This window comes from Rhopalosiphum maidis, chromosome 2, assembly GCF_003676215.2.
Source record: "Rhopalosiphum maidis isolate BTI-1 chromosome 2, ASM367621v3, whole genome shotgun sequence".
NCBI lineage: Eukaryota > Metazoa > Arthropoda > Insecta > Hemiptera > Aphididae > Rhopalosiphum > Rhopalosiphum maidis.
The window spans coordinates 75973602-76089047 of record NC_040878.1 but is presented as its reverse complement, the minus strand read 5'-3'; the positions used below and the strand labels follow the sequence as shown (position 1 = coordinate 76089047).

The 115446-nt window shown below is 27.1% G+C and overlaps 7 protein-coding genes across 9 annotated transcripts in view; 2 read left to right on the top strand and 5 right to left on the bottom strand.

Moving 5' to 3' along the window:
- Positions 1–2825: 2825 nt before the first annotated feature.
- LOC113552784 (adenosine receptor A2b-like) lies at positions 2826–17905 on the bottom strand. Of its 2 annotated transcripts, none has more exons than XM_026955709.1 (4): positions 17876–17905; positions 15238–15921; positions 5530–5744; positions 2826–4689 (listed from the first exon to the last, which is right to left on the bottom strand). In XM_026955709.1, exons 2-4 carry the CDS (start codon positions 15611–15613, stop codon positions 4039–4041), a joined length of 1242 nt encoding a protein of 413 aa, XP_026811510.1. In that variant the 5' UTR covers positions 15614–15921; positions 17876–17905; the 3' UTR covers positions 2826–4038. The 2 variants fall into 2 exon arrangements, with proteins under 2 accessions (XP_026811510.1, XP_026811509.1); XM_026955708.1 differs by lacking the exon at positions 17876–17905 and adding an exon at positions 17665–17689.
- A 4895-nt stretch (positions 17906–22800) lies between these two features.
- On the bottom strand, positions 22801–27876 carry LOC113554783 (protein UBASH3A homolog). The gene is made up of 10 exons (XM_026958756.1): positions 27616–27876; positions 27410–27541; positions 27106–27346; positions 26824–27022; positions 26322–26497; positions 26088–26226; positions 25954–26023; positions 25439–25890; positions 24984–25241; positions 22801–23910 (listed from the first exon to the last, which is right to left on the bottom strand). The coding sequence occupies exons 2-10, from the start codon at positions 27520–27522 to the stop codon at positions 23651–23653; spliced, it is 1908 nt and encodes a 635-aa protein (XP_026814557.1). The 5' UTR covers positions 27523–27541; positions 27616–27876; the 3' UTR covers positions 22801–23650.
- A 58-nt stretch (positions 27877–27934) lies between these two features.
- Positions 27935–82775, top strand: LOC113554784 (DNA-directed RNA polymerases I, II, and III subunit RPABC3). The gene is made up of 4 exons (XM_026958757.1): positions 27935–28151; positions 56504–56587; positions 65414–65600; positions 82546–82775. Exons 1-4 carry the CDS (start codon positions 28076–28078, stop codon positions 82661–82663), a joined length of 465 nt encoding a protein of 154 aa, XP_026814558.1. The 5' UTR covers positions 27935–28075; the 3' UTR covers positions 82664–82775.
- An 829-nt stretch (positions 82776–83604) lies between these two features.
- LOC113552595 (serine/threonine-protein phosphatase PP1 isozyme 2-like) lies at positions 83605–92022 on the bottom strand. Its single transcript, XM_026955447.1, has 3 exons — positions 91738–92022; positions 89449–89907; positions 83605–83817 (listed from the first exon to the last, which is right to left on the bottom strand). Exons 1-3 carry the CDS (start codon positions 92020–92022, stop codon positions 83605–83607), a joined length of 957 nt encoding a protein of 318 aa, XP_026811248.1.
- A 16014-nt stretch (positions 92023–108036) lies between these two features.
- Positions 108037–110250, bottom strand: LOC113553618 (replication factor C subunit 4). Its single transcript, XM_026957025.1, has 2 exons — positions 110055–110250; positions 108037–109230 (listed from the first exon to the last, which is right to left on the bottom strand). The coding sequence occupies exon 2, from the start codon at positions 109214–109216 to the stop codon at positions 108137–108139; it is 1080 nt and encodes a 359-aa protein (XP_026812826.1). The 5' UTR covers positions 109217–109230; positions 110055–110250; the 3' UTR covers positions 108037–108136.
- Positions 110251–110462: 212 nt separating this feature from the next.
- LOC113553792 (density-regulated protein homolog) lies at positions 110463–111775 on the top strand. 2 transcript variants are annotated; one of them, XM_026957321.1, is made up of 3 exons: positions 110463–110522; positions 110985–111285; positions 111363–111775. In XM_026957321.1, the coding sequence occupies exons 2-3, from the start codon at positions 111016–111018 to the stop codon at positions 111615–111617; spliced, it is 525 nt and encodes a 174-aa protein (XP_026813122.1). In that variant the 5' UTR covers positions 110463–110522; positions 110985–111015; the 3' UTR covers positions 111618–111775. The 2 variants fall into 2 exon arrangements, with proteins under 2 accessions (XP_026813122.1, XP_026813123.1); XM_026957322.1 differs by lacking the exon at positions 110463–110522 and adding an exon at positions 110617–110743.
- A 900-nt stretch (positions 111776–112675) lies between these two features.
- The window catches only part of LOC113552826 (WD repeat-containing protein 76-like), a 7762-nt gene continuing 4991 nt past the window's right edge, over positions 112676–115446 (bottom strand). Inside the window, exons 9-12 of the mRNA XM_026955775.1 lie at positions 115417–115446; positions 115129–115313; positions 114823–114944; positions 112676–112996 (exon numbers count right to left, since the gene is read on the bottom strand). The exon at positions 115417–115446 is cut by the window's right edge and continues 109 nt beyond it. Of these exons, the coding sequence (XP_026811576.1) occupies positions 112832–112996; positions 114823–114944; positions 115129–115313; positions 115417–115446 (502 nt within the window). The 3' untranslated portion in view covers positions 112676–112831. The remainder of the gene's footprint in view (positions 112997–114822; positions 114945–115128; positions 115314–115416) is intronic.

Sequence of the window (115446 nt, the reverse complement as noted above, 5' to 3'; positions counted from 1 at the left end):
AACAATGACAAATTATTTTAAGAGAATATAGTAGTTGTGGTGATCAGATCAAAAGACATATCCGTTTTTATTGTTTGAAGACATCGGATTTTTAGAAAATGTTTAAAAATGTGATATCATCAATTTAAATTATATATATAATTAGTGGTAATAAACGAATTTAATATACTATAATATTCTAGAATATTTTAGTGTGTACCTTTTAGACTTTTAGTATATTATATATAAAAGATAATGCATCTAATTGTCGATCTCATCAACACTTGCTAAACCAGGTTCATGCGATATCAGTAAAACGTGATACTGACATTCGTGAAAGCTATTAAAAAAAACTAATACTATGATAGTTAAATATTTTGACTGTGTAAATATAGACATAATTAACCTTTCAGTTTTGGGTGTTTGAGTTGTACTTAAAATTACATTTTCATACACTAATTAATTTATCTTTTCAGATAACATATTATAAATACTTTAAAATTCCTAGTTTTTTATATAGTTTTTTTTAAATACATAAAGACAGAAGAGTTTAAAAAACAAATACCCTTATGTGAACCTTGCCTATTACCGATCTACAATTTGATGTATCCTCAATCCTAACTAAAAGTACTTATATTAAACATTTGCTACTAAGAATTTTTATTTATTATTATTCAAATAAAATTAAATTGTATGTATAAGTACCTAGAAAGTTTGTTGACAAATTTTTTCATATTAAAAAATTAGTCACAACATATTTTTAATGAACAATAATAATAAAAAAAAATTATTGGATATTGAATATATATAATATAATTGTATGGATGGTTGTATTTTTCTAACTGTAAAAATGATCAACTGACACGTAAAATCAGTGTTACAGTCAGTTAAATACATAACAAAATAATACCCCCATTATATAAAGATATTATAATATCATACAACGGTTACATCAAAATAAACATATCACACAATTTGGACAAAACATTAGACTAAACCAGAAATTCAACAATCACATCCTTAATTTTTTTTTTAATTGTATGTACAATGACATCAAGCAAAGATTAGAATAATAAAGTTAAACTATATAATTAAAAAAAAAAAAAATTGCAACTAAGATAAAATATTGAAAATTACTTGCCAAAATTTAAAAAAATGTGTAACTATAAACTAATGCTCTTATACTTGAAGAATAAATATCGAAAGAAAAAAATGTCTAGTACTCTATTATCATAAATAATATTATAATGTTTATATATACTCGTATATATATATATATATATATATATATATATATTTATTGTATTACTAGTACATGTTTAACTCGTATAACTATAGATTAATTAGAAATTGTGAAAATTCTAAAAGTTATATATAAAAAATAAAACATGATATATATGATTATAATATAACAGTTATTTTTTTTATATGTATACACTATACAGTATAGTATATTAGTATACATAATATACAACTAATGAGGAGAATACACGATATGCAAATTAACACAATGGAACATACTTTAAATCATTTTTCCTTTAGATGTAAAACATTGGACTCATAGGTAATATTTATTACAAGACTTGGAGTTGTACAGTTTCTAATCTATTTTAATACTTATTATAAGTAAAATATTAAATACAATTATACAATAGATAATCTTATATATTGGATCGTAAACTGTGAAATATTTATAACAATTATTTGAATAGATATATCTAATTTTATAATTTAGTTTAAGGTTTTTGAATGCTATTATATGAGAAAGTGAAAATCTTAAATCTATAACGAATTGGTTTCAGTGAATAAGAATGTATAAATTTCTTATTGGTAATGACTAATGATAAATCAAATTTCAATTGATTTTATTCGTACCTGTACTTAAATGAATTTATATTTTACAAAACTAAACTTATATCAAATGTTTGTATAGTTTTTGATAAAAAAAAAAATAATAATAATAATAATAATAAAATTAAAAATATTAGTTTAATGCTGATTCTATATATTAAGTTAATAACCATATATATTGTATTCTTATAATAATAATAATAATAATAAAAATCTCTATTTAAAAAACTAAAAGATTTTTTGAAGATAAAATCGTTAAATTAAAATAATATTTTTTTACTTAAAAATTAATTTTTAGTGCACGAAATGTACGTAAATAATAATATATAATAATAATAAACTAATTAAAATAAAAAAATACGTTAAATTATAATTTTTTTTATTCTTTGTTGTCAAAGAACTTCCTGATATCCTGTAAACAAATCTTTACCATTATAACTATAAAAACAATCGTACTTATTTAAATAAGTCTGATTGACGAATATGTACTTTATAAATATGTAAAAATACAATAGTTTTTAAATTTGTTATATAAAAGTAACACAAAATTAATTGGTTAAATAGAAATATTTCTAAATAACAGATTTATAGTTTCATAAAATATTTCGTTGTAGGTATAGAAAGTTTCGTTAAATAGAAGTTCCATTGTATTAATAACATTTTATCTATTCAAATCAGTGTGAACTGTACATTTAAAATTTAAAAATATAAAATAACTCTGAAATTGCATAAGTAACATAATATACCTAATTACTTATATTATATAAACGGTACAAATATTTTATAGTATTATATTCTTTTATTTACTATATCTATCATTCAAAAGTCGATTAATTTAGAGAAAAAAATCCTCCCAGACCATTATAAAGTATATTATATACGTTGAATTATTTTATAATTTATGTAAATTATAAGTTTTCAGATTTTTATTTAAGTTCACAATATAAGTACCTAATAAAGTAATTACTATATATACAAATTTGATGCTACAGTGTTATTTTTACTTGGGTATTTAATATTTATTATAACAATAGAGAAATATATAGTTACTTATGTATTCAATGGTAAAAGTTACTTAAAACAAGCTAGGGGAACAAATATATGTTTTTCTTATAGTAGTGTTACGAATAATTACAAAATTTGTTTGATATTGGTTTTAAGAGCTGGGGTTGAGTTTTTAATTAAAATTTAGTAGGGGAATAAAGTACCTATGAGAATGAAAAAGCTAAGTTATAGCATTTTTGATTACTATTGGAGATAGTAGTATAATAATATTCATAACATATAATTAACAATACACATTAATATTTTGTTTACTGTAAAATTATTCCAATCAAAAATGTATATAATGTTTCTAAGCAAATACAATTTTAACCCTAAACATAATTTATTATTAGACTAGGCATATTAAAGTAGGCACGTACTATTCAATGGTACTTATGTTTCAAACTGATTTTTATTAATAAAATATAGTTTGCGTATGTAAACGCTCGATATATTTAAATATACTATTTATGTACAATCAGGAGACGTAATTGTTATTTATCTATTTAAATAAAAAGTCGTTTTCATATCGTTGCAGTAAGGTCCAAAAATGCAGATCAAAAGCAAAGTTTCCGGGAGTGGTCGACAAATTGAAACGTTATAAATTACACAAATATTTTTCAAGCGCATTTTTGAATAGTTTATAATTAAATAATACCTATATAATTATACTGAACTTTCAAAACGTACTGACCAATACGAGTATGGTATTAGCTATATATACGCATTTATACAGTACATCACTTTTCTGTCGGGACTATAGTTTATCATCACAATATTAGCTTGTATATTTTTTCATCAGTTTTTAATGTAAAACCGTATTCCTGTTTAATGACGTATACCAGTAGATAATACGTAAGTTTTACTCATTAAAATTTATGAATAGCATAATATTATGTAAATTATACATGTGTGTGTTCATGCACATACACGGTTAAGGTTACTAAAAGTACCAGAAATAAACCAGTAACCAAGTCATCTGAGATGAAGCACGCGAAGATCCCTACATTGCTTTATTTACATATTAATAAATAAGATAACAATGAATACGTTTTTGTCGGCAGCGTAATAATATTAATATATAACGATAACGATACAATATATAGGTATACTGTGCCTAAATCTGTAGTCATATTATTGTTATATGCGAGCGCTGAGTGGTTTTCATTCAACGAGCTGACGGACAGACAGCAACACGGGCACGGACGGGTCGATTACAATCGCGACAATCTCGCGGTGGTCCTGTTCGGCGGGGGATCGCGTGTCTCCTACACACGATGCTGTGTCGGCGATAGATTTGGCATTCTTGGCGGATCGGCGCCAACATTCGACGATGGTCGACCGGGACGAACCGCCCGAACACGTCAGCGACGAGCTGACAGAACAATCGGTACCGTTGACACCGGTTCCGGTACCACAACCACCGCCGGTCACGGCAGCGACGGTAGTACATCCGGATCGCGACTGCGCGGGGTTCCGGTGCCGCGAGCTCTTCTTGCACAGCAGCAGAGACTTGAACGCGTTCCGGAAGTCCTTCAGGTGGTACGCGTACAGCAACGGGTTGCCGGCCGAGTTGAGATGTGATAGTACGATGCAGCCGTGCATGAGGGACGCGGGCACGGGGCAATCGTCGCAGAACGCTTGTACGCAGTTGATGGTGTACAGTGGCATCCAGCAGACGGCGAAGAACGCGACGATTATCGATAGGTTCTGCGTGGCCTTCACCTCGCTTTTCCGGGCCGCGCCCAGTACACGCAGTTTCGTCGGACTGTTGCCGCCGCGTTGGCCGCCGTTCAGCAGCGTCATTTGTTTGATCTGAAACGGCACTGTATGTTTGATTTGATTTCTTTCTATACAATGTAACGCCGCATCCGGTAATCACAATAGTATTAAATAGGTACATACAATTTATTGTGCATGGTGTTCCGTAAACAATGCCCTGGTTTCACAACCACAATATATTTAATAAATTACCCGAATTACACTTACAAAATTTAAGCAGGTAAAAATAAAAGCTGTAGGCCATCAAGTTCTGATTTTTTAAAACCCGAACATTTTTCACGGAACACCTGTATTTTATATTATTCACAGTTTTGTGAACAATTGTTTTAAACACGTTTACGGCTTAAAGTCGAATATGTATGAGTGCTCTTTAGATTAATCCATGTCACGCAAATACATACTTGACAAAGTGAATAATATTAATGTTTATTATTATATATTACTTAAAAAAATTATTTTACCTCAAAATTGACTTTAGTTATTACTTATTAGTAATGCTTATTTTAATTATTATATTTGAAAAGTAGTTCTTTCTTTTTAGTAGTTAATTTAAAAAACGAATAATATAAATAATAATAATAAATAAATACCTATTATAATCATGATGAAATTAAATTTAAATTTATAAAACCCTATTCACTCGTATCCGTATACTGATGCTATCACACTTATTTAGTATCCAAAATTTATTTGCGCTTATAAAATAAAGATAATATAGAATTACTTTTATTCAAACTATAATAAAGTAAATTTTAATTTTGTAAACTCATTTTAAAGATTAAACAAGTTGACTTTTTTTATATTAACTGTAAATACTATTAAATTAATATTATATACATTTCTATTCGTGACATAATATTTTTTAATACTTACTTGTTTTATTACGACCGTATAAATATGAGCATAGGAGGTGGCCATAAATAGCGCAGGTAAAATAATAGTCGCGAAGTATAAAAACACCAAGTAACTATAATCCATCACGAGACTGAACTCGCATGCGTCCAATGATGGACCTTTGGCGGCTCTCCAGCCCATTAGTGGCAAGAAGCCTATCAGCAGACCCATTATCCAGCAAATACATATTATACCTATAAAACAAACCAAATTAAAAATATAGTTAGTACTAAAATATAAAAACTTTTTTGGTGGGGATTTATCGACTCTATACCGAAACATCGTATTTTGAAGAAAAAAGGTATGGATTATAAATCGACTTTGCTAGCTAGTATGATTCCAAGTTTTATATTATTATAGACTTGATTTTTATATTTTAATAATTTTTTTGTTTTTATCTATTATAATAATTAATTTATAACTCTTTTGTTATAACATAACATTTATTAGTGTAATATTATATATTAATATAATGTACAATTTATTGTAAATATCTACATCATGATTTATACGATATGGATACTTACCAATATATTATACAAATTTAGAGTATTTATTTCTCCATATTTACATCAATTATTTATGACATTGATAACTGAAATATACACTAAGTATATTATAATTATAACTTATAATCGTAGATACTCGGATAACAGGAAACATCGTATCGCGTTGGGTGATCGAAGTGCACTTGAACACAATCTATCAAATATCAGTATATCAGCTACCGCTGAATCGTAAAATTTATAATATGATTGTGCTTTGTACGACCTACCATTTACTTACTAATTTAACGTGAATAAGTTCTTAAATTAATTATAATTTACTAACGTAGATAATAATTTATTGTATTAGATGAGTTTTATTGAATTCAAAATTTAATTTAATAAGTTGTCCTATACTGTATAACTATTAACATTACTGACTTTTAAGTGTTCTTTTTATAAAAATATGAGTTTTGAATTCTAAATGCGCAGGTGGAACACTAATTGATAAGTTTTTTATACTACGAGAAAAAAATTGGTTGTATCTTAAACGCACGTTGATTTGTAAGCAGTTTACTAACTATAAAAGCCATATAGAATAATTATTGAGGAATATATTTACATGTTAGTAAAGCACATGATGTAACATCAAATGGCATAAGAAATAAATTAGAACCCTCTTCTTTCTGAGCTAGCAATATTATCTTGCATATTATAGATCAGAAAAACAACGTTAATGCGTGCCAATTCGGATAAAATAGAACCATTAGAATTTTAAAAAAAACTTGAAAGCTGAAAATGGGGAAAAAGAAAAGGAAATCATAGAAGCTATTCAAAGAGGAAATCATAAAAGTGTCAATATTACAAAAAAAAAAAATCAGAAAGAATCAACAAGCTGTAATTTTGGCAGAACTTAGTTGACAGAATGCGACAGCTCTTATTTAATGATTCAAAAAATAGTAGATACAATTGCACAATGTTTGAAAATCTTCAGGTAATGAAAATTGCAAATAATATAATAATTTTGACAATTATATAAACAGTATAATTTAAATTTAAATGAAATGTCTTTTATCTCTATCAATGGTCCTCCAGTTTCAGATTTCAATCCATAACCTTATATGAAGATTTGATTGAAAGATCGCCTTAGTAGTTCCATTCAATTCCATTAGGTAGGTATATCAAAACGAAAAGAAACGAACAATGAAGATAAATTGGAGAACATTTTATTTAAAAAAAATGTATTATTTTGTTATAGGTACTCAACTAATTTAAAAATGAATAATATAGTTATTCGAAATATTCAATAAATAGTTTGATAGGTATATTTATGTAATACAGTAATACGTACATAATTTTCAAAATAAATTGTTCTTGTTTTGTGCTATTTAAAGACATTTGAATTTTCGTCTTTTTTATCTGTGATTATAAGTCAAAAAAAAATTAAAAATTGAATATAAGGTTTTTATAAGTACTTAGTTCTAATAGCAATAAAAATATTCATGAAAAATTACATTTATTTTAAGTTACAATTTTGAGAAAAGTTTTTAAAACCATGAAAATTTATAAATTGTTTAGTAGTTCATACAATGTTTTTATAATTCCAATAAAATTTACAAATTTAACACAAAAAAAATTTACAATCTTCATAGATTTTCATAACAATGATTAATTTATAAATGAATCGGTTTGTAATTATTTTATCAAAAATAATAATAATAATAGAAAAACTTATATACGCGTTTTAGATTGGACCTTGGAATTTCCTGTAAGTTGATATCAATACTTAAAAATAATTATTATTTGTAAAAGTGAATTGTAATTTTACATATTATACATATAATTTAATAAATATTATCAGTCGAGACTTTTTTTATGTTATATGTAGGTACCATTTTTTAATGATATTTTTATATAAATTATGGTATTTAAACTATTAACAATAAATAATAACCATAAAATATTATACATATTATAGTTTAAGTTGTTATTAGTAATAATTATTTGTACCAAATTATAAACGAATATGACTTATACATGCGTTTTTGTTAAATAATATACTAAATAAGTATACTATATACTATAAAGTTAATAGTTTAAAAATTATGTATTTATTTATATAATATGTGCTGATTTATTATTTAAGTTGACAATTAATTTTTTTATAAATTTCAACTTATTAGATGATGTTACTAATAGTACATATGGGCAATGACCATACATAATACAATGAAACCTCCCTTAACAAACACCTCTAAATAGCAGACATTTTTTGGGGAACGGGGACATTTTCACTACTTTTCTATAGGAAAACCTTTTAAATAACGGACACTTTTATGGCATTTTAACTTTTGATTTTAATCATTTTCATCGTAAATTCAGAAAAATAATTGTGGAATTTCTAGATAAAAGTCTACTGGTAAATTGTATTTTATTGATATTACCCATTATATATTATTAAACTGTTATACCTCATCTTAGCAGGTATACGTAAATACATTTCTTCTATCGAAATACAGAACTATACTTCATTGTTCTCCAGCACAGTGGAATTAGAAAATGCATTAGCATATGAAATGACTTTGCGTCAAAACTCAAAATACGAAACAATCTAAAGTAACTATTTTTAATATATGTTAGTTTTAATTTCTATATTATTAATTTTTTTTATCTTTTTACCTTTGAATTTTTAAAAATACATAAAAATTAATTAAATTTATTATATACCTATGTATAAATAACTTTAAATAAATAAATCAATTTTTTAATTATCTATTATAATATTTTTCCCTCTAAATACCGGACACCTCCAAATAGCGGACAAAATTTCAGCGACCGAGGGTATCCGGTATTTAAAGTTTCACTGTATATCAAAACGTAAGATAGTAAGGTCAATAATACGTTTAAAATAAGGTATTACTAAGTACCTAGGTACATTTATTATTTTGTAAACATAGTATAATTAATTTAAAAGTATTTTGATATGTATAAATTAGAAATACACATTCGTTTCAAATTTAATTTCATATCCATTTATTCACCTTAAGTGGTTTAAAATTGTTTACAATCGTGCTTATTTTATATAATAAATGAGCTCACTTATAAATGACTAAAATAAACATTTATTTGTTTATATTAATACTGTGTATAGCTGTGTGTTTATAATATTCGATAGGAACCTATGTAAAAATGGTATATTAGAGAAGGCGTGAAGTACGTGCCTCAAACCAGTCAAACCTAGTGTAAAAATAAATAATTTTTTTATAAAGGTATACTAAGATATATGTCTTATTTCCAATTGGCATACCTATAAAATATAACACATTTTTTTTATCTGCATCTACTTGGTATCTGTATCTATTGAGCTTACTATGATGTATCTTTTAATATTTTAAAAAGATATGTAATTTACTTTTTCTATAGAAATAATGCAACTAGTGTACAACAGTGAATAGTTTCAATGTTTCATTATAGATCAGCAATTTAAAACAATTACATGTTTTTATAAATAATGTAATCATTTTGGAATATTATTCTTTTTTTGAATACAGATTATACTTTTGAATATCAGCTACAAAGACCTGAAATTTTAATTCAAGGTTACTATTATGAAGCGTAACTATTCAAATATTATGTTCGTTAGAACTATGTCAGTAGGTAATTTCTTTTTAATGAAGTGACACTTTTCATATTATTATAAGCTAAGCGAATAGATATAGCGAGGGAGTATGGCTAGTACACTAAAATTAGCTTTTAAAATAATAAGCACTTGTATATTAATATTACTATTTCTATAATTTATCGACTAATTTACGATCATTTTAATCTTATCCGTGATGCAATAATACCATGAACCACGCTCTTCTCAATATTTACTAGTATAAATATTTTTTTTATCAGTAGGTAAGAATACTGACACAGTTGTCATCAAACATAATTGTATCGGTACAAAATATCGTAATATTTTTTATGTATTTCATACTATTATTATTACTATGGGGTTAGGATAGGATATCATAAGATAATATGCACTTCATAGTTTTAATATTTTAATTATGTAAATTATATTAAATAATAATACACTTTATTTTAAATTGTCAACACTTCAATAGTGTAACTATTTTGAGCTAGTAAGTTCTTGAATCTATTAAAAATAAAACTACTATATAAATAGAATATATTTGAATGAATTCAATTAAAAAATAATAGTTTTCATACCTAAAAAACTTCTTTCTAGTTTCTACATCAACAGGTGAAATTGACGCAAGTTAAAAAAACACCAAATCATCTGCATATTTTTGGATTTAACTAGTTTAGAATTTGAATCAACTGTTTAAATTTTTGTATTAATATTGCTTCTGAAAAACGCTATCTAGATGATTTAAGTCGTTGTGTTGGCTGATAAATTCAAATTGAATTACAAAATATAAAAAAAACTGTTTTTCGTATTCAAACCCGTCAAATATGTGCTTAAAAGTTAAAACAGAATAAAACCAAATTATTTATTTAAAAACGAAAATCGGAAAATATGCAAATTTATGCAAAATACTCTATATTGATATTTTTAATAATATAGGAATAATTTAATTAATTTCAAAAATAATGAATGTTATGAGGTAACTATAGCGTCTATAGCTAGGTACTAAGAAAGTAACTAGTAAGACTACTGACTACTGAGCTTGATAAACGCAATATAGTGTTTAAATTTAAAAACGAGACCAATATGAATATTTATCTATAATATTATAATTAATATTTTGCCGACATGTTTACAAAATGATCAGTGTATGTATAGGTATTATACATTCAATATGACATAAAATGGCTTGTTAATTTCTATTGAAAAATTAAAAAAAAAAAAACTTAATTATCATTTATCAGTTACAAAATGTAATATAATTATTATACATAATTTTTTTATAACAATGTAGGTACCTAATAAATATAAGTATTGATATTAGGTTTGTGAATTTTATGATCCTTTATTTAAATATCATTAAAGGTACTTTTATTAATATATAAAATACATTTTAAAATAAAAAATAAGCCATATGTGTTATATATTATATAAGTATTTATATATCATAATATAATAGTCAATAGGTTGTATAAAATAATTAATATTACCATCGTTACAATACTTACATCCTTGTTCTACATTTTAAGTAAGATATAGCATATAACTATATAACTATATCAATAGCACCAATATATACTCTAAATTCTAATCATGTCTCAATAGTTATTAGTTAAACATTTCGTGACAATAGATATAAAATAATTAGTAAATTATTATTAGTATGCAAAATTTGTAAGACAGTGCTAATTAATACGCGTAACATATATTAGTAAATGTCAGAATAAATGTCTCGAAATTGTCGAACGTGATTGCCTGTCCTTGTGTGGCGCTTACAAATACGTAAATACGTTATAATAGAAATATAATCTATAGGAATTTTTAATGACATGATCGGATTTTGCAAAATTGTACAATATATATTAGATTTAAGATAATTAGTGTGGTATTAATGTGTAAATTTGAAATTTATATTCATACCACACGTGTTAGTGTCTCTTTTTAATGAGTATTGTAATATTTTATGAGTTCATGACATTATTTCATAGTTACAAAAATATATTAAAGTATATAGGTATTTGTTGTACTGCAGGTAATACTTTTATCCTTTGGTTATTTTAATTTTTACCAATGTACTTAAATATCAATATGTCATCCATAAATCAAGATTTCAGAATGGTCATTATTAAAAATTTTGAGAAATTAAAAAATTTGAGTATTTAATGGCCTTGATGGCCAATTGCATATTTATAAATATTATATATAGAAGTTACCAGTAGGTATAGAATATAGATAGGTTATGACACATATATTCTTTGGATAGAGTGAAATATATTTTACATTATTAATTTTACGATAAAACGATTTTACAGTATACATTGTTTTCTGTAAACGTAAAGTACCTAAAGATCTTCAAACATAACATATAATTTTTACATAAGGGTTTGTTCTTTAAATAAATGTTTTTAATTTCACACACATTTTTTTAGTTTTATTATATTTAAATATATATATATATCTGTTATAATAAATATGTATAAACCGATATGTTGATTACTATTCTTTACTTTAATATTCAGAATATTTCCACTTTCAAGTATCAATTACACTCTTAATTACCTACAAATCACAATTATTATCATACAACTATTTTAATAGATGTATAATTTATAACATGATGCTGAAAGTATTATTGATTAAATTAGTCATAAGGTTACACATAATTAATTTAATTTTGATAAATTATTATAATTCTAAGAAATATTAAAAATAAATGTAATTTAATTCCAATTTTGGCATAACATAATAACTGATAACGTGTATATAGTATGTGTCAATAGGTTTAGGACATAGGCACCCAATAATAGTATAATTATAATAAAATATAGTATAATCACTTAATTATTAAATATAAATTTTTGTATATTTTTAATAAACATGTCATTTGATTGGATATTAATCTTAAAAGAGAGATTCAATTTAAAATTTGAATACATTATGCAAACATGTTTTAAACAGCTACCTATAGCCATATTGCATACTACTTATTATTGGATAAAAAATAATTTTAAATCTAATTTTAAACACAATATTAGATGAACTATTTTTTTTTTTTTTTGAGCTTCTGATTTAAATATTTTTCTTTAAACAGTAAGTTGCTTGATCCTACTTATTTTAAGTTTTTATATTAAAAATATTATGATTAATACAATCAAATATAATATAATAACATATAATATATGTGTATATTTCAATAATTAAGTAACCAATCAAATTTTTAAAAAAATTTGGTTAAATTAAATGAATTTTCAATTTAAGTAATAAAAAAAAAGGAAAACGTAGGTTTCACATCGTCATAATATAAAACCGTTACCTATATTCATGAATCTTAAATAATATACAATTTATTAATTCACGTTAATTTTTGAAGGATAAACCCCAGTTTACTACGAGCCTATGAGTACCTATTCAATATTTAAACAGTAAGTATTGTATAAATATAGGTACTTCAGTACTTGTGTATGTTCCAAAGTTAATATTATTTAGGTACTAATTTTATGAATAGGTAACGACGGTAACGTCTAAATGATTCTTATCAAATAAACGATATTATATTATTATAGGTGAATAATATATTGAATACATTTATTACAAGCTCTGTAAGTTTTATTTTACCTCCACTTCGTTTTTGTGATTTATAATTTTTAGAACATAATAAATAATACGAGATAATAAAAAAAAGCCGAGCAGGATACAGAAACCACAGGTATTGGTCACTGCACTATAAATAAAACTTAGCTCATTTCAACATAGGTATGGTATTGGTGTCATATTGTTATATAATTTTAATTTACCCAATAATTTCAGCTTATTATAAGTTTGAATGCAAACATGTTATGATAAATTATCTCATTTAAACGAATTGATTTCGAATGAATACGAATCCCTAGACCTCGATTATACATAGTAGGTACTTAATATTTCAATATTTTAATTACTTAATAATATAATACAAGAGCATAAGACATTTATATGTGTTTAAATTTAAGTTATATAGGTACTCATAAAATTAATTAATGATAAAAAATTAAAAACTAATTTAGTTTTGAAAATTTTTTTTTTTTTTTGATTTAAAAAGAATAACATAACTATATAAAAGTGTATTCCTTAAATTTTGTCACGTTTTTGTGGTTATGTGCGGTAAGTGTAGTATTCCATTACACTTTAAGAAACTGATGAACAAATCTTGTAAATCTAATAATTTATATTAACAACTATAATTCAAATCTCCATTCAATAAATATAGATAAGGTAGGTAACTTGAAAGAAGTTTGAAGATCAACTGCTAATAAAAACGATAACAGACAATACTTTTCACTACTAAATTAACTAACAAAAAAACATAATTTATTAATATTCCTAATAAATAAATAATATTGTGCATAAAGTAAAAAATATGGTGAATTATTTTTAAATACATATGATTATTTAATGTTCATTATGATATATGCATACATTAAATATACATGTAAATATGTAATAATTTTATAATTAATAAATATACTTAAGTAGTCAAAAATTATGTTTTTGATTCAATTACTCAAATGACTGTTTAAATATCCAATTGATTAAATAAATACTAATAAGCTAGGTATTACAATAACTAAAACTACTATAAATACAGTCTACCACAAATCAAAATTATTAACTACAATACTAAAAGTATGCACTTGCAACTATATAATAGTCAATACTTTATTTAGTACAATAATATACCTAGTACTATATACGTATATATATATATATATATATATATAGAACAAATGTTTTTAAGCTAATAATCCAAAAAATAAGAACTGTTGTTTTGTACTATAGGAGTATAAAATAATTTTAATTACGCAGACTAAATATTCAAGTTGTATATTTTCTGAATTATCCACAATAGGTATAATACAAGATGCACGGTACACGGTAGTAGCTAGTATTATAATACTACTGGTAACTACTCGCGTATTTCTTTATCATAGGTATACGATGGAGATTCGAAATATTGAAACTCAAGTAGGTAAATATATTTGTATAAATAAGTATGTATATATCGTAAATCACGAGACATTGTTCAAACTGTATATCTACAATCTACATACCTAATATATTATCATAATTCTCTATAACAGTCACGTGGAAAATAAAAATAAAATAATATTACAAGTGCATTATACGTCGACGGTGATGCGACATTTAGATTTTAGAAACATCAACAACATATATTTTCTGATATATTATATACATCAGAAAATAACGATGTTTTGGCCAAAAATCAAAATTTCTTAATATTTACGGAAAAATTAATTTCAACAAAATATTGATTCTCACTTAATCGAAATTGTGACTTTTAAGTAAAACTTGTTTTATTCACTTTTCATTTTAAAAAAATTCACGGATTAAATACTACTGTGTTTTCTAATTTTAAAAATTTGGTCGGAGCTCAGAGTGGAATTCATGTAAGTAAATTAGCAAGATATTAACACACAAGTTAGTGGTTGAGTGCCAAGAATCAAGATGTACTGAGCGGACCTTAATACGCGCGTAGATCTTCGAGTGTACACGTGTGCAGGTACTTACTGATTGCGATTTTGGTGTTCGAGTTCGTAGAGTAGGCCATCGGGTAGAGTATGGCCCAGTAACGGTCGGCGGACACGGCCACTAGGCTGAGTATGGATATGGTGCACAGGACGATTATTAGCGACACCGAGAACATGCACAGGTGCAGATGACGGGGTAGACCGACGCTAGACATCACGGCGCACGGTATGCCCACCAGACCGACCAACAGGTCGGCGACCGCTAACGACACGATATAATAGTTGGTGCGCCGGCGGAGTCGTCGTTCCCGCCGAAAGGCCACGATAACCAACCCGTTTCCGACAGTCGCCCCGACGGCCACCAGGCCCTCGAGAACGGCGTACGGTACGTTCAGCCCTCCGCCGTTCGTGGCCATCGCTGTGGCCAGCGTCCACAATGCCTATACGCCAACCTGCACGGTCGCTTACCGTTGATCCGTCGCAGCGGCGATGTCGACGGCCGAAGACGGAACCGACTGTTATAACAACGACGGCGACGATACGGCGACAGCGGCGGCGGTGCTGAGGCGTTCGCCGTGCATGCATTCATAACGCCAAACCGTGACTGACCTCAACGGCGGCCGTGGCGGCAGGCCGGCGGCGTCTCGGGCTTTACGCTCACCTCCCTCGCCCCCACCATGATATATATATATATTGTTTTACACCGATTAGGTATATTATACTCCTAAAATACGATACAATATAATAATATTAATATAAAATATATATATTATGTATAGGATGATTCACCAAGAGTGCTCACCCTTATTATTATAGATATACTTGGTGTATTAACAAATTCATTTTTAAGGTATACTCAAGGACCATATTTTTATCCAACCTTTTTATATTGTAAATTACCAATCCAACGACTTTTTCAAAATATTGTAAATGATGATAACTATAAATTCTAATTGTGACGGGTATAGTTTCTGAGCTGTTAAAATGTACACACTAAGCATAATAATTTAAAAAAATGGATTTATAAAAATATTGAGTGTGTATAGATGTATGTATTGTATGGTTTTGGACGGATTTAGTATTTATTGTATATCCAGACTTTTTTTACAAATCATAAAAACTTCGATAGATAAAATATATTAATTGGGTAAGTACTGATTACATAATTTTCAATCATCATAGTCCCCATATTTTCTAAACCCATTATCTTTAGGACATAAATCTTATTAAACCTAAAAACTACTCGTTCTAATTTCAATTTAGATAGGTAGTTTAAGTATCAAAAATTTCAAAATAATCGTTTAACAACTATAACAATTATACAACTTATAAAAAAAAAGTGATATTGGAATCTGAAAATGATGTTTGTTTCACTTGCAGAACTCCTTAAAATAGTTTGAAAAACCAAAATTTGAATAAATTCATTATTTGAGGGAAAATGAGAGTGAACAATGCTTAGTGATTTACCCTGTGTATTTATGTACCTATACATAACATGTGTGCGATAAATGATAGTTTACTGTTGTGATGGTGGTCAACCGCAACGAGTGACGGTTATTAGTTATTACTGCAACACATAATATACATATAACAGGAAGGTACGAAAATTAATAACATTAATATGTCTTTGTTTACATAACGATTATACGATATGTATAATAATAATGGTTTGTGACCGTTAAAATTATTGGAGTTCAATCAAGTTACCGACGGGGGACGTGAGATATTTTATTACCTCAGTAATAAGCTACACTAACAGTTAGAACCTGAAACGTAGTACGTATATTATTTATATACATGTATATATGTATAGGTATACGTCGTGTTTATAAAACTACTATTATACTGTTTCATAAATGTAAAATACAAACTATGTCGATTTTATCGTGATTGGATTACCTTGGGCGTGATCAAATTTTTTTTTTTTTTTTTGAGGGTGGAATGTGAACAAAGTAGATTAATAGGTGTATCACGATGCCAACACAAACTTACTATATAGGTACGAATGGTGTGATATTGTTATTTATATAAATGTCAATCACTTTTCTCAATCCAAACTTGCCAGTGTCGGTTGACGGTACAATGCAATGATTTCAGGTAAAATAAAAAATAGTCTGAGACAAACCAAAAAATGTATTTGTAAAATAATGCGTTTTTTTCCACAAAGATTTAAAAAAAGAAAAAGACGTAGTAGCAAATATGCTTTGGTCTTAAACTTTTTTTAACAAGTGTTGTTACGCTAGATCAAAAAGGTTGAAAATATCATGCAAAATTTCATAGAAAGTACTTCTTATAGTAAAAAAGAAATATCGAAAACGCCAACATAAGACCTATGAAACGATTTTATTTTATAGACATATCACACGTGTAGTTCAAATTTTGATGAATAAGGATACATATTTAACAAAAAATAACGATTTTAGAGTGTAATTTATGGAGTTATAGGAATAATTACATAAATATTTACCGACAAAGATAAGAAATTATCATAATTTGTATTTCAAAAAATAAATGTGGGTGGATCTCGGTGTGCAGCCCTCTTCCCACCGATAAATCCGGCTCTGCGTACAATTGTTGTTGATTAAAAAAAATTGTGATAAACAAATAAAATAATAATTTTTAAAAACATTTAAATATCAACAATTATGAATATTATAACAATACAAGTTCTTAATTACCGTTAAAATGTTTTATTATGACGCTGCTGGTTGATAATTTCATTAATTTAAAGCGTAAAACATTTAAACGTCACTGTTTAAAATAAATGTATGCAAGATTGAATGAATGATGTGTTTCATTAAACTAATGACTAACAACATAATAAATGAAATTTTATTATCTATAGTGCACTTGAAGTTTGGACAAATTATAATGACAGTATTACAATATTTCAATACACCCGGCTTATAAAAAATTAATAACTGATGTTCACGCATTCTGAAACTGCTTGAAGTTACTTTTATATAAATATATAGTATAGTAGGTACAATCTTTTTAGGTTTATTTATACAGAATAAATCATTTTTCAATAAACATAATATTATTAATTATTAACTACCTATTATAATTTATAGTGAATATAGATAGGTATGTATGACTATAGAAGTTGTATTTTCATGTATTTTACGAATACTTAAAAAATAAGAAAATAAATTTAAACTTATATTAATATTATTTAAATGTATTAGTTAGATATTTAATGAAAATGATATCTATACACTATATAGAGTGATTTACCAAATAAGTTAATACTGTTCATGATTCATCCCTTCTTCTTTGAATTCTCTAACTACTGCTTTGTTAAATTTCTGACTTCAAGGTTAGAATATTTACCTAATTATCTACTCTAAAAGAGTTAAAATCTAAATCGATTTACAAGTATATAAACTTTGATTTTTATGCTATTATTATACCTTATACGAGTAGAGCTTATTTTTGTAATAGGTACTACATAATTTAGACTAATGTTATGTCTCAGCGTTTATGTTACATAATAATTAAACATATATTCATATATTCATATACATGTTTAATTAAAATTAATAAGTTTTGTTCTAATAAACCGTAGATTTTAGAGTACTACAATTAATATAGATATATAACTATAATATATTACAATGTTCGTTATAAGTTTGTAACAATTTGTATTAGTATTCAGTGGTCATACACATACCTACGACATACGTTAACTGAAAAATGCAATTATGACACAACAATAATTTAAAAGTTATTAACCATGGAGAATGAAGATAATATCATACGACTTATACGAGGTTATTATAATGTAATCTATGCATTATGTAGGTACAGACAGTAGCCCTCCTTGAAGAGGGGCTCTTTCATTCCCAAAATAATTTCGTGGTGACTTGCAAATGCAAGTGAATAAGTGATGCATCTATTGATCTATTGTCATAATTTTATTGTGGACCAATTATTTATGATGTATCCGATATTGTACTAAGAAAAAAAATAAGATATTAATTACCTATTTATTAATAATTTTGGGTGTTTGTTATTGGATGGTAAATTTATAAATCATCACAAATTAATTAATTACACCTAATTATAAACATACAAATATTGAAATAGGTACCTATTCAATATAGTAAATATTGATAGACAATCTAATTCATTTTTTTTCACTGCTTAAATACCTACCTAAATGACTAATATATTACAATTTACAAGTATTAAACATTAAACATAAATAGACAGCATAATTTTTGGAAGAAAATTTGGCCTATATTAGTTATTTCGAGGAACCTAAAGTAAAGCATATATTTTTGACAAAATATTATCATAATAAATGATGATTCATTGTTGAAATTTTCCTCTATTATTTTGAAGTGTTGATAAAAATTAAGTAGGTATTTCACGTTAAAAGTTTGATAATATTATGAACATTTGAAAGTTATTTTGTTGCTAAAATATATGACTTGACAATTGATTCAATTGAATTGAATACAAATACAAGGCAAGTAAGGTTAATATAAGGTTAATAAGTTATTCTTACAAAAATAAAAAAATATACATAATTTTTATTCGACGAAATTGGATATATATTTAGATTGCGATTTTAGTTTTCCATGAAATACAAAATATATTCATAACAACGTAAAAAATATGAGAATAAGAAAAATTAAGTAAAAATAGCCAGAGATAGCTATAACTTGAATAACCAGACTTTGGGGAATATTCCCTACTTATTTAAGTACTAGATAATATAATCATCTGCCACAAGGATGTCCAACACATGGCCCTCGAAGCCTTTTTTCGGGCTCAAAAATTCCCCAAATTACGGAATTTTTATCTAGACATTTTTTCATTATTTGGAAGTACGTATATTTATGAATCAGCATTATACTATTAATTTAATAAAGTCTAAATCAAGAAACCGTATTATCGATCCGTCTTTAGAATCGTGCATCAGAATATCAGATTAACCACCAAAGGATGTTCAATTGATATTGAAAAGTTGGCTTCTAAAAAACAATGCCAATTTTCACATTAATCACCTAAAATCTAAATTCTAAATTGTAATTATAAGTAACCTAATTGTTATAATTAGGTTTATGTTAATATTAATCTGTAATGTAATAATTGATGCTTTATATAATATTTTTGTAATAAAATAAAGTATATATATTAATATAATTTTTTTTTTACAGGCCCGAGGCTCCCCAGTGTTTTTATGAAAGTGTAAATTGGTCAATCAATTACAAAAGGTTGAATCACCTTAACCTATCAGATACCAGATATAAAAGGTACTTACGTTTCTAAGCAACTAGAATTCTTCTTGGCAGTAGAGGTCCTTAATTAAATCATCATTTTTTTCTGGCGACACAGTTACACACTCACAGTCTTGTGTTTCATTGTCACAAAATCGATAATAAGTTATAATTACTTTGTGACTTTAAATGCGAATCGTCCTTTTCATCAATAATGAAGATTTTGATTGAGAGTTAGGTACCGTTAATTTATTATTTTAATTATTAATTTTAAATTATTATTTAAAAAAAAAAAAAAAAAAAATGTGAGGGTAACTGGTACATTTAGTTGAGTACAATTGGTGCATTTTGCTCTAGGTAATTTGGAGGGAATTAGAATAAAAAAAGGTAATTTTAAGGGCAACTGGTACATGTCCCTCTCCTGGGTCAATATTATGGTTTTTTGTAACTAGTAAGAAATGTGTAAACTTTCTAAAATTGTTTTAAATGTTATTCCTACACTAAGAATTAGTGAACTAGATTTTCAAATTGATATGTACATGAAATCCAAAGTTGCTATAAATATAATAGTTAAGTAAAAACAGTCATACCAAAAATAGATATCTTAAATTTTTTTAAATCAGTATGTTCTTATTATCATAAAAATTAAATTTAAATATTTTTATTTTACATTATATTTTGTTTTTATTTTGACTCTAACGACATTTTTAAAATGAAATAAGTAGTACTGAAGTAGATCCGGAAGAGTAAATAATCGCACAATTTTAAGCTATTAACACTATAAATCTAATCACACCGGAATCGACTTATAACTTATAAGTTAATTGTTAACAATAACTAATATTATATTAAATAATACAATATGTACGCAACTTGTTTTTAGAAAAAATAAGTATAATCTACTATATAACTAAAATAAAATAAATTAATTATAAAATATTCTGAGAAATAGAGGTTAAAACAGTGGAGACTCGACAGCTCAGAATCGTTTTCCGTACACAATGGTTTATCAATTATTAAATTAAGATTTAATACATTAAATAGTGACCTACTTAATGACAATCTACACTCAATACCTTTAAAATAACAAAATTAATTTCCCAGTTTTTCTTTTTATTATTTATTAATCATTAAGATATACTATAACAGGACACATTATATTTGATTGATTTTCAAAGATTTTGAATTTGTACAAAGAATAAACTTTATTATGTTTGTATAAATAAAACATTTAATTTCAATATTCATAATACATTTTTAATTGTTATTAGATTATCTGCACTAATTTGCTCCCTTCTTGGTCCCAATTTAGTGACGATACTTCATAACCTACTGAATATAACAGTATTAAAGCTGGGTGCACGTGTTGAAGAACAAAATACTAACATTCATAAAATATTAAGACTAAGATATAAAATACTATGTAAAAATATATATAATAATAATAATAATAATAAAATAAATACAAGGTCAAGAGAAAAATAAAATATATTATCACTTTGACCTAGGAACATTAAGTACATATTTTAGTAGTCAAGTACATAGAAAATTCTTGCAATAATTAAATTAATTTACAATTGCAAATTACCCTAATTGTAATACATTGTAATATAAAATTGTTATAAAAATAATTACATATAATTATTCAAATTATTAATTTGCTTTTGAGACATTTTATGACCTAAGAGTTTAACACACACATATTTTATACTGAAAAATTATCAAAATTTTACATTTAAAAATAGGTTTCAGGTAGATGAATATAAAAATCTAAATTTGAATGAGTAGTTTATGAGTTATAAGTATTTTAAGTTTAGTTGAGCGGAGTAATTGACTATCATTTTAAGAGATGTCTCCATATCACTCTGTTACAAAAATCAAAACTTTAAATAGATATAACAATAAATCATAAGCTACTTTTCCAAATTTAGATTTTTATGTATTGAAATACTCAGAAAAATATTCTGCTTCAAAATATGATTTTAAAAAGTATCTTGTAATTAAAATAAAGTAAATTTTAAAAAATTATAACAATAAAAAATATTAATAGATTTTAAAATAATAAGTGTAGTTTGATAAAATAAACATGCTAAATATATTAATAACAAAGTATAATACAAATATAAATTACTATACAACCAGTTTTAAATTCCATTTTTAACATTAAGAAAGAGTTAACTAAAAAATAGTGTGAAATTGATTATTAAGAAAAACCAATAATAACAAACAGGTAAGTCTTGAAAATCAAAAGTTAAACAAATATTTTTAAATCTATTTTTTAACATTGAAAATGAATATTAAAAATGTAAATACTCAATTCTATATTTTTGTTGTAATCATATATTCATAAAATGTATTTTTTAAACTGAAACAAATGAGTACTAATCACCTAAAATTCATACATTTTTTGTCTATCCTGTAACCTATATTACATAGATAATTATTACTATAGAAAATGAAGGAATACCTATTATCAAATTTTTGATATCAAGTAAATTCTTTTAAACAATTATAACATTAACAACAAAGGCTGGATAAGTAACCTATTATTTTATTTCCTAAAGTTAAATATAAAGTTGAGTTACTTTTTTTTTAATATGTAAAAAGTTAATAAAAAGAAAAAAAGGCTACTAATTTTATAAAATTTAATTAATATGGTATGGCATACATTATAAATACAGTAGAATCCGCTTATTTGGGACACCACATAAAGGGGACAGACTGCATAGTCCCGAACGAATGTATCGGTTTTTTAGTTATTCGGTTAATCGGAATAGTCGGATAATGGGGAAAAATAGGTCCTGCTCAATGTGTCCCAATTAAGCGAATTCTACTGTATTCTGTAAAAAAGAAAAATATTTACTGATCTATAATATATGCAAACAGAAAGTAAGAAAGTTATATTTAACCATTTTATTTTATTTTGATCACTATTCAAATCCAAAAATAATACGTTTAACGCTGACTAAAATTGAATTAACTGATTGAAAACAATTTTAACTTGTTAAGTTAGAAGTTATTTTTAATGAAAAAAAAAGTAACTCGTAACTTATAACTATGTAACTTAGTTAAGAATTACTAATTTCTTAATATCCAGCCTTATTAACTACCTATGTAATTAAAAATTAACATATTTGTGTTTTAATATGTGCAGATTTTAAAATCAATTTATTTTATTTTATTTAAGGTCATTTTAGTCATGTTAGTGTTGGATTTAACATATTATTAATTCGGAGAGACATCAATGTCTGTGGTTAAAACCTTCCAATTAAATCTTTTATTAATCGAGTTAGTTAATGGTGGAACTGGTGGATCGACAAATGTCCAATCATTGATTCCATCAGTCATTAAAGTTACTAAGCCACAATAAGGGATGTCTTTAACCATTTTTACAAAATTTTGTTTAGTACGTGGAGATTTATGAAGTAATGATCTTGATAAAGAATCCAATGAACAAGCATGACCTACCAGTAATATATCACCACCTAAAAAAATAAATTTTTAATGTTATACATTATATTTAATATTTATACTATAATAAAGTAAATTCCAAGCGGTGTGATGAGTGTATTGGTTTAACAATGATCTGTTTTTTATATAACCTATGCTTTTATGTGTGTGATGTGTGCCATCAGACGGAAACCGGTCTTTGTCTGGTATAATCTCTTTTAGAATGGAGTATATATATTTAATCACCATTCTAAAAAATTCTAAGAATTCTAAAAACAGATTTGAATTTGTCGTTGGGTCTACTTGAAATTGACTTTCCCAGATTTTTGACTTTTTAATTTTAACTTCTCCAAAAACTGAAATACAGCAATTTATAATTACTCTTTTTTAACATAATTTTTTTTAGGAATTTGGAGGAAAATATCAAAGTTGTGAGAAAGTTGATTTCAAATAGACTTGACGACAAATTCAAATCTGTTTTTAGAATTCTTATCGCTTTGTTGGATCAAGTGGTATGATTGGCAAACAATCTGTCTAAAATTCTATGTCACGCGTGCATTAGATTAAAACAGAAAATCACGGTATCGACCCTTAACTTGAAATTGAAGGGACCGGGAAAAAAGTTTGAGTCATCCCAATTAAATTTATTTTCTATTGTTATGTATTTATTATAAATAAAGTAATGTAATAAAAAATATTTACTATGTATTTATTTATGAATTATGTATATGTATTTATGTATGTATAAACAAAAATGAAATTAGAAAATTATTTAAAAAAGGTTTTAAAAACCTTATTTTATAGATAAATGAGGGAAATATCACAATTAATTAAGTTTTATTATTAAAACTCAAAACTTCGAGTTCTCCACGAAAATATTCGAGTTAAACAAAATTTGTTTACATTGTTTAAATAGGAAATTCTAGACACCGGAGTAAAAGTTTGAGGTATCGACGATTTCGAGTTAAAGAAGTTTAGTATAACCAAGTTCAACTGTATTTGTATGCAATGTGTTTATCATTGAATTCAAATTTAACATATCATTACAGTGACAAACTCAATGAGTAGTATACATTAAATAAAGAGTGAATTTTTTGATTATTATTACCTTTAGGTTCGGTTGATTTGATTAAATTCTGTATTACTTCATCACATCTAATATAGTACTGTTCAACTGTTTCTGACATATTTTCAACAAGAAATGGTAATGATACTAAAGCTTCATATTTGGAATTAATATTAAAACCAGCAGTTATTAACTCTTCGATACTCATCCAATCAGGCAGCCCAGACTGATTATACCAACCAAGCCACTCAAATATACCGGGTTCAATACAAATCGGTACTTGTTTATCAATATCAAGGCCTATATGAACAAAAAATTCCAATTAATATACATATTATTGCTAAGAAAAAATGCCATAATTTGAAAAAAAAAAAATTAAAATGAGATAATTCTTTCTTATGTATAATATAATAGTTTTACATGTTTTTTTTTTTTGTAGCAAATTTGTGGCATTCTTTTTTAGCAGGGCAGTATTATAATTTATGTATAATACAAACCAACTAAAATATTATGGCAAGTTTGAATACAGCGTAATGAAGGTGAACAAAAGACATGTTGAATTGATTTGGTAGAGTGAGCAGCTTTCATACCCCATCCAGTTAATTTGGCTTGATATTCACCAACACAAGTAAGAGGAGTATCAGTTTGGTAAGAGTTTGGAAAATCACGTCGTTGAGGTATATTCGGGGGCATATTTAAATCTTTTCTGACATATTTCCCAGCAGAATCAAAACTGTAAGGTACCCATGTACCAAAAGTGAAATCTACTCTTTCTCCGTGACGACATATATATATTTTTTGAGATTTGGGACCTTTTGGAGATTCTGAATGCGGTGTGTAATCAGCTGGAACAAAACTAACACCATATTTTTCAACTAGTTTTTCTTCAGTCATATTTGTATCATTAACTTCAATAGATTCATGATAACTACCATCTAAGGGTAATGAACTGTAAAAGAAATACAATTAAAAATTAGTAATTACTAAGTTTTAATTTAATAATACATTTTACCAATGTAGAGTCCATGTATCAGATTCCGCAGTACGTTCAGTGTAGCATAGCGGAAAGTAGCCATTACATCCTGAAAATATTTTCAGAAATTCAGAATTTAGTTAAGAACTTAAAATTCCAAGTTTATTTATTACCAGTTAACCATGACATTCCTTCAGCCCAACCGTCAACAGAGTTATCTATGCTTTCTTTTGACACATATATATAATCACCTATTCTTAATTCTAGTTCATCAGCAGCTTGGGGGACATGAGCATACACAACTTTATATACCTAAAATATTTCATATGTTATATATAATATGCTATAAAAACAAACTAATAATAATAATAAAATATTTTGTAACAAAATATAATGTAAACACTAACTTGTTTGTTAGCAGCTATTGGTTCTCTAGAATACAACTTTAGTTCCCATAAACATGGAGTTGACGGATTTATTGTAGATTTAATTAATGATTTTAAAGTTTCTTTTTGGCTTACATCAAATTGATAGGCCAAAGTTAAATGTAAAGATTTTAAATGGGGATCTACTTGAACTCCAACTACAAAAAGTAATAACAAATAAAATTATGAGCTATCTAAATTTAAACTGTAATATGAAGTAACATTGATATTGTAGGACTACGTTGTCATTAATAGTTAATTATAAAACAACTAGAAAGAAGTTTATGAATGGTAACAATACTTATTCTATTTAGCCTCATTTAATGTATAATACATATTAAACAAATATCATAAATTTTGATATCAAAAAGTTAGATGCAATCACTTCTCCTATAATTAATTCTTGATGTTGATTAACTTTTTTGTTATATCCATTAAAATTATAAATAATAAATATTATAAAATATATAGAGCTTAAATTTACCAAGATCTGTGATTCTTTCTGCATATAGTACTGAAATTTTTTTTAAGAAGTTTGATCCTTGATCAGATAAAAAAAAACCCATAAAATTTGATGAAGTGTAAGTTTCTAAATGAAAATCATTGACAGTCATTTCTTTAATAACCTCATCTAAAACATTTTTTAGTATAGATACCAATGTATTAGCATATTCATCGGGTACCTGAAAAACAATATTTATAAAATTTAACTTAGTTTATAAATGTCTATATTTATGAGTTTAGAAAATAATTCATAAGTAGGTACCTGAAAAAATGATACTAGAGTTATATGTGGCAAAAAATTATGAGCTCCATTACGTCCACACTTATTAGCTGATTTATTCCAAAATTCCCTTAGCTCATACATAAGTGATCCACTTGGACAGGCATACATGATATACTCTCTACTAGTGCTGGAATCTAAAGAAGTATCGTTGACATGAGCCAAGAGCCAATCGGCAGCTAATTGAACTCCTCGATTACCAGTGGCTGCTAGTGCTTTTTCTCTATTAATATAAAATACAACTTGATGATTTTTATGTTTAATAGTATCAAACAGTTCATCTTACGTTCGATTTTGGGGGAACCCCATTTGTAAAAGGGTTTGAAGGGGCGTCATTGAATTTTTACAACTTTTTTCAGATGACACGGTCTTCGTTTTCCGAGGTGGAAGCATAGCCATTATAATTTAGTTAGAATGTCTAAGTAGTTTAGAATAAGGGGTTGTAAGTTCGACTAGAAGAGTTGATTTAATTCCAAACATTGAAATACATACAATTAATACTGAAATATTTGTTACCGACAACCAACTAACCAAGTACCGATTTTGAGTAGTTCGACTAGAGCACTACGGTGTACGTCTAGTTTCTATCACACGTCCAACACCAATTCATATTCAATATTCTATTTAGTATTAACTAATAGCGCCGTTCACGACTAGTACCGGGACTCTGACAGCCACGAAAACTACGATAACACCATACTTTATTCAATCATACATGGATAACACTAAAATAAATGTACATTTTTTGAGGTTATTCGTAAAATATTTATTTACACTTTTTATCATTTATGTGGACTTTTTTGATAACAACTTCGTGTAATTTAAGCGGTTGTCAGTTGTCACATATTTACTTGTTTTGCAGCTACAAATAAAAATCACGATCAACTTTTTTTTCTTTTTCTAATTTTACTTTAAGTTCTATACAAAAGTTCAAAACTAACTTACTGGAAAAATGGCTCAAGGAATGGTTTTTGAAGATATATTCAATGTAAAAGACATAGATCCAAATGGCAAACAATTTGATCGAGGTAAACATAACTATTTATTATATTAATATGATAACGCTAGTATATTTAGTCATAAGTCATAATGTATATTAAGCGATTACCAGTTACATATTTATAAATTCTTAAATTATTTTCCATTAAATTAAAAGTTAGTTGATTGTATAAAAGTCGTTTTGCTATACTGGTAGTTATTCTAGATACTTGACTAAGTATAACCTAATGTTGAGCCTTTCAACCAGTTTGACACTTAGGCATGTTAAAATGAGATAATATAAACTTAGCGTAATGGTTATGTCTCTGAAAATCATAGAGAAAAGAAAAAAGAACATTTTTTCTTTATTAAATCTTATTATTGCTTTAAGTGGTATATAATCACTACTATTGGACAATATATTAATTATATTACAACCACCACAATTTATATTAAATATACTCATTTATTAATAAAGGCCACTTGAAGTGTTCCTTTAATTTTCAATATTTGGGTTATGTAAGCATCATTTTGGCAAACTCATAAATCAATATGATGGAATAACTAATTTGATAAAATGACAGCAGTGATAGGCAATATAAGCCTCATTTTCTACCACTATTCCTCAAATTCCATTACTTATACTTTGTAGGTATTATGTAAAATATAACAATTTTAAAATGTTCATAAACCTCTCATTCACTCAAATATTTAAGTTAGCTATAAAAAATTGGTTATGGTGAATACAGATTTGTTATGTATGTGATATTTGTACATTTGTAAGACAAAGATTATACATACAGGTTAATTATCTTCTTAATTTAATCTGCAACCTAAATAAAATAATAACTTTTTTTTTTAAATTAAATGAAAATTGTTCATGTTTATCTTCTAAAAAAAGTGTTTTTAAACTTTTATATTATGATGATACACTATTAAAATATTTCATATTTTGTGAAATACAAAAAAAAAGGCTATCTTCTCGTATGCACTCTACCGGCAGCATGGGGACTGCAGTATGCGCTCTACTGTGTTTTGCAACCCCACAACTATATTTCAATTTTAGACAATATATTCTAGTAATAAGTGGAATGATGTAAAAGTGGTTTTAATGACAAACAAACATTTTTATGAATAAAGTAATAAAAATGATTATATTATATATTATCAACGCATGTTTTCGTTTTGTCGCTGTTTCGTTATTTGTTTCAATAATAAATATAAAATGAAATAAAAAAAATTTAAATAAAATAAATAAATATTAAAATACTAGTGCCATGTACCTCAGAAAAATGTTAAATGTGTTACTTTTATTAATACCTCTCCACCACGTTTCAATGAGATACCTGTAATTGTTATTATATTTATATATACCTTTGTATTATTATTATTATTATTATTATATTATAATATATTATACCTTGGAAGCAAATCTGGAGTTGTACCACACATATTTTTGATGATTTTTAGTCTTAGAGACCGCCATAAACTTTCAATTCTCTGGGTATGTGCCTTTGATATTCACTATGATTTACAACATAGTGGTTGTACCTTTGGTCTGAGAGTCCATTATACCCTGACCAGTCATCAGAATGTATTATAGACCCAGCAATAACCTTTCTTTGTATGATTTTGTGTAAAGTCGTTTTGTCCCTTTTTTGGGTAAAAAAATACCTTCCTTTTTTATTGTCACACAAGCCGATGGTCCATCAAGCTGTCTTCCATAGTTTCTTGCTCCGTTTTCTAAAGGATTAACTTTTTGATGTTAAGCTGTTATTGGCGTTAAGATTTTTGGCTGGTAAATCTGCAAGTTGAAGTCGACCTTTATTATTTTTCCTCGATTCTCTTAGTAAGTATTTGTCAACTTGGATCACTATTTCGAGTCCTCCCAATTTAGTACGATTTTCAAACATTCTGACAGGTACATCACGGCATAAGTTTATCCAGTCACATACGGTATTATTTGATCTACCAGTTAAACTTATAATTGTAGTCTGTTTTATATTTTGACACTAATAATAGACTAGTTCAAGTTATGTACCGATGCTCAATCCACTATTGTTACAGCCATTTTTGTCAATGTACGCTCAAAAACTGTTGTTTTTTCTAAATATATGAATAATTAATAAATAATATTATATCTGAAGTATTAAATAACATCTATGTTTCTTACCTTATACTTTGAGTAGTTTGACACTGTTTCCTTTTATACCTCAACAATTTCCTTAGGAATAATGTGTAATATTCTGTTTTAATTAGGAATGTAAAATTAAAAATAACAGAAAAAATCATAACTTAAAAAATAATATTTGTCAATAACAGATTATTGATTTTTAATCATCATAGAAATTATATAAAATATCTATTAATTTTTGTAAATTGCTTAAAAAATGTTTGTACATTTTGTGTCATTTAATATACTTGGTGATACATTTGGATTTATTCAGTAAAACTCATTAAAATTTATTGCATTAAGATAATTGTATATTTTGGTCATAGGGTTACATATTTTTATGTATAAAACTGTCTAAAAATGTTGAGAATCAGAAGACTATAAATATTATATTTTATTCATTTCTAATGCAATATAAAGCCAATGTTAGTTAAGTTTAAAGTTATGTTAAATAACTTTGTTTACCGTAAACTAGTTGTTTCTCACAAAAATGAAGGATTTTAAACTAATTTTTTCAAGTACCTATAATTTTAATTTTTTATTATAATCTTACTATACTTATGACAATTTTTTTATTTGTTTAAATTTTTAAATCAAGTAAAAATAATGAAGTTCACTACTAAAATTTTATAGTTATTTTTGTAGATAAAAATTGTTTTTTTGCCTTCTCAAGGGAATTATTTTGTTTTATAAACTATGTATATTGTTTCTGTGAAAAATAATTTTGGTGGTAGGTAATTTAATAGTTCTGATAACATTTTTGTATTTAATTTTTATAGATAAAATATATTACGCTTATGACTTATTACCTTTAATACATTTGTAGACAATTTGCAAATACAGAATTGTATCAATTGAAATGTCCATTATATATTTTCTCTTTAATTAAATCAAATAATTTTAAAAGCCAGTTCTACAAAAGCATTATTTAAAAAAGGTATGGGCTATAAATATATGCATAAAAAATAAACAAAATTATTCTAGTTGTTATCAAATCACTTAATATTTATTATAACAAAAAAATATTAATTCAAGTTAAATGTATTACTTCTGATATGTTAATTAACAAGGTAATTAATCACTTATCAAATATAGTCAAGTGTAAAATTTCAGATAAATTACCTGAATTACCTAAGCAAATTAAAATTAAAATTAAACAGTATTTTAAATTGTATCATGGACAAGCTAATTGTTTTTTTTTTTTAAATTAATATATGTTTGAATATTAATTAATAGATTGTTATATTGCATATTTCTGAATTAAATTTTATATTAACAATTAATTATCATAGAATGTAAATCATAGTAGTATGTTATATTTTATCAAAAATAGCCAAACATTAAATATGGTCATCCATATTGAGAATTTGCTTATTTATTATTATTATAAGTAAGGAACCAATAATAAATTATTGCATTTTAAAACGAGTAGATTTACTATTAATAACAATTTTTATCTTTATAGTAAATTATTTTTAAATTATACATTGAGTAATTGTTATTCAATAATTAAACAATAATTTTGAAGTGTTTATCTTTGAATTGATTACTTAAAGGAATGCATTTTGCTTACTATTCAAATTTTGAGTATTTATTAATGAATACAATAAATGAAAAATCTTGTTTTATTATTTTAAATATCAGCATCCATTAGATCCATGAACAATTTTATTAGAAATAATAAAAAAAAGTCAGACAGTTAGAAAAAAGGGGGAACCGCTCTGCTTTTATAGTAGGTTTCGAGTGGGCCATTGTAATAGATATTATGTTTAATTTGAAAATTAAATAATTTATCATTGTATACAAAAAATAATTTTGGGCTGAGATGGTTTATCAGCTTATTTGACTAAGACGTACATTTCATGTAATGTTTGTTGATTTTTGATATTAGGTAATGTAATTTATTTTTGTATTAGGAATACGGTAGGTAGGTTGAAATAATCATTACCAAGAACATTGCATTTGAATTCATTGTATATATAGAATATTATAATATCCATAAAAGTTTTATATTTCCATGGATAATTATTTTGAAGTATAACAAAATGATCTATATCGTTATTCATAGTTTAAATATATAATGTAATTTATATTTGAATAAAAATATGACTTAAAAAAAATTAAACTCATATATTTTTAGACTTTTTGATTTCAGTATGAAAAATTTATCAGGAACTTTGTATTACATTTCCAAGCCTTTACTATAAAAATTGCACATTTTATAAGTTTTTAACTGCAAATGAATTTGCATATTCTTGCGATTTTGAGTAATGAATATATTTATAGTATTTTTCCATATCTTTCAAAACAATTTATGTGGAAACTTGTATGAAATTTATATGCATTTAAAAATAAGTTTTTACCACCATTTATTTAGAAAATAATGGAAAATTTTAAATGCTTACAAATAACCCAAAAAAAGTACATAGAAATATTTTAAAAGTATTATGTATAAAAATTGACCATATAAATACTTATTGAACATTTCAAGTATTAACTTAATTATTACTTGATACTACCTATGTTTGATTAAAAAAAAGTTTATGACTTTTTTAAGTCTTATCATTTCTTGAACTAAATAATCCAATTATCGAAACAATTGCTGGTAGTTTTATAACAAGAAAAAGATATTAAATAAATTGAAAAGTTATCTTTTGTAATGTTCTGTGCTTTCTATATTTAGAAATTTTTAATTAATAATAAATATAAAAAGGTAAAATTTTAGACCGTTTCTAATAAAAAAAAAATTAACAATGAATGAGTATAAAAAACAAGCATAAAAAATGTGCATACAATTTATCCATTGTTTAGTAGAATTTATAAAATACAACTCAAATTTCTTGGTTTGTTTCTATTTGCTATTTTTTAATTTTTATTCGTGTTTAATTTTTTGTCAATTAAATATCTTTTATAACATTTTTGAATTATTTTCCTCTAATTCTTAAACTAAAACATTTAGTTATTTTTTTAATCACAAATTGCCTTTTATTTTTAATAAAATAAATATTCTATAACTGTTATAATTTAGTCAGGTTTATTCCAATTAAAATTAATATCTTGTAGAATTAAAAAAAAAAAATCAATAGAATCATTTGTTTATAACTGTAATATATGATGTAGGTATTTTAAAATAATTCGTAATTTGATGGTTTTGAAATCGAGTAATTTTATAACATAGAAGCAATGTTTATTAAAGTGATGCCAAACAGATTGTAATTATTGAAATTAAAGTTATTTTTCCATCCTTGAATATTATATAATTTTTATTTATATACATTTAAAAAGTGATAACCATTTGAATGGAAAATCAAAGAATTTTTTTGTATGTATAATTACTCTATTTTGAATTTTTACTTAACCAATTCCACGGTTTTTTAGATTATATTTTATATTCTATGAAGAGCGATAAATAAATTGGTTTTACAATGATGTATGTGTTTTTATATCTCTGACATATCATTAAGAGCTTTAATCTTCTACATTAATGGTATAGTTTCTAGTATTTTGACGAATCAACGAAATTACGAAGAATCGGGAATATTTATGCATACTAGTTTTGAAAAATCATAAAAGGATATTTAGAATTTCTACCTAAAATGTTTAATAACCTTTTCTAAAGTCTAAGCTTCCACTTCAAAATAAAATATTTATTATTAGGTCAATGTTTCAATGTCAAGATTAATTTGGTCTTACAGAACTCAAATTTGAGGCTGTGCTAAACCAACGCAATTAAAAAAATCGAAGCTTTCTAATCGATTTCCCCCCGTACAATCCAATTCGCCACTAGTATAGTATGTTTCAAATCACACCCTTCATAAATACTTAAATATTGAATCGGTTAAAAATTTAGTTAAAACTATAAAAAAAATCTACTTTAATTTACTTCATTCTAAAAGACCTCTAAATTGTAAACCAGCTCTCGGCCTCATTCCTGACAATCCCCCTAGCATGTTCGTCTTCTAGCTAAAACTTGCCAAAAAGGTCCTATAACTGGTTTACTGGTTAACTTCCCTACTCACTTTTTCCATGTCTATTTATCATTGCTTTGTAAACCCATAATTGTTTGTTGAATTTATTTAATTTTTTTATGTTTAAATTGTAAATGTTATTTGTATAAATAAAAAAGAATAATAAAAGAAGCTTTTTTGTAGACAATTTAATTATATAATATTATTTTTTGAAATTCATCAAAATCATTACGAACATTTTAAAATTATTTTGGAGTTGAAAATTAATTTTAATGTTTTTAGTTGTTGTTATTAAGTAATAAAATAAAAAAAAATCCAAAGTGCATATTGGTTAAACAAATTTTTTACACATAATTTCTTTTTATATACATAGAATTTTTAAATTTTGTAAAACTGTTTATTAAAAGAAAAATTGACGATTTTTCCTCTTAAGATTTTGTTTTAATTGAAAAAATATTGATTGTACTAATTGTAGAGACTTGGAAACATTTGCAATTGTTATTACTTATTGGCTTATATTCATAACGATAATATGTATATGGTATGTTACTAAAATTGTTATTATATATTTAATATGTACCATGTTATTGATAAAAATATGTTTAACCTACCCTTGTGACTCGTACTAACAAAAAAAAAAAATAAATACGTGTACTTAGAAATAGAGGTTATATTATTCGGTCCACTCAGAGTAGGTTTTTGTTTACGATTTATCGTTGAATTCAAATTAACACGTTCATATAGAAACATTTTTCAATGATGAAAACTCGACCCTATTATAATACAACATAGCGAGTTCCTCGTTTTTTTTTTAAATTATTATTATGAATAGAAATTTTATTTTTATCGATACAAATTTATATAGGTTTATCTATGTTTGATTAAATTATGTAAAATATAATTTCATTCTCATAAAATAACACTTTTATGAATATCATTCTTCAATAAATAATATATAAAACAAGTAGATTTAGTAAACCACTTGAATTATACATTAAAAAAAAAATAATATAGTTGAATACAATTAATATATGTTACTTATTCCATTCTTAAAGTAACATATTTCCAATGTCAAAAGTTCAAAGGGTGTGTCCGTGGCATTTGTGAATTTTCCAATCCCATCAACCCCCTCGGGGGGCGCATGCTCGGTGCCTTGAAAATCGATAGAGCCCCGAGCCCGGGCTTAAAGCACGGTCAAGGTCTTCTCTTTCCCAATTCCTCCACACTATATACAAACTGAGTGTGCTGCTTTGCTTTCAACTATACATTAGTCTAAAAACTACGATTACACACTCCATCATAACCTTTACATTCTTCAAAATATTATCAACATTTTACTTATTTAATCATGAAAGCTTAGTAAATATGATGCCGTCATCTAGTGTATCTAATGTTTACCCAGTAAAATAATTTAAATAAAATGTGATAGTTATTTTTGAAAACACTCTGAATAATATAAAATATAAATTGAAATCATGGGCGTAAAAGATACATTCAAATTTAGGCTTAAAATACTACTAATTTTATAAAAAATGCATTCGGTGTTTGATTAAATTAGAAGTATTTTTGTTTAGAATCTTAAATCATGGATTATTTTTTTTTAATTTCGAGCCGGACCATGCGTAAATAGTTTTTTTTTTAGTAATTTTTTTTTGTCTGTTTTCAATTTTTGGAGTAGCAAAATGCTCAATCTTCAACTTAGAAGGTGATTTTAATTTGCAAATCAGATCTAGTATGAACTTTTTTTAAACAAAATTGAACCTACCTCAAAATTTGCTGTTCAATATAGACAACTACAATTTAACAAACATAAACACGAAATAAAAGATTCATAATACTATTAACAAATCGAAAATTTATAACTAACCATGGGACATATTGTATATTATGCAAGGATAAATATATTAGTACTTAATACTATAAATAATTTAAAAAAATTATTTGTAAAATTTAATTTTTAATATACAATAGATGCACAAATAATTATTTATTTATTTTGAGTTTAATTTTTCGTATATTATTTAATAAATTGTTTAACAAAACTTGATACCTTTATAACACGATATAATTGTATATCTATGATTTATAATGTAAATCATTACCTGTCATTACATAAAATGGCATTTCAAAAGTTGGATGTTGTGTTTATAATATTTTGATTAATGACTTGAATGTGATAGATGCGAACCTGTCTGCAGTAAAGAAATATTTTGAGATATAAAATTGTATAATCACATTCAATACAATAAGTAATGCTTTATATTAGATATAGGGTTCTGACGAAATAATATTCATACATAGGTACATTGAAATCGTTAATATTGTTTATTAAAGTGTAAACAAATATCTTAAATATAATATTGTAACTTTTATTAATACACAAAAAAAAATATAATAATAATAAAGTAATGATAAATATTTAGATACGTCCTACGTATAAATATACAATTACGATATGATAAATTATTTTGGAAATTTTACGTTTAAAATTTTGTTTGTACCTATTCGTTTTGTTGATACTTATTTCATTGAAATTAAATCAACTATTCGTAAAGTGCATTAAATATAAAATAAAAATAAAAAACATATTTATTGTTAGACACAATTTAATTTACAGTCATAAATGAAGTTTATTTCTTGAATTATTTTTGAAAATATTATGCTTATAGATGTATAATATTGCATTTACTGCGGAAAATAAAGAATACAATAACATTGTAAAGCACATTTTTTTCTTTTGGTATTACATTGGTAACAATCTGTGAACAATTAATAGTGAAGATAAACGTCGGTCGCCAACATGAGCGTAGATGAGGCAATTTGCCAAGTTGCTTTTTAAAATGTTTTGTCAATTTAATAATGGTCATAGCTTTCTCGAGGTCGAACTGAATTTTGTTTATATAGACCACTATTATAATGTAACAAGTAACGCACACCATAGAACCCCTTTTTATAATTGTTTCTAAATTCTGAAACTATGCTATATTTTTTTAAATTTTCAATGCAGTTAAAAACAACACTAACTTTTTAATAAATAGATTTTAAATAGGCTATTTTACATATTTATGTACTTAACAAATGTATAATGTTTGAAATTAAATAATGCTAAACAATATTTTTTTTTCTCGCATTAGCATATACTCGTATGTTTTAGAAGATAATATATTGCATATAATAAAAATAAATAATTAATCATAATTTATATTTATTAGCATAAACATTTTACAAATATATAAATAGTTTAATTTTTTTCAAGTACGCATAATGTTATAAATACTAAACAAACATCAAACAATCAAACTGTATATAATATTATTTTTATAAGAAAACCCAACAATTGACCTAACCATATATTTGTAGTAAACAAATTACCTTATATATATATTTTTTTTTGAAAATAATATGATGTTTAATATATATTATGTATTAAAAAATGTATTTTATTATATTTTATCATAATTAATTTTTAAATTACAAAAAAAAAAACGTAATAAATCAATTTAGAACTATACTATTATTACGTATTTATATTTTTGTTTGTTTTTCACACTAAAAAATAATGAAAATATTGTCACGCCCTGAGCTGTTTATGTTTCCGAACGATTAAGAGTGCTATGTTAAATTTTTTAAATAAAAATAAAAAAACAATCAAATAGTTTTAGATTCTGAGCGAATTGATAATGTATTGACTTACCAATTATTTGGGGTTTTTCTTAAATATTTTGTAAGTAAAATTTCTTGACATTTTTAATTTTAACACAAAAAGTTTGAAAATGTAATACGAAGTATCATTTATAAGTTTATATTTGTAAAAATATGAAAAAGTTTAGCATAAAGTGACATATACTTTTAACGAACAATTGAATCTGATAATGAAATTTTGATGATATAATATTTCGTGGTTGGTCCATGTGCTTAGTTAATCAAAGACTGAACCAGTTTTATAGCTCTGTTAGTTAAGCCGGAAGAAAATGGCAGGCTTCAATTAGGTTGATGTTAATTAATTGATCTTCACAACGTATTTACCGAAAAAGATATTTTTTTTAAAAAAACATTTTATTACTTATATTAGTTTTATATAAGAAATTGTGTGGCAGATTTAATTGTGTAAGGCCTTCATATTTATAACAGATGAACGTAATTTGAGTTATGTTGAGAAAAACACTTGTACTGTACCGTTTATTCACGATGGATTGGTATATCCGTACATGACATCAATTATCCATTGGACTTAAAGAAATGAGTGTTTATTTTTGAATCTAAATTAAATGTCCGAAATTATGTTTTAGTTTAAAAGTATTGGATTAATTATTTTTACTGATATTTTTTCTAAAAATTTTGAGAGTAGAGTAAAAAATTATATAGTCCACTGCTCCAATCATTTATACTTTAAATATTTTTAACTAATTAGCTAGGTAAATTCTAGTTTCAAATAGTTTAAATTAAAATTTTTGAAAAAAATATCTTGGTTTAAAATATATGAAAAATAAAAATGTATGCAATTGTAATAAAACTTAAAAAAAAAATGAAAACGATAAAACAATTTTTTTTTAATAATTTTATTTTCAAACTTTAATTAGTAATTGTTTATTATTGTCCCATCAACTTGCCATATAAAATGTAACATATCTGTATTCCGATATTTTTTATTTATACTGTGATAACATTTTAAAATTAAAATAAATAATAATCTTACTTTTTTTATAATATTTATAGTAGCATAATTAATTAATATCTCATAATTATTATACGTAAATAAACAAATCATAATAAGGTAATCCCTAGTTCTAAGATTCTTTAATTTTTATTGTTTTTATATGTCGTAAACATTCAATTTCAATACCTAACATAATTGCGATGAATAATTCTTTAAAATTAAGTTTTATCAATGTTTTAAAATAAGTTTATAATATCATTTTTAAAATAAAAGTACTTTAAGTACATACTTACTTTAAATTACCCATACCTACAATATAGAGACTAATCGACAGTATACCTACTAAAATGATTATTATATAATATATTAATAAATTTAGTTATAAAATATTATAAGAAGTATTTACTATTTTTTTTATTAATCAATCACATATTAAATTTACCTATATGTAAGATAACGAGATATAGAAAAATATAAAATTTTTAGATTAAAGACTGCTAACTTAAGGTTGTGGCGCTTGGTAACTGGGTGATACATTTAATACGGCTCGATAACAAACTAGTACCTATACTGTTTGACTTATCTATAAAACATATTTCTAAAAATAAAATAAAATGATAACCTTATATTTACATTTTAAAAAAACTGTACTTGTACACCTATATATATATATATATATATTTATAATATCTTAATTAAAATTTAAGATTTTTACAAAAATTATAACAGCTATTTAATGTTTATTTACTCGTTAAAAGTATCTAATATTATAATTTTAAAAATTGATTATAAAAAATATATATTTTATATTAATGTTTTGAATTTGATGGTTGTATGTTTAAAACTCAAATAGGAGATTCAATTGTCGACGAATTATGTAAAATATATCTATCTATATTTAGGCAGTGAAACTAGTGAAAGCTAATGTGAGACCTTCAATAGCATTACTAAATAATCAAATAAAGGAATACGATATTTACTATATTATTTGGATCTAAAAAAAAAACTAAGTGGGAATGCGGGTACTGACTCAAAGCAATCGTTAACGAATTACCCCTTTCTCTCATTGAATGTTTATCTCTACATTCATTTTTATATGTTTGGTGGGCGATTGCAAAACAGTGTGGAGATAATATCATGTATACAAAACCCCTGGATTACATTGCATAATTTTAATTTCATATTATAACTATTTGAACTCCGTGTTGCCCAAATATAGGGTTTCGAAAATTACTGCTAACAATACAATAAATACATGACACAATAGTTAAAGTAATCGGCTAATACACAGACTAAGGTTTAGTAATAGTTTGTTGAAAATAACTGTTAGAGCTCTTAAACAATATGACCAAAAGTATAACTCTTAAATAAAAAATTTAAATCGTGAATCATTAGTTATAGTTTATGTTATATATAATAATAAAAATCAGCGTGAGCCAGTATTTATTTTTATGATATATCTGAGAAGATATACCTTCAATAGGTAATATCAAGTTTAATAACACATTTCATCACATCAATTATCGTTACTAAAACTTTATAATTTGTTTTCATATACTTAATTCATTATTATTTAGATATAATTATTTTTTAAAATAATTCTGGTGTAATAATCATTTGGTATTTACATTTTTAAACTAATAGATAACTTCTAACTTTCTCATCAAACAAATTGTATGTATTATTGTTTAAACAATGCAAAATTACACACAGAATAACTTAGGTCATATAGTTTTCTTGGTGCGTTTATAATTATGTGTTAACTCCAATCAAGCCAATAACCCTGAGGATTTTTCGTGGTGTACACCTGACAATGAAAAGTAATGAAAAAAAAAAAATATTATAAGAAAAAACTATCTATAAGTTATTATATTAGATCATCGTAGACATCCTTGAATATTGTTGGTTTGGAGCATTGTGTTACGCCTTTTATCTTTTCATAAGTACAATTTTAAGATCAATGCACTCAGTTGATTGCTTCGAGTTCTTCCACTGTATACTTGGTGTACAAATAATCAGATTTTGTGAGATATATATTTAAAATAATAGTCAAACTCATGTTATAAAGATCATTTAATATTAATAACATTTTGATAAGCACAATATTTAGACTAAAAGGCTTATATCTTGTAATTTTATTATAATATTTTTTTATTTATGTACCTATTATATAAAAATATTAATTTCAATTTTATTATTATTTTGTATTTGTCTATTATATATTCAATATATAATATATGCATTGTATACTCATGTCATAATTACTGGTTAAATATATATATATATATATATATATATTATATACGATTCATAATATTAATATATTTTCCATTTTTTTGTTAAATTTAAGATACAATAAAATAGTTAATTGAATGATTAAATTTATTACGATTTTAGGCGATCACAATTTTCTACTAGCTATATTTTTATTTTCATTGTTTAGGTACTTACTATTATTTTTAAAGTATTTCTTTGGTAAAAATTACTGTCTTTTTTTATTTTTCAATATATATTAAATATATACATTTTATAATACACGCATATAATTTGCTACACTCCGTCATCCGTACCTTGCATTCTTCCGCCTAGTTAAAATCATACCAAATAATTACATAACATATAATTCTGTTGATATTTGTTCACACATTGATATCACCTTTATTATTTATATGAATAAAAATAGAATATTATTATTATTGACATTTTAGACTGGGGGTGGTCAACCCTAATGATCTTGTGAATCACTTTGGAAATACATTATAATCTCCTGGGCCGCATAGCTTTGGTGTATAAATTAATTAATATAAACATAATGAATATATTATTGTTTTAATTATTACTCATGATTTAAGACATGGATAATATAATAATTATCATTGATTTATTTAGTGAGATATTTGTTATTAGATATGATATTGGTACAAAAATAAAATTTTTTTGAAAATGTGTGATAAATCTAACGAACCGTCAAATTATCTAAGGCAGGCCGCAGGTTTTCCACCCCTGTTTCAGACTATAAGCAGAGCTATGAATATAGCGATGAATAGTTTTACAATATGTATGTTTGTTTTGGTCCGTTATCGCCATTTGGAGCTGTGTAAATATGATTTAATCTTCAACTTTGATGCAGTGATGGTTTCTGATTACGAATGAGATCTACGTGGTACATTGTTTATTATTTATATTACCAAGTACTTTTCAAAATAAGCAAAATTTTTTGTTTTAATGAATCTTAAAATAACGGGAATATTTATAAAAACCAATTTTTGACAAAATTAATTTTATTTTTATTTCTGTTATAAATTATTTTCAGTTCTGAATAAAATAAGTAGTTATAATTTATACATATATTAGTTAATACAAATGTATTTTCCTGTAAACAATATGATTGGGAGTGAAAACACGAGTTTCTATATAATATTCAAATTTAAATTATAATAAATACAATGTTATATTATGATATTTTATTATTAAATTAATTTATAAGACATTTGTAATTCATTAAACAAAAATAGCAAAGTATTTTTTTTAAATTTACCAATTTACTAAGTTTTATGTAAATTTAATCAGTTAATTTACCTAATTATTTTTTACCGGTAATCCCACATCTCTAGTCGAAAAATTGAATTGATGATAGTTTCTGGGTACAGAAATCAGACGGAAAACTGGCTTATTTCAAATGTATACATATATACATATATACATTGAAAGTTTAGTGCTTACCAACTCGACGCTTGTTTATAAAGATATTTAAGACATAATAACATTACACCTACATATTATGTAGATTGCAATAATCATTTCGGATGATATATATAGAAAATTCGTTGCGCTGTCATATATTGCGGCGGTGGTGTGACGAAATGAGGCCCGAATTAGGTTGTTGGGCACGGTTTTTTAGCAACCGACGCTTGTCCTTGGCACATCTGTGTGTGTGTGTGTATATCGTTCTGCAATAACAATAGGGCACCCGTGGGCCCCCTCGTATAACATTTTCGGCAATATAGTCTGACCACGTCAAGGACGTACATGTGCCAAAACAATATTATCACTAATAATCGCGCCCGCGGATCGTTAAAGAGTTCCACTAGTTTCATTATAATATGCTTGCAATCGTGTAGCCTTATAATATAACAACGTATAGCTTTATATAACGTATATATGACACATTATTTGTATGTATCTACCAAGATTTTATTTGTACTTTTTAATTTTTTTTTTTTTTAGTGAACCAGCCATATTATATTCAATACCATTTTTAAACAGTATTATATTAATTATTTTCTTAAGTTAGTATTAATATAACTCATGAATCAAAAATATAAATAATAGTTATTATTTTTATTGTTATTTTGTCGTCTTTCTTATGGGTTGGGATATAATAAGTGCTGTACTGCAATAATGATAATCACACTTTCACGTGTTACCGATTATTGTTTATATACTTTTCATTATGGCTGATAAATGGCTGTAGAACTTTTCTCAAGGTCGATATGTATATACAGGATGATCTATCAATCATGCTCACCCCTGTTTCTTTCATTTAGTAATAGATTCATTCAAAGTCTTATTTTTGAAATTTTTAATCAATTTAAGACATAGTCTCAATTCTTAAATTTTTAATTTAATTTAAGGAGTGTCCGGTATACGTCTATATGTGGCGATTCAACTTCTTTTTTCAAATAAAAATTAGCCTTTTTTTCTGTTAGGTTAGATTTTTTGTTAAGCATAGATAAATTATTAAAAGAAAAAAGGATGGTGAGTATGCTTTGTAAATAAATTTCTGCACGTAATATAGAAGAATTAATAACTATACAGGGTGATTCGCCCATCATGCTCTTTTCATTTGTCATTTAATTATTAATTTATTCTAAATTTGATTTTTTTTTTTATACCGTATAAGGAGTTTTATTGGTATAAAAAAATCTTAGTACTTGAAAACATAATTGCTTTAAAATTCCAAAATTCAAATTCTGAAAAAATTAATTGTAAATATAAAAATGGGAGTCTGCACCATGCTTGGTAAATCATCTATATGGGTACGATAAAGAATTTTCTGTATCTTTTAAAATTATTTTTTTTATATAATTATTAATTAAACGCCTATTATCACAATCAATTATTGTGTTTTTAAAAAAAGAATGTATAAATTTAAGTGCTGATGAATATTCGTTAGTAACAAAAAAATGTCTATTATATTTGATTTTTAAGTTTTAATTTTAACCTATATATTTATTTAAATTTTCTTATTCATTAACAGAATAATTACCTATTCCTGATTATTTCTATGTAAAAATATTGTATAACATTTGTAGGACCGTTAATATTTATTAGTTATAAATATTTTAGTTATATACTCGTACATATAAGAAATAGGGCAAATCCCCGGATACAGTGAAAGGTCACTTCACCCTCCTCCAATCCATAAAAAATGTAGTGATTTATTAATGTGTATTATTATGATAATTTTGTTTTGAACCGGCTTGATATACTTTAGATTGTACATCGAAACAAAAATACAATTTTCAATTACTAAATAATGTTGGAGGATGGATACCGACTGATAAATTTCTAGGTTTGCCTTCCCCACGTAAAAAAAAATGATTTGCTCCACTACATATAAAAGAAGACGTACTTTAAAGAAATATATGATTCCCTATATTAATTGCTAATTTAAAATTAAAATATAAATTACCAATTGGTTCGATATTTTAAGCAAAAATATTAAACTTAAAAAGAGTTAACATTTAAAAAAAGTAAAAATCAGAAGAAAAAAATCATTAACTAAAACTGAAAATAGCTAGGTACCTAAATATTTATATTTTTTAACTTGATTTTTATATTATGTATTATACATAAATATTTGATTATATATTTATCTCCTTCGGCGTAAAATGTGTATACGTGTTTACTATAATTGAAATATATTTTGAAGTTAAATGCATATAAAACTACAGTTGTAATGTCTCAATAATGATTACCGTATCAGTTTATGAAGCGTAGTCGCGTAAATTTGTGAGCTTAAATCCTGCTAGTAAAATATAACTAATAAGTGTAAATAGATCTAAAAAACAATTCCATAGAACCAATAATTTTAAAAGTACTTATATGTGTATCGTGTATGTGTAGTAATATAATAGTATATATACTTTATATTCAAAACTATAATTAATGTTCTGAAATTTAATATGTGTAAACCAATAGTAACAATAAACCGAATATTTATGTAGTATGTGTAGAAAATAAATTGTTTAATATAATATTTATATCCAATAAGAATGTCGTCAGTAGTTGGCTTTTCATAATACTAATACTAAGCTTATTATACAAAATGTTATATATTTTTTACCTACTGAAAATAAAAAAAATATTTTAGAATGTTGAAGACTACTATATAGTTTGGATAAACTAGGTAACTTATAACGTGTGAATCACATATAGGGTTATTAAACTGTCAATATAATTCCAACAATGTTGTTAATACTTGTTTTCTCAGTCTAGTAAACTCTATGTTGTATAAAAAGTATGATCCAAGTTGTTAAAAGGGTAGTACTCAGCTGGTATGTATATATATGGTGGGGATGAGCTTTTTGTTTTCCATCCCAGAAAATGGACAGTTTATATATAATATGTGTACTTATAACCATAAGCGGCTGACGAACGATCAATTTCGTTGCCCCACCACATGAAAATATGAACGGGTTATTTAGTGTACGTATGAAGTAAGAAAGTGAGAGAGAAAGAGAGGGTATAGAGGTTTTTTGGCAATCTAGGACGGACCTTGGGACCTTGGAAATATGAACGCGCAGTCGTACTTGTTTTGTCGTTGCGTGCTGATCGACAGCTGATTATTTCTTCTTTAGTGCACATAAATGTATATGTTCTTTATCAATTCTACCGGCATTTTATTTAAACTTGAAAATGATTTTTGAAGTATCCTACAATTCGATAACAAACAATTCAATGGACACAGGGATATATTTTATGAGGTTTTTATTATATATATTATTTACATTTTATTTTTAATTAATTTATATATTAAGTTCACTTATGTGAGTTTAAATTTATTATATAATAATGTAGATTTCTTTCATTTTAACTATAAAGTTAGATCATTTTAAAATAAAATCAAAAATAATGTTTTTTTGTCAAATAGTTTTTCTTTTTAAATATTGGTAGGTAGGTAGGTACCTCCCATACTTTTTACATAAGTAGGTTATTCTATCACATTATATACAAATATATCTTATTTTCGTTACTTTTTGTTAAAATGAACAATGTAGAAAGGTAAAAGTAGACCATAGTATAAAATATAAGTAGTACTAAATATATATATATTATTTAATCAAGACTCAACTAGGATACTGTTAAAATTTTGTGATCATATATATTCAATTCGTGCCTATACAAAAACGTTAAAGACCTTGCGGCCACATTTTATCATTGTTATTTTTATACTATATACCTACGTATAATATTAATTTTTAGTTTTTACCGAACACGATTTATATCCTAATTATATTATATCTCTACAGAGATATTTTATATAATTTAATGAGGCAAAATGACCTTCCAGTTTTCGGCAACCTTGCAATTTCAAATATTTCAACAATAGTAGGTACATTAGCCTCTCTTTTAAATATAAATCTATTAAAAATACATGATGTAGTCCATTTTCAAATTGAAAACATTTGATTAATGAGTGTCAAAAGTTTTTAAACTTAATAAGAATAGATGACCTTCGCTACGTGTCGAAACAATTTTTTTTTGTCGTAACAAAACGTGATGACTCAAATCACTTATTTTATGTCCAACTTTGGTTGCTAAGAAGTAATAACTAATAAGGTATAAATGCTAAGTGATACCGTTTTGTTAATTTTGTCAGTAAAAATGTCTGTAGTTCTAACGGTTTTAAATTATTGATACATTGACCGTTATAATTCTAATGATTCAGTTTAACGTTTATTCGCATTGAAAATTAATTTTTAGTTTATTCTTATGGCTAATCCTTATGATACTATATTTTTGAATATGATTGGTAATGTGTTTTATTGATCGAATATTTTAAATTAAATTAATTATTATTTTACATGTTAAATAAATAATTATTTAGTTAAACGTAGTAATGTGTACTATGAATTATATGAGCATCATTTTGTATTTGTATAAGTACAGCAACAACACATAATAAGTAGGCACCTTATTTGAATTTTTTTAAATTTAATATAAATATAAAATTTGTTTATATCATTTTGATTTTTAGTTTATTCTAAGTGTCGTCGCATTCATGTAGATATTAAAATATAATATTTTTCTAATATGTATTTAAAATATAAACTAATCATTAAAAGATTGAGAATATACTGAAAATGATTTTTGTTAGGTATTACTGTTTTAAATAATAAATTTAAAATATTAGTTATTATTAAAAAACTAATAACTAATATTATAAATTTTGTCTATTAACAGAATAAAATCTAATTTTATGGATAATATTATGCAAATATTGTCTGTGCATATAATTAATCAATATATAGTATGAATTTAAAAGATTTATATATAAATAATATAATACATTTTATTATTTGCCTTTATACCTTTAAATTAATTATTCGAATAATTCACTTTATTTTGTGACGATTCCTTTATTGATTGAGTTAATTTTAATCTAATAATAATTTAACTATAAATTTATTAAAATTTTGAAATACAAATTTATTTTCTTGTAATAAATTGTGGAATACTAGTCGTTAAATATAAGTTTTATTTTGACAGCCATATATTTAAAAAAAAAAAAATTAATTAATTGAATATAAAATAATTTTAATATTTTTAATTAGCTTTGTTTCAATATTAAGCAGAATTACGCATAGAATATAGTTTGTAAGGATGTTAATAATAACATTATACTATTTTAATAATAGTAGAAGTGTAGTTGTATTAGTAATTTGTATTAATTATTATTATTATATTTATTTGTATGTTGTCTTAATACCGTAATATTATTTATTTTGATGTATTTTAATACATAAGCTATATTAAAACAATATAATATTTTTATTAAATTAATTACATTATTTTAGTACAAATGTAGTTACATCAGTTTAGGTTTACCATTAGAGTTATATAGAGAACTCACGAGGTTGTGGGCTGGAGCTATCGATCTCTTCCACTCCGTTCGTTTTAAATGTCAAAGATCGTCCGAGTCCCCTCCTTTTTACTTCACCCGCTAGTTTCATTGTGTTTACGTCATAGCCCCTCTACCTCGAACACTATCTCATTTCCTCCTCTGAACCATCAAAAAACTTTCATCCCTTTGTATGAAAAGAGGAATAAGGACAGGGATTGCGAAATATTGCGCCATCTATACTGACTCACCTACATTCCGTTTCAAAATAATTAGTAAATCCCTGTATACGTTGTAAAATCATTTTTTAATAGATTAGACACAAAATATTTATTATTATTTTAAGTATTTAATAATACAATTTAAATATATTATTATATCAATAGCATATAATATATCGTTACTAATAAGTAAAAAAAATCATTTTTTTTAAGTTAACTTAAAATTCATCTGTACATTGTATGAACTTAAGGTTTTTAAGTATATTGCATAACCATATCGTTCTAACCTCATTTTTTTAATTCAACATGTAACGCGTATAATATAAAATAGGTTATTAGTTTTCTGATTAATGTTTACAGTTTAGTTAATTATAGACTTAACAACTGTTAGAAGAAAACTTTAATTTTGTTAGATATTCACCCAGACTATAAATAGTATTATTAGTATTTATTTTATAAACTATTTTTATGTTATAATAAAAATTAAAAAATTGAACGTTATTTTTTGAAAATTATAATATTGTTTTAATTTTTTTATCGCAAAAAAACCTAATAGGTAACTAACCTAACTATTTTAAAACACTTAGTGACCGATTTTCTTAAGTATATTTTAACTTGTGGCATAAATATATGATACTACTATTACTTTTACATATTGTATACGTACATATTGATGTATATAATATAACTGTTGTACTTTTTATATTATTAAAATAAAACTAATATATATCTGGCTACCATATACTCAAATATTTTAGTATTTATTGGATGTTTTAGTTTAGGTATTGCGTATTATATGTACAATGTAAATCTGTTTTAAACACATGAAATATTTTAGGAATAAAAATTTTGAATTTCAAAATATTGTCATTTATAATATACAATATAATAAATTAAGTTTCAAAAACAAGTTAACACCTAGGTGATAATTGATCATCTTTTACAACTTGTAATATACTTAATTACATTTGATTAATAATTTATTATTCTAATGGGGTGATTATTTAAATAAAGAGAATTAGTTACTTAATGGAATAATGTACACCATAACTCAGTTATCATGATTAATGATTATAGTATTTAAAATTAGAAAATTTGATACAGAAGTAGAACAGTTGGATTGTCTTGAAAGTAATATATATATATACACTATTGTATTTAATTATCAATTATCATTGTATCCACAATTAAAAAAAGACTGAGGTGATTGTTTATATTTCTTCACCTTAATTCGCCAGAGAAATTCAAAAAATTATTTTATGTAATATACAGTATGCGATGCGTCAGTACCATTGGTTTTCAAATTACTATATCCATTATATCGTTGAACACAATTTAAATATTATATTCAGAAACACGAGTAGACTAAATGCATAATCTATGAATAATAATAAATGTACTAATAAAAAAAATTTAGTAATATTAGGTTTAACAAGCTATAAATATTTATAATGACTAATGAATGAACAATTTTTTTATTTAAGTATAATAAAGTAAATGAAACTTTAAAATTATCTATGGTTTTAATATTAAATCATCAAAAACCTATTAGGCATTTAATAGTAAACATACAAATTTAAAAAGAAGCGTACATAACTGTACATTATCTCTTATCTAATGACATTGTGTATTTTGTAGCCATTTTACACAAATGCTAAATTGATAATACGTTATAATAAAACGATTTTGAAAAGACTAAAAGTTGCAGTTCTATTGTTTCTGAGTTGTTATTTTAATATTTGTTCTTGTTTATTAATTTGTATTGTTTTGTTTTTATAATAATTACACATTATGGTTATTGGTAAGTGGTCAATATGGTCATAAACCTGTCACCTGGTATTAAAGCAAAATGCTATAGAATGTATTACTATAGTAACTCGACGATACCAACAAATCAAAAGGAACACCTATAATGCCCGTTGCCCTTGATAAACATTTTATTAGAAAAATACCCAATTAGAACGCAGTTAGGGTTTCTCTGGAAATAATGATTTAATCCTAGTTTATGTATATTATATCGGTATTGCCTAAGCCTTTTTTTATCACATACGTTTTAATATTAGTGAAACGAAATTACTCACACACACTTACGTCGTACAGTTAATATATTTATGCGTGTGTGTATATGTATGTTTATTCTGAGCGAGCGCAAGTGACTATGGGAGAAATGTTACCCCAATGGGTCGCAGGGGGTTCGTTGGGCGGCGTTGGCGGTCTGACGTCAATGAATTTGAGCACCGCCCACAATAGCTAAGGCGCGTACCAGCTCTCCGGATCGAAGTCTCATTCAGCAAGGCCACAAGTGTCAATGGGCAACGGCATAGTCTTCTCTAGCAACTTTTTTTTTTTAACAATTTTCTATGAACTATTGAAATCATGTATTAGCATTTTAAACCATATATACCATGACTGAACTTGGAAAAATTATCTTCAGGTAACATTATATTGATCTGATAAAAATGTATATATATATTTTAATTTCTTTTGTAACAGTTTTTATATTACTATGCTTGTTTAATTTAAGTGCACTCGATATTATAACAATAGGAAGGTCATTTACAAGTACAAGTACAATTATACATATTTAATAAACTATATTTTAAACAAATTGAACCAAATATTGTGTTATTTTATAGTCATATTACACATTTTATCATTTTCAGTAACATGCAAAAAAATTGACTAAAATTCATACTAGGTTTCATTATATTTAAATTTATGACGATTGACCGATACATGAATGTATTGTTTAAATGGATAAACGATTTACTGGCCGATCTTACGTTCATTATTTTATTTAGACATTATTAAAATGTGTTTTACAAGAAATTATATTTGATTGCTGCTTTTAGTATTTATATTATAGTGGCGTATATCCATGATGTCTACAATTAAACATAAATTACTTATTAATTTTATTTAAAATGTTATCATTAAAGTTGATATTATTATATGCAAGTCAAAGGTAGTAGTATAATGTATTTGTTTTACTTATTATTCTAACTTAAATTGCTTAGACTAGAAATTATGGTATTTTATTGTAGTACCCATACCTTATAAAACCGAAATATATATTTATACATATAACATGTTTTTAAATAATAATAAATTTAATTAAAATAACGTTCATTATAATTTCATTGTTTTAAGGAAAGTTGAAATGTAACATATTAAGTTAATACAAACTTGATTTATTAAAAATTACTATTACAATATATTTTAGTTTTAGATTACGAGTATATTATGTTAAGAGAAAATGTAGGATAATCTATACTTTAATGGCATTTCTTACGTTTCATGTATTAATTTATGTAATAGAACTTAGGCGCTAATTATACTTAGGATAGTTCCGTTAGCTAGTAATTTACTGAAATATTTCTAAAAATAACCGAAAAATCGTTGCATAATTGCGGGAGACCCATATTTATTTCTCGCCAGGGAGGACATTTTTTTCCTTATTTAACAATTTTAAACAATCTTATAAACATAAAATAATGTCTACGATATTTACTTATGAATTATTTAAACGTACAAATATAGTTCTGAATATGTTTCATATTATATCATTTTTGGACTCTGCATAAAAGTTTTATAAATATTGTAAAATTTTAATCTTAAACTTCTGTAAATTTGAAAATGACTTGTGTTATTCTAACTGTATTAAAAACAAATATTATTCTAACTTAATTTATGTGTAAACATGTGAGGCCAAGTTATAAACTGTGTACGTATTAATTTCGCAAATTTTTTATTATGAAATTAATCTTAATATATATATATTTTTTCTTACATAAAATGTTTAATTTTAAATTTAAATAGAATGTATATTTAATTATACTCTTTTTGTAACATTTTAAAATTCTTGACTCAGCATTTCCATGCAATCAAAATTAAAAAACACTTTGGTTAGGTTAGGTAATAACAGATAGCTAGATAGGTACTATAAAATCGTTTTGCGAATTCAAGGTTTGTTTCAATTCGTGGCTTGTTTGTACAAAACAAAATTATTGACCACACCCAGTTTTTGTTGGTACCTTGTCTATGATTGTTTATTTAATAATTTGTATACTCAATGCATCGATTCTTAGAAGTGTATCATATTGTAAATAAAATAAATAAATATTTAGATCTTTAATTGAATAATATGCTCTATATATTATTAATAAATAATTTATACAGCTTCATATTTATTTCAAAATAAAATAATATATCTAATATAATAGATACAGATTTTTTTTTCACATTATAATAAACTTTATCTTTGCCAAATTTTAGCCATGTTGTATAAATGTTTTAATAATTTTAGGTAAATAATATTTATTTATATATTGCAATCACAGCAGGTGATGACGAAATATTATTCGTCGGCATTTTTGAATGTAGGCTCTCTTATCAAAAAACTGATTATTTTATATATTCTACAGAGTAGAGAACAAGGAATGTATTTTTTTCTTACAGCTTAATTTTCTAAACAATATCGGGTAATGTTTTATATGTGTACTATAATAATGAAACTATATTTGTATAATATTATGTTAACTGTTAACTATTAATAATATAAAAGAGTAACTTCTGTCATGTCGTTTTAATTTTAGTCTTTCGCCCATGTTAATGTTAAACCTAACCTAGTTAATTTAATAAGTGAAAAATTTTAATTTCAATTAGAAAAATTTTATTTTAGTAGCCTCCAACCCTTGATTAATTATATAGAATTGGCATTATTTATTACTTCCTAAATTTTAAGATATAATGTTTAACAATGTATTATCATTATGCTGATTAATATATAGGAAATGTTTCTATTAGATTATAAATGTTTGCCATTACATTATTTGTTAAATTTAATCCATAGGTTATAATAAATGTAATAATAAATGTAGTATACTTATATTTTATAATGATTAATTTAAAAAAATGGTAATAATAATTTTACTAGAAGTCCGCTAACTGTGAGATATAATATAATATTGCAGTATAATTATTATACAAAAAAAACATTTATTAAGGAATACCTCTATAGTTTATAGCTCTTTTTAATGGACGTTTCAGAATAATACATAAATATTATTGTTTCGCTGTGAATATAATATTGATATAGCTTTGATATATAAGTTGAAAATTATTCAAGTTTAAAATATTAAACTATATTTTAATTATAATTATACAAAATTAATTAAATTGTTACAAAAATGTAATTAAACTAAAAAGTGTATACCTATATGTTTGAAGGTCTTTTTATTTTTTTCTACATCCATCGTTGTGATTTAATTTTATATAAGTAAAATATTTTACTTGATGATCAGATAATGTTAAATTCCCACTAATACATAAAACGTTGCACAACAAATAAATAAAAATCCATTTGGTATATAGTGTACTTATTATTTACATTTTTCACTAGGTACCATTTTGGTTTGATGTATTATTAGAAAAAAATGTTTGTCTTTACAATAATATGTATTATAATAGTATGTTATATACAAATTTTTAAGTTTCGTTTTTGAAAATTTGAATTCATTACAAGTCACGATGAATCTGTACACAAATTATAATGATAAAATATTGTATAGAAATATCACTAATGTCAGTATATAATTGCTAAAAGCTTTAAATATATTAAATATTTTTTGGATACATAAAAGTTCTTTTTGCATTTATTGAAAAATACTTATCGTCTTAACTAGTAACACTTTATAATATATGTATGGATTTAATAATAATAATAATAATAATAATATGTAAAAACTTAAACGATTGCTATAGTGGTGACATATTCTGGTGATGTAAGCCATAATAATATAACAATATTGTATACAAAATAATGATTTTTTTCTAGTTAGTCGGCCATTTTGTTTTGTTAATTCTTTTACTAAATTAATTTATTATACACACATAAGCCACACCTGTGTATGCACAATGATGTTCACTATACTAAAGGTAATATAAATGTTATACCATAGAAAAGGTAAAATGCACCGTTGTTTACAGGCAGTTGTTGCATTATCATAGTATGGCAAATTATTATTATTATTATTTATTATTATTTTAATAATAATAATATTCAAAAAACATGTAGTATATCATGTCATACGATTTAGAATAATTATTTATTTATTAATTATTCCTTATAGTTCTGGTGGTTATAGTTGGTGGTCATCACATGTTATTATAATAACAATAACAAATAATAATTGATAAATATGAAATTGGTGTGTATAATATATTTATTATAGTTGTACCTGACTTGACCTACTTTCGATTGAAAATCAATTTTTAAACTTATTTATTAATTTTAAATTTCTATGAAAATAACGACATAATTTGTACTTTACCATATGACTACAAATGGAGTATATATTAATGAAGAATGATATGGGAATTATTATTTTCCGGTTATGTTGCTTGTGTGTACACTGTACAATATTATAATGACTATTATTTATTGTACAACGAAGAAGTTTTTCTCGTGCACATATTATTTCTAAATAGATTCATTTGATAGTATGCATTTCTGTCTTTTTCCCCTCACTCCCACGTCATAAGCTTATAAGTTGTAACCGTACGAAGTGCGTCATCACCGTTCAATTATATGGTATTGACTGAATCGCGGGTAAACAGATTTTGCTATTTAGGAGTCACCTTAATATCCAAATTGTATATTAAAATATATATGTGCTTAGAAATGCATATTATTCTGTCGATTTATATTTAGAATTAATGTATTTACTAATTTACCAGTTACCTGTGTACAATATATATATGCAATACGTTTAACCTATGGCTGGTGTTAAAAATAACGCCATGTGAAACTATGTGATACATTTATACAACGTGATCGAAGCTTTGCAGAGGGTGACCAAAAGATAGGACACAGCACAATATAGCTGGATATAGCACAATAAAACGTACCAATAACAGTATTAACGTTTTTAAAAAAAATTCAACGAGAATGACGTGGAGGTGAATTTAATATTGACATAAAATAATACATATGCAAAAATGAATGTTCCATATTCTTACTAAATTTTGTCCTAAACAACTTATACGGTACGGTTTATTCTTATTATATTTTAAAACTTATAATATTTACTGAATAAATTATAGTTTTTTAGGGTATTTATATATTTATAACCAAGTCCCAATAGGGTTTGGGGGAAATGATCGCCTCAATGCTAACCCTCAATACTGTCACTGAATGATAGCGATAAATCAATTCGATGTCGGTACTGTATTGATGTTGATGAGTACGAGGGGACCGTGCGTTAGTTATTGCGTGAAGAGATTCAAAAATAATGCGTTAGTGCGTTTAAAAAATAATCTATTCTTAGCCGAAAGTCCGAAATGTTACTTTAAAAATCATATATTCTTATCCGATACAAGAATTATATATTTATTACATGCATATTTTGTTACAAGACACGATTGGCTTTTTTTTTAGTCATTTGTAGTTGTTTTATAAATCATGTTCTATACGTTTTTTACGTCAAATTGTTATTGACTATCCATAAACCGAAATTACTGTACATTTATTTTGTTTTTAACGTTGAATTCTAGACGATTACGGAATAATTTATTGCTGTTGCCTGTTATAGGTGTTTTTATTAATCTTTTATTCTTTTAGTCCTTATCAAACAACAATAAATTACAATTATTGTTATTACTATACTGTAAAATGCTGTATAGAAAATCTATGAATTCTCTTAGTTTTCACCTATATTGTTTAAAGTATATGTATTGTGCAGTTATTACTTATTAATTTTGTGTATTAATTTAACTCACATATAGACGCGCTGAATTGTTATTTGCATTTACTTAACGTAGATTTTTTTAAGTTCGCACGTTAATATTTTCTCAATACCTTTATTATATGTAGGTATTATCATTGATTATATTTATAATCAGTGGTATTATTGTAAACAATACATTTAAATTTAGTATAATATTTGCTTTATCTTACTTGATAACCTATTACCGCGTTTTCTCTTTCATTTCTAATAGTAAAAGCGGATTAATATTTATTAATATGACCTATTCTGTGTTGTTTCATACTGCGCATGTATATACATATATATATGTAAATGGTTTATAACTTGATGACTTATTTATAAATGTATATAATTTTTCTATTTTTTAATAGAAATAAAAAAAATTCCAATTATTTTGTTGCCTACTGTTACAGCTATTGTGTGCGCCGCGCATATGTAAAACAGCACTCGGCATGTTGTATTATTATTATATTCTTAATTTTTATTTCAGTGAGCCGACTGCATTGCGAGAGCGAATCGTTCAAGATGGAACTGATCTTAGATATCAACTCGTGGATTTATCCCATGGATTTGGGTAAGTGTTTGTTCTCGTTTTTACTTTCATTAATACGTTTTAAATATGATTTTGAAAATTATCACTGCAGTATAGGAAGGACCCTGTATAGTATATATAAGTACTCGATTGTAACTACTTGCTATTAGATAGAAGAGTACACTCTTTTACCGTTTTTAAACACGCAATACCTACCCATACATAAGTGGTATTGTTTGCGTCATTCAACAGTAGCTGACTCGTCACTCGTTACGAGTAAGACACGAATTACACTAATATCTTATAGTCAGTAAAATTTAAAGCGGCATAGAGATATTGCATTTTTAAAACGTGTTTTAAATAAATTAACAGACATTTTATTGTTTAAATACGAATTTTAACAACACTGGACCAAACAGTGTTTTCAATCGTTCGATTTTTTCGTTCATATAATAATAATAATAGTCATTATCGTGCCGTACCCGAATTTACCGTTATACACTGAACATTTTTTTCCATTCGACAATGTATTATTATTATATATCGTATAACCCTATACGTAGTTGTGTCGGTCTCCAATAGAAATTCGCGTTCTTAAATACGGCTAGGTATTAGTAATTATAATAATAATTATAATTATCATCATTATTATTATTATTATTATTATTATTATTATTGTAAGTTTTAATTAATATTATTTTCGCGTATACACGGCTCGGCGGAACCATACCGATATATCATTTACACAGCATATAATAATATAATACGTACACATTTTATACGATCGCTCGCGCACGCGCGCACCCACAGAACGTCGTCGCAGTCGTCGCCGTCGCCGTCGCTGTCGTCGTCAGCGGCGGCAGCAGCCGAGGCGCCTAGAGTAGTATATACACTCCTACGCCCGCCCCGCCGGCCCGTCAGTATATTTGGCAAAACGTGCGTGCGCGCCGCCGCCGCCGAACGCGGGAGAGGCCCCGAATGGGTTGGTGCGAAAGTTTTCGACACGTAGGTTAGGTATATACGCGGTGCAGTCGTAATATTTTGTCCGCGCTCGCGGGTTTTTCGAAAACCCCACCGCACGCCAGTCACAAGTGCACGGTCGTGCACTCCCGTCGCTCATCACTGTGCCACATTATACCGTCATCAGTCATCACCATAGTCGCCACCGCCTCCGTTTATACCGTATTGTATGTACTGCTGCCGCCGTGTGTCGCACGTCGCCCCAAAAGAACGCGCTGACGACGATGGCGTTAGTAGTTTTCTTGTCGCCGCCGCAGCCGCTTAACGCTTTGTCAACAACACAGGCGCGCCGCCGCCGCCGCCGCCGCAGCAGCAGCAGCAGCAGCCGGCCGCCGTAATGCCATCCATTTTTGCGGTAATAAAAAAAAAAAAAAAAACCACTTACGCGATATTTTTCGTTTAGCGTTTGAAAAATGATAATTGATGTGTTGCTATTATTGCACCTTACTCGTGCAATAATAATATCATACCGTATGGACATTTTGTATGGTATAACCGTGTCGTACAATATATTATGGTTTTAGGCGGGCAAAAACCATACTATAATATTATTGTGTATGCGTTCCGCCGTCAAGAAATATAATAATAATAGTTATTATTATTATTATTATTATTGTTTTGCCGATAATATTATTTGCGCAGCTGTTTTAGTGCAAAATGTATACGCGCATTATTATATTATACTACCATTATTTTATGCGTTTATAGATAATAATATTATAATGTTATATTGACGATATATTATGCGCGCGGACTATAAGTCGTCACTAAGCTATCGGACTATACGGTGCCTACGAAGCAGCCCGCGGTGTGAGTGTGTCGTATTGCTTGGCTATAATTATGTATATGTAAGTCCATTAAACGCTTGGACGATGTCTACACGGAACTCTCGGGTAATTTAACTGTCGCTAATATTATTATATTCGATTTTAATAATAATTAATAATTATTTTATTGTGTTAAAAAATTAATTTTCATTATTACTGTTGTCGTTTTGTCAACTTTATAATGTGTTAATATCATAATATTACGCTGTTCGTTATAATTGCGGTCTTGCGGATATCGATTTTCAGTTTATACGTTTCATTATTTTCCTCTCGAAATTACTTGACTTTGTGTTTGGTGGACTGATGTTTTCGTTTCGATAACGATATTATTATACTTTATGCGAAAACACCGAGTGGAATTTCTCGACCCGGTAAAGACACTCCTCTGCCAAAATTCTTTCTTAACATCCGATTTAAACCGAAAATAAATCATTCATTCTACAATAATCCCCTTCTCCTTTCCCCACCGACAACGCGAATTCTATTTCCCGATGTATGCACGCTGCATGATGTCTCTAATTTTCGTAGACTTCAGGCCTTCGGCTATTTTATTCGACAGAAAGTATACACCACGTAAAATCAAGAAATAGATATTCATAATCCTTATAGGTGGGTAAATTCGATCGACAAAATATAAGAAAATTAATAATTTCACTTTATAATATCGGTTTACAGTTCCGATTATTTTCGTTGGAGGGTTTGGATATAAAATATTTATTACGATCAATTTCAGTGGTATTATACATGCATTTGAATAATTAGGCAAATTTTAGCACATTTTTGTATGTATACTTATGATAATTTTACTGTGAATATAACCATCAAATTTTATCTCTATAGAATTCACTTAACATCAAATTATTTTAGTAAATATATATCCATTCTATTTTAATATATGTGTTTGGAAAGCTGTTTAATAAAATTATTTTTTTCTTATTGTCTTTAAGTTTGAAGATTTTATTACTATTGTGTTATACTTTCATTTGTTATTTAAATAATAGTATTCAATTTTTAATCTCTTTACACAAATAATAGAAGAATAAAATATAAATTTTGTATTAATATTTTTTGTTTACACATTAAGTATACAAAAAAAATAAAATTACAAAGTAATGAAATACTTCAACTACTCTAGCAGTTTTTCGTACTCGTATCTGTACATTTTATAAAATGTTATAAAGTAGAGATCATCTGGAATAACGATTTATAAAATTATGAATAATTTTTATTATATTATTATAAAACAATACGTGCTCACACTACTGTATACAAAACTAGATTATTTTTATTATATGCGTAAGAACGCGATTAAATATTTTTTTTTTGAAATCCTTTTCTTTGTACAGTTGTGTCTACTCTTGTACCTATTTACTGCGTTTCAATTACAGACTACGATTCGTTTATATTTTTTATTATGTAATCGCTTTCTGTTTTCGAGAAAACGATAGCAAAAGCTGTGCATTAACCGCACATATTTTTTTCCCACGGAAACCCAAAAATAAAATTGTTTAAAGTTATACATCATTGCCGTCTAATTGTATTATTGAATAGTTGCCAAAATTAAAATGTTTTATGCGAATATTTATGAGTTTGTTACGTGCTGCTCGTCTCGGATAATACCGCGGGGCGTAAAAGCGACACGATATTATAATCACGCGGTCGTATCGATGCGAATATTTAATGAAAATTCGTCGTTCGTTTCGCGAAACTCCCGCGCAGCTGTTGGTATGTTCTTATATCGTCCAAACATAATATTTTAGTATGTCTCGCGAAAGGGAAGAAAAATATATATTTATTGACTTTAACATCAAAAACTCTAAATAACAACGATGTATATAGAAGAAGTGCCCTCTTAAACATTTGATTATACGTGTATTGTTGTATTCCGCCAATCCAAAAGACTACCACCAGTACTACTTGCGCTTCTTCTCGGAATACAAAATAATATTATCACCGCGTTGTACCTGCAGTCATGACTAGCCGAATAAAAAAAAAAACCACGAAAAAGTCATTTGGGAGGGGAACTTTATCTCTCGTACTATTATAATACGATGTGTTCGAAAGAAAAATAATATTATCCAAGGTTGCCGTCGCCGTCAGCTGGTGATGTGCCACACACACACGCACACACACACATACACACACATACATACATACATGAACCATCGGATCGATTTGCCTGTCCACCCCGCCACCGACCTTTGTGCCTGTCCGCCGCCCGTTAACGCGCGCGCACGTTCTCTCCGCCGGTGGAATGACGCAACACCCGGCGTAGTGTGTCAGGTCTCTGACGCGCCGGTCCGACTGTTTTTTTTGTTTTTTCGCTTCCACTCTCGTCTGACCGCCTCTCCGTCGCCCGCACGCCGCCGTTACCCCATTCCCGCACTGTCGGCAATTCCCTCCGCGGTTCGCGCGCGCGCCAGGCGCTCCGCACTGTCCTTAATGCCGCCGGTCGTCCGCGGCGGCGCCACGTTTCCATCGCGATTTCAGCGAGTCTTCTCCGCCCGCCAGTCCTACTCCGCCGCGCCGTCGATGTTTTCAATGCCAAGGTTAGATGCGCACGGGCGGTTCTCAGTGCCAAGGTTGTATACGCGCGGGACGTCTCGCGCGCTCACTCTCGCTATCTGCCCCTCTCGACTCACTCTTTCTCTCACACACACACACACACACACACACACACACACCCTCTTCTATCTTCCCAACAGCTCCGCGTATATTTCATCTCGCACACCGCTGCCGCCGCCAATCGCATTCGCTCGGTCGCCGCGCGGGCGCGCTCGAACCTTTGACATCGCTGTCGTCCCTGCTGCCGCCGCCACATTTACAGATACACGCGCACACGCACTACTAAAATACAATATTGCGTAGAGGTACAGTGTGCAGTTCGGCGTGAGTAATGTGTAAATTTTCTCTTTGTTATGTGTTCAATAAATATTGTATGATGAACAACAAAAAATCGCTAGGACGTGCGCGCACACGATCGCGCATGGTAACCGTCCCCCTTCACACAGCGGCGGTCGCCGAGAATTTGAGTTGCGAGGGTGGCGAATGGGGTTCAGCGGATCGAGTTCTGCAAAAAATAAAAAAACTGGGGCGGACTTAAAACATCTCTGGCGCGTTGAGTATTCACCATAATATGGAAAACGGAAATATTATTATACGCGTGCCCTTGAGCAGTTGCTGACGTTCGGCAATAAGATGAATATTAAAATATAATAATGTTATTAAAACAATCGGAGATTTAATCATCTTGGTTAAATATTTTAGTATATTATTATGTTTAAACAACTAAATCTTTCTGAACTTAAGATTGCCTCGTATTATTTATTAATACATTATTCGTTGTGTGTCGAAACACGCGATGCGCAAATGACAGTCAACCAATCAAATTTTATACCTGAGGGATTAATGATACGCAAACTTCAAACCCCGGACACGACTGTTACCACGCGCAGTTTGTATTCGCAGTAATCTTCGGTATCGTCTGTATAGTGACACAATTGGTCCAATTGTAACAATTTTTATAACGAGGCGCATCTACAGCACGTGCGAAGCGTTTAAATAAAAACAGTACCTATGAATAATATTATACATTAGAATGGTAAAAACACAGTTTGCAAAAAATAAATCATTTTATCACTTACTACTGTGTGTATGCTGAAAATCTATTTTACGGAGAAACATTACATAATTTTACGCTAAAAACTATTGTAAGGCATAAAAAGTAAAATTTAAAATGTTGCAATAATATTATAGTAGATATTTTATGTATACTATAATTTAGTGTAATAATATTATATTTGACAATAAAACGAAAATTAGAAAACATTTTTTTTTCACAGTTATGTATGCTCTTGTGGATTGTACCTATGCATTGGTATTGATTTTATTTTTTAAAACGCAATTAGTACATATTATATCATAATAATATAGTTTAGAACTTGAGATAAACAACTTTCATGAAAAACATTTAAATGAAAAATTATTGATATTATAAATGAAAATGTTTTCATACGATGTAATTATTGTTCTAGGCCTCTAGGGTTATATTTTATATAATATTATATAGAAGCATATTACCTATATATAAATACGTGTATGTAAATTAGGCAATGGCTTTTGGTTAGTTTTGTTAATAATTATTAAATTTAATAAAATAATAAAATAATTTATAATTTATATATTTAGCATCTTTAATATATCATCTATACAATTACTGTTATGTGTATTATTTTGTACATATAAACTGTACATATAATATATTATTGTTTTATCTTTATTCATTTATTGGATATTACTATTACGTAGTAATAGTTTAACGTGTTAAACAACAATATTACACGAGGTCATTACAATGATAGAATATTCAAAATAAAATTACATTACATTTTTCTATTAATAAAATCATTGTGTACAAATAAAATGGAAGTGTTTTTTCTTATACTTTTTGTTTTGATGGAATATCGTTTGTGATAAGTACAAATTCAATGCTTACATATTATTTCAGCTAGACTGACATAAAATATTTTATGTCGACCTTCATTTATTAACCCTTTACTATAATCAAAATCTAATCCTGAATAAATTTTTATAATATTTACCAATAGGTACAATTCATTTTAAAGCACTAAAGTTTTTGACTCTCTGAATTATAAATATATATGAATTTATTTTTTAAGTGGTTTTAAAGTTTATTATACCTACTGAAATATTTATTATTTAATAAGCACTTTTAGGCTTTATTTCTAATACTTGAACATGTAATAACTATTATGTATATGCCATAGATTCTTAGTCAAAAAATGTATATTCTAATTTTCATTAATAGGTTTACTCCTCTGAACACGTTTAGACAAAAACTTTTAATATTTAGCGAAAATAATAGCTTGCTTTCTTATATCTATCAATATATTGATTGGAATTCTCGTAATTAAATTGTACTTAGTAGACTTGTTCAATGTTCATATTACACCATCTAATCTTAATATCTTAATCGTAAAGTGTTGTTATTTTTACTTAAACTTGTCAATTAAGATACACGAATAACTATGATAAATAACTATTATAAAATACAACATAGTCAGCAACCAATAAAAACAAATTTAAATTATACATAATATTTCATTGGTAGTGAGATTAATAAAAAAGTTATGGGTATATTATGCCAATTTAAAAGAATGAATAAAACTGAATGCTACAGTGAATATTCTAAACTTTAAGTGATAGAGATCAAAATATATACTTTTATTAGATTGGTGAATACAAAGAATTCAGAAAAGAGTCATTTGTGAAAAGTTAAAAAAAAAAACGTGTATTGATAATGATTAATATCTGCTTGTATAAACTTTTAATTGTTCAGATTAGTTTTTATATTTTTAATCGATGTTGACAAAATTATACTACTAATTAAAATATAATATTATAAACTTATATTATTTTTATACTTAGAGGAAAAATTCAAACCTAATTTAAGTATTTATATAAAGCTTTATAGATAAATCACATATGTGCTTATTAGAATCCTATAAATACTTTTTTTGTCAAATCAATTTATTGGTATACGTTTAATTTACTTTTAATTGTATCAGCGATTAAACTAAAAATATTTAAAATTTATTCTAACTATTGTGATCAATAAACTGTAATTAATTGAAATTTAAAAGTTAATTTTTAATATAAAATAACATCTGATATTTAAAAAAACTGGTTTTCAAAAATTAAATTTTTATAGTAGATAATATATAGTATATACTATAAGCCATTCTATATTTATATACGTGGATATCAGGATTCCAAGTGTCAAAATGACTAATAACTGAAATGTGTATACATATGATGTGTAGAAACGGGTTCTTCTACAAAACGGACTTCCATCAATTTGTTTATTCTACTTATACACGTTTCAATGATAAACATGTATAAATAATTTTAAGATATTCTATGTATCCGTTATACCTAGTTATATAATTTTATCAATCTTGTTTTATTTATAAGAATATAAAATATAAAATTCTTATTTTATAAAACATGTATCTTGACTATGTATTATGTAACTAAACTTACAATTTCACACTAAATTTGATAATAATCAAATAAATATAATAATTTTATAATACAGCATATTCAGTATCTGATTCTTAGTTGTAATTTTTAATATACGAATAATATATTTAATATATTATTCGATGATCATCATATTCTATAACAAAAAAAAATATTCTGTTGTTTCAAAATCTGAGATTATAACGACATTATTATGATTTTAAAAATAACAATATTAAATAAGATTATACGTATAAAACACTTATATTATAATTAATGGACTCAATTTTGTTTAATATGTATGTGTTGAATTACGATTTCATTTTACTGATTTTTCTCTTTCTGCTAGTTATTCAAATCATCATGAATAATAAAGTAGAAAGGGTAGGTTATGAAATACTTAAATTCTAACAGTTTATTGAATTTCACTGTAAACATGCACCGGGTAGTGGGCTAGATAACTGTATAATAATTAGTCTATATATATATATATATATACCTATAGGTACTGTTGGTATTTGCAACGCAACGCAACGAATCAATTGTGTATTAATGTATTATAATATAGTTATTTTTGGAAAGAAAAATACTCGTACTAAAGCATTCCCAAAAATTATTAACATTTCAAAATCTTGCATTCGCGGTCATACGGTGTATAAACATTTATTTTCTCTACCTATAGCTCATATTTACGTATGTGGTCTGGTGGCCATCGGTCATATATGAATATGCTTATATGGTAAAGTAAGAAAAGAAAAATTAAATCTAACCGGTTTCGTTTTTAACGTCTTGGATTTTTTTCTCCTATTCAACCGGTTTCCTAAAGTGCTGGTAAATATAGATAGTATAAGTCTTAAAATATTATGACTTTAGGAAACTCGGAAGTCGAAAAACATTAAACGATCGTAACGAAATACTGAAAAAGCATAGATTAGATGGAATAAACCTGTTGAAAACGCAATTTTTTTTTCTGTTATAGGTGATAAATTCAGGCTAGTGTTAGCCACTACATTACGCGAGGACGGACAGCCTGATGCTGGCGACTGGAACCCTATAGAAATGGATCAAAACGGCTGTCGGGCTGACAGTTTTGAATACGTCATGTACGGCAAGATTTATAGGATCGAGGGCGACGATAAAGTGAAGGAGTCGCACAAAAACAAACTGTAAGTACATTGTGTGGTTAACTCTTGTAGTCTTGTCGAATAGTAATATTATAACGATAATACGATATGATAATGATAATATAAGCAACCGAACTTATGTTGGGTGGGGTGTTATGGAACTGCCATAAATTTTGATTTCAACGTTAACCAAAAGAGATTGTTGGTGGTAGTGGTGAGAATATTCATGATTTTTCCCACATTATTGTTTCAATGAAAACAAAATACTTCATGTACCTATTCGTTGTGTCGTGCACAATAAACATGACGATTAAAAACAATAGTGTTATTCGTCTATATTGCATTGTCTAAGACGTGCATTCCCTCCACCAGCCACCACCATCGCACGGTAGACTATTTTTGGTTTAGTCCCATAGTGGTGTGCAATAATTGTTTGTACCTATCATGTACGCATGTTTTTTTTTCAATTTATATTACGTAAAGATGTGTCAGTACGGTACACGCAGCGCGATCTATGGGTAAAAGACAGCGCGTGTTACCGCCAAACATTGACGACAGATTACGCAGTCGATATGAGGACTACACCGTCGCTGCAGCTACCAGACAGAACTGCGACCATTCTGTTGTGTGGGACTGGGAACCTCGCTGTGTTAACTTGTCATGTTATTTCGATAATTATTCGATGAAATCAGAGTGAACACAGCTGGTGGTATCTCAGTTCCATCGCAGAACAAATCTACAGACGCATCACTCCACTGGATAAACGTTACTTTAATATAAGTATTATAATTTGTAGGCGTAAATAGCGTTGGGCTAACTGCTGACTGTTGTATAGTCCCTCCTCTCTCAAGTCTCAAACACTATTTACGCCTATGGACTTGTAACGTAATAACAATCTGTATAATAAATAATCATAACTCTGTAGATTATTAATAATAAATAGTAATTATTGTACTAATGCATAATAATAGCAATATTATAATATTATATAGTTTAACATATACCATGTGATCAAAACTATTTATTGTCTATTACTCGCGTAATTTGTGATGATAGTATTGATAAGTTGAAGTTATGCGTGTAATTAATAATAAAAATAACACCGTCGTGGAATTGTGGGAACAGCCAAATACAATTTGTCACTGTCGTCGGTTCGGAAAAATATAATGATAATATTATTATAAATTAAAATATTGTCATTATAAGTCGGTTATCTTTTATGGCTTGCGGAAATTAATGGAAAAAAACCGCACGTATGGTTGCAGTATTGTTACGTTATTATGATTATCCCTGGTGTGCGAATCATTTAATTCTTACGCGACAAGTTCTATTCGCTCTGTGCGGTGAGATAATTATTACTACCTAGATACTATAAGTAGGTATACTTTTAACTTATTATAATAATGCATAATATATTATAAACTGAACGGTATATAACGATTTTTTGGTGTAGATTTAAATTACATTGTATTTTTATTTTGACGGAAAATAATAAACGATTACGATTCAATTAGATATCAGATATTAAAGTAAATATATAACTAGCTATCTAAATACTATTTAATATTATTTTAGATTCTGAGTAGAACGTTGAATATATTGATTTTACTATTTTGTGATAAGGTGATATTAACTCAAAAAGTCAAAAGTTAATAACAATAATAATATAGTATAAATATTAAATACTATAAATTATATTTATTATCATTATAATTAATACATTATTTTCAGAAAAAATTAAATCAATCTATCGTATTACTAATAGGAAAATAAATTACTTTTTTTAGCGTTTACTGTCTTTTATTGTTTTATTCTATTTTTTTTTCATTTACTTTAATGTTTTTTTTAAAGCTCGTATAAAAAGTAAAATAATATTTTTTTTCTTTTCAATGACAAATTTATTTTTAATATTGTGATATTTGTTATATATATATATATACTTATATTCTTTATAAATAATATATAATCTGCCTGTTTGTGGTTTCGGACATTTATAACCGGAATCGTATAATTTAATATTTTATTATATAATGATTTATACTATATTATATTATATATTTGATTATTGCCATTCAATATAGCGCCATTCATGTTGGCAATATATAGTGTACAAACATAAAATCTAAAAATCCAAATAGGATTGTTCCTACATGAGCTGTTAGTAGGTCGCTATGGTGATATGAAATCACTAAAATATTATATTGTCATCCCGCGTATACTGCGCGTTTCGAGTTACTTCGACTAATGATAATAATATGTCATATACTCATATTCCCTACATATCACGTACAGATCGTTGCAGATTTATTTCCTTGTGGTGTATAGGTACTTAAAAATTACAACTTGCACGTATACAGATAGAATCGTGCGGGGCAGCGTTTTTGTCTTAAGTGATACAAATTATAAATAATATATAAAATAAGATTATTTGTATATATTAAAGTACCTATAATACAGCTATATTCGTATATTAAGTACCACTAATCAATAAATCTATCAATATACTGCGTATTTTATAAAAAATAATAAGTGTAATGCTTATGAAAAGATATGGACTAATTATTGTAATTTAATCATACGTTTATGTTAATTTAATACGAAGATATTTTTGATTTAAATGATTATTATTTATTTTTGAAAAAAAATAACAAATGGTTGGCCCTCGCAAGCAACAAAAGTTTTAAAAAAAAGTTTAATTTAAAAATATAATGCTATCACTTTTATCGATGCAATAAATAATTATTTTTAAATACCTAAGCATAATTAAAATAATATTCATGGTTAAAACAATAAATATTCTTTTTTTTAAATAACAAGCTTTTTATAACAACAAACAGTAAATTTGTTTCTTATAATTATTAAATTCATTTATGACTTATCGTATTTTTATCTTAGTATCTACTAAGAAAAACTGTGATAATCATTATCAGAGAATCAAATCCAAATTGTAAAATTTAAATTAATTTCCTACAATATATGTTTTTTGTTTGTTAATTACAACTAATCAATTATTACTTTGATTCTTTAATAAATATTCATGTGCGAACAACCCGTAATAGCTCATGTTTAATTTAAATGATTTAAAATAATGTATACAGTAAAAAATTACGACTACGGTAGTGGGTAGTTATTAAAAACCTTATATAAATTAAATTACTCTTATTTTAGATGATTGACTAATTTCCATCTTGAACAGTGATATTTATACCGTTGATTTTCTTTTGCCAGCACAATCTATGCTTGATGACTAATAAGGTTGGTTTGTATTCATTATTTTAATCAATAACAGTAAACATAAACTGAAAAAATTTAATATACACATATATATGTGTGTGTGTAATATAAGAATGCATATTTAAGGGCTAGGTATTTGTAATCAGAAAAGGTATTATCCATTTTACGATACTTTTAACCGCTTTTTAATATACAAGTTTCAGTATCCCGCGTATATTTTCAATTTATTATTAAATATAATATATTTAGGTTTAGTTAGAAATAAATTAAATAATGTCTATATCTTAAAAAACGAACTTTGAAATTTATATGTATAATCAGTTGCGTAAATTCCAGTGTTAAAATTAATTGTTTATAAACTGTGTATACTCGTACATAACAATGTGCAAGGGCTCGTGTAATTTAATTATAAATAAATTGCTTTGAATTTATTGCGTTAAACAAATTGTTCTGTACCGTAAACCAACAAAGAAGATACCCCTGAATTAAAATAGCAGAGTTCATCTAAGTTTAAATTTGTTGCCATTGTTTCTATAATATGCTTTTGTATTCTGGTTGTTAAATTTTTATAAAATATTGTTAATAAATTTTTTAATTTTTTTCTTGTGCTTTTTAAACACGAATTGAACGAAATTTGTATTTAACAAATTAGAATAATTTCAAACCATAAATGTTATTATCATATAAAATAATATGTAATTTTTTTATCGCCTTAAATTTAGTTAATTTTCTTTCACATCAAATATATTAATTCATTTTTAAATGAAAATTATGTAGAATTTTTTATGCTAAATAAATATTTAATACAAATAATACTTTATGTTTAAAATAATTATTTTAATAGGTATTTTTATATAATAATTCAATGATAATTAATAATCATTTATAAATTGTTTTTATATTACTTCGTTTATACTGACGTTTACTCGAATTAAGTACTAGATTGTGTGAAGGTCTTTTGATTGGTCATTCAATCATGTTCAAATGATATTAAATATGTACGGTCAAGGTTGTGGTTTGTGTACTGATCATATTATCTTCTGGTGCAATTTGTTTTTCAAATTATGTAACATTCATTAATTACACGTAACAGATACGTAGATACAGTTGAAGTCTAATATAATATACCGCTTAAATATGATATTTTATAAATGTAAATCATAATACTTACTCTTAACTTATTTAATCCACTCAATAATAATTTTTTTACTATTTTTTTAATACATTTTTGCATTTATAAAAAATGAAGATATATATTTTTATCAATACTTATTAGTTATTTTGTATTAATTAGGTTAGATTAATCAATTGATGCTTATGATTATTCGGTTAATTTTTTTTGTTATTTAATAATAAAATTAAAATTATTATTCAACTAATTGTTGGATTATACAAAAATATATATCTATAGTTTTCTTATTAAAAATATATATAACATAATTTAAAATATTTAAAATCGCATGCGAGGCTAAAATAGTGTAAAAAATTAAATATTTCGTTGCGCAATATTATTGAGGGCGTAATGAGTAGGCAATTCAGAGGCATTGCTGTATACATCCAGCGTAAAAATAATGTTGTGTGGGTCGTACCGGAAATTACCATTCCTTTATTATTTTATCGTTCCACTATCTACTACTCAATAAATGCTCGCGTTGGAAGTAGTTTTTTTTCTCACTCTGCCTCGCCCTCTAGTCTATCAATATAGACCTTGACGGATTAATATCAGTTAGTCAGTTTCGCAAGTTGTCAATTTTAATTTGAATACAAAGATTATAAAACTTAAGACATGAAGTAAGAGTATCTTAGGGTTGGCTTTCCTTTGATACACGTCACATTCCAACACAGAAAAAAGGTTAAAAGAGTATTAAACTTATGTTGGAGTCTGACGGATGTTCGGGAAAAAATGACGTGTTTAAATATTACAATACCGTGGAGTAATAATAAAAATACCCGCATGAGAGAGAGAGAGAGAGAGAGAGAATAGTTATAAAGGCCAAGAGTCGCGTGGCACGAAACCCCACGGCAGAACTGGGTCAGTGGTGCATTGCGGCGAGTACTTAATGTTGTATTCTCTCTTCAATCCCTTCTACCCCGCTCCACGACGCGGGACGACTACCGTACACTTTTTTTGAACCTTTTATCTATACATACACACACACACACACACACACACAAACATATATATATATATAGTTTGTACATTCATTTTTTCTTCCCGTGCCCTTTCTCTCTCACACTTCCACTCTCGCGTTCGTTTTTTTATCCTTTGCCACCGCATTAGCTTGTCAGAAAATCTATTGTGCGTAAGAATAAAATAAAATAAAAGACAGGTGAATATAAATTTAATAGTGTAGGTCGATCGTGTATACGCCACTGCATACTTAAACCCCTTTGCCAAGTGGGCCACGTCCGTTTCGATTAGGACGTTTATTGATAGCACATATATGTCGGTTGCCAAACTTTGTTGTTGCAAATTTTACTGTACCTAATTTAAACAGTCTATTAGAATTATATTACGTACATGCCAATTCAATTATCTAGAGGCCATTTAAACAGATCCAGTTTATAGAAATATATACGATCTAAACTGTTTTTGAATTAATAATCAACCGTATATTATTGTAATATTACCAGAAAATTTATTTTAATTTATTTTATTTTTTTTACTTATAATAACATGTAAATGTTGTTTGATAGTACCTATTGATGAATAAATAGTATAGTTTATTTAAACAATATTTAAATTTTTAAATAATATTATTGAAATAAAAATGTAAATTAGTAATAATTGGTTGTCTGGTTGTGAATTGTTATTTTTTGGCTTCTGGCTGTTTTAATATAAAATGTATTTATTTTTATGCGCAGTTATTCAGATGTGAATCATGCTTAAATCATTTTTATTTAAATATCAATTTAAAATTATCAATAAACGCTATACATAATCAAATACTCGGTCATGTTTTAAATAATATTTAATATATCCTGGTTAATTGCGAGGACCGCAATGCAGTCATCGATTTTTAAACCTTCTTCAACACATTTTATTACTCAACACTGGTCCAATATATAAAATATAATAATATGCTATATACTATATATACCATATTATACACTCCGTAAAAGTCTACAAGCATAAAACAATTTATCGTCTGTCGCTGTCGTCGTGGTGTTCTCTCCTCATTAGTAACGCGAATGCCGATATAATTAATTATCAATTAGGTGCCCATAGTGTACGGTTGATTGTGATCGCGTGCGGCAAATATTATACGCGAGACTCCAACATCAACACCATGCACCGATTGATTAAAGATTATGATTATTAAAAATATAAATAAATGTTCGGTTTGGTTTGGGTATGACAGATATAGACTTGAACTTTTCGATATTGCAGCAGTTCTTAGTCGATATTTTTGTTTGGTTCATATACACACTTAACGGATAACATAATGTTATAGTGTTCTATTGTTTGAGTGAATCTCACATGTGTGACCTATATCAATCGCCATGTTCTCACTGTACATCACAATAGAGATAATAACTAGAGGTATCCCGGGAAACCAGTCGAAGGGGGTTGGAAATAATTGTACACAAAAAAAAAAAAATAAAAACCCGAGAGAACAATATGTAATGTAACAACGGGTTTAGCCTCGGTCCCGTCTAGGCATGGGTCGGGGTGGGTGTGGTGTTGCGGCGGGTATGATTCGCATGCAGTGTAATGACGAGGAGGACATCGGGCGCGAATATAGTTTCTTACGACGAATACAACGCGCGTGTTGGGCCGGACTCTGCCCCGTTCCCCTCCCCGCCGTGACAGTCGCGCGATGCACCGCCGCCGCCGCCGCCGCAGTTGCAAGCGTACACACGCACCAAAATACACTCGAACGGACGCACACACATGTGCGCAGGCGCGCGGTCGTCAAGCACACAATTGTGCAACGTCGTAGTGTGGCAAGCGGTAGCGCCCGTCCGCCCGCCGCCGCCGCACCGCCACGCCGAGGCTTTGGCTGGCGCCCACCACCGCTCCGCTGTGACCGCCGCCGCAGGCCGCGTACATGTTCATTTCATTCTTCGGTCGTTCGTGGCAGAGACCGGCGGCGGCGGCGGCGACGCGCGCCGTTACGCGAACGCCGAACAGTCGGTGCGGTGCCTACGGGCGCGTCGCGTGCTCGCGTGCCGCCGCATCACAGTCCGTGTGTTCTCTCGCCGTTCACTACACCCGTGTCGCACAAGCCGTCCGCGTTCGGTGTCCGTCATCGTCGTTCTTTTTTTTTTTACTATTCACTCAGCATAGTATTACTCGACCGCTATAGTGGACACCACTGCCATCACGCACACCACGTACACACGTCGTTTCGTACGGGTGCTCGAAGACCGTACCAGAAGTGTTTTTGACATGGACACACGGTTTTGCCGTTCCCAAATCATGTAAATGCACTATCTGGTACGACACTTCGGCGCCCATTTTTCTACTGTCCGTCCGTCGTTATTATACGCTATACTGGGATCGTATCTCCGCCGTCACCACTGCCACACGACGACGACGACGACGACGTCTTCCTCAAGCAGTTACTGTTTTAAATTTTTGTTGTTTTTTTTTTTTTTTTTTACAAATCTAATTATTATTATTATTATTATTATTCTATTTATTGCGTCTGCGCAATGATCGCGATTCACTACATTTCCGACGTGCGTACTTACTTAGAATTGTCTGCGCCGGTACAATCGAACACGATCTGTATGCGGTTAATTTATTGTGATTTATTTATCGTGTCAGCCGCGTGTAGTTGAATAGTTGTTTTGATGAACGTCGAGAGTGTAATATATTATTGTAGGTACGTGTAATATGCAAAATACATAGTCGTATCATTATGATATTACACTTGGCATTAGTAAACCATTATTGTTATAATACGCGTTTTTCGCGCGGCATTTGGCCCACAGCGGTGCACATCATCCTTATCCGCAACGCTCTAACCTAACCGGGTCGGTCTATTTTTAATCAGCCACTGCTAAATGAAACTATAGGTATTGCACGCGAGATGTTTGTTGCGATCCGTCGTACACATTTCGTCTGCCCGAAGCACGATATTATTGCAATTTGCTACGGATAAAACAACGGGGTATAAACCATCCAGTTCATCTTGACATTTGGCAATCGTTCCGATTTCGAAAAAATAATAGTGGTCCAAAAACCAATTTTTCTATATGATATCATATAGTTTTCGGACCACTAGTTTTTTTATCTTTTACATCGTAATGGTTGCCGAGCGCTAAGATGAAATGAGTGAGTTTTACCTGACCCGCGACCGTTTCGAATTTTCCGATATCGCAGTCGTTTTGTGTTGCACTGTAATGTACTTTTTTTTTGCTCGCCGACCTATGTAATAATATACGATATGCATGCGCGCAGTTTCTGCGGGTTGCCGACGCTAAACGCGCACGCGCGTAACAAAGTGCTATATTATTATGTTATAACGATTAATACAAGCCGTAAAACAAAATTGATATATTATTATAAATAATAAGTGTTGTTATTTACGCATTTGTTGTGCATTGTTTGTTCTCAGCCACGACGGTTAGATGCTTAGGCTGCAAGTTGGGACGTTATAATATGCGATTTATGTATTTTAAATCCTATCGGTTCCAAGAGTTCAACGCGCGCACTGAGCACTTACTATTATTGTTTATGTACCTACTTACATTTTAAGTGCACTATACGTTATTATTGTTACTTAGTAAATAATAATTCAGCAGTAATATAATAATATCATTACATTACATATATCTATGCATTAAATCGACCGCTGAAAACGCGTAATTATTGACGAAACATAATACAAATAGAAGTTAACGAACTTGCGTTATATGAAATATTATAATACACCACGTTATATGACAAGTATAATATAATATACATAATTTTTGGACAATTACATAAGTCTACGGCGACAAATATTCTTGTTCGACTCTTGGAATTGGTCCCACTAAATTGCTGTTACGTAAACTTTTTTTTTGTATCACGTAAAATTGTTTATTATTATAATAATATATATTATAATGTTAAGTTTATTGTCATTGTAGTATTTTTAGTATTTTTATTGTTTTTTTTTTTAACTTTTCCTCTTACAACATTTTTAAAAATTAGTAATTAACATAAGAATATTTATGTAATATCATGCAAGCGTGCACGTGTAAACTGTTTAACTGCAGTTAATATTATATTTTTGTTTGTTTAATTTTTTATTATTATATATATATTTGAAACTAGATTTTAATTACAGAATAAAACTATTCTAGTTTGCATATTATATTATGATATTATGTTATTGATCTCTGGGAAAGTTAGTAATTATGAAATCAACTGGATTTTCATGTTTTTTTTTATACTGTTTCCCCTCTACTACTAAATGTAAATATATATCATTATGATAATAAATTACAACCGTTTTCATTCGGAAAGTGATTAAGTCCGTTAATAACGTATATTAAATTTTATATTCATATACATTGTAGTATATTACGTTGCATTATATAGGTATCTAACACTCTAACCAAAAAACTATACACATTTACAATACACATCGAGAACGGTTAATAGGATCTCTTGTTGGTAATTTTTTTGGAATTCAATTCATGTAATATGACAATTTATTATTGGTATTTACTGCAACTGCTGAACGGTTGACAGGTCATCGTCGTTTTGTTACGTGTTCGTAAAATATACTGTACGAAAATGAGGCGAATTGTTAAATGGCGACCATCGTGTGTGTGTGTTTTTAATATAATGAACAATTTATTATCATTTAACGTCGTGTACGGGTAGGAGAGGTCGGTCGACCTCTGCTTCAATAATAATAATAATTATTATTGTCGTCGTGCGGGCCATATTACCCATTTATATTCCTGGTACCTATATTATAACCTTTGGCGCGGCTACATCATGGTAGTTGTCTGTTGAAATTCCACCGACGACGGCAGCAAAAGGTCGTCCCGGTGACGGATTCACTCTTCGATCGAATAATAATAATAATATAACAATCATACAATATGACTTGTATGAAACATGGGCATAGCCGACATGAGCCCAGCAAATCGCAATCCGTCACTCAGAGCTATTAATTCGCTGTTAAATCGAGCCTATACCCGGTAGTATACTCACGATATTTGCAGAAAATCAATGCAGCAGTAGATAATATTATTGCATTCAGCTGTTAATGTTAATCGAGTCCGATAATACCCAAATTATTATTTATGTACAATATGTTTGGTGTTTCTTCACTCCTACCTTATACGCAAATACACAATTATACATACATAATGATTCGTTAAGCACGTTAATTTCCATTTTTTCACTTAGTAATGTATTTATTCAAATTCTAATTTTTGGAATTTTAAAAGACCGAATTTTAAAATTCTTGAGATTTTTTATACCACAGGAGTGTCCTGTGTCGTACAAACTTCTGTTTTTAAAATATGAGCTTATGCAATGTTTTATATTGTAAATTATTTAGTTGATAATTTTTTTTTAAATGTCAGTATACCTAATTCAAAATTATAATCAATAGTTTTTCAGTCATCATAATGTTTATAAAAGTCCTTTAAAATTGTTTTGCAAAAAAAAAAATAGATGTTATTTATTTAGTGTTAATTATACTTGGACTATTTATACAAATTGTATAAAAAGTGATAAATTAATAATAATTACTAATATTTTCAATTCACCATAATCCTCATATCTTCCAAACCTATATATTATCAATCATCACGAATCTGTTATCTTTAGTATACAAAGTATAACTTAAAAACTACTCGTTCAAATTTGAATATTGTTACGAGTACATTAACATTTTCAGAAAAATTATCCATTTAATAATATTTACAGTATAAAAGGAGGATTTTCATTTGAAAGCAGCAGTTTATATCACCACAAAATACTCCTTAATAGTATAAGAAATCCAAATATTTAAAAATATGGTCTTTATATATGTTTAAAAATTCCAAAAATCAGATTTAGAATAACTGTAATATTGAAGAAAAAAGGGGATGAGTATACCTAGGGAATCACCCTGTACATATTATAGATTTATATATGCTCGCCCCTGCAGGTTACAAGTACCGCATCAGCATAACCCTATACAAGAGAATAGCATGAACGCACGCGACGTTCGTTATAATTCAGGTCTTTGCATGTAATTTACTACTAGGTATAATATTATATTGTATATATCACACACACGCACGCGCCATCGTACGACTCGCGGTTGTGTTCAGATTGGCGTACGACCCCTGTTCGACTATATGTACATAATTGTACGAAAATAGTAAAGTTCTTCAAACTCGGCAAGTATTTCTTAAATACATTTGATTTACGACTTAAATTTCAGAATAATAAACCTATGCGTGTCTATAATATTGAAACTCCAAATTTTTCGCGAAAAGAATTCTGATTATATATTTATATATATGTGTGTGTGTGTGTGTGTGTGTGAATTCGAGTAACGTCTACACTTTCGGTTTTCCTGACCTATAATTGTTATTAAATGTCAAATTTGATTTTCTACCAGAAAGTTTCTCGCAGCAAACCAACTTAATTACGTTTGGCGTACTCACCCTGTATACTTATAACATATATGACGTATATTTTATAATGATATAAATACATTTACAAAATGTATATCTAATAATAAATAACAATACCCTCGGAATACTTATATTATGTCGTATTGTTGTGCAAAGACGACGACGTATATTAACCAGGAATATTACAGTACATTGGGTGGGTTGACGTGACACGATATCGATCCTACCTATGTGGTTATATATATTGTTATAAATTGTAATATTTTATAATCTTTAACATTAACACATGATAAACAATCTAATGAGATGACGTATATTTACGCTTATATTATAGTTGGTAATTTTATTTTTTATTCACAAATCGACAATGTCTGGTTTGTAATTCTAATATTAGCAACCTCTGTTGCCACGAATCAAACTTGCAATCATAAGTATATCTATAATATATATTATGTTTATCTTACGTTTATATATACTATACATTATTTAATAATATATTATCCATTATTCGTCTAACGTGAAAAATGACGATGTATATGTAATAGGTATACTACGAGTATATGGTATATTATGTAGAGTACGTGCATCGAGATCATGCATTCGATGTAATACGATTATAAGTTTGATTTGCACGACAATCAAAATATATTTTTATACACAGGTGATTTAACGTAATCATTAATCTAACAAATTCATTCAACGTAAAACACTCATTATTTCAAAAACTATTAGCAGTCTTGAAATTTTTTTTTATATTTTTAATTTTTTAAATTATTAAATAGTTTTTAATTAATATCACAAATCAAAAATAATCATAAACTGCTCATCCATAATTCTATAGTTATATACATAAAAGTACTCTGAAAAATATTCTGTGTTGAAATAAAAAAAACTACCAATAAATGATAAAACTCAGTGATAAACATTAGAAAAATATACAGTTTTTTCAAAAATTTCAAATAGTTTCTGAAATTTTAAATGTTTTTCTATAAAACAATATAAGTACTGCATAAGTACAATTTTTAAATCTTTGTCGTACAGTGCCGTAAAATTTGTAACCATGTCAGTAACTTTATTATAGCGCACGGCCGACAGTCGCCGTATAAATCCATTTTTCTCAGTTTCTCCCTATGCTCCACTATTACTCGTCAAAGTTCTCTTTAACAATAAAAGCTTACGACGACGATTGTTGTACGGCGGTTATGTCCATAGCGTGTTTTGAGCGATGTACAAAATAATGATATAAAAATGTCAAGGCCGCCGAAGGGCAACAGAGCGAACACACTGCACCGCTTAATATAATACGTAGTATAGGTACTATTTAGGTATAAGGTATATAGTAATAATATATAATATTACACATAGGAAACGCATTTTTTTTTTATCAATGCAAGCGCTAGATAAACACCTAACATACTCGTATACCTACGCAATTTATAGTATTTCCGCAGCATACTATTCGTGGTGAGGAATAAAAACAAAAAAATATTAAATATGAAAATTCTGGGGCCGCATAAATAATAAATATAATGCAAAAATTACCTATTCCTATAATATAATACACTGCTGTTCGTCATCGGTGAACCGTACACAATCGATATAATATTATAATATATAAACGTTGTAATAATACGCATGTGTGTGTGTTGTACCTTATACTTTTGTCTTGTATTGTGGATTGAGTATATACATATGCATTGAATATACACCTCATGGTTCATATAATGGATAATATAGTTTGGATTCGAGTATTATAAACGATGAATATAGGGTGGGGGTAGAGAAAACGCACGCGATCTAGGCCGGTGTGCGACATACTCGTTATTATATTACATATTATCATAATTATAATAATATGCAAATTACAACTATATTTTCGATTGATAAGATTATCAAAACATGTTTTTATTTTTAATTCTTTCCGCATTTGTAATATTATAATTTATATAATTGTATAGGTATATATCTATAAATATATATAAGACCACACGCTGTATTATTATACAGGGTGATTCACCCAGCACGCCAACCCCTATTTTTCCATATTGTTCTATGCCAATGTTATAATATTATAATCTATTTCTTCGTCAGAATAGCTAACACTATACATTTTCTTATTCGTTTATACTAATATTTTTCATAACTACGTCTGTAAAATTGTATTATTGTTAAATAACTATTGGGGAACCAGCTCGAACTTTCAATTCAATTTTTTGATTATTGGAGTTTTTGTATATATCTACTTTTAAATTTAGTTTAATAACTTAAATTTCGATTTATTTATATCAACTTTTGAAAAAAAGAAAAGAAATTTATATCATTACATAATTCATATTTTGTATAAAAAATATAAGTACTCATTTAAAAAAAAAATAGTCCTTAAAAGACTAAGGTTAGGTTATTATTTATAAGCGTCATTATTAATTTATTAAAATTTTATGATTTGTAAAAATTGTCCATTACAATAAATACTAGACTGATTATGTATCAAATTAATTTGAAATAACAGGTAAAACAATTATTATAGAGTAGGTAATGACTATTGGTTATGAATAATGACAATATTATAATCCTTCTTACATAAAGTTTGATAACTTAAAAATTAGATATTTTTCAAGAATTTTGTTCGAAATTTCAATTTAAATGCATTAATATTTTCAAAAAAAAATAATGATCCACCAAATAATTTAGAACAAAAGGGAAGGAGTATGCGAATCACCTTGTATATATATACATATTATATATAACCACGTATAATATATGTGTTAATGTATGTATATTATTATCAATTACGTATTTATGTATATTTATGTGTTTATCCATTTTCTATCATCATAGCAGCGAGTGTTTTTGCCGGATTTTCGCACTGTGGCAGTGTGATTAGCTGGTTGTGTACATATTTGATATTATACTCACGGCCACTAAGCACATTCCACTGGGCGTCAGGCCATGTCCAACGATGACGACAACCATGATGAAGTTTATCGCATTGAATAACAAAAATAATATTATAGTAATAGTTAACATTTAATAATAACAAAAACATTAGCCGTGTATAAAAATCACTTATTGATATAAAATCATCATTATTCATTACTATATATTGTACTATGTGTATATATTATCGTTCAGATCGCTTTAATACGAACTGTAATACATATAACGAGAGGTTATCATTATGATGTGTTATTTTTATATTATGTAATTACAATATAAATACAATATTATAATATTGGTTATTAGTGTTTAAAATAACTTTGCGGTCTTCGGTGTACCTACTTGAGTTGACATACAACAGACCAAAGTTTAGATTATAAATTATTGTGCATGTGTGTTGTTGCATACGTATATAATATGATGAATGGGGCCAAGGGGGGCGTTCATCGATGTGTACATAATATAATGTATTACGACTATATTATTAACTAACAGTGAAAGAATATTTAAAAACATAAAAAAAAAGTACATCAAAAACAGTTTTATGGAATTTGATAATAATATATTATAAAATACATTATTGTATTTAAGTAATACACGCGTACTCACGTGCTTTTATGATGGGCGTAAGTTAGTAAAAGTACCTACAATATATACGTACTAGTCATGCTACAGAGTTTGAGACGGGAATCCGTACGACTACAAAAGTGTCGCAATAAAATGTTTTATCGAATTGTATCGGTTGTTTTGCAGCTAACGCGCGTCATGTTAAATCATATTATTTATTTATTATTATTATTAAATGCGTACACGTTGAATGCGGTCGTTGTATAGCTCTGTGAACAGTTTTTAAACCCAGATTATTAGATGGTTATTTTGCACGTGTGTATATGCAGTGAACTATGAGCAATTAAAAAATAAATAAAATAACACTACTCAGGGCCACGGCACTTCAAATAAAACATCTCTGGTATATTAAATACATTTTTTTATCTAGCCCATTTTCTTTCGTTTGGTGTACGCACATTATTATCACATAATACATGTCATTATATCTGACATTCATACAAAAAACAACTTTATATTATAGTCCCCTCCTTAGGACCGGTATAATGTTATAATATATTATAAATTATTAATCAATTTATGGCAATATTATATAACCTACGCTTTAAGTATATAGTATAATATACATATTCATATACATTAAATCGCATATTTCCGGGATTCATAGTTTTCTTTTTAAAATATAAATTTTATTTATTTAACCAATAACAACATTTGGTGAAAATAGTATTACTTTAATACGGAATCGTCGTGGATTTTATGATATTATTTAGTTAAAATGTAATTAACGTAGACATCAAATAATCTTTCGATAGTTAAAAAAAACCTAACTACGCGCAGTCAAAATCATCTTCGTGATTTGCTATAGACTTAATTACTTAGGTTTGCTTTTATGTATCTAATTTGTATACAAATACAATGTATATACTATTCATTAATGAGTAGGTAGTATATAAATGTAAATTTTACTCTAATGAAAATACGCGAGTTTATTTTTATGAAAAGGGGAAAAAATAGAGTATTTTTCATTTAGATTTGAAACTCGCAGAAAAATACAGTTATTGTGTCACAGTCGCTGTGGTATAAACGAAAAATAAAACATGCTATTGTACAGAAAAACGTATTATTTTCACGCGCAACGTGGCCAAACGAATACAGTTTTATAACTCTATCGCAACACATGTCTCGTGATGACGGTAGCAGTGATTGTTTCACACTCCTCTCGTTACTGTGTGAAAAACATAAATATATAGGGATTATGACAGTGACACTCAAAAGCCAATGCACAAATGTAGGTAAAAAATAAAAAACTAGAATATCCGGACCTTCCATTTTACTGTAGGACTTTCTGTATTTGAAGTTTTTTGTACAATGTGCGATATTGCTCTGCTTCTTATTGCCAACATATTTTATCCATCGAGTTCGAAAAAGTAATGTAGTATAATATTATTATCGTTTCTCGCATTTCCTCCATTTAATTACAATACGAAACTCGCGCGTAACGACCTGCGAGTAATCCTGTATACGATTGTATAAAAAGAGAAACTATATAAATATCGATAAACGCCTTCCCCCCTCTTATTAATTTATTACTTTATTGCCCGACATTTATATTCGTTTGAAAGTATTATATTATATTATAATATGTTCTTTTAATTTTATTTTTTAGTGCCGCCTACGTATCATTCGGAGGATTATTGATGCGACTGTTGGGCGATCCAAACAATTTACACGGATTCGAAGTGGACCAATGCGTTTACCTGCTAATGAAAAAATTAGCTTTTTAAAGTTATCTACAGTTAAGAAGGGGGGCTAAAATAATTTTTCTGAAGATAAACTATACACATTTTTATACAATTATAAACATTGCAAATATATATTATAATAATTTGTCTGATTTCTTGTTTTGTTTTGTTTTTTTTTTTTTTTTTTTAAATAATACCATTTTATTGAAATGTGTTGACGGAACCCTTATCGTATTCATAATGAATATACCTACTATCTAAATATGTCTGCTGATGTCATGCAGTAAGTCAAGTCAGGAATGTTAATTACATTCAGTTGTATAATTAATAATAGATTACAAATAATCCCTCTAACTATTGTGCCGTTAATTGATTCCCCGATATCTTCCATAACTGATATGAAATTCATTTTGTTGCATGCTTTTTTATACAATAGCACAATCGCCACTTATTTATTCCAGTTTTTCTGCTTACCTTTCAATAAAATATTTTGGAATATCACGCAGAACATTAAATATAATATTTTTCTACATAGTATTATAAAAAACTCAATCATTATTGTCTCTATGCAGAGTCAATATAGTATATATAGTTATGCGCTTATAGGTATAGTGCCCCAACAAAACCACTTGAAGTCAGCACAGAGCTATTGCAATGCAATATGTATTCAATATAGTAGGCAATTATTTAAGTGTCACTTTCCCCGAGTTGCATAACTGTATTATACTGGATAAAATTAATAATTAAAAGAATCCATTAAATTATAATTCTGATGGACTTACGCGGACAGTAATGTATGTTAAAAAATTTATTAGATTTTCTAAAAATAAATCTCGTTTGTTTCGTTCTTTCGTGGATTTTCGATACTACGTATGTGTATCTTGTGTTCATCTACTTTAAAAAAAATAATTCCAAGATTCATGTTCTAATATAGCGCACTATGAAACAGCTTAAAAGTCGACGTCGCTCAATATTATTACAGACTAACACGATTTTGATTTCTTACTGGCTGTCCTCCGCATTGAAATTCGACGTTTTTGTGTTGCTGCGATAACCGGTATCAGCTGGAAAGTGCACTCGCCGTGTTCATTCACAGACATGACAGCGCCCGGCAAACCGTATCCATTGTAATCAGGTGCGCTAAACACAGTTACGAGCTTGTGGCCCGCGAAATATTGGTAACCGCCATTCACGCACTGTGTGCAGGACACATAATAGATGATACATATATTATAATATATAATTCAAAACACAATAAAAAAGAAAATTGTATTGTACACTTTTTCTATAACTACTTAGGTCATATTAATGGTCTGCAGTGGATGGCAAACACTTTTTAAGAAATTTGAATTATGCTGTGGTTGTACCTACACTTTTTAAATTCGTACACAACACGTTTGCATTTTTTTTTTTTTTACTGCAATAAAAAATTGTGGTAATACGGTGTGCGATCCGATTACAACAGACTATCCTCGTTTAACAGCACACCTATGACCTACATCTTCACCTATCCTACTGTGGATTGACGTACAATTCTTATAAAAACATATTTATATTTATATAGTTATATATCATAAACTTATAATATACTTTTATTGAACCGGAAGTTAAACCTATTAAATTAATCAATTTGAAAGGTTTTTATTTAGGTTGTAAACAGTAAACTTGGTGATCTATTATTTACGCTTACAATATACTTAAAGAGTGTATCTTTTTTGGAAAGTTGTTTTTATATACTAATTTTTAGTTTTTAATTTTATATATTAATTTTAGGTAACAAGGAAAAAAAACTTGTATTTGCCGCCCCATTTCATTACAATATAATATATTTTGTAAAACATAATAATGTTGTAAAACTAAATAACACGCTATGTAGCTTTATATTCAAAAAACATAATTCTATAATAATACATATTTAATAGAACTAGATAAGTTATTACAATATACATATTAGTTATTATGTTTCAAATAAAATAAATCTAAAGAATTTATACATCTAATATATAGTGGTGAAGTCTGGAAATCCGAAATATGATGTTAGTTAATGTTCTAATAATAAATGTAGATATATTTAACGTGAACACATTAAAATTTTAAGGTGCAAAATTTTAATTAGAGATTTAATATTACACATATTTTGTATAAAGTTATATCAATTATATGCACAGCGTAATAATGGATAATATTATTTTAGTATGTTATTCAAGTATAAGTTACAGAGTTTAGATAGGTTCAATGTAGGTGCGTTCTTTCTAATTTAATTTTAATATTGTCTTGGCAATTAAATACAATCAACTCGCGTTATAACAAATTTCAAGGGATAAAGAAAAAAGTTTGTTATATCAAGAGTTCGTAACATCGATATTTTCAAGGAAACAATAATTTCATTCACTACACTTCGAGTATACTGTATAATACCTGTATAATTTTAAAAAAAAGTATTAGCACTGGCGTAAAATATATTATATTGATTAATTTAACTTGTTCTACAAGCTTTTTTCACAAGGTTACGCTAAACCTACATAATAAATTATTTTATTTATAATATCATAAATATTACGTATAATATTATGAGTATTATAACACATAAATAAATTATGATTAATAAATGATTATATTTAATACCTACTTACAGTTGTAATTCACGTAGAATATAAAATATAGAATTTAAATAGGCCATACAACTTTTTTAATTTCTACTACGCTTACTTTAATTTATCTTGACAAATAAAACTAAATATTTCTAAAAGCGATTTCTTAAGTATCTGTGAAAATTTCAAACGAATTTTAAGTTTTACGACTTATCCATACCTACATAGTACTTAGAAAACTATTTTAGATTAAAGCATTGATATTAATATAACGTCAAGACAGATGAACAAATATAGTAAAAATAATGAATACAAAAATTTGCAGATGATCCTCGTTGCCCTAACTAAAAACTTAAATATTTTAATGCAATTTGAAAAAAAAAATGGTTAAACTTATAGAGGATGTAAATGTATAGATTGAAAAATGAATTGTATAATATATTTATAAGCTATGTAAGCATTATTTCAGACTAGTTATATTCAAAAGGATAAGTAACTATATTATTGGCTAACAATTAAACATAGAACCAATAAATAATATACACGTCCATATAACAAATAATCATTATTTCAATTATATACTCATAAAATGTTTAAATTAGATACCTATTATATAGCATCACGTAACAAACAAAATCGTTTTAATTTTCACAAGTATGATATTCATAAAATTATTTAATTTAGAATTTTAAATTCATCGAGTAAAATATTAATTAATATAATGTATGTTATATAGTCCGTGGTCGGTACCAAGCCTCATAATGAAATTATTTATTTAATTTTATAATCCTTGCAGGGCCTGTACTAATAAAATATACTTAGAATGAATGCATTACTTAGAATCTAACTTAGTTCTAGCTAAACATTGTGCACACGGTAAGCAGACATAACAAAAAATATAAATGTTCAGGGTAATAATAAAAAATTGAACAAACTCATTACGCGTAGAAATTTTAATGAAATTGTAATAAAATTCTTTGAAATTACCACTAACTATTTACCTCAATACTTGAACCCTACGCATCTGTAAGACTACAACCATTGCCAAATTACAAACAAACAAATATATATAAATATATATATCATTATAAACGTTAAAACGTAGCATAATTCATAGTTGGGCCATGAACCAAGAACGTAGGTAGTAATAATAATGATAATATAATCTCGTAACGAACTCCCGAGTGACCAAAAGAGGGGATGACAATTTTACTGGTCGTGTATATCACCTATATACATTTATATACATGTCTTATAGCCATATAATATATATAGTCATATAGATATAGGTTTATGATTGAAAAATTCATTTCCGAACTATTAAAATAAGTAGTAATTTTGTAAAAGATAAGGTCAAAGGTGATAAATGTTCGTCATAAATAATATTATGTTTAATGCGAATACCTACTATTCGGATGTCCACTTCGTGTTCGTAGGGATATCCATACTCGACTATTCATATACCTGCCTTCTAACGTTCCAACCATATTATTTACTAGCTACCCCCGTGCACTTCATTGCCAGTAAAAAATACATCCGTGTTAAATTTGGTTGCCTAAAGCTAACATTTAGCGTAATTCGCGTGTGCATAAATAATATTTTTGGTTTACTGTTTTGGTATATAGATGATATTTCTGACATATCAACTTTACATAGCTGTCCCTCCCAACGTTGCTATTTTTTCACCATTTAACCTGGATTTTTTTAAAGTTATTTTTCTATCTTTTTTCTTGTTGAATCCCAAATTTTATTTCCTTTTCATTCTGGACCAAACACCAACAACTCAAAAAGTTTCAAAGGTGTGAACCAAAAACAACTAAAAGTCTTATATTGTTTTACTACATCAACTATTAACACAAATGAAAAAAAATATCTTTATGCGCACATTTGCCAATTATCTAAAAATTAATAATTCGATTTTTCGTTAACTGATAGAATCAAAAACATGTTTAAAATCTGCTCCACAATGTACTCTTTCATTAAAAAAATCAAGATAATCAGATGAATCAGATGAGTAGTTTCAGAGAACATGCGTTACAAGGATTTTCATTTTCATCTTAAATATATATTATATTGTTGTGTGTGTGTGTGTGTGTGTGTTGGAGTAAGCAAAATGAGTATGTACAACTACAAAATGTACAATGTTTGCATGAATCGTGTATAGGCAATATTGTAAGCAACAGCAATAATCGTAGAGCTGATTTGTCTTCAAGTAAAACGTCAATTTAACATCTGTAGTATAATAATACATTTTAATTGTCTCGTGTACTTATTTGATATTTTGAAATATTTCCTTAACTATTCAACCAAAACAACATAGGTTTATTGATATTTTTAAGGACGTAAGTAATTCTAATATTTTGCCAATTATTTTCATTGTCAATAAACTTTTATTACATTACATGTATTTATTTTAATGCTTAACCAATATAAAATATCACCACACGCCATTTCTACATATCTTTTACTTTTATATTTAATACACAATAGAGATTATTTTTTGAGATAGATACACATAGTGCCAAAAAATATCATGTAGAACTACTAAAGAAAAATATTTTTGAATATTCACCTATAGTCAACGCACGCCGATAAATCAACGCATCAGCCATCAGCCCGTTTTTCTCGGATTAGTGTACAAATATTATTAATCACAATCAATAGCCCATGTCACTCAGCAATAATATAGTTTTTTATAAGATAACTAGTTACGTTCTTAGAAGCAAGTATATTATAATTTCCATTTCCATTATTTAGCCTAATAATTAGGCCCTTATTATAGGTACGTTATCGCTCAGCTACTCTATTATTTAACGGAATTTAATATATATATTTTATTTTAAGTATAATATCGTAAGAAAACTAAAGTAAGCTTAAAATTATAACAATAAATTAATAAGCTTGGCTCCAAGTTTAGCTCAAAAATTTTCTAAAGTATTAAAATTATTCGTAGAAAAATGTTACTGTCAAATATTAATTTAACTCCTAACCTATAATCAGGATTGCAACGATCCAAATTGGCGCAAGTAACCGGATATAGGTTATGTAAATCTACAGTGGCGCAACTTGATAATAAGGGGCCCATGTGAACATTTCCGGACCAGGGCCCTTACTTACTAATAAAAATTAAAAACAGTTATACCTTATTATAACTTTAAAAAATATTGTTTTTTCACATGTAATAGTTAATATAATTATTAAATAAATTTATTTTTTTTATAAAATTAAACATAAAAATTAACTCTTCTTGTTTTTTAGTCATTAATGATTTTGTTTATATCCAGTTCATTATTATCAGATAGTATTACAACAATTATTAAATTATATAGATAAATAGTTTTTTATGTTTTATATCGTCAGACACATAATATTGTAAAGAGTCATGACTTACACACTACACAGTACACACCAACATACTTATTATTTATAATAATAAAAGAAGTTTCAAATTTTCAATTATTTTTTACACGTTATACTCGCATTCTGGTACCTATATTGCTGTATTAGTGTATTGTATATGTTACGATATACTTAAGAGGATGTCACACACTGTTTGTTTTCTCTCTCTAGCCCACGCACAACATAGACAAAGCACATTTACGCAGTCTGAGTAGAACTCGTTCAATTTTGGTTCTGGAGTAAATATACCTATTATAAAATTAAATTTTGATAACATTTCTAAGTATAAGACGATAAGTTTTTTCCATTATTCATCCCAATACAACGTTAATTATATCGTTAAAAAATAGCTATAAATTACAACATTTTTTATAATCTTTAAATTTTCAACATTTAATTTTGTTTTTATTAAAACTCATTATAATAGGTATATTTACTCTAAAACCAAAACTAAGCGAGTTCTACTCAGACTGCGTAAATACGTTTTGTCTATGTTGCGCGTGGGCTAGAGAGAGAAACAAACAGTGCGCTGACATCCTCTTTACTGGTTTCCCACATAAGTAATCATAATTTGAAAAATTCTCTAAATTCAAAAGAGTAAAGACATAATTATTTATTATATTAAAATAAACAATATAATATGTGTATATTACAGATTATAGTAGGAATATCGTATATGAAATTTTTAATCTAGGAGCCCCTCAAAACCTGGGGCCCCTGTGAATTGCACACCCAACACTCTCGATAATTGCGCGACTGTAAACCTATTTATGCATAAGTACTATAATATGCGCACTATACAATGACGATTTAAGCTGCAGTATAATAAAGGCAAACCTGGTGAGCCCTGACCACCAACTGGAACTGGAATCGAGACAAGAAATCGGCCACCCGATCGGCGCCGAACACGTACGACACGTTCCGGCGAACGTTTTTGCGCCATCCCTGAATAGGGACCTCGGCCGGATCGGACCACAGCAGGTCGCACAGCATGCCGCGCCTAGGCACCGTGGTGGGCCTACGGATCCGATCGATCTGGGCCATGTGGTGCAGATCCGGGCTGAGGCCACCGTGCGTGCAGAATATGAGGCCACTGATGACCGCAGCAACCGGCATGCAATCGAATGTCCGATTGAACGCTCGCCACAACCGGGCGCCCCGAAGCAGGCCGTACCGGGACCGGCACTCGCCGTAGAACCCGTACCGGACGTTAACGGTACGGCACTCGTGGTTGCCTCGGAGCAAGTGAACGTTTTCCGGATACCGAGTCTTGAGCGCCAGCAGTAGAGTGATTACCTTTGCGATACATAATATATTAAATGCGTGTGTGTATATGTCGTATCCACGTCGCGTTCTGACGAATTTTGTAAAATGGATTGAAATTTTATCAGGTTCACAAAACAAAACTTCATTTTTACTTACCTATCGCGTAATTATACGATGTGAATAACGTTTCACGAAACGGATACAGATATTACGTGTATAATTTTTACTAATAAAAACAATACTTGTCGTAATAACCCATAATAATAATTATAATAATTATGCATTGTAGAAAACTATTAGGTAAATTTATATTGTAAATTATTAATAAAAAAAATATAACAAATAAATAATAGGCAAAATTGCAAAGCACGCAATTTATCATTTGTTTAAACAAGAGGTAGATTCATTTTAGATCAATGAAGCAAAAGAGTCAAGTCTTAATTAATTTTCATATAGCGGTAATTGTGGATTGTCCATAATGTATTAATGTGAAACAAAAAAATGCGCTTACTTTAAATCAAATCTAAAATGTTATAGCCGTTTTGTTTTCATAATACTACCCCATATTCAGACAAATGATAAACTGCATGTTTTGCAATTTTACTTATTATTATTTTTTTGTTATTTTTTTTTTTTATTTTTTTTTATAGTTTACAATATAAATTTACTGAATAGTTTTCTAGAATGCATAATTATTATTACAGGTTATTACGACAAATTGTTCCTATTAATAACAATTATACAAGTATTATTTGTTTCGTCATGTGTATGTAGAGAATAAGGAACAAGTTCCGTACTACTAAATATTCGTATCCATTTGGTAAAAAGTTGTCCACATTGTGTAATTACACAATGTGTAAAAAATGAAATTCCGTTTCGTGAACTGGATGACATTTTTATTCATTTAACGAAACGGGTCAGAACACTAGAGTTGATGCGACATGCATAATTATTGACTTAATTTCATACAAATATACGTATAGCGGATAGGTAAAGCAGTGACTTGTAAAGGTACCCGTGCATGGTGTATTGTATTAGTGGAAATAGTATCATTTATTTATTTTTTTTTTTTTGAGGGAGTGAGCATTTGTATAAGTACCTGTTTGATTTTAAAAGCCGTTTGATAGACGAAAACTGGTTTTCGGTAAAAACAACATAAACCTATATTTGTATAATTATGAGGAAATTTCATACTAAACAGGTATTGGGAATTTATTGTGACAATAATATTCAATATTTTTCAGTTACATTTTAGCATTCGTGCTTAATATCTATAGTAATTTATAACTTCATATTTGTACCACCCCTAGAAAAGTCTAACCTAATGAGTAATGACCAAAGATGTCATTCATAATTTATTATTTAAATTATACCTCCCGATGTTTTTTTTATAACAGATAATAAAATTAAGCTATTTTACCCTATACGGATTAATTCTTGCCAACATTTTACAACAGAAAATGTATAGCACTTATAAAATTAAATTTCAAAAAAGTTCGTTTACAAAGCGACACACGCCGATGCCGCGACTTTTACGTGAACTGACTAACTGAGCCACCGAGGTAAACTAAAATCGAGCTACACCAATATGGTAGTGTCGTATCGACCGTATCGTGTCTGTTCGTTTATTCCCGGGAAAAGTCGAGTTATAGGTACAGCTATCAGGTGTATTGCCGGGTCGCACGAACGCCACGAACAATCGCTAAACGTTCAACAAATATATCTATAACGAGCTAATAATATTACACATGATTTACAATGGCCCGTGATTAGTCAATTAAATTTATTCATCTTCCGTGCAACTTTCAATTGACATTATGTATTTTATAAAATGTTTAATATAATATCATATGTGTGTACTTCAACGGACTGGGGGCCGCGGTCAACGAAATCGCCCAGGAACAAGAAGTCGGCTTTCGGTGGCCGGCCGGTCACGTCGAACAACCGGAGCAGGTCACCGAACTGGCCGTGCAAGTCACCGACCACTTTGATGGGGGCCTGTAGCCGCAGTAACATGGGCTGCCGGAGGAACGCGCGCCGAGCGTCCACGCACAGCGTCCGTATGCGCGATTCGTCACAGAGACGACCCGCGGCGCCCAACAGACCGTCAACAATGTCGTCGTCGGTACAGCGTCGTCGAGACATGTCATCTATACATACACATATATATATATATATATACCTGTATTATTATAATGTTTTTGATATCTAAACCGCAGCGCCACAACCAATTTATATGGGTCACGAGACGGCCGACTGCGAAATTATATTATTATTGTTATCATAATATTATCATCATTATATTATTGTTAAGCCAAGTACACATAACCATAGTAAGTTGCCGTATCGAACAATCACGGCGGTGGTAAAAACGCGGTCGCCATGGTAAATGTAAAGAATAATTTATTGCAATCGTCCGCTCGGCTCGTACGAGTAATGAGATTATGATTAAAAAATTTCCATCCAAGAAATTTACAGAGAGATCTTCCTAAATTATAAAATATGCTCTAAAAAATTGTAAAATTAAGAAATATGCTCTAAAAATCACTAAATATGCAAAAATATGCACTATAAACTTTTGATATGTTTTTCGTAGTGTCTTAGAACATATTTCTAGCTCACTTAGCAATAAATCTAACGGTTCAAAAAAAAACATGCAAATGCAACAACTTCCGAGCCCTAATTATATCTAATACCTATTATGTGTTTAATAAAATATGGGTTAAAATTATAAACAAAATTCATAGCTGTTTATTTATTAGAATAAAAACCATACAACTTTTTAAAATAATATTAACATTACAAATTTTATACAGACTTTATATGATGGGTTATATCATAACAGACAGTACAGACAGTGCCTTAGAAACCACCGGTGCAGGCGGTGCATTGAACCAGGGCACTTGATCTTGAAAGGGCCCTGCAGATTACCTGATAATGTGACCGAAAATATTTAATATAACAAAAAAAAGAAAAAATATTAGAATGATCTTTTTAGTCATTAATGATATTATGTAGGTAAGACGCATAGACGGTAATAGTTATATATAGTGTCGTTAGCATGAGACGTGAGTTCGACCTAACCTAGTACAATAATTAGTATTAATAATACTAGCTAATATCTGACTTATAACAGATATAATTTTGATAATTATTTAATACTATTATTATTATTATTTTCTTATAAAGAAAATTTTAAGTTTGACGTTTTTTTTTATAAACATTGATATAGATTATATAGATATTTATCGATGTTTTTATACCAAATAATATTTAAAAAAAAATATGTTGTAACCATCCAGGGCCGTCCCGATGATTTGCGGGGCTCGTGCAGAGTAAAATTGTGGGGCCTGAAATGTCTAAGATATCACTACTGCGCGTCAGTTGCATATACAGAGTGATTCTTTTATCATTAAGCACTTATATCAAAAAGTGTTAACTTTTTTCAATTTTTTTTTTTCAAAATTTTTAGTTTCGTGCTTTTCTATAACTATATATACCATTATTATTTTTTTCACCCTTATATTTAATAGTGAAATCATTATCAACTTTTGATTTCTAAATAGCAACCTATATTTAAAATCTCATAAATTAGTAGGGCTATTTTTTTATGCATTTTAACGTTCAAATTATTATTTTTTATTTAACCGTGGCTTATAGCTACTCAAAGTTGAGTAGTTTGAGGTTTTAGGTGTATTTGTTACAGATTATTACGGTTGTGACTTTGTGAGGCATTGGTAACTATAGGTACAAACAAGTTTATTACATATGAGATATGAAACAAGAAGTATTATAAAACCTGAAAATCAACAAACTTTGAAAAGCTATATCTCGTTAAAAATTAAAGAAAAATAATAATTTGTACGTTAAAATTCATAAAAAAATAGCCCTATCAATTTAATACATTTTAAATATAGGTTGGCATTTGAAAATAAAAAATTGATAGTGGTTTACCTATTAAATAAAAGGGTAACAAAAATAAAAATTTCACACAGTTTGAGGAAAGCATGAAACAAAATATTTTGAAAAAAAATTTGAAAAAGTTAATACTTGACAAAATAATGAGTGTTTAATGATAAAAAAATTACCCTGTATAGCTCTCGAAATTTGAAACTCAAATATGCGCAAATAGTCTTAGCAAATATAGTACCTTGCACCTACAGTCCTATAACAATATGAATAAGTAAATAAATTAATAACGCGACATGTCATAATATAATCAAACTTAATATAATAAATTAATTAATAATAATATTGAAAAAATAAGACAGTAAATATAAAATAAAGTGATAGGTAGAATATAAAAAAGTATTAAAAATTAACTTTTCTACTTTTTAAATCCGCGAATTTATCAATAATATCGTCATATTTTAGTTGGTCACCAATTTATTTTTCTAGGCAGTTTATAGCTAAGTTGGTGACATTTTCTTTTACAATTTTACATGAAAAAAAAATGATATGTAATTTTTTTTTTTTGCTCATTATTGTGGCGAGAGCGCGAGGCCCGGGGCGAGGGCCCCGGTCGCCCTGCACTAGGGACGGCCCTGTAGCCATCTTATCTACAATTATTAATAATGTATATTTCAATTAATTTTTTTTTTTAATTTGTACAAAATAAAATTTAAATTATGTATTAGTTTTTATCAAATAATAGCATGTATTTTATTTTAATTTGTTATGTGTGTATACTGTATAGTAGGTATATTAATATAATATAATAGATACAATCATTAACATTAGTGATCTAGTAATTTTAAATAGTGAATACCTAATGGCTAATTACAATTAGATTATATTATAATCTAGTTATTATTATAATGTAGGACGTAGGTAGGTACTTATAACGTTTGAGATGTTAACTTAATAAAATTTTTTGATATTATATTAAATTATATGAAACTTGTATAAATTTGTTTGTCTCCATATATTTATTTACTACATTTATTTATAAATTTATAAATGGTACACTATAAATGGCTATTCAATTAAGTAATTACAATTTACAGTTAAATTTTGACCGTTTGGTATCTACTTTTATGTTTAACAGAAATAAGTTTCATACTAAATACCAAAATTAACTGGGTAATATAATTTTATATTGGAATAACCGAATAAACACATTTTATGGGCAAAAGCGCAATTTGAAAAGTCAAAACTAAAATGTTTTAGGGGATTTTGTAGTGACTAAAGAGCCTCATTAGTCACTAATAGCGTTTTAATTTATGGGGCACCTAGACCAATTTGCACCAGGCAACATAAATATCTAACTGCTGCACTGGTTATAAATTAAATAACAGAAAAAAGATACCAATATAAAATTACATATAAAATTAACATTGAAATTAGTTAAACAGAGAATATACCAACTATATTTAAAATTATAGTATGATATAGGAATTGGCTAAGTTACGAAAAAACTATACATAGTTATTGCCATATTGGCCATCAATTAAATTAACATCATCCTAATAAGAAAAGAATTTTTTGCAAAATTAGTTAAATTTATTTTTTAAAAAAAATAATAATTATTATAATAATTAAATATCAATATCTACTAATACTAATACAATACTAAACTTACTTCTTAAATTCTTAAGAACTTATTTTTTCTTTAGTTTGTAGTTATCTATATATAAAACTTATGTATAACGTCTTAATGATCTAAATTTCTCACTAAATCATTGTATTAAACTCTCAGCTCATATATATGATAATTTCTATAATTTCCACCTTTATTATATACATTGGGCATTATTTACAATGCCTGTGTGTAATTTATTTAATTCCTAGTTTTCTACTTCATTCATAATTTATACATAATACAAACTACATATATGTAGTATTTAACAAATTTTTTCACTATATCCGATAATCAAAGAAAACCTGCATTCGAAATGCACTTGAGTAGGTATTGAATCACGTGGTGCAATCTCGTGGCTTGTAGAACAAGAGCCCTTCAGTGCATGCCTTTAACTATATGCAATTGTTTATACCTCATCCTCATGCATTTCACTTATATTATATGGCAGCAAAACGTATGTCACAAAGCTTAAATTGGATAAAAAAAATTTAATGGCTGATTCTATATATATATATATATATATTATATTGCTTAAAAATCATTAACACGCAACAGGAACACATAAGCGGGGAGTAAAATGTTAAAAAGACTTCTTTCCACTTACGCAAAAGCTACTAATTGCAAAGTACAAAAATGTATTGTTTGTTATAATCCACAAATTTATTCATAGAAGTAACAATTAAGTTACAACAATAGTTAATGTATACTTAGGTACATATTTAATTTTTATAATTTTCTAATATTACGTAAACTTAATAATAATAATATTATTATTATAATATATCATAAACCTCAGTTAACTTTACTAAAATATTATGTACTGTATATAATTTAAAATTATTATAAATTGTATAGTTCACATGACGATGTTAAATTGGTTGTTAATTTCAATACAGTGAATGATAAAACAATAGACATTGACTTAAATATTTTTTAGTCGCAAGCGTGAAATTTTCGTTTTTGCAGTAAAACATACTATATTACAGTATAACAAGAAACAAGTTTAAGATAAAAATCACTATATATCATGAAATTAAAAAAAAAATGTTTCATTTCTGTATTGATTGTAAACACTTTTTTATTTTTCATAAACAATTTAAGATAAGAAAAAATACAAAAATCAAATACTTTGATAATAAAAACTACATAGGTGGGTATTTATTTATATTTTTCTTCTAGCATAGTTATTTGAAAATGGCCAAACTTACTTACATCTTTTGAATTATTCCTCGTGTATAGGTATATAACAGGGGTGGCGAACCTATGGCACGTTGATCAAATGTTAATGGCACGTGAAATAATTGCAATTATTAAAAATAATGGTGTTTATAAAGTTTTAATTATAATTGTTAAAAGAAATTCAAAGAAACAAATTATAAACATTTTAAAAATAATAATTACCAAAAAAATGTGTTCTTACTTAATAAAATAATGAATAAATAAATAATAAATAATAAATCGGTAACTTTATTTTTATCCTTAGAAAAATGAATTTCCTTTAGGCACGTGAAAAATTTTCAAAACCTTGATTGGGAAAATTTGGAACTTGACCCCAAAAAGGTTCGCCATCCCTAGTATATAATAATGATAATTAATAATGTTGTGCGAACGATAGTATATTATACCTATATGGCTTTATAGATATATAATAATACTATTAGTTAAGTACCCTATTATTATAGCGAGGTTTTAATATTATAAAAATAATATGTACATTTTTAGAAAAATAGATTAATGTTAAAAATAAAATAAGTGCAGACAATATTAGGTATTTATTAGATATCTTATATGTATTTAATATATTTTATAAAATAGTTACGCTTACGAGGTGATTAATATTGAATGAAATTTATATTTTATTTATTACTAGGTATATAATTTAAGTGTAAGGGTGTTAAAATAACAATTATAATCCTGTATACAACACCTACTGCTACAGTACGTATGCAGTCTATGCCCGATCGATATGTATACCATAATGGCATAATATATAGTACATACATAGAAATAGACGCCATAGTATATAGTTATATATATATACAGCAATATACACCATAAGTCTTTCGAATCGAGACGTTCCATTAATTTATATAGTTTGTAAATACTAAATTGTAAGAAGAGCCATAAGGATTATCATATAATGGTAGATCGGAGACAATTTTCTTATATGGACTTCGACTTTAGTTTTATAAATAAGTATACAATTTTGAAAATAGCTATATTAAGACTTAGAACAAAGCTATGTTATCCATTAAAAGTGTATGACCGTCTAGTAATATTTTATTTTTGTTATTCATTAATGTTAAATATTGTACTATTTAGAGTATTATTATTTAATATTTATAGTTAAATAAGAATCTATTTATTTATTTATTTATTTCTTTCGCCTTTATGATATCATGAATAAGAAATTGTAAATATATTTGTTTCACTGTTCGCCTATATCCGTAATTATATTATAATTACCTATTATAATTTTATAATTACATCATATAGGTCATTTAGTTAATATTCTCTAATAGTGCATATATATAGGTGCCTAATATAGCTCATGCTGAGCGAATAACAATAATTAAAGATAAGATCATTGTTCTGGATCGTAACGAGTTCAGTATTTTTTTTAAATTAACCTAGCTCCATTAAAACACATTCAAAACTAATTGAAAACCATTGGTTTATATTACTATAATTATTTAATTGTTTTCATTTGGTAGCATTATCCACATCCCGCTCGCTACTCATACGTTAAATTTATATTTGCATTCCAGCACGGCACATACTATATAGACATAAATTTAACATATGGGACATATTATACAAACATATATTTAACGTATGGGACATATATGCTGTACATAAACATATTTACAATTTAAATATCCATACATGATGATAAATTTATTATATTAAAATATACTGCAGATTTTATTGTAAACTGTATGTCATCAATTCTTCAGTAATTCACGCGTTCGCAACTTGTCGGTGTTGCAGATCATCAATTATTGAATATAGGAAGGCTACAGTCACCAACAAATTTTAAAAAGTTAAAAACAATAAAAACCAATCCGTATTTATAGTTTATACCTAAAAAAATAATTATTATAAAATACATATTTCCTATGTATATATCATGTATCATTTAAAAACATTAAATTCAGATTATTTATATTATTTGAAAATTAAAACTTGTTCAAGAGTTTAAAGCATGAATAAATATTATATATCTTAGTTCATTATTTAAGGTGTACATTATATTATGTAGCTAAATATATTATACATTTTGAGTAAGTACACAAGATAAACCATAAACATATCTATTGACATTACTTTTTAAATTTCGTTGGTGGGTACTACTTTAATGGAAAATAAATAATTGTGAAGTACTTATTTGTTCGAAAAAGGTATTGTGCTCCACAACAAATACTATAATAAATGTAATTAATATATATTGCTTTTATATACAATATAAGTAACGTATTCTCTTCTATACCTATCCCATATTATTTGCGTTCATCGATTTATATGAAATTGAAATATATTAATATGTATGAGTATGATAAATACCTACATGGCTACATATATACCTACAAACACTATTTAAGTATACTATATGCCATATAGTAGGTAATAGTATTATATAAAACTCGCCATATGTTCAAGTACACGAATTTCAATTTATTTCTAGAATTGATGGTGTTAAATATGTAAAACAGATACTTATTTGAAATCGTCATAACTCATAATTGTTTGCATAGGTATATTAAGAATAATGAGGTATACATCCTTGGTGGCTATTTATTATTAATAAAGTATAGTCGCCGTTTAACTAAATAAAGATATACGACCAACATACATGACATATAAGGATAGATTTATAGTATTCGTATTTCGTTGATAATTTTCATAAATATTACCAACCAGTGTGTACTAATGACAATGAAATATCGACGTATCGTCATTGAAAAAATAAAACGTTGAAACAGAATCAATTTATATCAAACAACTGACGACTGCTATGCATAAATGAATACAATAACAATATATATTTAAATTATAATTCGTAAATATCGAATGTTTTTAAATATTTCATATTCATATCTATTCTAATCCATATTAGACTTGAACACGATATCCTGGATTAACGTGAATATTACAAACATTTATAGGTAGGTACTTATCTGTATGCTATACGCCTATATATTATTATGTATACAAATAACTATTTTAATTTTTTGTAATAGGTAGGTATAATAACGTACAAAGCCTCGATATAAAATTAAATTCCTAGATTATAGATTATAGATATACCACAACGGCATAAAATAATATTTATATTTTATTTTATAACATAATTATCGAAGATATTGAATTATTGATGACTGCATGATGTTACACAGATTTTTTTATCAAATCGAATTGTTTGTTTTTCACAGCAAGTATAAAATATAAATGATTCAATTTTATTGATGTATCAGAATTCATTTAAATACGATTTTATTTTATCACAGCCGCAATATAATACAGTGGCGTATTTAGGATTTTGTCTTGGGGGGGGGGAGGATATACGATGGCAAACGTATAATTAACTCTATCGTGGGGGGAGTACACTTACTATTACTACCGTTTCTCAAAAATGTTGAAAATTGATATACTTATTATCAATAAGCACCTACACATAAATATATAAGACTGTATTTTTTTGTTTTGAAGATTTATTATTCATTGTCATTTTTTTATAAAATGGAGTAAACCATAAGAACACACTAGTAGTGCTTATTGATAAATATACAAATACATATGTATAAGACAAAAAATCAAAACAGTAAAAAATAATGCACTAGCGACTAACTAGTGCTCCGAACTTAAGGGTCTTAGGGTCTCAATACAGCTACTAAGGAAGGACCTTTTTTTGATACTTGGTCGGGGGCCTGGACCCTGGGAAAGCAGCGCCTAGTTTGCCTAGGTGGAGGTCGACACTGGCACTAACGTGAGTGTTCGATTATAATGAATAGTGAATTATTATGCTGGATTTAAAATGAACTAATTAATAATAAATATTATAAATATAAGTAATAATTCGTGTTTAGAGTTTAAGTTTGTTTATTATTTGTGTACCATTTATTATTTAATTATTAGAACTTATTGTTTAGAATGCCTATATATATATATGAAAGTGAAGGTATATATATATATATATATACCTTCACTTTGCAATAAGTTTTGAAATAGCAACCAAACGCTTATTAATTATTATAAAAAGCATGATAACAGCCGGATCGTTATTGACAATAATGACGATTGACGGAATTTTACGATTTACAATACAAATTGTTTCCAATCATATACATATTTAGCACTTAGTTGTATATTGACTACAGCCATCAACCATAATATTTCCAAATTTTTAACATTTCAATATTATAATAAAATGTAGCGTTTTCAATAATTGTATTCTGTATTTCTGTAATATATGTACGATATTATTAAACCTTTCAAGTAAAAAAAATACCAATAGGGGATCTATCCCCCATATCCCCCCCTGTAAATACGCCACTGATATAATATAAATGATAATACAATTGTAGTTATTATGTTAATTTATTAGCTATTATATAAATAGGCCACAAAGTAGTTTACGTTGTAACCATTATTATTTATTATAGCATTACTATTATTTTTATAGAATCATAATTTTATAACACTTCACATTTCACAGGCGACAAAACCCAGTTATGCGATGTGGCATACATGATTTATGTATAAGACACCACTAAAACGTCTAAGATATATAACAAAATACTGAAAAAAGCTAGTTTGGTGTCTATTTAATTTCAAGAATAAAAGAGTACTTGCCGGTGTACAAATAAAAAACTGTTTTAAATGTTAATATTTGAATAAATTGAGCTATATATCAAACTTAAAGATGACACCATTGTATGTGTTTAATTTTTTGAAAGTATTTTTTTTTCTTATATTAAATACACTATGCCAAAATATTACAGACTACAGTTTAAAAACATGCATTTATGCTTCAAAAATTAAAGTAGATAAAAATCGAAAAACACTGACAAAGGACAATAAAACACAGATAATGTTCTAGTTAGCTTTTAAATTAAATAATAGATGAATTCATTCTTAAATATTTAAATATTTAAAATAATCAAAACAAAAGTGAAAAGCTAAACGTTATTAGCTAAGACAACAAATATGAGTAATGGCGTCCTTCTAATAATCATTTTTAAAAATATTAGATCACCTCTCAGGAAAGACAAAAAAGAATATAACATATCTAATATTAATAACATGCGATGTTATAGTCATCGGATTCTGTTGCATTCGAGATAGATTAAAATAAAACTAGAATTTAAGTTAGATTTACGATGTACCCAACTATATCATCAAGTTTTCGTAAACAGCGCCATATTGGATCGGAATTAGAATCATGTACAACAGCCCTGTCTAGTAGCTAAGTTGGGTGACAGTCACGGCAAGTTTCTTAGTGAGTTAGTGAACAAGTTAAAAAGTTCTAAACGAGTAACAACAAAGGTAGATGGCACTTTCGTTATCGTCCGGACGCGTAGTAAATAGTAATAAATTGTATGCATTTTTATAAATCGTCGTCAAAAATAAAATCAATCATTGAGTTGGAAAACATCTTGATCATAGCTGTTAAGTTTCAAAATCCAAAAACGACTCCTTCACCCCGAAAACTTGCATACGTGTTTTTTTTTTTTAACTGGTTTTTAATGGCCTTAGGTATTAAATACTTGAATTTTCGTGATTTTTTTTTATATAAAAACATAGGCACACGATCCATTATGATTTGTGAAAGCTACAACGTTTGCGGAAGCTTCCCGTTAGATATAAACACTAAAAATACGTAAAATTAGTTTTTTACGGCAAAATCGTCAAAAAGTGACAAATTCCGATAAAATAAAATGAAAATATCGTATCGCAATCCAAAAACGACATCCAAGAAAGATGTTTATTTGAATTCTATCCCAAAGCCGTAAAATATTATGATTTAACATTGGCTATGAAATAATAAAATATATTTGTGTATTACACTGGTGTCATTTTTAAGGGCTCATCATATGAAAATATTAGCCTATACAAATATTAAAGTATAGAAAAAATAATTTAATATGTTGCTTTTATTTAAATTATTAATTTGTATTTCTATAATATATAGCTCAATATAAACATAATATATATTTATTTTAATAATAAATACATGCAAGCCTTTCTAAGTTTATAAATATTTTTACATAATTAAATAATACGATTTTGAGTGGAAAAAATGTATATTATTATCAATAATTATCAATGTAAATATTATATATTCAAAATATACGATCATAATACCGTAAACGGTGTAAACCGTTTATTTAAATTATAAAATAACACAACTCGTTCGGTCATTTTATAAGCGTGGTTGACGTCAACTACTCTAGAAAAAAAAGTCTAACTTTAAATAATTAATAACATTTTGATAACCTGTTATACATATATTTTTTTAAGGTAGGGGAGCCAATTCATAGGTAATTTTTAAGGATAAAATATAGACTACCTACTTGTAGGAGACAATCCAACTGTCCCATTGTTTGACATATCGTAATTTAATAAATAATATTTATTGATGGAACCAGGCACGTACACAAAAAAAATTACGGAGGGGGGGTTACAAAATTTAGCAACACAAATTGTGCCGCAACATAATAAAACAATTTTTTCCTCGTTAATCGAAAATATTTCGGGGTGGGGGGGTTACCCCCAAAACCCCCCCTGTTTACGTGCCTGGATGGAACCTGCAGTTTTATCGTTTCTAAAAACTCTTAAAATCCAACAGCCGAGACCCATTTAAATATAATATAACTCGAATGTTTTTTTTTTAAACATCGAAATTTATCAATTAACCGAATCCTAAATAATTTTTAATTTATAAATTACACGTGATATGTAATTGTAGATGGATATTATAGCGGTTCGTTCGATTTTATAACCGTGTGATTTAAGGACGGGTGGATGGAGATAATATAACTTCCAAAGCCCAAAGACAATTTAATATTGTTAATTTAAAAAATGCGTTTGATAAATTAGAGACTGAGAAGTAAGGACAAAGCCTTATGACAAAAGGTTTGGGTTGCTCTCTGGAATCAATCGATTTTTACAACTACCTACGCAATGTTATAAGCCCACGTGCCAATTATTCTACTAATAGTTATTTTAACTAGTCGAGTTATTAAATAATTTAACTACAACGTATACAAAAATAACGTAATGTAGATTTTTATTAACCTTCTATAAATTACTATTAATAGATAACTTAAAAAAAAAAAATTATAACATAATGTTGAAATAAATTTAAATCGAATAAATGCAGACATGGGTTACGGTTAATACATTTATTAAAATATATAATATATTTATTAGAAACATGATTAATGATTATATATAGTCATATAGGTATTTAAAAATCTTTTTCCCGAGCTCCGAAGTACCTATATTGAATAAGTACATCACCGCGCCACTGCTGTCACTGTTTGGTAGTAAGTTGTCAGGTCGGTGTTTACTAGTTGCGATCAAAACCAAAAATTACGTACTAGTTGTGGTCAACCAACTAAAAGGTTACTTACTAATTGCGGTCATTGTTTGCGCTTTTATAACTCAATAGTGGAATTAAAGCACAACAATAAATAAATATTTCTTAAATAATATACATAGTATTTTTATATTTCAAAAACCTGTCAGGTGTGACCTTTACTATAAATTCGTACTCTATATGGCTATGTAGAATGATAAATATCTAAAATGTTAAAGTAATAAATAATTATATAGACTATATATCTATCTCCCTAGTGGTAATTCTCCAAAAACTATGACTGAATGAATTTGGAAATTTCGTTAATTCGTAATAACGCTTTAAGTTATACCCATTGTAAGTATACCGTATAACCTCTACCCATATACCATTATATAAAGGATTTTAGCCAGAAAAAAATGATAGAAAAAGATTGTAACGCATATCGCTAGTGCAGAAAAACTAAAAGATGAAATATTAAAAAAAGCACGTCTATAGTATAGAAGTACTATTATAGGTAGGTATAGACACTTCAACTCGACCCGACGTGTTCTTTTGGCTTTCGGTCGACTGAGCAAATAATACAATTATAATATATGTATATATTAAAAAATGCACTCAATCAAAACCCGCGTGAAAGGGAGTAGCCGAGTAGGTATTTAATTTTAATTTAGAACACGCGCGAAATTGAGCCACTACTGCTCGTCCGTACAAGAGCCAAGAAGATTTTCATAAATATGTGTATTTATTAATTATTATACATTTCCAGTATTCGAGTATTCATTAGTGTCATTACATACAACAATTTACGGTATACAAAGTTTTAATTGCTAATTGCAGTTGTAATGAAACTACTAAATTTTCTTGAAAATTTTGAAAAAAATTACTTAAGCTTCGAGAAACACAGTTTAATTAGTTTAAGAAACGCTGCCATAGACCTTAATTAATATCTACCACCTGAGGTATTTTAAAGTAATAATCAAGGTTTAAATTTGAATAATATATAAGTATACGTTTACAGGTATGTATAGGTATATAAAGTTATAAATATCAAATACTAATGTTTATTGTTTAACACAGGCACCGGCAACCCGTGGCCCTCAGAACTTTTTGCTGCGGCCCACCAAATATATTTCATGGTGTTTAAAATTTAAATTTTATATCTTAAATATATATAAATTTAATTTAATCAAGACTTAAATTTAACAATGTCCACATCTCATGACATAAGCTATGAGCAAGAACGTAATCTAATCGTCTATAATGTATATATATATATAATAAATTATATTTTTTAATATTTTATTTTTGTATGCGGCCCTCAATGGAAAAACTGAAAAAATTATGGCCCGTGAAAGTAAAAATGTTACCGATCCCTGGTTTAATGTATTAAATAATTTTACTTTCAAACATCAAACTGTTAGGTACCTGATTTTTCCGTTTAACGTTATTATATTTTTGATTAAAATTATTAACTATTGCTAAAAAGTTAGCTAAATTGAATTCATCATACCAAAAAATTTTAGAAAAAAAATAATAAAATTGAATTTGAAATTTTCATAGCCTATAGAGAATATGTGTAGCATAAAAAAGATAAATATTATTTTTAGTTATGTTATTTATAACAATTAAAACCAAGATTCGTAACTCGTAATTTGATGGCTTAACTTGATGCATTTGCATATACATAAATGCATATTTTAAGTAATTTTACTAAAAATAAATATTTGAGTTTTTTTGATTTTATAGAGTATATTCCGTAGATCATTGATTAAATAAAATTGTATTTAATCAATGCATAGGTACTACTGCAATGGTACTAGACACCTAACTTTATTTCAAATTTTATTTAGAAAGCAAATTTTTAAAATTCAAATATATTATGTTCATAATAATTAATAATGCTATGCTAATTTATAAAATTTAAATAAATAAATTAAGTCATGACAATTTTATTTGTTAAATGATATAAATATTATACGGTCGTCGCGTTAACTCGAAGTTGAAAGGAGATAAAAATTCGCTTCGAGTTATGTATTACTCGAGATATCTAACTCGAATTTATATTAATTTATATTTCTAGGGGAATAAAAAAAATTCGAGTTATCAAGTTTTTATATTATAGATGTAACATGTTATTACAAGTTTATTAAACACAATTAAGAATTTATTTATTAAATATGATATAAATGATCAGAAGATGTGATGCGTGATTTAATTTATTAAGAAGTGAGAGTGATATTTTGTTTATTAGGAATATTAGAGCAACTAGGAGGGGGTTTAGGATCAATTTTAACTCAGCTATTTTTTTAATTTACATACTATACGTTTATGGTTTATTATTAATTTTAGTTTATGTTTTGATTTCGTTATATTTACAATTTTGAATACCTAAATTATTAATGGTTAAAAATAATCGAAATTATTTTAAATTAAAACATGTTTATATTTATAAAAAATGTAAATATTAAAAATCTATTCGGTCAATGCACAGGAAATACCCTTCTTTATAAAATATATACATAATAGGTACTTTTGCCCTTAACTGAACCAGAGTCGTAATCGTGGAAATACGGAGTATCTTTGTTCCTATATTATTTGGAAGATAGACGGAGAAAACAAATGCTAGTGTAGCAGCTCATTATCGATTTTAATATTGTTTGGTTATAATAACGTTACAAAACCATTTTGATAATTAATACCTACATAATAACAAAATAGAATAGTAGTTATTACCTATATGTTTGTTTATAGGTTATAAATTAATAATGATATTGATTTTTTGACTAATCTGAACAAGAATTTTTTTAATACCTATTTAAATTTCCATAGTAGTTCAAAATGTACCTTTAAAAATATATCTATTAATTTGTTTAACTAATATTCTTAGTTATAAATAAGATCTTAGGAATTCCTTATGTTGCCTTTGATCAAATGGAAAGTGATTCGCTCAAATTTTTATTAAAAAAAAAAAAAGATCTTAGTGTCTTTGTGGAAGTATTGATTATAGAATAAATTAATATTATATAAATAGATAATCTAATAAAAATATAAATGTTAAAAAAAAATTTCCTAATTTGTAAAACTATAATAATTTAAAAATATATTATATTGGGTTTAGTTGATTTAATGTTGATCAATCATCCAGTTTCATCAAGTATTTAAGATAAAACTTTTGAATATTTATGAAAACCTTTTTTCTGTAGAAGGTTTTGGTTAATCAAAAATAAGAAATTGGTTAATATTAAAACTAATATCTTCTATTCTTGTGCATAGAATATACAAATAAATCTTAGAGATCTTAAAATCAGCATAGCTCAACAATATTTTAAATTAGTCAATTTTTTAACAAATATCATTCTTGCATAATCCAGTGTCTTTTTAATAATTGTTGTAAATTATTTTAGATAAATATAATACAGTATACCGTATAGTGTTCACAATTGATAGCAGAGACGTCAAAAGTTGGTCTTAATGATGCCACATTTAATTATATGGATGGTTATGTAATTTTATAGTTAAATGTACAAATTGGTAATAAAGTTAAGTAGCTCTATGAATTAGGTATATGGTAAATATTAATAATTGGCATCTTGTCATATGTTACAGACAACATTTATGATGTATTATACATCATGTATATAATATATATTATATTATGTTTAATTTTAACACTAAACAAATCACAATTAATAAATAGTATAATATAATGTTCATTATACAAATATCATGTTTAATGGTTAATTGATATTAAAATTAAAATAAATATAATTTAATACATATAAACATTGATTATAAATATTGTAACACAATTATAAGTTCTTTATAATCGTGCATTATAATAATATATAATCAATGATATAAATTTACCACCGGGAAACAAATAATAAAAATGACATAAATATAAATAAATGTATTGATTGATAATATAAATCATACTTCAAATTGATGGGCAAGTTTTTAAAATACAGAGAGGATGATAAAAAAATATTACAGAACTGTACTAATGATTACACTTTTTATTTTAAAGTTCTAAAAATATAAATTTAATAAAAATGGAATAAAAAAATAGTAAAATACAATGAATATTTTTTAACTTAACCTTTTAATGCTTTAGCAACTGAACATAATAAATGTAAAAGAGTGACATATTCACTACAGCCTTCTTGTAATCTATAGGCACAAATACTGATAGATTTACAAATTAGAGCCTTCTGTTGGTCTTTTAAATCTGTAGAAAACACTATTTTATCATGCAATTGTTCTAAAATCTGAGCTGCTGAATAGGCTTCAAATATCAGATCTTCTACAAAACCATCCATTTTTTGATAATCATTCATACGACCTATATCTATCATACGATCTAACCAAACATCTGGAACAGTGCCAACAACTTCTAAAACATCTACTTCTTCAATACCATCTTCACCTTTTAATCTAGCTGTGCTTTGGAGTGATGTGATTGCCCTACGCATATCTCCACCAGAAGCATCAACCAATCGGGCCAGTACCCGTGGTGCACATTTTACTCCTTCTTCTTTACATATGTGTTCAAGACGAGCTAGCATTATGTCATGTGATAAAGGTTTAAATCTGAATTTGGAGCAACGTGACGTTAATGGATCAATAATGCAACTCACATAATTACAAATAAGGCAGAATCTAGTAGTCTTAGTCTCTCGTTCAATGGTACGTCTGAGAGCTGCTTGAGCAGCTGCTGTCATTGAATCAGCTTCATCTAATACAACAATTTTGAACGGTGGGCAAGGTTTACCATCAGGTCGTCGGTCAGAAGCTGTAAGCTGTGCAAATGTTTTAACTTTATCACGAATCACTTGAATACCACGATCGTCAGATGCATTAAGTTCTAGCATACGGTTTTTGTACATATCTCCAAACAACTGGCGTGCTGCTGCAATTATGGTACTAGTTTTACCTGTACCAGGTGGGCCATAAAACAATAAGTGTGGCATATCAGCACCTTGTTCTAAACATTGTTTTAGTACAGCTACAATCTCCGACTGTTCAGATACCTCATCGACTGTACGAGGTCGATATTTTTCCACCCAAGGTGTGGTACTGTCAGAAATTCCTCGTGATCCATCTTTACTCTTCAGACCACTGCTAGTAGATTGTTGATCTTGATTGATTTTTCCAGTTTTTAGAAAAGAATCCATAACAACTATAATTTCTATAAAATAATAAAACTATATTATCATAACAAATATAACTAGTAATTATTAAAAAATAATTGGGACAGATGACCCCATCACAGATAATCTAAACTACAATAAGTATAACACAACATATGTTGAATAATATATTTTGATATTTTATTAATACAAAAATATAAAGTAAAATATTATAGTTCATTAAAAAAATTCCAAGATTATTTAATGAAATTTCTTGCAAAATAATTTTTAAGATTTTATTTTTAGCATTTTTGTTGAAAATATGGATACAGTTGACCATAGTAGGGACTTAGGATAATGATAACTACCAAATTATTATATTGCAACTTCGTCAGAATTAATATAGTATAATATTTCAATTAAATAAATAATTAATTAAAACATAAAATTAGGTATATGTTTTTAGAAAGACAAAAGTAATCTATTACCAAATACTTCAAGCATAATAGAATATATTTAAACAAAGTAAATATTATTTTTATCACATCCATTAGATTGTTATTAGCTAATGTATCTTTGTATTTATAACTGTTAAGCTGTAATAATTTTATATTGATAATTTTAATAAAAAAATAAATACTATTAATTAAATTATATTATATTTATTAAAATTAAATTTAAGTTCTTTTATCCTACAAATAAATGTATACACATGTGTTAGGTATATATACAGTTTTTAATAAGACCTTTCATTAAATCCTAAAATCATAATAGCAAATATTGATGTAAGGTTTATGGTATTCAATACAAATATCTGTTAATGTTTAATAATAAAAAACATCAAACAAACGATTATAATTAGATTATTATTTTTATTACTTACAAATTACAAATGATTAAAAACCACAAAAATCCGTCGGTCGTTATTATTTCTGATTGGCTCGAACAATGAAATTGTAATGAAGAATATTAAGGATGTACTACATAAGTAAGTAGTAATTAGTCATTTAAATAGGTATGCAGGGTAGAGACGCAGAACAGCAGGAGTAAAAAATGAACGATAGGTGTTAGGTGCAACATAAAACTATATAAGTCTTAGTGATAATATTGCGTACATTTACCGCCAAAATAAAAAGTTCGTCTTGTCATACTAGGTTATGATATTAATCCATTATACCACGGTCTTGATTATGATTATTTCAAATTGATAAGATTGAATTGAAATTTTATATCATACAATTATTTTCAACTTAAACCTTATTTTTAAATTTTTAGTCTGTACTTTGTAATTATACATCATTTAATTTCATTAGACTGTAAATAATTGTACATAAAAAATACACCGTTTAAAGTAAGTAGATATTTTTATAAGTCTTAGTGTTCCTAGGTATATTATACTATACAATTTGCTATTTGCAAAGTGATAAGAGGGCTTAATCCCTCATAAATCTTTCAAATTTCTTTTTAAAAAAATGTCCAAGCCAGTGACAATGATTATATCATTTTTAATATACATTAAATCTTAATACTTGTGAAGAAAAAGCTTCATGAAGTTTAAAACCTTTTATTTTGGTAATTTAAAAACTTTTATTAATCGTTTTTAATCTCTGCATTGATTGATTGTAGTTAATTTTTAAATCATATTTGTATACAGTTTAAAATCACTAATAAATTATCATTTTTTTTTTTCATTTTTTAACTAAACAAAAATAAAAACATTATTTTAATTAATCAATTTTTATAAAATAGGTATTATTATTATTTTAATATAGGATTAATAATTGATTTTAATATTTGTCTATTTGATTTTCAGGTAACAAAGTTATTCTTACAGAAATATAAACATGGCTGAAGAAGAATCAAATTCCAAACCATCATATCCTCTGAAAGTGTTATATTGTGGTAACTGTTCACTTCCACCTGAATATTGTGATTTTTCCTCAGATACTGATCGTTGTCGGGAATGGCTTGAAAAGTATTTACCTGATGAATTTAATAGAATAATGACATCAAGTGGAACTGCTGGAGGTGATGATTCTGATGAGAAAAAGCGTCAAAAACGTGGTGGAAAAGGCATGGTAAAGTCAAAGAAGAAAGATGATGGCCCCAAACAAGTAAGCAAGCAGATTTAAAAATAAGATTGACATTGATACAAAAATAGTTTATTTATGTGTATATCAAAATCATTTAGGTATGTTTATCTAGAGCTCCAAGAGGCAAAAAGAAATCTGTTACTGTTGTAACTGGCTTGAGTACATTCAATATTGATTTGAAAGTTGCAGCTAAATTTTTTGGTACTAAATTTGCTTGTGGATCGAGTGTGACAGGTGAGGATGAAATTGTCATACAAGGTGATGTCAAAGATGACTTATTTGATATAATACCTGAAAAATGGCCTGAAATTGATGAAGATTACATTGAAGACCTTGGAGATCTTAAACGGTGATCACAAAATGCATTTATTTTCTATGTGAAACAAATGATTCAACCATTGAATTTTTGTTTGACTGAAGGCAATATCCAGTTTTTGTTGTCTACCTGGAATATTTAAATTTATAAAATCAATATATTGCTATGGGATATATATTATTTCCAATCATTTAATTGTTCTTTATATATAAACTATTCCTTCTTTCTCTTCTTCTTCAAAAAAGAAAATTTAGCACTCTACAGACTTGCTAAACACAATTTAATTTATTTACAATTTGTGTGAATAAATATTTAATAAGTTATTTTTCAAGAGTAATGTAAAATTGTAATTAGTAATATAAGGTTATCATATTATGGAAAATAATAACCTTAAATTCATAATTCCATTAACATATGATATGTATCGATCATCTGTGTGATTCAAAATAATGTAATGATGAGCTTCTATAAAAAAAAAGTACCTGAGTTGATGATCTACAAGATTTAAAATTAGTAAAATCTTATTTTATCAGATTTTGATTATAGCCATTGACAAAGATAAGAGAAGATTTGAAATGATCAGGTAAGATAGAAAGCTCTTAAGGTTTTGAAGAGACAGTACCTGGGATAAAAATGTACAAGCTAACTTAATATGCCACCTATATTCACACACTATTTCCATATGAATGAATATAATATATATGAAATGTAAGGCATACTTTTACTGAGATACATAACATATATAAGACTTTTAATTGACTATCAAGGCTATTGTTTTTAGTTCATGTTATCTTGCTCCGTAGTTAAATATTTATATTAAACTTGCTATTAAAATAATCACAATTTAAAAATTACATATTTTGAGTTTAATATTACTGCACATTGGTGTGATTTGTTTACATTGATTACAGAATCGATATACACTTTTAATTTAATATTCAAAGTTTAAAAATTATATACAATGTACATGTATTAATACATACAATATAAAAATACAAATTAAATGTTGACCATTATTTATTTTTAAAGTCATCTATCTTATTGTTGTATTTCATACAGTATATTAACAATAAAAAAAGTATAAATATATATAATATATATACATTAATTTTTTTAGTATTTTGAGTAGGCAAGTCTATATTAACTATAGATTTGTCTATATAATGAAATATGCTTATAAAAAATGTACATTGTTTTGTTTAATAATTAATATAAAAAAATTAAAACTGAATAATTTAGTAACTGAAGTTTTTATGTTAGTTGTTTCTTGGTGCTAAATATATGTAAACGACCTGATCCATTTCCTCCGACATAAATAGCCTGAGTGGGATGTACTTCTATGACTGGACAATATGTGGTCATCTCTGTAGCGGTCAGATTGTGTAATACATTTCCGGAACAATTATAAACTTGTATCTGGAAATACATAAGAAATTAATTACAGTGTATATTTAGTATGTTTAAATAATAAGGTTTTTAATAAAATAATATGTTATTTAACTTGCTGTAAACTTGATAATTGTACTAAACATTTAAAGATATTACCACTGTCATAAACTCATAAACAATATTATACATATTTTTTAGTATGTGTTAACTGTGTTTAACATACATAATATTGATGAAATGGATATACGTCAATTCACCGTGGCTAAATTCATCGCACGTCAATTTATCGCCAAATTTTATTATTTAAATAATCACACAAAAAATCATAAAAACATTAATCACAATATATTGTTTGTCTACATAATATACATTATTTACGAAATTTACAATTACAATTGAAAATTATGAGCTATTTCTTGTAAATAGTCGTCGATAGGTCTATTTTCAAAATCATAGCATATTTGCTTCAGACGTTGAGCTTTATCTTGATATTTTTTTTTGCTGGTAGACATTCTCCAGCTATATATTGTTCGATTTTTATTTTAATCAAGTTTTCCTCTTTTCTCAGTTTTTAGCATTTGAAAAGCCATAATAGAATAATTGCATTATAATAATAAATGAGCGTACTCGATAAATACATGACGGTTTGACGGTTGTCAAAAGACTGAGGCTAGCATTGGCAGAGATCATTAGAGTTCATTAATCATAAAAACGATAACACACAATAAATTGACGCACGACTAATTTATAACGTGATAAAATGACCACGGTGAATTGATGCACGATGCATTTAGCCACAATGAAATGACGTGACATCTGATGAAATAGTTTAAATATTCCTAAATAACAAATATAATTATTTAAATGTTATAACATAAGATAATTTAAAGTAAAATGTTCTAATAAATATTTTGTCAACAAAAAAATATTTACCATGCAGCTACTACTGTCCAAGAGAAGAAAAATTATTTTATCTTTTGCTTATTAGTTATTACATAGTTTAATGTAAGGTTTATTATAAGTGAGATGGGGTACTAGCAGTGGTATAATAGCAGTTGGATTACTTAATGGCTAATAAAATTCGCGGTTTTGTCTAACTCATACCTCTTAAAATAACACTATTAACAATTTAACTTGTTCACACAGTTCAGCTAATGTTCTAACAGTGAAAAATTAATGTCTTGATTCTTTTGACAGTTATACAATTTAAATGATAGTCCTTCCTCTACAACTAACTGAAATTTTTTAGCTTATACACATATGACACTTCATTATGATGACACAAGCTTCAGCAACGATTTTTGAAAAAGTCCGTTGTCAAATCTTATTTTCTGATACCATTATAATACAATTAAATAAATTAAAATTTTTTTTTTATCTTGACTACAAGTGTTATGATCTTTAAGCGACATTTTATACAAAAATATCAGTATATCCATGATTAAACTTAAATAATTACTCACAAACGTGAAATTCGCAAAATATGTTTACTACAGCACAGGGTACAAATGACGTAAAGAAAAAAAATGTTAAGATGTAAAACAGTGCCTGTTCTCCTTCAATACCCAAGGAATATAAGGAGCACAAAAGACTAACGTTAATGTAATATATTGAGTATTTGGGCAGCTGTGCCAACCGGGTGTTAAGGCTATATTAATTTTTCATGCTCCCAACTATAAGATATAATTTGATTACTCTATTGTTTAATTATGGAATATACATGATCTATCAATACATTTATATACATATATATATCCTGTAGTCTACCAATCTCTTTAATTATCAGGAAAATGGTAACATTATTCAAACTTCTTTAACATAACTGTATAATAATTAATAATTATTTAACATACTCTTTTTGGAGTCATCATTGATCCAATGAAGAATTCATTATCTCTTCCAGGATTCCATTTAGCTTTAAACACTGAAAGCCACCGTCCTGTATGATTATTATGTGAAATTATTTTGATTGGTTCTAAAAAATATAATTGAATTAATATCATTTACCATTACAGTTGGTAAAATCTACTAAGTTATACATTAAAATTGAATCTAAGTAACTAATTTCCACTTCACAGGTTGACTCAGCTTTTTTATATTAGGAAAATTGATAATTTATTGAAAAGTTTTACAGAAAACCATTAAGATTTAGAACTTACTTGTAGCACTTGCATTTAATGTATCGGTATTAAAGATTCTAATATTATCATCATTACATGTAGACACCATCTTAGTACCAGAGGCAGAAAAAAATGCACTAGTCAAGGACTTAGGATGCTCAAACTGTAAGATTGGATTAATTGATTTGTCAGTCATCTTCCTTATGTCCCATAAGGAAACCTCTCTAAAAGTGTACTTTTAATTAATATATATATATATATTTTAATACATTTAAATGCTTGTATTTTAGCAGTTAATAAAATATTATAATAGCAATTAGTAATTACCCAACTCCAGATGAAGTTAAAAAGTGATGT

Coding starts and splice junctions, on each gene's coding strand:
- LOC113553792 (XM_026957321.1), top strand. CDS start 111,016: ATGGCTGAAGAAGAATCAAATTCCAAACCATCATATCCTCTGAAAGTG. Junction 111,286..111,362: donor AAGATGATGGCCCCAAACAA/GTAAGCAAGCAG, acceptor AAAATCATTTAG/GTATGTTTATCTAGAGCTCC.
- LOC113552784 (XM_026955709.1), bottom strand. CDS start 15,613: ATGGCCACGAACGGCGGAGGGCTGAACGTACCGTACGCCGTTCTCGAG. Junction 5,745..15,237: donor GAACACCAAAATCGCAATCA/GTAAGTACCTGC, acceptor TTTGTTTTATAG/GTATAATATGTATTTGCTGG. Junction 4,690..5,529: donor ATACGGTCGTAATAAAACAA/GTAAGTATTAAA, acceptor GTGCCGTTTCAG/ATCAAACAAATGACGCTGCT.
- LOC113554784 (XM_026958757.1), top strand. CDS start 28,076: ATGGCTCAAGGAATGGTTTTTGAAGATATATTCAATGTAAAAGACATA. Junction 28,152..56,503: donor TGGCAAACAATTTGATCGAG/GTAAACATAACT, acceptor TTTTTATTTCAG/TGAGCCGACTGCATTGCGAG. Junction 65,601..82,545: donor GAGTCGCACAAAAACAAACT/GTAAGTACATTG, acceptor TTTATTTTTTAG/TGCCGCCTACGTATCATTCG.
- LOC113552595 (XM_026955447.1), bottom strand. CDS start 92,022: ATGTCTCGACGACGCTGTACCGACGACGACATTGTTGACGGTCTGTTG. Junction 89,908..91,737: donor GCGGCCCCCAGTCCGTTGAA/GTACACACATAT, acceptor TGTATCGCAAAG/GTAATCACTCTACTGCTGGC. Junction 83,818..89,448: donor TGGTGGTCAGGGCTCACCAG/GTTTGCCTTTAT, acceptor TCCTGCACACAG/TGCGTGAATGGCGGTTACCA.
- LOC113554783 (XM_026958756.1), bottom strand. CDS start 27,522: ATGGCTATGCTTCCACCTCGGAAAACGAAGACCGTGTCATCTGAAAAA. Junction 27,347..27,409: donor GGGTTCCCCCAAAATCGAAC/GTAAGATGAACT, acceptor TTATATTAATAG/AGAAAAAGCACTAGCAGCCA. Junction 26,024..26,087: donor AGGAATGTCATGGTTAACTG/GTAATAAATAAA, acceptor AAATATTTTCAG/GATGTAATGGCTACTTTCCG.
- LOC113553618 (XM_026957025.1), bottom strand. CDS start 109,216: ATGGATTCTTTTCTAAAAACTGGAAAAATCAATCAAGATCAACAATCT.